The sequence below is a fragment of the Podarcis vaucheri genome (assembly GCF_965113315.1).
Source record: "Podarcis vaucheri genome assembly, chromosome: 5".
NCBI classification, from domain to species: domain Eukaryota; kingdom Metazoa; phylum Chordata; class Lepidosauria; order Squamata; family Lacertidae; genus Podarcis; species Podarcis vaucheri.
The window spans coordinates 87,289,428-87,433,295 of NC_138763.1; the positions used below are offsets into that span (position 1 = coordinate 87,289,428).

General features: G+C 45.3%; 2 protein-coding genes and 6 long non-coding RNA genes across 11 annotated transcripts in view; 4 read left to right on the top strand and 4 right to left on the bottom strand.

Moving 5' to 3' along the window:
* The window catches only part of LRMDA (leucine rich melanocyte differentiation associated), a 753,700-nt gene extending 749,663 nt beyond the window's left edge, over positions 1–4,037 (bottom strand). The window contains 1 exon segment of the mRNA XM_082225164.1: positions 3,781–4,037. Coding sequence (XP_082081290.1) covers positions 3,781–3,810 — 30 coding nt within the window. The 5' untranslated portion in view covers positions 3,811–4,037.
* An 8,081-nt stretch (positions 4,038–12,118) lies between these two features.
* LOC309533636 lies at positions 12,119–23,106 on the top strand. Its single transcript, XR_014220364.1, has 3 exons — positions 12,119–12,911; positions 18,957–19,054; positions 21,339–23,106. It is a non-coding gene; the product is annotated as an uncharacterized lncRNA (long non-coding RNA).
* Positions 23,107–29,065: 5,959 nt separating this feature from the next.
* Positions 29,066–36,183, top strand: ZNF503 (zinc finger protein 503). Its single transcript, XM_082225148.1, has 3 exons — positions 29,066–30,132; positions 31,908–32,364; positions 33,750–36,183. The coding sequence occupies exons 2-3, from the start codon at positions 31,996–31,998 to the stop codon at positions 35,307–35,309; spliced, it is 1,929 nt and encodes a 642-aa protein (XP_082081274.1). The 5' UTR covers positions 29,066–30,132; positions 31,908–31,995; the 3' UTR covers positions 35,310–36,183.
* A 16,849-nt stretch (positions 36,184–53,032) lies between these two features.
* On the bottom strand, positions 53,033–60,012 carry LOC309533655. The gene is made up of 3 exons (XR_014220387.1): positions 59,890–60,012; positions 54,163–54,265; positions 53,033–53,256 (listed from the first exon to the last, which is right to left on the bottom strand). It is a non-coding gene; the product is annotated as an uncharacterized lncRNA (long non-coding RNA).
* Positions 60,013–61,439: 1,427 nt separating this feature from the next.
* LOC309533635 lies at positions 61,440–99,354 on the top strand. 2 transcript variants are annotated; one of them, XR_014220362.1, is made up of 5 exons: positions 61,440–61,594; positions 61,827–61,939; positions 84,316–84,441; positions 86,803–86,922; positions 99,040–99,354. It is a non-coding gene; the product is annotated as an uncharacterized lncRNA (long non-coding RNA). The 2 variants fall into 2 exon arrangements; XR_014220363.1 differs by lacking the exon at positions 84,316–84,441.
* Positions 67,994–72,200, bottom strand: LOC309533656. The gene is made up of 3 exons (XR_014220388.1): positions 71,332–72,200; positions 69,804–70,191; positions 67,994–68,069 (listed from the first exon to the last, which is right to left on the bottom strand). It is a non-coding gene; the product is annotated as an uncharacterized lncRNA (long non-coding RNA).
* LOC309533632 lies at positions 88,275–102,502 on the bottom strand. Of its 3 annotated transcripts, XR_014220353.1 has the most exons (5): positions 102,368–102,502; positions 94,782–95,194; positions 90,425–90,519; positions 88,841–88,925; positions 88,275–88,561 (listed from the first exon to the last, which is right to left on the bottom strand). It is a non-coding gene; the product is annotated as an uncharacterized lncRNA (long non-coding RNA). The 3 variants fall into 3 exon arrangements; XR_014220354.1 differs by lacking the exon at positions 102,368–102,502 and having other exon boundaries at positions 94,782–95,336; XR_014220355.1 differs by lacking the exons at positions 88,275–88,561; positions 88,841–88,925; positions 102,368–102,502 and adding an exon at positions 90,100–90,310 and having other exon boundaries at positions 90,359–90,519; positions 94,782–95,340.
* Positions 102,503–102,627: 125 nt separating this feature from the next.
* On the top strand, positions 102,628–105,250 carry LOC309533645. The gene is made up of 2 exons (XR_014220374.1): positions 102,628–102,710; positions 105,040–105,250. It is a non-coding gene; the product is annotated as an uncharacterized lncRNA (long non-coding RNA).
* Positions 105,251–143,868: the final 38,618 nt, after the last annotated feature.

A 143,868-nucleotide genomic window follows, 5' to 3' on the forward strand; every position in this document is an offset into this window, starting at 1 on the left:
CACGGGCTCTGGCTTTTAGACTGTAATCCAAAAATACACTTACCAGGATAAAAATCCCATGGAATGTGTTCGGACCTACTTCCAAATATGTATATAGTCAAACTATGGTAACTGATTCTTCATTTTTTAGGGACCACGCCTTTTAAATATTGTGACAAGCAAGAGAAAGCTCCAGGTTTAGTGCTCTAAAATGAATCTTAGCCATAATCATGAAAAAATGTTTAGCATGTATACAGTCATACCTCAGAAGTTGAACAGAATCCGTTCAGAAGTCCGTTCAACTTCCAAAGCACAGCTTCTGATTGGCTGCAGGAAGCTCCTGCAGCCAATTGGAAGCCGTGGAAGCCCCATCAGATGTTCGGCTTCCAAAAGAATGTTCAAGAACCGGAACACTCACTTCCAGTTTTCAATAATTCAGGAGCCGAAACCTTCAACTCCCAAGGTGTTTGGGAGCAGAGGTATGACTGTATAGTGAAGACCATCAAGCCTATCAAGAAAGAAGGATCACACAGGATTGCTCAACAGCACAACTTATTTTGGATAAGAAAATGGACTTTTCTACACAACAGATCATTATCAAAAGAGACAGTGGTGATCATTAGCATAGGGTGTTAAGACAAACCTTGTGGAGAACATAGGTTTTTCAACAGCTATTAGCAAAAACAGAATATCCATGTTCAGAGGCAATAAAGCTCTTTTGTCTGGTACAGCAGAGCTCTTTTATAGTTGTAATTCATTAGTTGCTATCTCAATGAAACATTTTTGTAATCCGTGCAAAATGTTTCTCAGAAAAAGGAAGAAAATTGATACATAGTTTGTAGGTATCTTTGCGTATGTTTCTATCTTGCAGAAACAAAGAACAAACAAACACACACACACACCTGAAAATGGTTACTTCTATGCTGAAAATGGAAGTTTAGGCATGGACAGTAAATTCCCTTTTTAAAAATAAAAAGAACACACAAACACCATATTTAATTTCATGACAGCTATGTGCAATTTTATTATTTTCTGTTTTGCAAGCAAAACTTCAGTGTAACTATGTCAGCACCCACAACTGATATGAAACATGTGTCGAACCCTCCCCACAGAGACATGGCTTTAAAGTGCAGCATGTTGTAATGAGGACATTGGTAGCTGCTGAAGCATAATGGCAGGAATAATAATTAGAATTACCACCTGGACAAAAGTGCATTCTACAAAACGTGTTAAGAAAGCAAGCCTTTCTCAATGGGCTTGCTGGAAACCCCCTGGTCCAAATCTTACAACTGTTGTGAACTCAGTAAGTGGCCCTAAGGAAAGCCACTCTTCCTCAGCCTTTTCCCACCTGCAACCGTCAAGATGAAATAGCTGCCCTATATTACAGGGTTGTGGCATACAAAGCAATGTGTACAAAACTCTACATGTGCTCCTTATCCATATGAGACATGCATAGCCCCTTCAGCAGCAATGGGGGGGGGTGACCTTAAGAGCATGCTTGGGTTTGATCAGTTTATCTGTGGGTCAGAGAAACTTAAACCTTCCACTAGTAAGAAGAATATATACTCTGCATCCACAATGAAGTTTAAAGCAACAATTAGAGGACATTACCCCTACAGTAAAGGGACGCGGGTGTAGCTGTGGGTTAAACCAAAGAGCCTAAGACTTGCTGATCAGAAGGTTGGCGGTTCGAATCCCAGTGACAGGGTGAGCTCCCATTGCTCGGTCCCTGCTCCTGCCCACCTAGCAGTTCGAAAGCACGCCAGTGCAAGTAGATCAATAGGTACCGCTCCGGCGGGAAGGTAAACGGCGTTTCTGTGCGCTGCTCTGGTTTGCCAGAAGGGGCTTAGTCATGCTGGCCACATGACCCGGAAGCTGTACGCCGGCTCCCTTGGCCAATAAAGCGAGATGAGCGCCGCAACCCCAGAGTTGGTCACGACTGGACTTACTTTACCCCTACAATAAGAGCTTGAGGGCACAGCCCTGTTCCAAAGAGGTGATGTCTGTGAACCCATGTACACAAATATTGCTTATGTCTGTTACCTCCAAGGAAAGGGAGAAGAGACTCCACTCAAAGTTGCAATCTACCACCTTCTAAGACTATTGGGGGGGGCTCTTTGTTTATTTAATAAGTTTATAGAGAATACATGAGGCTACAGACATAAGAGATTCTCCCATATCCCCATGGCCTTGTATAGTACTCAGGAAATGTACAGACGCTCAGGCACACTAAAGAGGTCTGAGGCTCCAGAACCCCATGGCCATGTAGAGCTTCCAAGCTGCATTAAGACAGTTTAATACATGCATTAGAAAGGGAGGATTTTGGTAGGTAAGGCTTCTTAAAATTGCAGTACCTTGATGGGAGAAGTTGCATCTAAATCCCTTTGATGCATTAGGCACAGGAGCCCTGCTTCACACTCAGTCTGACAAACAGCCTCATAGGAGAGTGTACCAAGCCTGTACTCCAGAGCTTTCCAAACTTTTCATGTTGGTGACACACTTTTTAGACATGCATCATTTCGCAATGCAGTAATTCAGTTTTGCATCATTTCATGACACAATAATTCAGTTTTACTAGCAAACCGGAGGTTGAACTAACCCCTTTCCAGCCCTGGGAGGAGCGTGGGGAGCGTTTGCACAACACACCTACACACTGCAGCTGACACACTGTGTCCAACACACAGTTTGGAAAGCTCTGCCATAATCCTGTGCACACTTACTTGCAGTGTAAGAAACTCAGATAGATAAGCTAATTGCAAAATGGCACCTTGAACGGAGATTATGGTCACCACAACAGATTAGCAAGGCACCTTTTCTTGCAATGAAATTTATTATTTAGGGTTGCCATATTTTGAAGGGCAAAAAAGGGGACACTGTGATGACTCTCATTTTAAATACCACTACAGTGGTACCTCGGGTTAAGTACTTAATTTGTTCTGGAGGTGTGTACTTAACCTGAAACTGTTCTTAACCTGAAGCGCCACTTTAGCTAATGGGGCCTCCTGCTGCCGCCGGAGCACAATTTCTGTTCTTATCTTGAAGCAAAGTTCTTAACCCGAGGTACTATTTCTGGGTTAGCGGAGTCTGTAGCCTGAAGCGTATGTAACCCGAGGTACCACTGTACTATATGTAGGCTATAGAAGCTGTGATCTATTGCTTAGGGGGGCAGGAGACGAGAAGAGGAAAGCAAGTCTTCAACCAGCAGTCATGTCTGTGTCTCATCCAGAAAGTTCAAAACAGCTGTAATGAGCAGTGGCGTAGTGTGGGGGGTGCAGGGGGGGCCGGCCGCACCGGGCGCAACATCTGGGGGTTAGGGTTAGGGGGCGCAAATCCACGGGTTAGGGGGCGCAAATTACTTGCCTTGCCCCGGGTGCTGACAACCCACGCTACGCCACTGGTAATGAGCAGGAACTGCTCCCCAATAGGATGCAATAATAATAATAATAATAGTCATTTGAGAGAGCTTTCCCATACCCAGCTTGAACCCATGACTTGGGACAAGGGGGCCTGACGCCATGAGGAGAAAAGGGAGGGGAAATTCTTCCCCTTCTTCATCTCCTCCTCGTGGCGTTGGGGGTGGGGGGGAGAAGTCAGGCGTTTTGGGTAATAGGAAGCACGAGAGAGAAGTTTTAAAGGACTCCAAGCAGAGGCTGAGGAAGGAAGGGGGGCGGGATAAGAAAGCGAAACTGAGAGACGCTGAAACGAAAGACGCCGCCCGCCCCCCCCCGCCCCCCCCAATCAACCAAGTGTTTCTGTCAAACAAATAGGGTTAGGTGGGTGAGTGAGTGGGGAGGCACTTACTTGAGTTCCATTTACCACGACCCCTGACATCTCTGCCCCCAAAATGTGCTGCCTCTCTCTCCCCACACGCCCCACTCAAGGGAGAGGCAAGGCTCCTGAGGGGACCTTTTCGCTTCTCCTAAGGTGGCCGCCCCTGGTGGGCTGAGGGGAAGGAGCGCGACGGGCGGGGGAGGGGCGAGGAAAGAAGAAGAAAAAAGGCGCGAAGAAGAGCTCCTCAGCCTTCCCCAGCTGCGCCTGCAATTAAATGCCCTCGGAGGAAGCCCAGCTGTCGTCAGCTGATCCCCAGGCGGAAGAGCCCGTGTTGACTGACGCCGCGCGCTATTCCGGGTTCCTCACGTGAGCGAGGCGAGGGGCCTCTTGCGCGTCGACCCAAAACCGTCGGGGGCCGAGGTGGGATGCAGCTTCTCCTCCCAGGATGAGCTTACCTGGGAGCAAAGAAGCCCCTCCCAAATACTGCCTCTTTTTTCAAACTTGGGTGCCCAGATGTTGTTGATCATTTTTATATTTTTTTCCTTTTTTATAACATTTTATTAAGTTTTCATTTTACAATATTTAAATACATCCTTCCTGCATTTTTCATGTTTTTTGGCTCATATGAGCTAATCGGCTTCCTTCCCTCCCTCCTCAAAGGTAAAGGACCCCTGACAGTTAAGTCCAGTCATGAACGACTCTGGAGTTGCGGCGCTCATCTCGTTTTACTGGCCGAGGGAGCTGACGTTTGTCCACAGACAGTTTTTCCAGGTCATGTGGCCAGCATGAATAAGCCCTCTGGCGAACCAGAGCAGCGCATGGAAACGCTGTTTACCTTCCCGCTGGAGTGGTACCTATTTATCTACTTGCACTTTTTGGCATGCTTTCGAACTGCTAGGTTGGCAGGAGCAGGGGCTGAGAACGGGAGCTCACCCCGTCGCAGGGATTTGAACCACCTATCTTCCGATCGGCAAGCCCTAGGCTCAGTGGTTTAGACCAGTGTTTCCCAACCTTTTTTGGGCAAAGGCACACTTGTTTCATGAAAAAAATCTCGAGGCACACCACCATGCCAGATGGGGAAAGGTCACTTTTTACTTATGTAAAAAAAAAATAAAGAAATAGTAACAGCATAGAAGGTAATGGTTAGGCTAGCATCCCTCTTCCAAATATGCTAGGTTTTTATTTGCAGGGACTGTTCTACATGGGAAGGGGAAAGGAAAGTTAATAGAAGGAAAGGCGGGTGGGAGAGAAAGAGAAAGAAAGAGGGAAGGAAGGGGGGAAGAGAAGTGGAAAGGAGGGAGACCGAGGCGGGGGAGAAGCATCTGGAGAGTTGCTCCGAAGTTTGGGGGGCCGCGGGGGTGGGCGCGCATCCCAGGAGGCGGAGGCCAGCCCGGGCTGGGAGCCGCGCCGCGGCCCGGGGGTGGAAGGCGGACTGCGGCTCCTAGGATGTGGAAAGGGGACGGCGGCGCAGGGGGAGGAGACCCGCATGGCTAGGGCAGCGCGCAGGGGGAGGGGAGCGGGCCGGAGGCAGCCGAGGGGGGCCGCGATCCCGCGCGCCGCGAACATGGCCTCCTTCCCCGCGGGCCCCGCCGAGCCCCCCGGCCGGGGAGGGCGGCGCACCCCCGCCACCGGAGGAGAGCAGAGGCAGGAGGAGGAGGACGAAGGCGCTGCCGAGGAGGCGCGCCAACTTCTGCCAACTTCGGCGCCCGCCCCGTCGCCGCAGGCTCCTCCCGGCCGAGAGCCAGAGGACGGCGGCGGAGCAGGAGGAGGAGGATCGGGTTTGGCGACGGCTGCTGCGTCCTCTCCAAGCGTGGGGCTGGCCTCCGCCGTGCCCGATCCTCCGCGCTCGCCGCGCTTCTCGGCGGAGCAGGTCTCGTGCGTGTGCGAGGCGCTGCTGCAGGCGGGCGACCCCGGCCGGCTGGGCCGCTTCCTGGGCTCGCTGCCTCCTGACGCCGAGGCGCCGTGCCTGGAGGCGCAGGCGGGCGAGAGCCTGGCCAAGGCGCGCGCGCTGCTGGCCTTCCAGCGTGGCGACTTCGCCGAGCTCTACCGCCTGGTGCAGAGCTGGCGATGGGATGTGGGAGGGAGCTCGCTAGCCGCCCAGCGCGTGCCTATGTGGGGCACATTACAGCCCTGTGACGTCAGCGCCACGCAGGCAGCCAGGCAGGCAGACGGCGAGAGCCCCGCACTGGGCGGCCTCTCCTCGCTGCCGCCGCCCCGCCTCTCGCCGCCCGACTCGCCCGCCTCCCTCCCACGGCACACCAGGCAACGTCTCACGGCACACTAGTGTGCCGTGGAACACCGGTTGGGAAACACTGGTTTAGACCACAGTACCACCCGCGTCCCTCCCGCCTTATGGTTGCATTAATTCTTTATTGTGGTTGCTGCAGTCACACCTCTTCCTGATTACTTTTATATCATTCCAATTAACCAAATTTTATTCATTTTTCAGTTACAATCCAATAATTGCCTCACTATAACAATATCAAATTATAATGCAATTACTAATACCAATCATACAAAATTCAGGTCCACACATGTGTGCTATTTTTGATAGTTTGATGATTTTCTTTATTTCTGCATTCCAAAATCTTCTGCATTTCAAAATCTAATTTCAGTTACATTCCGGTCAAAATAATAATCCCTTATGCAACAACTGCAATATTAATAACTTCCATTCGTGCTTGACACATTAAATGATTTATAGAACTACAAGTGAGGCACTCAAACTATATCCTTGTTCTTCCTGTGTGTGGCAATTCTTCTGTCCGTGGTATTTCTTCCTGTCCTTGTAAAATGTTACGTCTATCTTTTCCTGGTTGTTGTTGTTCTCCATCAGATGTTGTTGGGCTACAATGCCCATCATCCCTGACCACTGGTCCTGGTAGCTAGGGATGATGGGAGAGCCAGTGCGGTGTAGTGGTTAAGAGCGGTGGACTCATAATCTGTTGAACCGGGTTCGCGTCTCTGCTCCTCCACATGCAGCTGCTGGGTGACCTTGGGCTAGTCACCCTTCTCTGAAGTCTCTCAGCCCCACTCACCTCACAGAGTGTTTGTTGTGGGGGAGGAAGGGAAAGGAGGTTGTTAGCCGCTTTGAGACTCCTTCGGGTAGTGATAAAGCGGGATATCAAATCCAAACTCTTCTTGTAGTCGAGCAACAGCCGGGGGACCCATGTTTGAGAAACATTTTGGAGTCTAGCCCATTCCTCCCAAAAAAACTTGGGTCTCCAGCTGTGGTCGAGCTGCAAATCCCATGATCTCTAGAGAGCAGGACTCAGTGGTCAGGGATGATGAGAGTTGTAGTGCAAACACAGCTGGAGTCCCAAGTTTGGGAAACAGTAGTCTAGCCCTTGCAGCTGCTTCCATTGACACATTGCTTGCTGTTAGGACACAGGAATAGGTTAAGGCTGAGAGAGATACTGGGTAGTTTTGCATCAGCCAGTGAGCTTCATAACTGAGTGGGGATTTGAACCCAGGTTCCATTGGCCCGAATCTAGCACACTTCCATACTGCCACATTGTCCTCCTGAAACAAAAAGGGGTTGTGGCCAGAGAACCAGCTGGAGCTTGAAAAAGCACTGAAAAAAAGGTGGGACTGGGAGAGATACTCCTGCCTGAACCCCTGGAGAGCCACTGCCAGCCAGTGTAAACAGAACTGAGCTAGAGGGACTGATGGATTTGACTCAGAATAAGACAACTTACTACGCTCCTATGGTTACAGAGAGAAAAGTAAGGGAAGATTGGTCTCCAGTCACAGAACAAGCACTACTAGAAATGCACCTGCAAGGGAGGAATAGCCTGGATTTAAGCTGGGTTTAAATGCCTCTTAATAACTTGCCTCTGAACTACAACACCATCAACCAAATTTCCTTTTCATGATCCTCCATACATTTGCTGCTTCTTGTGTGTGTAGTCCAGGGGCATGGGGAACCTGTCGTCCTCCAGATGCTGATGGGAGCTGGAATCCAAGAACACCTGGAGGGCCACAGGTTCCCCATGCCTGGATTAGCCTATGTTATTGTAAGCTTGGGACCAGGTCTGTGCTTTTTATTTTAGTTGTACTGTGCCTAGCTATTAACATCATTTTAATATTCAATTCAATGGTGCTTATGCAGAACTTTCTAGTGGCTTGTGTGCCACAGATCATCCTGTCACTCGGCCAACCGGATAAGCAGATAGCTCAGTCGGTAGAGCATGAGACTCTTAAGATCAGGGTTGTGGGTTCAAGCCCCATGTTGGGCAAAAGATTCCTGCATTGCAGGGGGGTTGGAATAGATGCCCCTCGTGGTCCCTTCCAGCTCTACACTTCTATGGTTCAACCTTAATGATACCCAACATTCACCAGCTGCAGTGCAGGTTTAACCTTGCCTCATGGAATAGTTACTTCTGGTCTGACAGCATTTTGTTATTGTATGTTATTAATACTGAGTCACCTGATTGTGGTGTGGTTTGCACGTGGTTGCCAAAAATTTTAATCCACCCCATGCACTTTTGTGCAGGACCAGCCTGCTCATTGGACAAAGTAGACATTTCACAAGGGGTTTAGGAAGATGGGGAGGGGGTGAGAGAGAGGGGAAGGCGGAGGGAGAGGAAAAACTATTTGTATTTATCATGGATAGCATGCTGTCCAGCCACCCCAGCTAACACAGAGACATAAGAAACTATGATATGGAGGGTTTACATGGATGCAGACCTCTGCCTAGGCCGCAGGCACACTCAGATCTGGTCCTGTGTTTAAGTTTATTCTTGAGTGCTAATGCTATGCCGATCCTTAGAGAGACAAGCAGATAAGGGGATATCTTAAACTGGATCAACTTCTATTGGTGATGTGACATAGTACATGTCATCACCTTATCTAATGTGTGTCCTGCAACATATTCTCAGTTTTGAATGGGTTTTACATTTCCTTCCTTATCTTGGGCAAAGCCCCAATACCTTAATATATAAGGTGGTTGCTGTTTCCTTTTCTACCATTCTTCATTGTTCTTACATAGCTGTCAGGCATAGTAGCACATTCCAATATAAAAATGTGTGATCTCTTGCCTCCCAGAGCTGAGCACGTGCCTGGAAGCAAAAGATCCTTTGGAAGGCGTTCTCTTAATAGTGTCCTATCTAGAGTTCTGAAAAAGTGTGACAGCCACAAAGGTAAGTATATATGTTTGTATTCCGAAAGTCGGCATGCATTCTGCAAGTATATACACATGGCCCTGGCTGCTGCAGGGAATTGCTTGTCTATTTCCCTCACAGAAAAGGCTGGAACTTGGGGAAAGAGCTGTTGCTTCAGCAATGAAGTAGCTCAGACTGGGGACTTACATAGAAGCTAGAGGCTCTGCTCCTTCCTAGCACTTGGGCAGACCCTGGTCCATGAGCTACCACCTCATCCTGAGCCTCAGATGCAGCTAGCCAGGCACCTGGGTGGCAGCGCTGAAGCTCCCATCTGGATCACCATCTCCTCTGCTCCTATGACCCTGAAGAAGATGGGAAGGGGCGGGTCCAGCCAGGGGAAGCCATGCAGCAGATGTGGTGACCTCTAGTCCATGGCAGGGATAGCCAGAGCCAACAGCGTTTCAGAATCATTGGCATTGTGGAGATCTACTGGAGGCTCCTATTCCTCCTCTAAGGTCTGAGTAGGCTTGAACCTTGAAGAACTGCTCCCAAAGGCCAACCACCATCTATCTTCAATTTGGCTTGCACTGTGCTTGAGTGCTTTTGCATTCTGCCAGGAGGTAAAGCAATCTAGTTGTCCAATATTTATTTATTTTCTGCATTTATTAGGTGCCCAGTAGCTCTTTGAGCATCATACAAGAAAACAGCGAAACAACATAAAATCATAAAAGCCCAACAAGTTACAATAAAAAACAGCTTTACACAATTATAAATAGGAGCTAAAAACATAACAAACAGCAAAATACATTTTTAAAATACCAGTGAGTAAAAGCACTTTAAAAAAAAAAAGCAGGAGCAAATAATTTAAAACAGAGAATTAAAAAATTAAAAACATCGGATTTGAAGTTGGGAGGATCCAGGGAAGCTGAATACCAGAAGATTCAGGACACCAGTTTACCAAAACAAAAAACAAAAAACAACAACCCAAAACAAACAACCCACCCAAAAATGGTTGCTGGGGAGCACAAGTGGGAAGTGTTGGGTTCAGGCCTTGCTCTCAAGCTTCCCATCTCATTGGCCTTTAGTCAGATCCAGCGGGGCCCATCTTATATTCTTAACCACAAAAATTGTTGGAAATACATTCAGTTAGGCACCAGGCAGTACCTCTGGGTAAGCAATACAGTGGTACCTCGGGATGTGAACAGGATCTGTTCCGGAGCCCTGTTCACATCCTTAATGGAACGTAAGATGCGATGGCACATGCGCGAGTGGCGAAACCCAGAAGTAATTCGCTCCGTTACTTCTGGGTTGCCGCGGAACGCAACCCGAAAGCACTCAACCTGAAGCACATTCAACCCGAGGTATGACTGTACTGTACCATTTTACAGTCATGTCCTCCATTTTGAAGGCGTGACAAGCAATTTTAGATTCCCTCACCCCCACCTCAAAACAGTACATTTTGGACTATATATGTGTACCAAATGTCAGGTTTCTAGCTCATGAAGAAATATCCTGTTATTTGATACCATCTTCAGTAAGTCAACCAGCCCATTCAAATTCCCCATATACAGTGGTGCCCCGCAAGACGAATGCCTCGCAAGACGAAAAACCCGCTAGACGAAAGGGTTTTCCGTTTTTCGATGCACTTCGCAAGACAAATTTCCCTATGGGCTTGCTTCGCAAGACGAAAACATCTTGCGAGTCTTGCAATTTTTTTTGCTTTCCCCCCTTTTTCTAAGCCGCTAAGCCGCTAATAGCCTTTTAGCCGCTAAGCCGCTAAGCCTTTAATAGCCACTAAACTGCTAAACCGATAATAGCGCTAATCTGCTAAGCCGCTAATAGGGTTGCTTCACAAGACGTAAACCGCTAGACGAAGAGACTCGTGGAACGGATTATTTTCGTCTTGCGAGGCACCACTGTACAGTGGAACCTTGGGTTGCGCGAGTGCTGAAACCTGGAAGTAACCCGTAACTTCCAGGTTTGGCGCAGTGCGCAACCCGAAAATGCATAACCTGAAGCGTCTGTAACCTGAGGTACCACTGTACATACAGAATGGCTATAGTTACAACTATTGAGGGACTTGGTGCTCTTAATAAACTAAGTATGATACTTAAACAAACAAATGGAAACTTGCAGATAGTTTTTTAAAGGCATGATGGGTTTTCACTCACTCACTGAAATATAGAAAGAATATATACCTGTAAAATTGAGCAGGTTACCTGAAAACGACTTGACAATACAGCATATGGAAAGATCTCAGACTCTGGTCTTTCATTTTGTAAAAAAATATCTTGCCCTTCTAGACAGAAAGATATGAAGCAGCATATGAAGATACCCTACTGAGTGATGTATATGAAATGGCAGAAAGGCAAAAAGAGCAAAATCCAGAACCGCTGAAGCCAGGCAAGACTACGGTGGTCTTCATGTTCCTCAAACAAAGCAGTGAAGGCTTTCTATTAGCTCCTTTGACAAATTCCTGCCCAATTCACACTTACATGAGAGGAAGCCCTCTTGAACACAGTGTGACTTCCATATGATATGATTGCAGTACTAGAGGCGTTTTTTGGGGGGTAGTTTCTTCCCAGAGGGACGCAGGTGGTGCTGTAGGTTAAACCACAAAGCCTAGGGCTTGCCGATCAGAAGGTCGGCGATTTGAATCCCCGCAACGGGGTGAGCTCCCATTGCTCAGTCCCAGCTCCTGCCAACCTAGCAGTTCGAAAACATGTCAAAGTGCAAGTAGATAAATAGGTACCGCTCCAATGGGAAGGTAAACGGCATTTCCGTGCGCTGCTCTGGTTCGCCAGAAGTGGCTTAGTCATGCTGGCCACATGACCGCCAGTAAAGCGAGATGAGCGCCGCAACCCCAGAGTCGGTCATGACTGGACTTAATGGGCAGGGGTCCCTTTCCCTTTCCCTTAGTTTCTTCCCTTCTTGTTACCCTATCACAGATGGTACACATAGAAAGAGATACTCACTTCTTCAAATGCATTTGTCTTTTCCTGCCCCCCTATGGTGCATTAACCTCTTCTCTATTTATATTGACTTTCTTTTATTGTTTCCTCTTTGTGTATATATCTATATGCCTATGAGGTAGTGCATTTGACTGAGGTCATTCTGTCTGCAACATCCATCACCTCATAGGTCACCAGGGTTGATTTGATTGACTTGGTTAGCTAGGCAAGTGTTACCTTCCTCCCTCATGTTCTGTGGAAGAAGGAAACCATTCCAGAAAATCAGGAATTTATTGCTTTTCACTTAAGGGTTTGAGACACTGGACATCAGGCATCAGAGGATCCAACCCCCCGCAGTAGGTTTCCAGGAATGGATAAAACAAGGAAAGTTCTTACCAATGCTTTTTATTCAATATTCACAGAGAGAGGCTTAGAAATCCAGCCTCTTGGAGTAATGGTGTTGCTCCAAGTGAAACCCCACCCCCTCTGTCTCTGCCACTTCCTCATGAGTCATTGCTACGGGTGCTGGGAAGGGCCTTTTGCCTTTGAGCTCTTTGCTCTCCTAGTTTCAATGCTCACCAGGTTCTGGAAGAGGGCGGGTCTGGAATGCTTTCTAAAGGCACTTTGTCTGTCCGCTGTGTCTCCCCTGGTGGTGCTTCTCCTTCCTCCTCCTCTTTTCCCATTATTTCCCAGTTTTCCCCCCTCATCTGTCTCTGAGTTGTGACCTCCTTCAAACCCCTGTTGTAATTCTGAACTGTCTCCTTCTTCTCTGGAAGGGTCAGGCCGGGGAGGCAGTCTCCACCATTCCTCCTCTGCCCAGCCCCTGACACTGAAGAACATTCACCCCACATAGGTGAATGTTTCTAGCCCCCTCCCTAGAAACAATGATGACATCACTGATGACTTCATAATGAGCCTACTCTTATACTAAGGTCAGACCCACTGCCTACCCCATAAAGTCCCAGACAATGCTATTACCCAAGATCCTCTGACTGGAAATATCAGACCTTGAACCAGGGGTTTTCTGAATGTACAGTATGTGTTTTACCACTGAGCACAGCACTTTTACATCTGCTGTAATAGTATGAGCTTAGACAGCAAGAATACGGTACGTGATGTTGCCATTCTAAGACTTTTTTGTAACCAAGAAGCTGAACTGTTAGACTGTTAAACCACCATTGGTTAATTCTGAACTCTGTTCCCTATTGCATTTTACTTTGCAACAACTTTAACGTTTTCCCAATTCTGTTAGTTTTTATTGAAATATTCTATGGGTGAAGTGTTCTAATTTATAAGAAACGTAATACAAGTAAATATCAGTGTTTAACAGGCCTTGCTCATTGCTTTGCTTTTTTGAAGACCAGTTTTGAAAATGTGTTGTCTCGGTGTTCAAAGGAGATGGACACCACATTGTAGTTATCTTACATACTTCTATCCACATTCTCCAGGTATGCATAATTTTGCAAACCTCTCACTACACATGTCTCACTTCACCTGTGTTTATTCTGGGACTGAATCCCTGTTCTTAATAATGCTTCACTCATTGCTGTCATGGAGATATATCTCATTTGTCTTCTCCTGCCCTTTGCAACTGGTGCTTTCTGCCACACTCTCAGAAGGCGAAATTAAATGGTTTCTGGTAATGAAACCGTTTCTGAGTAACAGGCAAAGATCAAGTAACTGAGGAAGTGACTCTGGGGGCCAAGGGAGCATTTTTTGTTAGACCAGGAAGCTGTTATCGCTTGTTACAATCCCTCTAGTGTCGGTTAACTTATGTATCTGAAATAGCTAACCAATTACAGCTGGCGAATAGTGCAGTGTGGTGGAGGAAAGCTGATTCATTTGCAGTCACCATAAAAGTGTGGTCAACATCTTTGCTGTGTAACATCAGGGCACACCTCTGAGAGAAACCCAGACTTTGAGAGGGTTCTACCCTGGAAGGGTCTGAGGTTCTTGCCAGCAGATAATCAGCTAACAACACCCACTACTTCTCTTGTCAAAACTGCTTCCTGACAGTGCTATCACATTTCAGAACTATACTGGCAATCATGATTAGGTAGCCAGTGATTTTTTTCTCACCTTCGAAATCCAAATAACTTCTCTTTTCTTTTCATATCTAACTTCACCACTGTAGATACATATAAAAATGAAACTGTAAAAAAAATGGAATGAGTAAGAAACAAAGAGTAAGGTTAAAAAGCAAGCACACTTTTACAGCACATCCTAAACCCTGTCTAACTCAGAAGTAAATCTTATTGAATTCAAGGGGGCTTAGTTCTAGGTAAGTGGGGTTGGGGTTGTAGGCTTGGTGGTTTCCTTTACAATATAAAAGAAAGGATGGAGAGCATCTGGTCCTCCGGATGCTGAACTGTAACTCTCAGCAGCCCCAGCCAGATGGTCAATGGTCAGGCACAGTTGATGGGAACTGTAGTACAACAACTGAGGGCCACAGGTTTCCTGTCTCTGTTTTATACTTCTGTTGCTTGTGCTAGCTTGATCATCCTGCTGCCTCATTAAGTGAGTGCCAGGGGCACTATTTCATGTTTCATTGAGGAGGAGACTATCGACAAGGCTCAAAAGCTTACTCTTGAATGTATTAAAGCCTAATTTACAACATCAGTCGTGTGTTTTAACCCTATGTTGTTACTATGCAATGTCTTATAATAAGCAAAGTCACTGACGCTCCTGTGAGTGTTTCGGGGGTTTTTTTCATTCACCCTTCACAATTGATGGGTATTTTGTACTTTGGTCTTCAAATATGCAATGCCTAATGAGAAGAAGGAGCTTTCAGTGCCATGGCTGCCATGGATTCCTAGGAACTTGTCAAAGGTAGAAGTCTGGAGGCATGCTGAGAAGCAAGCAGGCAGAGAACTCAGTCTTCAGTTCAGACTAATGAGCCAGGCTAGAAGCAGTTTTATAGGACAAGGTGACATCCTTTGGCCCCCTTTTTAGCATATGATCTCTGCTGGTAGCTGCAATACCACCCATCAGCAGCAATAGTGTAGTAGAAAGTAAGCCCTCCATTCTCCATCAAGCTACCATGATGGTGTAAAACGTACAAGGGTCCTACTGTGAGAGCGTCCCCAGGGCCTTACAGAATTGTAGCACTATGTGAGAGCTAAGGATTTTTAACAAGAAGTCCCTAATCCACTTACAAGGCTGCATCCCCCCCCCAATGTCTTTATGTTAAAGTTAAACCAGCATAAAACCCATTAAAAATTATAGTGTCGATCAGGGATCAAGACCAGTGACCCTCCAAAAGTTGTTGAACTCCAACTCCCATCAGCCTAAGCCAGCATGGTGGATGATGGGAGCTGGAGTCCATCAATATGGAAGGCCAGAGGTTCCCAATCCCTGCTGTAGATGTACTCAAAAGAAAACAATCGTAGTTGCACAATATTTGAAAGGGTTTGGAATCCAGCAGAGCAAGTGGTCTCTTTACATATCCCCTGCCCCACACCAAAGAGATGACTGTCTGGAGGAGAAAGCCAGTTCAACACAGAGGGCATCCTTTCCTTGGTCCCTGTCACACAAAGGTGGGAATCCTTTGGCTCTCCAAATGTTCCTGAACTACAACTCCAATTAGCCCCAGCAAGCATGGCCAACGGCCAGGGATTATGGGACTTATAGTTCAGCAAAGGTTCCTCAGACCTGCTGTAGTGCAAGGGAGCTGCACATGGAAAGCTGAATTGGGGGCATACCATGCAGAAAAAAAGGTCAAAAATAAAAAAGGAAACTCAGAAAACTCTTAGATTTTAGAAATTCGATTTTGTGTTCAATATTACAAGTAAACATTGGCACCTTATGAACCCTTATCCTGAAACTGTAAAAAAAGCAAAGAAAGGAAAAAGCTGTATCTGCAGGGAAATGGTTATTAGTGTTTCTCTTTTTCTGCCTTAGTGCAGAAAATGTTCCCTTTTCCCCCCCCTTAATGTCTTCTGCTTCACTTCTTCCCAAACTTTATCCCCTGTGGTTTTGCTAAAAAAAATTATCTACAAATGAGAGATCACAAACAAATCGGTCCCTACATATAAAGTAGTACTTCCCCCACTTACTGATTGGTTTATTATTGTAATACTGCTTTGTTTAAAATACACAAAGGAGTTTTTAAAATTGTACTGCTTCTAAAGGACCTTCCCTGGGAATTTTCAACATATTCTTCGCTCCAGACCATTCTGTCATTGGCTTTATCTGCAGCGGCACAAAATGAGGCTGCAGGTATTACTTGGGCCACGCAAGGACTTAGCTCACTAGATTGGCTCCGAAACCTCCTTCCACTCCTGGTCAAGGCCAGGCTCAGAGCCCATGTTATGCTGGGCAAAGGAACCAATCCAAATGGGGTGATCACCAGGAGGAGCTAGCAGGGTGCAAACACCAACAAACAGGTTAAAGGCTTGATACCTTAGGAATGGATATGGAACAACTGATTGGTTCAAAATTGGGAAAGGAGTACGCCAAGGCTGTATATTGTCTCCCTGCTTATTTAACTTATATGCAGAATTCATCATGCGAAAGGCTGGGCTGGATGAATCCCAAGCCAGAATTAAGATTGCCGGAAGAAATATCAACAATCTGAGATATGCAGATGACGCAACCTTGATGGCAGAAAGTGAGGAGGAATTAAAGAACCTTTTAATGAGGGTGAAAGAGGAGAGCGCAAAATATGGTCTGAAGCTCAACATCAAAAAAACGAAGATCATGGCCACTGGGCCCATCACCTCCTGGCAAATAGAAGGGGAAGAAATGCAGGCAGTGAGAGATTTTACCTTCTTGGGCTCCATGATCACTGCAGATGGTGACAGCAGTCACGAAATTAAAAGACGCCTGCTTCTTGGGAGAAAAGCAATGACAAACCTAAACAGCATCTTAAAAAGCAGAGACATCACCTTGCCAACAAAGGTCCGTATAGTTAAAGCCATGGTTTTCCCAGTAGTGATGTATGGAAGTGAGAGCTGGACCATAAAGAAGGCTGATCGCCGAAGAATTGATGTTTTTGAATGATGGTGCTGGAGGAGACTCTTGACTGCAAGAAGATCAAACCTACCCATTCTTAAGGAAATCAGCCCTGAGTGCTCACTGGAAGGACAGATCCTGAAGCTGAGGCTCCAGTACTTTGGCCACCTTGTGAGAAGAGAAGATTCCCTGGAAATGATGTTGGGAAAGATTGAGGGCACAAGGAGAAGGGGACGGCAGCCGTGCATGATCACACATGAACGTGACCCGGCCCACAGAGGGATCTCTGCTGGAGTGAACCAGCCCAAATGAGGTAAACCTTGCCGACCTATGGGTTAGAGTGACACAGAACTTGTAGTAAAAATCAAGTCACAAATGATCCCTGGGCATCCCTGTTCTTTCAGATTCCATTGGAAGCTGGAGTGGAAAACCACTTCAAGTTTAGACCAGATGTGCCAATACTAAGACGTCAACAGTGTGTGACTTGTTGTGTTGTGTTATTGCTAGTACTGTATAGATGGGCAGCCTGAGAGAGCACAGCTGGCCTTGAAGCAGGAAGTGGTGTGCTATTGGCTCTCCTGGATCACCTGACTCCCAAGCAAAGAAGGAATCTGGCTGTCTGTCGTGTCTGTTTCCTAGCTTGAAATTAATAAGGAGTAGGTAATGGGCATATGGCCAGATAGCTGTCCCACTATGGTTTTTAATCACAATCACAATAATAAATTCATACTAAATGCAGCATAAAGGATAAAACTTGACAGTTTCCTGACAGATGCAATACATGATGCAGACTCCATTTTAAAAACCTGAGCAGGAGCTTGATAGCAAGAGCACAAGTTGAGTTAACATTCCAAAAAAAGAAGAAAAGAAGAAGTGAATAAACGTTTGGTCTAAAAACCTGGTGCTTTATTATGTCTCTAAAAGAGATAGCTTTACATTTTCACATGATGAATAAAAGCTTTTAATTTAGACACTCAATCAGCTTATGTAAAGTGGTATAGATTAAGATGAAAATCATTTGTAAATGTATTTGTCAGTGTTTCAAACTACCACCCTTTTCCTAGAAGAAATATTAATCAGAGAGAGCAACCCTGGTTCCCCCCATTGCTTGCAAAAACTACATAAAGCTATTTCTCATTCTAAGAAAGGACTTGTTCAATGCATTGAGTATTTATACGTTTTTCTACTTATTCAAATCCATTTTCACGAAATAGCAATGGCAGCCAACCTTAAGTTTACATTTACAAATCTTTAGTCATCTGTCATGTAAGGAGAATAGCTATCTCAAGATAGTACATCAGATCTCCTGAAATATTTTCTTTTCAAAATGAGAGAGGAGGAGGTTTTATCATTTTAAGTCCTCGAAGGAACTAGAAAATTAAAGGTAATACTGTACATGAATTAAAGCTCTTGAATGGCCAAGATACAATAGCAGCCTTCTCTGAAGGTAGATATCTCTGCATTAAGTTACATCTCTGACCTAGCTTGTTCCATTCAGACTCTGCAAGTAGCGGAGTGGTCTCTGTGCCACATGTAATTTGATAATTAAGTAATTCCTCACAGAGAGACAATGCAGAAATGCCCACTGAGGAGCCTCACCATTGTATCTCTGTATGAGCCAGAATGCTGACTCATGCAGAAAATTAGAAGGGGTGGTGTTCCATTTAGGGTAGATAAATTAATACTCTTGCAGGCATGAGTAAAGCTGCCTTCAATTTTAATTCAGAAAAAAAGATGTCTCAGCTATCAGATGTTTGGGAAGCACTGCTCTGAAAGCTGCTTCCCATGTTAATTGCTCATCGTAGGTGAACTGAGAAACATTGGCTGTAAAAATGGCCCCAACAACTACACAGCACACCTTTAGGTTAATAAGCAACATGCAATGCCCCCCCTCAAAGCAAAACACTGAGATATTAGCCTTTGGCTGCCTTAATCTATTTGGCATTGGGTGAGGAATGACTGAAACCTGGCACTGCAGACAGCCACCTGTATGAAATACAATGGGCAGAGTTAATCCATTGCCTAGTGGGCAGCTGCATCCATGAGAACATTAACACTGTGCATCTGGTGTCATTGAAAGCTACTTTGGAGGCTTAACCACCCTTCTCTCTCCACATGCTTTAAAGTTACAAAACATCCATGTATACTCAGGATCTCATGTATATCTTATCTGTGTTATGTACTCCAGTATGTACTTGAGCATGTACAAAAAACGAGAAGTGCCTTCCAGCATCAGACCAAGGAACCAGGTAGGAGACCACAGCCTAGCATCTGCACAGCTGTTTCTGCTGCTGTCTGGTAAGTTTCGATGGAAAAGGGAAGTGAATGGGATGGGGTGGTTTTGGCAACAGCAGAGAGAGATGTCACCAGATAATAGCACCAGATTATCCCATTTTGAATCAAAACTTCATTTCAAGGCAGGGAACTGGACAAGGTTCAAAACGAGCCTTAGAGAACAGAATAAAGTTGTGTTCCAAGCCCCCGGCCTCAATAAATCAGCATTGCACATACAGTTTAAAGAGAAATCTGTTGTTTGTGTAGGACATCTCTCTCTTACCAGTGAAAACTCTCCCACTTTCCTTACAGTAAGATTATTTACCACACCTTGATCCAAATATAGTTATAGCCAGATAAAGTATAATTATGGGCCAGAGAAAATTGCTCCAGTGACCACACAGTGCCAGTTGGTTATCCCTGCTGAATAATAAAAGCAACATGCTCATCAGCTATAGTCTTATCTTTCATGTTAATGAAAATTGCTTTCAGACATTCTTCCAACAACTCAGGTTAAAAGCAATCCTGCCATCTTGTCATCATTTACAGATTTATCTTTCTTATTTCCCACTAATGGAGTTGCAAAGGCTCACTTGCTTATATGCTTCAGTTGCTTCTTCTCACCTCACTGCAGTCCACAAGCTGTTTCACAATATTCACTCTGTTTCAGTTTGAAGTTTTTGCAAGTCATCCCTTTTTATTTATTTTTACTTAACGAGATTTATATACTGCTTAATCAAAAAAATCAACAGAATTTAAAAAGAAGTAGACATAATAAAATTCAGATTCAAAGACCAATATACACAATAAGATTAAATGAGCTTAGATGTGTAAATCAAAGGGGTTTGTGACTTTGACATACATAGGAAGTACACAATCTCATTTTAATTATTTATAATAATATTGATGTGTGTCAAAGAGTGAGCCAGCAGTAAATCACACTGTTCAAAGTTGGAGTTAACTATTAGCAAAAACACAATCTTCACAGACTTGGCTGAGTATCAGGCCTAATGAGCACAGCAGCTCATCTCTGGTGGGTCTTACCCCATGAATCAGTTGCCGAGACTGAAAATCCCCTCCTCTCCAGGACTTTTTCCAAGCAATCAGAGACTGTGCCTGCATGCAGCCAGCTGCTGCTCTCCCCATTTAATCCCTCTTCTGGGAGACAAGGAGGGAAGAAAGCTTGTCACAGGAGGGGAAGATACCTGTGACTCTTCACCAGCCTGACTCATCTCTGCCTCTTGGCCTCCCTCATCTCCTGCTACAGCTTCTGCCTCTGATTCTCAACTCCTCTCTGGCACAGACTCTCCCTGCTCACAAAGCCCCGTTAACTCTTCAGCTTCTGACATCTTCTCTTCCCAATCTTCTCCCTCTTCACACTCATCATTGTTCCACCACTACTCCCTGGGCTCTCAGCCTTCTTCCTTTGGTGGTTCCCCAACTGGTTCCTCTCCTCCCACCATTCCTCTATGCCAAACCAGTCCATGGCAATGTGGTGTGTAGAACCTGTGTCTGTGTTGGCCAGAGTTCAGGGGTGGAGAACCTCAAGCCTGGGCCCCAGATGTGACTATGTATCTCTGCCTGACACTTGGGACATCCCCAGCCCATGCTCCTCACCATCTCTGACTTCTACCCTCCTTGAGTGTTTTTGCCTGGTTCTAACCTGTTCTGATAATGCCTCTGGCTCCCCTCAGCCTAAAAAAGTTGCCTACCCCTGATACAGGTCATTTTGAGGCATCTTTACATGTGGTGTGAAAATGGGAAGCTCTGCCAGGAAACCAGGATGACCTTGTAAAATAGGTTAATATTATTGTTCTCATAGGGACGTGGGTGGCACTGTGGGTTAAACCACAGAGCCTAGGGCTTGCTGATCAGAAGGTTGGTGGTTCGAATCCCTGCGACGGGGTGAGCTCCCATTGCTCAGTCCCTGCTCCTGCCAACCTAGCAGTTCGAAAGCACATCAAAGTGCAAGTAGATAAATAGGTACCGCTCCGGCAGGAAAGTAAACGGCGTTTCCGTGCGCTGCTCTGGTTGCCAGAAGCAGCTTAGTCATGCTGGTCACATGACCCAGAAGCTGTACGCCGGCTCCCTCGGCCAATAAAGCGAGATGAGCGTTGCAACCCCAGAGTCAGCCACGACTGGACCTGATGGGCAGGGGTCCGTTTACCTATTGTTCTCATATGAGGTCTACTCCACACACGGCACACAGGCAAGATATGAACTGAGGATTTGCAGGTTAACAGCTCAAGTATTTTGTGCTAGCCTTATTGCATTCTTGGTTTCATTTTTCTATATTCCCTTTCTATAGGAGCCCAGAGCAGTGAACAAGGAGAAAAGTGCAATCCCGTGCATCTCATTTGTGCCAGAACCAGAATACACTCTGCTTGAGGGCTTCCCAAGAGACCCCTGGTGAATAGGATGCTGAACTAGGGGGGGCTTTTTTGCTCTGATCCAGCAACTGTTACATGGGTAAGAACCCCCCCCACACACACACAAAAAGCAACAATGTAATGAACGGTTTAGGGACAAGGGCGGTGCTGTGGGTTAAACCACTGTGCCGCTTGGGCTTGCCAATCAAATGGTCGGCGGGTGAACTCCTGTTGTTCGCTCCCTGCTCCTGCCAACCTAGAAGTTCGAAAGCACGCAGTGCAAGTAGATAAATAGGTACCACACCAGTGGGAAGGTAAACAGCGGTTCCGTGCACTGCTCTGGTTTTGCCAGAAGCATCTTAGTCATGCTGGCCACATGGCCTGGGAAAAAATGAGCCCTCAAATCATTGCCTTTGTCATTGTCATTGCCTTTGAAACGGTGTGCATGTGCGTATCTTGTGATCGATTATGCAGGATGGGGCTTACCTCCCCCCCTCCCCCCAAAAAATATTTTATTGAAGTTGGCACCCCAGTGAGGGACAAAGGCCTGGCGTGGTGCCCACAGTACTCCTTTTCTACTTGCAGGGAGGGCTGCCGGAGATGGCTCTGAAGCGGGAGGCTATTCCAAAACACACCCTGCGCCTTTCGTCTAAAGCGCTACAGTGCATTCTAGCAACGCCTTATTCTGCCCATTTCCTCCCAGCCATTGCAGAAACGCAACCCGGCGGAATTTAGGGCCTGGGAAAGGCGTCCCTAAGAAACCCCACCCTTGGCGGAAGTGTCGCCAACTGCTGCGGCGGCTGCGCCTCTCGGCTCCCCCTCCCCTCTCCGGACCAGCTTCGCCTGCCTTTCGCTTTCACGGTTGTCCCTTTGCGCCGCGCGGAGAGAAGGCTGGGGCGGTGTTGGGGTGGGGCGGGGGGTGTCCTAAGCTTCTCCCGTGCATTTTCAATCCCTTCCCATTCGTTTGCAAACCCTCCCAGCCACATCTTTATTTTTTATTTTTTTAATGCAATACCAACATCTCCCCCCCAAAAATCAGAACTGAATGTCCACGAAAGCATATACATTCTCCTGGTTCACTTTGGAGAGCAGTGTTTGGAAACAGACGCGCGGTAGGAAGGTACAGGTAACGTCAGATCGGTGCCTAGGAGTGGGGGGTGGCGGGGCAACGGACGGCGCGGCAGGATCTTAAGGGACGATTTGTTGCTGGGGCCTCGCTTGTCGTCTGTGTTTTGCAGAGCAAGGGATGTGGCTCCGGCGCTCCGGCTGTTCACTCCGTTTGTTGCGGTGGGGTGCCTGCGCTGAGAATCCAGGTGGCGGGGGTGGGAGAGGAGTCGCTGGTCCTCTTCAGACTCCCGAAAAGCTCTTTATTCAAGGTCTTCTATTTAGCAAGATTCAGATCTTTTTTATTTTACGTTATTAAAATGTGACTGGCCAACTGATCTCCCTCTTGGATCTCTGCAGATCTGCCTGAAGCGGAGGGATGAGGGAAGCGGGCGTCAGAGGGGAAATAAACAGATGCGCATAAAGTGAAACGCTGCTCAACATTGAGGGGGAAACGCTGAACTGGTTTGCAAACACATAATGCAGCAACCGTGGGCAAGTAGAGATGTTTGTCCCTTGCATGCCAGACGATATCCCTTTTTCACCCTCTTCTTTCTTCCCCATTTATAAAGCACCTAAATAAATAAAGCGGATGTGTTTTAACTACGATTTATAAAAGAGTCCTTTGTATATTTCCCCCCTGGTAGGTCAAGAGGTTGAGGCGAAACTAGGAACCTACATTTTGCAGGACAATATATGTACTCCGTAAGCAACAAACGCCTAGCTTGGTTGGTTCTTATTTCCATCTGGGACAAAGATTAGTGTATTTTTCATTAACCTAATAGTAACTTGGCTCAGAAGTCTCCTTTTTGTCAGATCTACCTAATCAAGCCAGAATCTCATTCTCTCTCCGAGACAAAATTAGCAAAAACTTTACCTTTGACTTTATTAACAGGTAGCCAGTCCTCTCCCCTTCCCGCTCCCCACCTCTCTTCCCCTAGCCAGGCTATTCAATTTAGAGGATTAAAAGAAAGTCACTCCACTAACAGCATTTGGTCCATTGCTAACCCATATGTCAGCCTCGGTGCTTTAAATAATTATATTTGCATGCAGGGAGTGATTCATAAATATGTCAGGCCCGTGAAATATAGGCAAGCATTTCAAACTTTCTATTTAAAAAACATGAATTATGGCCGCGAAAAATGTGTTCCCATTTAAGGGTGATACGAAGTATTTGGTGTCTAGTACGGAGGCCCATCCATCATACAGACAATAAAGAGAGTTTTTGCCTGACGCTGGAAATTTATGGTTGCCCTTCTCTGCCCTAATAATTCAAGCATTGTGTCAGCCCGTGACAGCCCTTGCAGAAAAACAGCAACCCCTGTTATCAATCAAAAAGCCCTTTTACATTTTTAGCAAAACTCTGATCATCCAGACACCCTTTTAATGTATATATTACATCATTATAGATCATTCCGCACTCTCCTTCCATTCCACCCCCCCTTACTGCAACTCAACAAAATGATCCATCATTCCTGGGACAGTCCTGATGAACGCGGATGTAAATTATTCTGCACGTCACTAAAGTACAGTCCCAAGTGACAAATGTACTTTAGGTGGAATTAATTTTTAGGGTGCACGATGAAAGCACACGGGATCTGGGGTTTGAGGAGGGAGAGGAGCAGATAGATGTATCATCTTGGAGGAGGAATGCAAAACTGGATAAATCCCCCAGTCTAAATTATTTTCGCAAGATAAGATCAAGGAGCTGCTTTGGACCCTCACACGCGCGCAATAATTTTTATGTGCGCGTATGTGTATGCATATGTGTATCAGCTCCCTGAGCAATATGCCTCATTTAGCATTTTAACCTTGGAAACAACTTTTCTCCGAGGAGAAGTATCTTGTCCGGCTCTCGAGTTTCAAACATCGGGGAGAACTGCGGACTTTCCATAGCAAACATATTCATGAGGCCAGGCACGCAGCCCAGGGCGCAGTTCTTCTGATCCCATCCTGCGGTCCTGACCGGGAACGGGGCAAGGAGCGCGTCACCCTGCGGAGCCCGCCTTCATGTCCGCGGGGCTTGCGCCGGAGAGCTTCCCGCTAGATTGTGCGCCTTATGTGGATCTGCAAGATCATCTCCCTTGCGTGCGGCATAATCGTAGGACATGCTCCCCTCTCTGTAACCAAATATGCGTTTAGCCGTCTTTTGCCTCACTCTGCCCTTAGGCTTGGAGCGGAAAATACACAGTGCTCCTTTGGAGAGATGTGCGCCATTAGCTCAAACGCTCCCTGAAACCGATAAGTCTTCCCTTGCCTTCCCTGGCTTCAACTCTCTGGGCAGAAATTCTTCATTTGTGTGTCTGAGAGCAGGCGTTGGGCATGCTTTAATTACAAATCAGCCTTCCCGACGAATATTTTTGGTGCGAACGTTAAACGCCACTTGGGTTAGCAAACTGAGAGGCGTCACATACAGCTCTGAACTCACTTTCCTCCTGCTGCCAATAAGGTGCCTACTTTTTTTTTTTTTTTAGGTAGCAACCCAAGATCTCCCCAAAATGACGTTCTGCGCCTAAAGGAACAGGGTGCTGTTGGGGTGGGAGACGCACAGCCGGGTCCGATTAGTGAAAGGTTTCCAAAACATTGGCGCATAAATCCCGCGCTCAGGCCACCAAAGAAAAGGGACGGATATTAGCTGAATAAGCAGCTCGTCGAGTGGATTTTAAACAGAAAAGTTTCATTTTGTTAAGCGGCGCTACTCAGGGGCTTTCGGATTCCACCCCACCCCCACCTCGCGGGAAACAAAGCGAAAGGAGATTAAGCAAACCACCTTGGAACAGATTTCGACAAGAACGAAGAACGCGCCCTTGAAAGAGGGGAACCAAAGACGTGGTTCTCAGTTGCTCGGTTCAAAAGACCAAAGCCGAGGATGCAATTTACCTTGCACACTGATTACTATCTAGCTGATAGGTCTCTAAAAAATAAAAAATAAAAAGTGGGGGGAATCGTGCAATGCTATCCTGTAGGTCTTTGCGTCTACGTGCATTTTAAATGCCTCTGTAAACCTTTACACTTTTTTTTTTTGGTCCCTCAGAGAATCTAGTTTGCATATCTAGCACGACGGCTGTGCACATGATTTCGCGATCAACGCGCGCCGCTTTAAAAACCAGAAAAGCAAAAGAAAGAGGCGGCGGCGGCGCAGGAGTCATCCAGCTCTCTTTTGAACGCACGGCCAGGCTGCGGTGACTCCGTGTGTGTCTGCCTGCGCGTCCCCCCCCCCCGGCGCGCCCCCGCCCCCGTTCGGTGGGGAGTTTCTTCCTCTTACTGTAGTACTGTATTGCATTCCTCCCGGATCTCAGATATGCTGAAGTTTTATTCCCCCCTCTCTCCCCACCCCACCCCCGCCACCATGCCAATATATTTATGCATTTCCACATGTACTGAATATAGAACATTTGTGAAAGTCACAGCGACGCGGGCATATTTGATGGTCGATAGAGAAGAAGCGAGACATAACCATAATAAACGCCGTTAAACACAAGCAGGTAGGGAATGTTTGTTACATCTGGCTACTCCAGTGAGACCAGCCGCCTTTCCCCCTCTCCCTCTCGGTTTAAAAAGGTCTAGGAAATCAGAGCGATGCAGAGGCCCGGTGTGATACTGGTCTACAATGATTCGAGCTTTTACTCAAAGACTGCCTACAAAATCTGACACTTAAGTGTCAAGACAGGGGAAAGCAAGATTGGAGGCAGGGAAACCATAATCGAAGGGTTTGCACTGTCTTTTCCCGAAGGGTGGAAAAACCAGAAGTCAGTCCGGGTTGGGCTGGGGTACATATATTATTTTGTTTTTTGGGTGGTGGCGATCCTGGCCAGGTTTTGCAGCTCACCAGTCTGACCTGTCAAGCGGATTATTTTAGAAGGAGATTAATAGGGGAGGCGGGCCGCAATAATAATCGTTTTGTTTGATGTGACAACTTTGATAGGCGTTGATTTACTTACAAACTGATAGGGTTTTAATTGAGCGCCTCCATCCAGCTTGAGATGAAAGGAAAACCGCATTGAAAAGCTGCCCGATTGCCCTCCAGCCTCAATACTGATTAGCCATCTCGACAGTGAATAGTTCAAGGCATTTTCAAACTTTTCCACCACCTCCTCCTCCTCTCCTCTCCGCCCCACTCTCTCTCTCTCTCTCTCTCTCTCTCCTTCTCCTCCTCAAATATCTGCCAGCCCACTCCCTCCCCCCTTCTTCTTCAGTGAAAATAAATCATTTCCATTGTGTGCAAATAAAATCGACTTGACATCTTTGCCAATAGCTGGTAGGTAAACGAAAGTGTGGACTGGCACTTGCTAATTAATCCCTTCACTCTCCCCCCCCCCCGTAAAAGAATAGCAGCTCCCCCCTTCCCTTTTGTCGAAGGTTTAGCTGCTGCCCCCAACTCTTAAACTGGGGGGGGGAGAGAACAAAAAACAAAAAGCATCCCGCGAAAAAAAAACCCACCCCAAAACGCCCCCACTCCAACAGCGACCGAAAGAAACATTAACTTTGAGCAAGACTGTACAAGTAATAATTGCCAAACAGCAAACAGGCTATCTGAGTTTTTGTCAGCGTTTTTTGCCAGTGTTTCGGTGGTGGTGTTGGGAACTGGCGCTCCAGGATTCTTTTTTATTTTTATTAATTTTGAAAGCCGTCTTGGATGCGGTCCTGTGAGGAGGAGCAGAATTTAAGGATCTGAGATTGACCCTTCCGGAGCTTATGCTTTAAATTTATTTATTTATTTATTTACGCAATCTTTTTTTAAAAAAACAAGAACAACATCAGCAACAAACTGGCTTTTGCAGACCGGGGTGTGGTTTGAAATCGCACATCAAAGGCTCTCTGCCCTTCTGAAGTTATTAATTGTCCTCGCGGAGCTGTGAATCGTCCTCCCTGCAAATCCAAGGCAGCCTACCGATATTCTCTCTCTCTCTCTCTCTCTCTCTCTCTCTCTCTCTCTCTCTCTCACACACACACACACACACACACACGTGTCAATACGCCGCTTGTTTTACACATGTCCGGAGAATCACCTTTGATTCCCCCGGTTTAGAACTGTAACAAGGCCCCTTTTCCCGACCCCCACCTCCACTCCCAGCTCCCGAGGGGGAGGAGAGAGGGGAGGAAAAAAAACCCTTTCCCACATCTAACTCTACCTTAAGACAATTAATCTTTTAGTCTTTTCACCCTGGGAGGCCGGACAAATAACAACGAGAAAACAGATAGAAGTCTCTCCGGTTTTGTAAGGAAAACAGCTGTTCCAAGCACTTTAATGCAAATGAACACACATGAAGAAGCGGTTGGACGGGGCTTTCTGCTTCCCTTTCTTCCCTTCCTTTCTCAATTTTACTGCTCTCCATCCATTTATCAATTGGTCTCGACAACAAAAGAAAGGACAGGGCGTGTGGGGGCTGGGGGCACCCCCTAGGACTCATTTTCAAGGCATTTCCACGCGATCCAAAAATGGAAATATCCACGGAGGGAGGGTGTCCTTGGGATCAAGTGATGGACTCTTGCCCTGACTCCTTACGTTTTTCTAGATCGTGTTGTTATTATATCTGCCTATCCTTTTCAAAGGCATCTAAGTTCCCCCTCCCTGCAGCACTTTACGTCTCCCAAGAGATCAGACTACTGATTTCAATAGTGGACAATGAGTACGAACGAGGTCGTTCTCGAATATTTCACTCCCGGACACACCCAGAGGGGGAAATACCCGTGTTGTTGTTGGTTTTTTTCTTTTTAAACCTGGGGAGGCGGGGATCCTGAGCGCAATTCCCTGGGAATTCCTGCGCAAGCCACATTGAAAGCAGGCTCCCAGTAGGAACTCCCTGTGCCCCAAAGGAGCCTGAGATCTTAGGAACACTTATTTGGAAGTGTTGAGCAAAGTCGGCTTACTTCCAAGTATACGCGGATAGCCCTAGATTCCATAGTGGTCCTTGCCCAGAATCCTATAGGTGGTCTTTGGTAAGCCCATCTGAAATTTTGGGAATAGTAGTAAGTCAGTGCTGTTGTAGCGGTAGTTGAGACAAGGCATATGAAGAGCTTGAGCAACAATAAGATATGCACTGTATTATTATTGTTGTTATTATTATTATTTCAATTTTGAAAAGGAAAACACACAAGACTGGCAAGTTCGAACAGAAATCGGAAAGGGGGAAGATTCCTGGGTGAAGGCGCTGGATCCCTGATGATACCTCCCCAAAATACTCCAAGCTTGCTTTCTTGGCTGCCAGCCCGCCCTGGCAAGTGAGCCAAGGGAAGGGCGCCTTTCCGGCCTCGGCCTCTGAATCTAAGGAGGATTCCAGCTCAGAAATTGGCCGCGACCCCTGAAAGCCCCCCTGCCTTGTTCTTCCCTTGTCAAACGTGTTTTATATCTCCCACTGACCTTTTTTCCCTATCGTTGCAATGTGCGCAAGGCCACCCGGGCAGATCCGGAAACAAAAGGAGACACATTTCTCTTTCGATCTTTTTATTTGGGGCCTGTGGAGATACATACTTATTTACATTATTCCTTCGAAGGACAGTAAATGAGGAAGTTTGAGAATAAAATCAGAGCAGCTATGATGATTTTACTGCATACTGGAAAAAAGCACGAGGAAATAGTCGACAAGAAATCTTTGAAGACAGAGCGAAAGTGGGAGACTCTTTTGATGTTCAGTCGCCTGGGCATCATCCTTAAAGCTAGCTGAGGGTAAAACGGCCAAGAAAGAAGCGCTGCTTTGCCTACAAGCGCGCAACTGACGTCTCCCCAAACGTCTGGTTTTGCAGCCCAACCAGACTAACGTTTTACTCCGAAGTAAGCGCGCGGGGGGATCGCGCTGGTTGGACTCTGTTGCAAATGAACGGCTCTTGGCTATTTGTTTCGCTAGGGTGTGTGGGGTTTTTTGCCGCAGGAGAACTTCCCCGCTGGACCTGCGCCGATTATTATTTCTGTTTTAAGAAATCTTCTTGGTGCGAGCAAGGTGTCGAGATACACACACCGCTCACGGAACCACGTGGTAGATCAATAGGGCAGCGCGGGGGCAAAACGTGAGGGGTTAGCGGGGTGTGTGAGAGTGGTGAATCCAGTAATTGTGGACAAATACTTCGAAGGCTGCAATGAATCGCCTCCGCCGAGCCTTTGATCCCGGGCCTTTCCGCCTCTCTTCCCCCGCCCCTGGCTCCTTCGTCTTCTTCTCCTTCTCCCTGCGAGCTCTTGTCAGTATTGGCATTCCGCGGGCTGCTCAAGATGTCAATCTTAATCTCATTTTAAACATTCCGCCGTGCCAGCCGATTGAGAGACGGATTGGCGATAAAATTTCAATAATGCGCCTGCCTCCTCTCTCTCTCTCTCTCTCTCTCTCTCTCTCTCTCCCGCCTCCAAATCCGGCACCAACTCGCATCTCCCTCCCTCCCGCGCCACCAGGGTCAGTCAAAGTCACCTCTCCACAACCTGAGCTCGGTACGTTTACTCGGAAGTAAACCCCGCACAGTTCCGCAAGGCTTACTCCCAAGTAAGTGCGCGCCGGGTCGGGGCCGAAGTCGTTTGGCGAGCGCGCTTACTCCAAAGTAAGCCCCACGGAGTCCAGTAGAGACTTCAAAGGGGACTCGCGCCAGGGCGAGTGGATTGCCTCTGCAACGTGACGGCCTCATCCTGTTCGTGTTTACTAGGAGGTAAGTGCCCCTGAGTTCAAGGGGACTGAGTCCCAGGGTTGCAATCTTGATTAGTCAAGTGAAAATATGAAACAACAACAACAATAATAGTGACGCAGCGATCGCCGTGGGGGAAAAAAAATCTGCCCGGTCACTCGGCTCTTTCTCCCCAAGGTGCGTCCGCCAAAAGAGAAGTGAGAGTCGCTCCTTGTTTTGTTGGCATACAAATTGCATTTACTCGGAGAGCGATTTACTCTTTAAATTGAATGGCTCTTTTTTCCAGGGAGCTCGTCTGCCTGTCTGCCTGTCTCTCCTTGCTCCCCTCTCCCTCTCTTCCTTCCTTCAAGTCGCACTAGGCTTGTAATCAGCAACAAAACCTGACATAAATCAAGGGAGGATTGACAGGGGCTGACAAATAACTGATTGATTGCGGTTGGGGAGCATTGACAACTGATGAAGGGGAAGAGAGAGAGAGAGAGAGAGGGGGGGGAGGGAGGGAGGGAGGGAGGCTCCCCACCCCAAAAAAGCGGGGAGAAAGGGAGACGAGAGCGGCTTAAGGAAGGGCGGAGTGTTGCGAGCATGTGACGCTCGCCTCTCCCAATCTCCGTCCAGAGCCTCCAAGAGTCACCGAAGACCCGATTGGGCGGTTTTTGACTCGTACTTCAGGAGGCAAGAAGCCTATTAGTTCTTTAGTTTCGCGCTCCAGAAAAAGAACAAAAATGCTGCGCGATGGGCAAAGATTTAGAAAAAGGAAAGAAACCCACGAAATAATATTCCGGTGTGCGGAAGAAGGGGGGCCATGGGAAGTGCGCCGTCATTAATAAGAGGGGATCAGTGTGGGGTGGGCGTAGTGGGGGGACCCTAAGAATAATTTCCCTGCCTTTTTTTTTTACGGAAGGCGAGCGCACTGCGGAGGCCTCTAAGGCACGGCACAAAGCGCGCAATTGCGCAAACCTACCTCGGGAACTTGACCACCTTGTCGTTTTTCTAGAGGTATTTACAAGCCTCTTACCCCTCCCCCCCAAAAGAAAAAAATAGATCTAGCGCGGTGCGGAGGAAATACTGGAGGGGAGCGAGTGAGAAAATCAATAGCGAGTGGCTTACGTGAAACACAAAATTGATGCCCATCCATCCTGTCCTCAGGAGCAAAAACAAGAGAGGCGGGGAAGGCGAAGGGGAGGAAGGAAGAAAGAGACCATTAGAAAAAAAAAGCCAAAGAAAAGCGATCGCGGAGGAGGGGGGGCGAGTGGTGGAAAAGCCCCTGAAGAGGGAAGGTGACGTCACATCCCCTTGACCCTCCAATCACCTCGGGGTCCCATTTGATTGGAAGGCGGCAAAGGCTTTAATCTCCGACTAATTCAGCTGCTTTTGAAGTGAGTTCCTCTGCCAGATCCGACGCTGGATGGGCAGCGGCTCGCATCGCAGCTGAACAGGGAGGCGGAGGAAAAAAAAGGAGGCGGCCGGCCGGGGAAGAGCCCGCAGCCAGCCAGCCAGCCAGCCAAGCAGCCCAGGGAAAGAAGAGGGACTGGGACAGACAGGGGGAAGCAGAGCTCCAGATTTCCCCCCATACCTCTCCACCCCCGTCGTCAGCAGCAGCAGCAGCAGCAAAAAAACACACACGAGGATTATTTCTGTTTTGTAGCATTCCTCCGTTTTGAATTCTCACGCACCCCTCCATCAAAGGACTTTCTTTTTTAAAAATATTATTATTATTATTATTTTGGACGAGTCTTCCATTATTATTTTTTAAATTAAATAAAGTGCGCGCACCTATGTGTGATCCCTCCTTCCCGTAGAGATTGGAAGCAGACGCCCTGCTGGGGCTCCTGATCCGCGCGCCGGGCGCCCCCCCACCCCGCCAGTTTTCATGCGAGGCTTTGGGTCATGATTACATCCCCCTTGCTTTCTGCCGTAAGAAGTAGTCAGCACGGAGGAGGAGGAGGAGGTGGTGGTGGAGCAGCGGCGGCGGCGGGAGGAGGAGGCGCGAGAGATCTCGGAAGCAGCAACAGCAACAGCAGCAGCTCCGGCTCTGATCTTCCCTGGCAAAGCGGACACACTGGGATTTCTACCAGCGGCGGCAACTGCAGCAACAGCAGCAAACCTTTCTTCCACTCTGTCCCACCCTCGGACCCTTTGCGCCAGGCGAACCGACTCCCCATCAAAGTCCTGAAAATGCTTACGGCACGGACTGGACACATTTTGCACCCCGAATACCTTCAGCCTTTGCCTTCCACCCCAGTCAGCCCCATCGAGGTAAGGGCGCCGCGATCTTGGGCGGATGGGTGCCTGTGTTGAGTGAGCGAGTGTGTGTGTGTGTGAGAGAGAGAGAGAGAGAGAGAGAGAAAGAAAGAGAGAGACAGAGAGAGACAGAGGAGCACCGCGAGAGACTGACCACCTTCCCGGACGGGAATCCTTTGTAAAAAGGCGCTTTCCGATTTCCAACCGGCGCACCAGCCCAGCCCCCACTCCAACCGCGGGCTTCCCCCGTGTCCGGGCAGCGGAATTCTGCGCGCGTTTACTCGGAAGTAAGCCCCGCTTCATGTTTAATGGAGGTTGCATGCTCCTAGAAAAGTGCTCCCCAGTTCTGAGAGGTTTGCAAATTTAAACAACCCTCGTAATGGTTATGTGCCCATTGCTTTGGTGGCCTCCCCCATAAAGGTGAATCTGCTGCAGTTATTGGGCTCCACTTTTCTCCAGCGGAACGTGCAGTGTAATGCAGAGTCGCGCCCACTCTCGGCTCCTGTCTCATGCCCCCCCCCCACCTCAACTGCCCTCGTCTCCCCGCTTCATTTCGTGTGCCTTATCTTTGGAGCAAAAAGCGTCTGTAATGTAGATCTAGCGAGCATTTCGCTGGTTCACAACGCGCTGCAGTTTGAAAGAAGCAGTTTACCGATCATTTATTTGTGTGTGTGTGTGAAAAAAAGGGGGGGGGAACAAAACATGTTGGCGTGACTTGTAGGTTGGGAGGAGAATTGCAAGGGAAGCAGATCAGATCTTCGGGATGATAACGTTGTGGGGTGATACTGAGAAGCACTGCAGTGGGGCGGCGGCAAAGGGAAGCGGGTGGAAAGCGGAATGTACGGAAGGAATAGGATTTCTTGGCTATTTCACCGAAACGGCTTGAATCTCTTTGACTTGGGATCTGTTTATAAATAGTATCACTGAGGGATCCACTCAGCTGGGCAAGCGTTGCTTGGGGAGAGCGAAAAAGCTTGACTTCTTACCAACAACGGCGCGGGGAGGGGGTTGCAGCGTTGGGGGAAGGACTGTGGGGAAGCGGGGGGCAAAGTTACTCCCGGGTGACCAGCCGGAAAGCGAGTCTGCTTCCTCATAAAGACGCCGAAGACTTTCACATTTTTAAAAAATGCAAAAGTATTGCCATAAGTACTATGTAATTATAAAGTAATTTGCCTTGATAAAACAAAGAAAGCATGCTTGTGTAAGCCCAGAAAAAGTGTCCGGGCTGCTGATTGCGCCTCTCGGTAATTGCCAGGGGCTTCCGGATACTTTTGCAACTTTTTTTGTTTCCTCCGCCTTTTATCTCTCTCCCCTCACCCCACCTCCCAGCAAGACCCCCATACTAAACGTTTGCGTTTCTCCCTCTTTCTCCCCTCGCCCCCACCCCTGGCCTTCTGCAGTTAGATGCGAAGAAGAGTCCGCTAGCTCTCCTGGCTCAGACTTGCTCGCAGATCGGCAAGCCCGACCCGTCGCCGTCGTCCAAGCTTTCGTCTGTCACGTCGAACGGCAGTGACAAGGACTCTTCCAAGTCGGGCCCGCTGAAGCTCAGCGACATCGGCGTAGAGGACAAGTCCAGCTTCAAGCCTTACTCCAAGCCCGGCGCGGACAAGAAAGAGGCGTCGGCGGGCGTCGGGGGCTCGGCGGCCGCCTCGGGGGGAGGCTCGGGCGGCGGCGGCGGCGGCGGCGGCGGCAGCGAGAAGTCGGGCTTCCGTGTGCCGAGCGCCACCTGCCAGCCGTTCACGCCAAGGACAGGCAGCCCCACGTCCAGCGCCTCGGCCTGCTCGCCCGGCCTGCTGCCCGGCGCCGACGGCAAGGGCGGCGACGCGGACAAGAAGGACTCTTCCGACGGCTGCGGCGCCAAGGGGGGCTCGGAGCCGTCCGGGGGCCACGGCCGGCTGGGCTCAGGCTGTGGCGGGATTACGGCGGAGCTGAGCCAAGCGGCCCACGAGAGCGCCAAGGGCCTCCTGGCGTCGTCGTCGTCGTCCTCCTCCTCGTCGTCCGCGTCGTCGGACTCGTCCTCCTGCGGCGGCAGCAACACGGTCACGTCCTCGTCGTCGGCCGCGGCGGTGCTGAGTTCGGGCCTGGTGGCCCCGGTGTCTCCCTACAAGCCCGGCCAGACGGTGTTTCCGCTGCCGCCGGCCGGCATGAGCTACCCGGGCTCCCTCGCTGGCGCGTACGCGGGCTACCCGCCGCAGTTCCTGCCGCACGGCGTGGCGCTCGACCCCACCAAGTCCGGCAGCCTGCAGCTGGCCGGTAGTCTGGGCTGCAGCAAAGCGGCGGGCTCCAGCCCGCTGGCCGGCGCGTCCCCACCGTCGGTGATGACGGCCAGCCTATGCCGAGACCCCTATTGCCTGAGCTACCACTGCGCCAGCCACTTGGCCGGCGCCGCCAGCGCTTCGTGCGCACACGACCAGGCGCTCAAGTCCGGCTACCCGCTGATGTACCCGACGCACCCGCTGCACACGGTGCACTCGTCGCTGAGCGGAGCCACGCCGCCCTCGCTGGCCGGCCACCCCTTGTACCCTTACGGCTTCATGCTCCCCAACGACCCCCAGCCGCACATCTGCAACTGGGTGTCGGCCAACGGACCGTGCGACAAGCGCTTCGCCACCTCGGAAGAGCTGCTCAGCCACTTGCGGACTCACACGGCCTTCCCGGGCACGGACAAGCTGCTGTCCAGCTACCCGAGCTCCACCTCCTTAGCCAGCGCGGCGGCAGCGGCCATGGCTTGCCACATGCACATCCCCACCACCGTTGCCCCCGGGAGCCCCGGCACCCTGGCTTTGCGCAGCCCGCACCACGCCTTGGGACTCAGCAGCCGCTACCACCCTTATTCAAAGAGTCCCTTGCCCACCCCGGGAGCCCCCGTGCCTGTCCCGGCGGCCACGGGACCGTATTACTCCCCTTACGCACTCTATGGGCAAAGACTGACGACAGCGTCCGCTTTGGGATATCAGTGAGTTTTTTGGGGGCTTCTTTTGAATTTTTTTTGTTTTTGTTTTGGTGGTCGAAAGGGTGTGGGGTGGGGCGCGAGGAATTTCAAGCAACGGTTCTCGTTGGGCGGGGGAGAGACGGGGAGAAGAACACAAAGCAACCCTTCAAAACTTTCTTTTAAAAAATCCCACAAAAGAACAGAAAATTGAAATTTGACTTTTTTATATATATATAAAGATAGTGTTCATCTTGAGGACTGGATCCATGGGCACTGTATTTATTTATGTTAGCTTCAAGCGGGACAATGAATCAATAAAAGTGCATTACATAACTTCAGCTCGATAGGCTTAAAGGAGGAAAAAAAGAGAAAAAATTAAAGTGGAAACACCCGTTGTAGAATATAAATAAATAAAACGAAAACGAAAATAGAGGTCTTCTCTTTAATGTTACTTTAAAATTGCTATGATTGTATTGTACCTTCTTATTTAATGTCTCATTGGGGGTGGGTGGGGGGAAAAACCCTAAATGCATGTCTCTTTTTAAAAATCAAAATCAAACAAACAGGAAACCCCTTTACCACTTAACTTGCAATTTGTCGACTCGAATTTCAAATTGCATTTATTTTTTAAGATGTATGCCATCGCAGAAAGAGAATTGGTATTTTTTTGTACTTATTCTGGAAGAAAGGAAACCCAACAACGATTCCAAAAACCTCCATTTGCCTTATTTTTGTTCTTTAAAAGGAACACTGGACTATTTTTTAATTTTTAAGTCCACCCTGTAGAAGGGGCAGAAGCAAGGATGACGTCATGTATTTAAAATAATAGACAATGTATCGCTTTAAAAGATTAAAATTCCGTATATTTGATGTATTAAAAAGGTTTTACTTTTCTTTTGCAATTACCTTCTGGAGTCTGTTATAAATACACCTAAGTGTGCGGTGGACGGAAAGTAACTAGGGGAGAAAAACTAACAAACCTCTAAGCGTTGATTTAATTTAAGAATTATTATATAAAGTTTTATTTGTTAACTAACGTTTTTCCTCTTCTAACTCAGAACAGCGTGTTCCTAAGAGTTCCCCCCTGCTATACCACAACTGGCAATTAAATTAGAAAACCCAGGAGTCAATTTAAACCGCTCCCCGCTTCTTCCCAAGGAAAAGCAAGGCTTTTGATTCTAACTAGGGAACTGCTATCCAGGCTTACCAAGGGGGGGAAGCGAACCTCTGTGGCTGGGAAGAGGAAGAAGGAGAATGGCAGTTTCTCGTCTGTAGTAACTTTCTGTGACTTTACCAAAAAGTTTAAACCAATAAATGGAGCGCGCGGTGGGGAGGGGAATATCCAGGAAAACTTCGGGCACAATTCGAGGAGGAGTTCTCCTGTGGAAGCCCAGTAGAAGTCGGGGGAATTGCATAAAGGCGCGTAATGCTCCTGCGTTTCAGTGGGGCTGGCGGAGGAGAAACACCCGCTGGACTGTTTCCTTTACGACTTAGACCTCAATCCACCATTCGGCGATTGGGACAATTCTCTATGGAAGAACCCCTGTTTCAGGTCGCTTCTCAAGCCTCCTAAAGGGGTCCGTGTTATTTCTTTCTCGGTTTTCCGAACTAACAGTCTGTTCCCCAACTGGCTTGCGGCAGTTAAAAAAATCAGCGCCATTCAGTCGACTTCAGCTGGAATGGCGCAGACTTCTCCCTTCCCTTTCTAAACCCCCGTTTAGTTTTTTTGGGGGTGGGGGCACTATTTATGGATTTCAGTTGTCTGAAACGCAAGCATTTTGGTTTCTCCGGGCTCCGTCGCCGGAACCCAGCTGTGAATCTGGCTCCTCTACCCACTCTTTCCGCGTTTCCTCGACGGCATAGATAGCAAAAGGGCGACAAACGGGCTTTTAGCTTAAGAAAACAGTCTGCACTCATCGCTGTTTACCTGTGCCTCTGAAGGGTCCCGCTTCCTGCATTGAGTTCAATGGGACTTACTCTCGGGGAAGGTTGCATAGGACTGCAGACCTCCTCCGGATCTGCAAGGGACGGACTTCGCTTCCATTTAAGGGGCGTCTAAAAACTAAAAACTAAATTGTCACATACAAGGAAACAGTGTATTGTATTCAGCTGCCTCTTACCCCCCAAGTTCCCGTGGAGAGGGTGGCCAAACCAGGCGCGCTCTCATCCAAGAGGCGGTCCAGAGGATGGCTGTTCAAGGGTGCGATCCTAAGGACATTGGCTATGGAAAGCGGGGGGGACTTTGTGTGAGTAAAAATGGGCTGTCAGTGTTTGGAAACAGCTATTCCACCCCAAGAGGGTGGTGTGGAGGCGTGAAGTCTTATCCCCTTTATCTCTTTTTAAGCAGCAGGGGGTGAGAGCCGAGAGCCACATAGGCCGAAAACCAGCCCAATGGCAGCTACGGCGGAGGGGGAAAAGCAACTTCATAACGCGGTGGCCTCTAGGTAGCCTCTTTGGTTTGTGCAGGCGTTCTTCTGAATATGCCTTCGCCCATAACGCATAGATTGCCTCCAGTAATTAGAAGTTAGCTTCGCCGTAAACACCCCCCCCCCAAAAAAAAAGGAGGGAGAGAAAAAGAGAGAGAGGAGCTATGTCAAAGAAGCGACGCCAGCAAATGCCCAGTTCTTGCCCAGGCATTTATGCCAAGCGATTAGGAGCAGTAAATGTGCAGAGGGTAGCAAACGAGAGACCCCGTGGTTGGAGTTTCCGGCGCTGCAGAACGTCAGGCTGTTTTTCCTGCTGCGGGGGAGGGGGGGGTTGACAGTGACTTGAATCTACGCGGTGCCTTCAGACGCACCGACGGGCAAAGGCGATCTCCCTCTTTCTCGACATTTGCTGTTGCTAATATTTATTCGTTTTATTTTACCACCAAGGAATTTTAACTGGGCTCTTTTGGTAATGGGAGGCAAGGAAGGAACTGGAGGTCTTTTTCAAGCCAAGAACAATTACCAAACGCAGGAGTAGGAGATCCAGAGATGTGTACAAGTAACTAGAAGTACGTGCACATTTGGAAACGAGTGATTTCTCTAACTATGGAGGAACCCAAACTGTTCCTTGCGTGTTGCAATTTATTTGTAGTGTAATGGGGCTGGGGTTTGTTTTGTTTTGGTTTGTTTTGCCTTTGTTTTGGTTTTAGAAAACGGAATGAACCCAAATCTCCCTGGTGTGGCGATTTCCTATTTTCAGGGAGGGGAAAATCCGCCTTGGAAGAATTAAAAGGGAGCGTTAAGTTAAAAGCAGCAACAGTCAAGCAAACAAGGGCGCATGAGATGAAAGGTGACCTTTCTTACAAAAGAAGCGCCTGCCCTGCCCTCAACAAAGGACCCGCTCCGGCGGAAAGTTCTCCTGCGCAAGCCTTACTGAAATGAATGGGAGCCAGGAAAGACTGTCTGATTGAGGGCGCCCCATTCATTTCAGTGGAGCTGGCGCAGAATAACTTCCCCCCGGAGAGGTTCCTTTGTTATTGCTGCGTTATATAAATATAAATATAAATATATATACACATTCACCCGGCAATAGGCTCCATTGTACTTAAAAGAATGCATGGGCATATATAGGATTCCGGAGTGTGATCCTAGAGCGTGTTTACTCAGCAGTCTGTCCCGTTGTGCGCCATTGGGCTCAGCGTCTGCTAAGCCTGCGTGAAAATGCCAAGAAAGCTGGAAGTTAGTGATCTGTCTCTCACAGCTCGGCTAAGCCCAAATACCTTGGCTAAAGCCAATTAAACAGAATGTTAATTTCTCGATGCAGCGTCTTTGAAGTCAATGGCTCTCCTAATCGCGTCTAAATCTAAGTAAATCGGCTTAACAGAGTTGTGGATGAGGCTGGAGTTCGTGCAAGCGACTCTGCCGGCGCTGTTCACGCTAGCCTGTATAACTCAAACTTTCAGTCGCTTTTTATAAATTTCCTGAGCTGTTCAAACATTTGCTCTGGCCCAGTGTCGCCTACATTTTTATTTTTTTTTAATATTAAAAGCCAATAAATGGGCGGAGGAGACGAGTGGGCGACAGAGCTGACACACTCACACACAAGCAATATGCGGATAAGGTCCCGAGCCCATTTCTGTCTTGCTAAACTGGCTGTATTGTGGAGTTGATAGCAAGCCGCTAGTCCCTGCGACGTCCGTCGGAGAATTTCAACGTCAAAACCGCCTTCAAGAGGACAGGCAACAGAAGGGCAGCCCCCTAGCCCTCCCCAAATCAAGAGCTCACCCTCGTCTGCATCAGACAAACGCTCAAGTCTCTCGGCTTCTCTCTGGGTGTGGAGCGCGGGGAGAACACGGACCTACCTCTTTGTATTTATTTCCGTATATATTTTGTATTTGCATTTCCATCTAAAAAAGATCCGCCTAAAACCATTATTTTGTACCTTTCTATGGCAAAGGTGCACAGAGACGGCAATGCATTTATATGGCCCAGCAAAACATGTCGCGAAAATAGAGAGGGAGCTTTGGAGGGAACTGTGTATCCGGCCATTTGTGAACTAAAGTTAGGGTGCGCTCGGAGAGAGAAAAAGGTGGTTTGATATTGGTTAGCTTCTTCTCTAAGCTCTTCGGGCAGAGAATTTGCCTTTCTCTGTAAACTGTGCGCTGGTTCCTGTAGCAGTCCTAACAGCATGACTACTACTAATTATTTAGTTGTCCTTTCTGGTTTGCAAGGGGTTGGTCTGGATGACCCTGGGGTCCCTTCCAGCTCATCAATGCTATGGTTCTGATTCGAATACTGAGGGCACAGAATGGCTGGGGGGGGGGGGAAATGTGCGTAGGTATCTTCCCCACTGTTTATTTTCTCCACGGGGAAACGTAATGGGACCTGGTTTTGGTGAAGCACAGCAACCCATAGAGAGGCCAAGACTGCGCGCTGCCTTTTGCGCGCTGCCTTCTTTCAAGAGAATGAGGCCAACCCGCTTACCAGTGCACGGCGCGGAGAGCAAATGGGCAGGTGAGGTCAGGAGAGGAGAGGAGGACGTCTTGGGTGCTGGTGGTGAGGATGACCGCGTGTGTGTGCAGGATGTCGTCGAAAACCTGGTGTGGACACCAGGATTGGAGGTCTTCAGCTTGGACTGTGTCTCCTGACTCGGGGGGAACGCGGAAGATTGGGAGAAGGTCCGACGAAACGCGCACGGCATCGGTTGCGTGTTGTTCATAAGCCCCAAATGAGACCCAAGGAACAGATGTGTTGCGTGTTGGGTGGGGCAGCGTGGGAGCAGAGGGCTGGACAAAGGGCACGAATGGTCGCCTGGAGAAATGCATGTAGTTTCATACAAAAGGGGTTTTTAAAATTTCCCTTCAATATGGGAAGCCGGGGAGCATTCTATTTAATAATAATAAACGACCCAACGTGGGTTTCCCCCCTCGCCAATGTCACGAGTCTGGAATTTAAAATTCCCTTTCCACACAGTGGAGAGAAAGAAAAAAAACCTTAATTATATATAAAGGGTAGTAGTCGTAGTACTAGGTGTGGGGTGTCGCAATAATGCCTTTTATTCGACGCCTGGCGTGCAACCTGTTAACTCAGTAACGTCCCAGTCTTCACCGCGTGTGCTGCGTTTTCCAGTCCGAAGCAACTTTAAGTGGTCCTTAGTGATTAGATCCTGACTGCATTATTATTATTATTATTATTATTATTATTATTATTATTATTATTATTATTATTATTCTGCCACATCCCTCCAGGGCATGGCGGTCTCTCCCTCCGCGCATTTTGATGGATAAAGAGACAAGTGGCGCTGATGGGAAGCTCTTTAATCCCTGTGAAAGCAGGTATTTGCAGTTTATGTCCCAGAAAGGTAAGCTTACATGGTCCAGGGGGAACAGTCCATTCCTCCTGAAATGGCGAATTAAGGGACGGTGATCAAGGAACAGGCACAAATTCATCAGGAAACCCCACCACCCCAAGTTGACAGACCGTGGGGGGGACTGAGAGACTTTATGGTTTAGAATATTACATAGCCCAGAATATTTTCCAGAATTTCCAGGGTCCTCGCTACAAAGCTGTAGCGGAGCCGAAGAAAGGTCTCGTTTCTAGAGTTAAATACTAGGTGGGTTGCATGTGTCTTGGTGCTTAAAATGCAGCTATTTTTGCTTGTCTTCAGTTATGTTCAGCTCTTTCTGCGTATCTTCAGCCGCTCTTGTGGGAAAAGAAAAAGGGTAAATCCATTTTGGCTGGCTGGGAGATCACCCTGAAAACCTGATGTGTACCCCCTTTCCCCAAATGAATTAAAGACAACCAGACAATACTGGCCTCTGCCTTCAGCGTCACGTCGAGGCACGCAAGAATGGTAACCCAGCAGCAGGAAGACGCCCATTGGAACCTGGAAGATCGCGAAGGTTGGGCTGGAGGAACGGCTGGAGAGGTCGCACGTCGAGGCCAAGCCTTCCAGGCCTGCGCACCACCAGCCTTGGCAGGTTTGCTCAGAAATCAGTCCCACTGAGTCCAAATGGGGCTTCCTTTTAGATAAGAGGTCACAGGAGCTCTCTGCTTCCTTGTCCTGTCCTCCTGGATTGCACCGCAACCGTGGTCCCTCACCCCCACCGCCCTTGTTCCTTTGCCGCAAACTTTTCGAAGGAGGAGGAAGAAGCCAATGATTTGGCCAAATAACATACAATTAAAAACTATTAAACGCAGTGACTCCGCTTAGATGCTATCCTGTGCGTCCCAATCGGTTCATGTTCCACTTTTATGCCGTACTGGGATGCTATACAAGGGTGCCCGAAGATGGGGAAAATGAGACGGACCCTTAATTCTCTTATTATTTTGCTTAATTCTCCGGCTTTGTTTTCCCTGGGTGCCCCCTCCCGGCGGAGTTCAAGCCGCTGAACACCGCCAGGCGGCGCTGTCCATTCCCTCCATAGCAAGACAGTGAAAGCAAAGGAATGAACCTCTATCCAAATGTGGACTTTTGCTCTTTTTTTGTTGCGCGCGGGGGCGGGGGAAATTGAGAACTAGTTGTTTCTGTCTCCCTCCTTCCCTCCCTCCCTCCCTCCCTCCCTCCCTCCCTCCTTCCTTCCTTCCTTCCTTCCTTCCTTCCTTCTTTCTGTGTTTTGCATTGCTTTAGCTCCGTTTAAAGGGAGAAGCAACGGCATGACCTCTCACACTTCGGAAACAAGAGAAGTCTGGAACCAGATAAAAATCACATTTTGTTATTTTTAAATGGAGGGTAGGAATAGGAGTAATCCTTGATGTAATCGGAAGGGAACGAGTGCAGTATAAAAGGAGGGGAGGAAGATAAGAGTAGATAAGACTGAGGGACGGGGAGGAGGAAGAAGGGTCCCTCCCCTTCTTTCTATTCGAAATCTTCCGGGGAATCTCACTCCGAGGGGGCAGATAAAGCTGAATTTTCTATCCGAAGCAATTTAGGACTACAGGTGTTCAGAACAGATGGCATCTTATCAGAGATTCCTTGTAACAGATTTCCTTTCCACCACTTTTTGGAGATAGTGGATTTTTGTCTCGCCTTTTCAAAACAAGTTGCAAAAGTTTTGGGGAAGTACAAAGGTTTTGCAAATCCTAGTGAAGCAATGCAATGAAACCTAGAATTTATGTTCTATTTTTGTTATTTTTGGAGAGTGTGGTGTTGCGAAAATTCAGGCCAGAAAGGCGAAGATTGACATGAAATTACATAATACCCCTCCTGGGGGGACGGGGGACCGCCACCATAAACACTACAAACTAAGCAGCTACTTGTCGCAAGCTGAATTTGAGCAAAACTTCCAGAGGAAAAACGCTTCCCAATTTTTGTCTCACTCCACCCCTCCGCCAAAGAATAAAAGAATCCAGCCAGCCAATGGAGAAGCCCAGAGTGAGATCAACCCGGCTGTGCGCCAGATCTCCTAATTAAAACAATAGAAGTAAACCACTGAAAGATTCAATACGTTTCCTGCGTGTGCCCACCCAGGTCGTTGGGGCTGATTTGCTCCACATTTCACCTCTCTCCTTCCAAACTGTGCGGTCATATTCTCGAGATAAATAATTGCAAAGGTATTCCATTTCCACGCAACAGCTCACCCTCGCTCCCCAGACTCAATCTTCGTTCAGCGCTTTGGAGAGCTTTCATTTAATCCAACGGTCTCAGCGGTGAAGCGCATTTCTAGAGCTGAAAAAGTCGGCGAAACCGAGCGGATCTGCTTGCGTTTCACTTCGCCCCTAAATTTCGCCATGTAACGTAACACCTTTCTAGTGACCTATAAATGCTTTTTTTTTTTTTTTTTTTAAAAGGGAGGTTGGAATTAAAACCAAAATAGGAGTTTAGGCGGGCGTTAAAAAAGTTATACAAGTCGATTCTCCGGCACCCACGTAAAACACAGAAGAGTTGTATCCATTTTAAGGCAAGCTCATATAATGTATCGGGCTGTAATATTAGTGTTTTTAGAGAGCTGCGGAAGAGCGAGGAAGGCGGAACGAAATGAGACTAGAAAGCGTAGCTGTGTGGATGTTCTGTAACTGTTGCAGGATCTGCCCAACGAGAACTAAGCGCAGGTTTAATCGTCCCATTGAAACGAATGGGACAGGATCGTGCCCTTCCTAGTAAGTTCTTTTGTTCAGCGATTCAGGCCTTGGCCTGCCGATACTTCCTTGGGGTGAATGGGTACCGAATCAAGTGAGTAGCCCTCCTCCATCCATAGTAATGGTGCTGTCCAGACTTACCGCACCAGCTTCACTATGTCTACTTGGAAGTAAGTCCTGTTGACTTCAGTGGGGCTTACTCCCAGGTAAATGGGGTTAGGAGTGCAGCCCAAGTACTTAGCCCACCGAGCAGCTAAAATAGCCACTGAGATTCAAAGCAAACATGGGGTGGTCATTTTAAAAATCATAGGCGTAAAAGAGAGCCCAGCTATGGTGATGTTGCGTTGAGGAAAGCCTTCGGGTTTTTAAACCTTGACTGTTGATTTCTCTAGCCCTAAGCGTAAAGGCGCAATGCACCAGGAAGTTCTCCGGCGCAAAAGAGGATGCAGCTGAACGAAAGCCGTGCGTCCACACCCTTCTCCTCCAGCTCAGGCCTCATACATCTAAATGGAGTTAGGAGACGTTCCCGTTGGACAGAGTCCTTCAGACCCCCGACCCTCAATGGAAAAGCGGGCTCTGAGAGCACCTTTCTTGGAGATTTCTGCTACGGGTCAGTGTAGACAATCTGAACGGGACGGACCAATGGTCTAACGCGGTACAAAGCCGCTTCCTCTGTGTGTGTACATCTGTCCTTTCCAAGCAGTTTAGCTCCGTTCTGACGCGAGCGTGCCAATACGTTTAGTTCGAGTCATCCCTGACGAGTCAAATCATTCTTAGCTCGGCAGGTCTGACAGCCTTGAACAGGCCGACCATTGCGCTATAGAGAGCAATAAAGAATCCCTGCTCTGAGGTCTGAGGACCCCTCTCAGATCTGAGGGGCAGGTAAAGGAAGGGAGCTTTTCCTAGCACCAGAAGTCCGAACCCTCAGTGTGTATTCAAGGACAGACCCGCCAAATACAGAAGGCGTCCTGGTTTCTGATTTGATCCCGGAATGTCCGACTTTACCAGAGTGTCCCTATTTACATAGCAGAAATGTTGGAGGCGGGTATGGTAGGATGTCCGTCTTTTCATCAGAGAAATGTTGGAGGGTTTGGAGTTATGCGACTCCAGAGCTATGAAGATAAATAACTATATATACAAACTTTAGAAGACATCTGAAGGCAACCCTGCAGAGGGAAGTTTTTAAAAATGTCAAATATTTTATTATGTTTTTATAGATGTTTGAAGCTGCCCAGAGGCATTGGGGCAACCCAGTCAGATGGGTGGAGTATAAATAATAATAATAATAATAATAATAATAATAATAATAATAGATTAGGATGTCCCTATTTTCATTGGAGAAATGTTGGAGGGTATGTCATTTTTCAGGTCAATGTGCTGGGAATGGCAGCCTTAAGACTGAAGGGCATGATCTAACAGGAAGTTCTCCTGCTCATGTCTCACTTTGCCAAGAGCCAGCTTTCTCTCTCTTGACTCCCATTTATTTCAGTGGGGAGATGTCTAGGCAACATGCGCTCCAGCTTGAGAAACAATGCAATGAAATTGCAACTGGCAATTCTGCAAGGTAGTTGTTTTTAAACACGGAAATGACACACTTTCCACAAAATGCACCATTTTTTCTCACCTGCTGCCCAGAGTCCCACTGACTTTCCCCAAGGAACCCTCTGCTGCGAGGTATCCCGTTTTCCCCAGCTGCAATATTTTGTGCTGGAAAATGCTCTCTTTTTCCCTCCTCCAGCTAGCGGCACGTACAGCTGAGTGAGCGTTAAACATTTATTCATCCATTTATTCATTCATTTAAAACATTTGTAGCTAAGTGCTGGGAAACGGTTATTTTTCTCACCATGGAAGTGCTACTTTGAGGAGGGTGTGTGTGTGGATCACTTGGCAATAATCGTGCAAGCAGTGGTGAATTATGCTGTACGCATCATCTGGAAACACCCTTAGGGTCTTTCTCTGCACAATGACCGCCTTCCCTTTTGAAAGCACGTTTATCAGTTTGTACCACTCAGCTTTCATGCCTTCCCTCAGGAAGGCCCTATTGCTTGAGGGGTATTGAATCTGCCTGTCAGGAATTCCAGGAACTGAACCACTACGCTCAGGGGAGGGCCCAGCTTGCTGAGGCACCAGGGTTTGCCTCTGTGGTCAGTCCCTGCAATTGTCAGGCAGTATAATGCCTCTGGACTGGCTGGGCCTAGTGCTGAGGTAGCCCCTGCCCTGCCCAGCAAAAACCTACCATAATTGGTTTAGCAAATGGTGAAAATGCAGGCAATTAGAGCTGGCCCAAGACATTTTGGCACCCGAGGCGAACCACAAAATGACAACGTCCCTCCCTACCAGGGAAGAAGGAGCGAGTGACGATCTACATTGGGAACAAGGGGAGGGTGAAGATCTACATCAGGATGTGCTGCCCCTGGAGATCCTGCCACCTGAGGGAGTCACCTCATTTTGCCTCAAGGTTGGGCTGGCCCTGGGGAGGATTTTGCACATTGTGTGTGTGTAGGGAAGCAAAATTTTCTGCACGTATCAAGCTTCCCCTATACCTTTGGCAGTGGCAATTGTAGCAGTCCCTCTTATCCTTTCTTAAAACTTCTGTGGCAATGGTAGTGGCTGATGGTCCTTGGCTACCATTGTTTCCTTCCAGAATGCTCCTGGAGTATGACATAGCATCATAACATAGCATTAGTCTGAAAGGGTGGAAAATGGAACCCACACTCCCCAGTCATGAATGCTTGGTTCAGCTAGAGGCTGGTACATTAGGGCAAACAGCCCCCACCTACCTGTCTTCTTATTTACAACCAATCAAGGGGACTCTGCCTGCCATTGGCTCTAGCTGTACCTACTGTGGGTCTCCCTGACTTTTGCCCAACCAGTCCCACTCCTGCTCAGCTTTAATAAATACTAGCTGCCTGACTTTCTGCCCTGCCCTCTTCAATGACGCTGTGTTTTCTGCGCTTCATTGTCCAGCTTCCTGACAAAATAATCCATTCGGGTAAGGCCTGCTATTGCCCCTACGCTGCCACTATTGCACACCTAAAGACAAAAAGGACAACTCTTCCAGAATTCACATTTACTTATATTGTGATTAAAAGGGGAAATTTGGCATCATAGATATGGCTTTTGTACAGCTGGTGCCAAGGGTGGCAGGATGGGTAAATAACCACCCAAAAACTGCTGGCTCCCTCTGTCTGAATTAGAAATACGGAAAGGTTTGTGTCTGCGAAGGTTGGAACAACATAAGAACACAAGCCAACCACAGCACTGCCATGAGAATCTGCCTCAACCCTTCCTTGCCCTTTTCTTTTCTTTTCTTTCTAGACCTTTTTCTTTGTAGAGCTTCTCTGAGATTGAGATGCAATTGGAGGCCACAGGCAGAATTCCTCCACCCTTGCTCCATCACATTCAGTTAGCAACCAGCAGCACTGAGGCCTAGAGACACTGGCATGTGCCAATGACACCATCATTGCTAGTCAGGGCCTAGGGGCCTCTCGGCATTGACAGGGATGCCCAGAATCAGACAGACCCGACAGGGGAATCCAGTCACATTAAAAAAGAAGAAGCTAAGGATTCATGAAATCGTCCTTGTTTCCTGAATGGTAACAGCCTTGTTTGTTCCAGCTCTGATGAGCACCTGTAACTTATAGCCGCAGGCATATTTGAGGGTGCACTCCTGCTGAAAGCCCTATCGGAGTCCAAAACCTTGTCATTTCTATGGATTTCCCTAGAATGCCAGAATTTGACGACGACCAGGAAGACCTTCCACCAGCTCCATCTGTCGAGGACTGCAGCCTTTTCACTCAGATTCTAATGGGACCGAATCACTCAGTAATTTGTAATGCAAGGAGCTCTCCGTGGGATTGTCCAGAAGGTGCGGCTGTTGTAGAACTTTGCAGTATTGGTGGGCATGGCCCCTGCTTACGTTGAAATGAGATAAACAGTGCCGCTGTGCATGTACAATGTTGGGGGTCCTCAGTGGGTCACCTTGGGCCAGTCCTTGTTGTGGTCTCTCACCTCAGAGGGTTGTTTTTGAGGATAGGACGGGGAGGCAGAAAACCGTGCACACCTTGAGCTCCTAGGAGGGAAGTTGGGCTATAAGTTTATAGGGACAAAGAAAGTGGATTTCAGATAAGCTGGGTTCTGATCCCTCTCTTGTTCAAAGGCTTTGGCTTTGCAAACCGTGTTGCTCACACTGCAGTCACTTGAACGCTTGCTGAGATACGTGTCTCACTAAGTTCAGTGAGACTTATTTACCCCATAGTAAGTATGTTTAGGATTGCAGTCTTTCTTCAAAGACTTTGAATGACAACTTTCTGCAGGTGTTCCTTTGCATGAATGTTGACCTGGAAAGGGCTCTCTGCAAGTGGACTGTGTGAAAACCACTGTTCTGAACAAAACATTCACAGATTGCCTTGGTACCTTTGCCCTTGCTATGTTCTCTGTGACTCAGATAGAACCCATTTCCCACCTTTGAAATCCCCAGTGTCTGTTCTCTGATTATGTACCGTATTTTTTTGCACCATAACACTCACTTTTTTCCTCCTAGAAAGTAAGGGCAAATGTCTGTGCGTGTTATGGAGGGAATGCCTACGGGTGGCGGGGGGATCTGCTGCAGTCGTGAGCAGAGGATCCATGGTTCCCCTTCCTTCCCTCCTCCGTGGCTCACTTTGAAACAGCAAAGCGGGAGAAGAGCCGCTGAGTGGGGAGGAGAGAGGGACAGAGAGCCTGCTTCTTTAAAGGAGCAAAGCAGGAGAGGAGAGGAGCCGCTTACACGAGTGTAAGCGGCTCCTGTCCGGTTGGTTCCTTTAAAGCAAGCAGGCTCTCTGACCCCCTCTCCTCCCCACTCAGCTCGCTACATAGCAGCAAAGTTTTTCAGCTCGCTAAGCCAGGGATGAGCGGGGAGGAGGAAGAAAAGCAGAGCTTGCTTGCTTTAAAGGAACAAAGCGGGAGAGGAGAGGAGCCTTCTCCCCTTATACCCCTCTTCTTCATTATTAGCAGCATCCTTCTCCACCCACCCCACACGTGCTCCTTCTCCCCTTAAACGCCTCTTCTGCATTATTAGCAGCATCCTTCTCCACCCACCCCACGTGTGCTCCTTGTCTCTTGAGTGCTTTTCCTTCCCTCCCCACTTAAAACGTGGTTACAAAGCATGGATCCACATGGATCCTCAGGATTTTTGCATTGGGCTACTCCAAACTCACTGTCAGATCACATGTCTGTGGCCACAGCATGAACTACAAAAATCAAATATCCATTGTTTCGTTTAGAATATTTTTTTCTTGTTTTCCTCCTCTAAAAACTATGTGCGTGTTATGGCCGGGTGCATGTTATAGAGCGAAAAATACGGTATATGGAGAATGGGAGTTGTTGGATCCTGGCCCCTCTAGAAAACTTGCTCTCAGTAATGTTCTGAGGCAGGGAGCCATGCGCTCTCTTTTTGTGCAAGCTCCTGCATTTCACTCTTACAATAGCTGCCTTTCAATGATGGGTGAAGTGATTCATATGTATTTTTGTGTGTGTGAGTAAGTAACCGAGCACTTAGAGCACTGCTGAGTGATTTATCATCAATATAAACCATCATTTAGGAAGTCACTAGGAAGACTGGGGTGGGTGGGAGGTGGGCAGAGAGAAGACCTTCCAGCTTGAAACCATATAAGTAAAACAAACAGGAAAGAAGGAAGGGGAGAAAATATTTGGGCACATGTAGCTCCTCTGAGATGAAAAGCAAAAATGACTTTGAAACAAATAAATATTTCCAACATCAAATACCAGTCCATTTCAATAAAACACCTAAAAGCTAATAGATAGGGCTCTATCATACAACTTGCATCACACAAAGGAACAGAACCCAGAATGGAGCTGTGTCGATCAGAGGTTCCCAAGCAAGGCAATAAACTTGTACTGTAAGTTAACTATACAGAGGATTCTTAAAAAATTGCCTGGTCTTTCCTACTGAACACAAGGAGACATGCCCAAGCCTCTTTCCCAAGTTTTCACATTTTGCAATTGCCATCTGGTAGTGGTGGTGGATACTTCAACATCTATCCACAGTTGGTCGTGGTTGCAGAAAAATAACTTCCAGTGACTACCTGATATCAGATGAACTCATGATGGGTAAGATGCATCCTGGTTACTATGGGGGGAAGGAAGGGCAAACTAGAGATTCCAAGGACTCATTATCAAGGTGGAAGCAGGAAAAGGGGACAACAGCTGCCCTTTAAGACCCCAGGGATTCCTATTGCCTGGTGTCCCAACAATTAACTCCTCTATCTCAGTTCTGATTTCACTCTTTGGCTAAAAACACTGTCAGGCAGGATAATTGCTTAGAAGGTGCCTGCACACTTTGTTTCATAATTTCCTTTCTAGGAGGGATAGATTCTATTTTATAGCAAAAGTCAGAGGCCCCTGTTGGCTGTGGCTCTGGTACCCTCTTTTTCCATTGAAAGTGGCATCCTTCTGCAGCTGCCATTCTTTTTTTTAAACAACAACAACAACGTGGTAGACTAGTCTTCAGCATATTGCTTAGTTTGGCCTTACAGTGCAGGGATCTGCAGACTGAGGTTGCTGGTTTAGGCACTTAAATGAAGCCCAGGCTGCAGACAGGCTAAAAAAAAAGGATGTGCTGTTATGCTGATGGGGACCTGCTGAGCTTAATGGAACAAGGTAAAAAGGTAAAGGTAAAGGACCACTGACCGCTAAGTCCAGTTGTGAACGACTCTGGGGTTGTGGCGCTCATCTTGCTTTACTGGCCGAGGGAGCCGTCATACAGCTTCTGGGTCATAGAATCATAGAATCATAGAGTTGGAAGAGACCACAAGGGCCATCGAGTCCAACCCCCTGCCAAGCAGGAAACACCATCAGAGCACTCCTGACATATGGTTGTCAAGCCTCTGCTTAAAGACCTCCAAAGTCGGAGACTCCACCACACTCCTTGGCAGCAAATTCCACTGTCGAACAGCTCTTACTGTCAGGAAGTTCTTCCTAATGTTTAGGTGGAATCTTCTTTCTTGTAGTTTGGATCCATTGCTCCGTGTCCGCTTCTCTGGAGCAGCAGAAAACAACCTTTCTCCCTCCTCTATGTGATATCCTTTTATATATTTGAACATGGCTATCAAATCACCCCTTAACCTCCTCTTCTCCAGGCTAAACATGCCCAGCTCCCTTAGCCGTTCCTCATAAGGCATCGTTTCCAGGCCTTTGACCATTTTGGTTGCCCTCCTCTGGACACGTTCCAGTTTGTCAGTGTCCTTCTTGAATTGTGGTGCCCAGAACTGGACACAGTATTCCAGGTGTGGTCTGACCAGAGCAGAATACAGTGGCACTATTACTTCCCTTGATCTAGATGCTATACTCCTATTGATGCAGCCCAGAATTGCATTGGCTTTTTTAGCTGCCGCGTCACACTGTTGGCTCATGTCAAGTTTGTGGTCAACCAAGACTCCTAGATCCTTTTCACATGTACTGCTCTCAAGCCAGGTGTCACCCATCTTGTATTTGTGCCTCTCATTTTTTTTGCCCAAGTGCAATACTTTACATTTCTCCCTGTTAAAATTCATCTTGTTTATTTTTGCCCAGTTCTCTAATCTGTCAAGGTCGTTTTGAAGTGTGATCCTGTCCTCTGGGGTGTTAGCCACCCCTCCCAGTTTGGTGTCATCTGCAAATTTGATCAGGATGCCCTTGAGTCCATCATCCAAGTCGTTGATAAAGATGTTGAATAAGACCGGGCCCAAGACAGAACCCTGTGGCACCCCACTAGTCACTCTTCTCCAGGATGAAGAGGAACCATTGATGAGCACCCTTTGGGTTCGGTCAGTCAGCCAGTTACAAATCCACCGAGTGGTAGCATAGTCAAGACCGCATTTTACCAGCTTCTTTACAAGAATATCATGGGGCACCTTGTCAAATGCCTTGCTGAAATCAAGGTAGGCTACATCCACTGCGTTCCCTTCATCTACCAGGCTTGTAATTCTGTCAAAAAACGAGATCAGGTTAGTCTGACATGACTTATTTTTCAGAAATCCATGCTGACTATTGGTGATCACAGCATTCCTTTCTAGGTGCTCACAGACTGTTTGCTTAATGATCTGCTCAAGAATCTTCCCTGGTATTGATGTCAGACTGACTGGGCGGTAATTATTTGGGTCCTCTCTTTTCCCCTTTTTGAAAATAGGGACAACATTTGCCCTCCTCCAGTCTGCCGGGACTTCGCCTGTTCTCCAGGAATTCTCAAAGATGACTGCCAGTGGTTCTGAGATCACATCTGCCAGTTCTTTTAATACTCTTGGATGCAGTTCATCTGGCCCTGGATGTGATTAGCCACTACCATTGCCACAGATGTTTTAAGAAAGGATAAGAGGGACTGCGACAATTGCCACTGCCAAAGGTGGCCAGCATGACTAAGCTGCTTCTGGCGAACCAGAGCAGTGCACAGAAACGCCGTTTACCTTCCCGCCGGAGTGGTACCTATTTATGTACTTGCATTTTGACATGCTTTCAAACTGCTAGGTTGGCAGGAGCTGGGACTGAGCAACGGGAGCTCACCCTGTCATTGGGATTCGAACCGCTGACCTTCCGATCGGCAAGCCCTAGGCTCAGTGGTTTAGACCACAGCGCCACATGGGCTATTAGCTGCAAAGAACATGATAAAGGGGAAAATATGCTTCTTGCTCTGGGAACATCATGATCAGGGGACAGGCTGGGTCCCAAAGGGCTCCTTTATTTTCTTCCACATTGGCTGCCATCATTGGCATGGGTTCAAATCCAAGCACTATAATCCCTCATACTGGGCTGAGTGATCTCCACAAAAAGAGTGTGCTAGGCAAAGAGACAAACTGCACCTCCATGTCTGTGCAAGCAACAGGTCCTAATGACGGGCGTTTTGCTAGTTCTTGTGAAACTAGAAGTAGCATTATGGTATAATAACTCAGTCTCTGGTGTATGTGGACACAATTCAGGATAGACCAAAAATGAGAACAATCGTCATACAAAATCAAACTGAAAGGAGGGAGCTGTGCTACTTGCAGGATGGGAAACAATTACTGCATCATAACATTAAAGTCTATTGTCTCTTAAATGCTGTAGTCATTTGTCTAACATTATCCAAGCCTTATTGTAGCACTCATCTTTGATGAGGGACTTCTCTCTTCTTTTCAAATGTGTAATTCTCTAATATGTTCCCCTCCCCCAGCCCTTGTTGCTGTCTGTTAAATTTGTAAATCAGAGGGAGAAAAGAGGGATTAAATTGCTGAGATGTACAAAAACAGAGGAAGAAAAATGTATTTTTCACATGACAGAAACTGGCTCCAAGGCCCGTTGAAATGACTGGTAGCTGCACCAATGGCCCATTCATTTCAGCGGTTTGGGTTTGTGCAGGAGAACTTATTGGAGGATTGTGCCCTCATTAATCCATGCTTTTGTGTCCATGCAGCAGGGCAGGACCTTCTCTGGAATAATGAGATGGTATTCTTCTTTCATCTGCAACAGAAAAGGATGGCATTTGGAGTTTAACTGCATCAGCAGAAGTTTGAACCGAACACTGAATTCCTGCTGGAGAAGCACACTCTATTTTTGGATGTAATCACATTGAGTTTAGGGGGGAATTATAATAATAATAATAATAATAATAATAATAATAATAATAATAATAATAATAATTTGTATACCGCTCTATATCCATAGATCTTAGGGTGGTTCAAAACATAAAATTACAGTATAAAAACAAAATACGTATATGATAAGAACAAAAACAAGTCGATAATTCCCCCTTCCACAAGACATTTAAAAGGGCACCAGATGTCAATCAGCCAAAGGCTAAGTTTATTAAAAGAAATACAGTGGTACCTTGGGTTAAGAACTTAATTCGTTCTGGAGGTCCGTTCTTAACCTGAATCTGTTCTTAACCTGAGGTACCACTTTAGCTAATGGGCAGTGGCGTAGCGTGGGGGGTGCAGGGGGGGCGGGCTGCACCGGGCGCAACATCTGGGGGTTAGGGTTAGGGGATGCAAATCCACGGGTTAGGGGGCGCAAATCCACGGGTTAGGGGGCGCAAATTACTTGCCTTGCCCCGGGTGCTGACAACCCACGCTACGCCACTGCTAATGGGGCCTCCTGCCGCCGTGCCGCCGCCGCTGCACAATTTCTGTTCTCATCCTGAAGTAAAGTTCTTAACCCGAGGTACTATTTCCAGGTTAGCAGAGTCTGTAACCTGAAGCGTCTGTAACCCGAGGTACCACTATACATGCTTGATAGAACAGATCCTAGTTCTAACTACGTTGGAGAGACAAAGTTCTGTGCTCTCAGCAGCAGACATACAAACATGTCCCCAAGGTAAGGATTAAGGAGGAGCAGGAAATGAGGCCAGCAAGAGTATAAATCTAGTACCTTAGGGAAGGTTAGCACAGGTTACATCAGAAAGGGCAGTCTGGGAAACTTGGAGGTTTCTCTATCTACTCTTTCCCATTGCAAGTAGAGTTGCGTCCCAACACTTCCATAAGAAACAGGGGAAGGAGGATATTTATTTATTAGTAGTTAGACTTATACCCCAACCTTTCTTACAAGATGGAGCTTAAGGAAGCTTATGAAAAACAGAAACAGGTATGCGTGACACACGCACATACCCCACCATAGAATAATATCCTGTTAGGATATGCCCCATTTTAGGAAAAAAGCCAACACAAAAATGGGTACCTCAAAGGCAACACGATATATAAAAATGTATGAAATATCAGCTGAATGATAACAGCACCACTCTGGAATTCCAAAAAGACAGGGATGAAATCCAATACAAGACAGCGATGAAAATCCAATACCAAACTGAAACAGTGAACTTCAAAAGTCACGTTGGAAAATGTCGATACAAAAGATGCCCAAAGGAGAATATAATCTACTTCAGCGACTGTGGCCGGCTCTTTGGACTTTCACCCTCTTCCTTCTCCCACACCATCGCCCTGTGGCCTTTCCTAGCCATTCCCACTTGGGACATGCGTGACACTGTTGTGTTCATTTCTCTTTTTCTCTCTTCCTTCTTTTATTTTCCTTCTACCCGACTGTTCTGCTCCTTTGATGTTCTCTTTTGTTGTGTGCGTACAAGTGTGTGGCTGGATGGATAAAGGACTCAACGTGCCTTTTTTTTCTAAAGCAGGGGGTCAGTTTTGGAGTAGGACAAAATTGTTGTGGCAATACTGGAAGGGAAGAGTGTGTGATCAAGGAAGATTTTTCTTTTAAAAAAATACAATGAAACTGTTTAAAGCAACTTTTATGCATCAATACATTGTCACTGTGGGTTAAACCACAGAGCCTAGGACTTGCTGATCAGAAGGTCGGCGGTTTGAATCCCCATGACGGGGTGAGCTCCCGTTGCTCGGTCCCTGCTCCTACCAACCTAGCAGTTCGAAAGCACGTCAAAGTGCAAGTAGATAAATAGGTACCACTCTGACAGGAAGGTAAATGGCGTTTCCGTGTGCTGCTCTGGTTCGCCAGAAGTGGCTTAGTCATGCTGGTCACATGACATGGAAGCTGTACGCCGGCTCCCTTGGCCAATAAAGCGAGATGAGTGCCGCAACCCCAGAGTCGGTCACGATTGGGCCTAATGGTCAGGGGTCCCTTTACCTTTACCTTTACCTTTGCATTAAAATTAATAAAATGCAAATTTATGGATTGCTGACAATTCTGAGGGACTTTCTCTTTGCCACATCTGGTGGTCCTGCAGAGAACCTAGCTGACTTCTGAAATGGAGCAAAGATCTAGGTGGTCGAAATGGTCTAGCCTACACTTCCTCTCCTGTCTGCAAGAGCCTGATCAGCAACCTGTTTTGTTGTTGTTGTTTGAGAGCTTGGAGCAATGCAATAGCAAGGATGGTTGATGGAGCATCGATGGAGAAAGACTGGCGATGAATCTACTGGCTGGACTTCAGCAGTCCTGAAGAAGACAAGATAAGATATACCGAAAAATCTTTAATTAAATCCTGAAAAAGCTTTAATTAAAGTTTGTCCTAGTATGAACTGATTCTTTCTGTTTCTGCTAGTTGGTATGCCTCCCACTTTTGATTTTTGTTTAGCGTTTTTTTAAAAAAATATAGTGAATTATCATTCTGTGTGGGTGGAAAGGTGGGCTAAACACATTACAAATAATCATTTAATATTATTTAACTGTTCCTTCTTCACCTTCTATTCCTACAGCTCAACCATGCCACCCTGCTGCCTTTTGGGAGGTTCATAGACCTAATCCAACACAAACAACTGTACACACTGAGGAATGCTGTTTTTCCAGAGTTTCCAAACGCTTGGAGAGGAGTTGTGTAGACATCCATGCAACTGTATGTGCAGGGGTCTTTTCAGACAGTGCAATGAATGTATACATGTCCGGGACACAGACTGCCAATGTGATGGCTCCCTGCATTCATAGTAAAGGTAAAGGTGAAGGGACCCCTGACTGTTAGGTCCAGTTGTGAATGACTCTGGGGTTGCGGCGCTAATCTCGCTTTATTGGCCGAGGGAGCCAGCGTACAGTTTCCGGGTCATGTGGCCAGCATGACTAAGCCACTTCTGGCGAAACAGAGCAGCGCATGGAAATGCCATTTACCTTCCCGCCGGAGCGGTACCTATTGATCTACTTGCACTGGCGTGCTTTCGAACTGCTAGGTTGGCAGGAGCAGGGACCGAGCAACGGGAGCTCACCCCGTTGCGGGGATTTGAATTGCCGATCTTCTGATCAGCAAGTCCTAAGCTCTGTGGTTTAACCCACAGCGCCACCCGCGTCCCTCCAGGGCACAGACTGCCAATGTGATGGCTCCCTGCATTCATAGTATATTCAGTAAAAATGTCCTGAAAGGACTTAGCCTTGCCTGTTGGCCCCCACGTAGCTAAGAGGCCAGCCTCTCCCCCCAACCCCAGTTGAGCTGGCAAAGCTAGGACTGCTGTTTCTCTCTAACAGTCTAAGGGACAGTGCATGGATGTTTTGCTTTTATTTATATAGGGGTCTCACATATAAAGTACAAAGCGGCTGCTTTGCTTTGCTTCATTTATTTTTCAAAAGAATCACAGTGACCGAAACTAGCAAAAAAAGGTTGGATGACTGAAATGTAACAGCTGTAACCTCACCACCTTAGGAGCAAAAGGTTTATGCGGCATGGACAGGAAAATACAAATGGCAAGCCAAGTTGGTTAAGCTGGGAGGGGAGAAACAAGCCTTTATGTTTAAAAGACCTCCGTTTTGTCTTTCTTGTATGAAAAATGAAGAACTAGAAAGAGATTCTTCTTTCCTTCTTTTTGAAATGGCAGGCTCTTTTTCTCCTGTGGACTTGCCCCCCCTTTTTTTGCAGACTGTGCTGGAGTGCATGATGGAGTGCTGTCAAACCAAACAACTATCTGTCTTGTCTGTTCAGTGCTTTTTCCTGTCTCTAATATTGAACCTGCCAGTGATCCTGAACGCACAACATATCAAAGACACTGCTTTTTATTTTTTTTAGCGCTCATCTTCCTACAAGGGATAGGAAGCTCTGAGCAGTCTGTACAGGGTCACTTTCACCCGGAGGTGAGGAAGCTTGGGAGATCTATTGCATGGAAATCTGTTTACATGAGGCTAAGCCTGGTGTGAGGCTGAAGACTCTCCTCCAGACTGCCAGGCGAAAGAAGCTTTTGCCAAACCAGGAGAGAAAGAGAGAGAGATGGTTCTTTCCTTTTCCTTTCACATTATGAATGTGGCCACAGAGAGGTTAGGCTGGCCTCAACCAGAGCCAGGGCTTTTTCGGCTGTGGCTCCGATCTGGTGGAACGCTCTGTCACAAGAGACTAGGGCTCTGCAGGACTTGACATCTTTCCACAGGGCCTGCAAGACAGAGCTGTTCCACCAGGCCTTTGGTCAGGGCACAGCCTGACTCCCTCCTTTGGCAATCTTCACAGAACTCTAGCCCAATGGTTGCCATCAATTTGATTTGAAGTAATTTTTTAATGAAATGATTTTAGAATGTTGTATTATTTTATTGTTGTTAGCCACCCTGAGCCCGGCCTCGGCTGGGGAGGGCGGGATATAAAAAAAAATTATTATTATTATTATTATTATTATTATGAATGTGGGCACAAAAAGGCAACGTTGAGCAAATAGACCCAACTCTGTGATCTGCTCAATTACTGTCTATCATGCAGATGTGGATGGTTATTTGGGCACAGAAAGTCAAGGCAGTTATACCTGAAAAGGAGCACTGTTCAAATTCCAAAACCTGCCCACTATTAGAACTAGAAAAGCATGGACCAAGGCACCAGATTATCCATGACAGGAAGTGGAATGAGGGCGGAGGAAGGCATATTCAACTTTGCTGAATTGACCAGCCATTATGAGTGACAGGTGGATTGATAAAAGGAAGCTACTGCAGGCCTGGACTAGAAGTATTGCAAGTGGCTTGTTCTATAAAACTTCTTGGAAGCCAAATGTTCCTTCTGTGCATTTGAAGCAAATGATATTTCCTAATCCACTTCGCGTGTGCTTTGTCCTGAAAGGAGGCACATAAGCCTTATAAGCAAACAAAACATTTTAATGGACTAGAAACCTCTGTTGACTGGTATGCAGGAAACTCTTCCAGGATACATTTTTCCTTTTGTTAAAATGAAACTGATGTGACTCAGCCTGACTGTCTGAAATCCACTTCGTTTGTACATTTCTTGACATGGTTGTGGCAGTCTCTGCTTTGGATAGGCACGAAAACATCTGCCCATGTGGTTTCGCTTCCTGACATATGCATCATCTTGTAAGCTTTCTAGGAAACCAAACTGTGTGGGTAGAAGCCTCTCTCTCTCTCTCTCTCTCTCTCTCTCTCTCTCTCCTTGTGCGCACACACTCATAAATCCAAAATCTACTGGTGGGAGGAACATGAGGGTATGTTGGGGGTGTGACTACAGCCAAGGTCAGGCTGGATTCTAATACAGTGGTACCTCAGGTTAAGTACTTAATTTGTTCTGGAGGTCCGTACTTAACCTGAAACTGTTCTTAACCTGAAGCACCACTTTAGCTAATGGGGCCTCCTGCTGCTGCCGCCGCGCCGCCAGAGCACAATTTCTGTTCTCATCCTGAAGCAAAGTTCTTAACCTGAACCACTATTTCTGGGTTAGCAGAGTCTCTAACCCGAAGCGTATGTAACCTGAAGCATATGTAACATGAGGTACCACTGTACCTCAAAAAGTATGTTTTAGAAAGCAAGATGGGCTTTTCAGTGAGCTCTTGGGGGCAGTGGTGGAGCTTCATTCTCTGGCACCGGGGGGTGGAGAGCAGGCGGGGGTGGGGCTGGCGCGCATCCTGGGGGCGGGGCGCCCAACACGGGCAGGGGGGCAGCCGCGATGGCACCCTGGGGATCGCACTGCCGGGGGCGGTGTGCTCCCCCCTCACTCCTCTTCCTCCACCAGTGCTTGGGGGCGGTGTAAAAGGTGTGATTCCATCCACTGTGCTATAATACAGTTGCCATTCATTTTATCGAGGCCTGACAAGTAACTCTCTGATGCATTGCAGTTTCCATTTCTGCTAGGGAAGGAACTGGCCTTGCACTGACTGTTGCCTTATTATATAAAAGATATATATATGAGAGAAACTACTTCAGTTCCCAAGAAAACATCCCACTTAACAGGGAATCCATAATGCTAAACATGTTTGTTTAAAGAACTACATTACTGCTACATATTATAAGTGAGCGGCTTGAGTCACACATTGCAATTAGCAGATTGGTCATAAGTAATCTATCGAGCACGTTGGAATGCCAACAACTGATCGCTTACTGGTATTTCCTTTAATCATTAGTTTGTATTGAGTACCGTAAATAGAATTTTAACATCATAAAGCAGGCCAAAATTTACCCCTCTCTATGTATTGCAGTAATATGTGGCGGTAACAAATATCCATGTAATCAACTGCTTTCAGGTCCAAAAATGGAAGCACACAAATGTTTTCCTGAAATGCAGGCAGACTCAGTGAGGTGAACTGCTTGCTAATCAGCTACAAAGAAGCATTATATTTACTTTTTTAAACTTCCACCATTCCTCCTAGGGAACTCCAGATCGAGAACATCCAATTTTTTTGCATTTAGTCTTCACGGCATTCCTGGGAGGTAGGTTAAACAGTGACTTACCAAAGGCCATTTCGTAATTTCATGACTGAGCAAGGAAGGAACTTCCCAGCCCAACCAAGAACGGATAACTCTTTAGACCAGTGGACATTCTTACGGCACACTTAATATTGCAAATCCAAGTTCTTTTTTTATGGATCTGTCAGGTGCTGGTGTGGTTGCTCGAGAGCACACAGGGAAGACTCCAACCTGTCTTTTCCAGGCTTTATTATTTGTACAAAACTATTTACAGTGCAGAGCGTCGCAAGTCCGTGTCTGCTCAGTCGCTAGCAGAATCTGGGAGTGGGCGGTCCTTATACCTTCCCCAGCATAACAGTCGTGTGACCCCCATCCTTCTCCTCCCCTCTCTGCGCGCAAACCTACTGCGCAGAGTGGGTGTTGGCAAAGGGGGACTTGCCTCCCCTCCGCTTTGCTCAGGCTCGGTGTTGAGGCTCTCCCTAGCATCTTCTGATTCCTGTGCCCCTTTCCCACTAGAGGTGGGGCTTCCCTCCTCGCCAGAGGAAGAACTGCTTTGCAAGAACTTCGGAGGCTCCCTGTAACACAACTGCCCTTCCACCTCTGAGCTGATGGCAGTTCCCTGACAGGATCATTTTGAGAGATGTCACCAGAACTACTTCTGTATTATCACCCACCCTAAACATTTAGGATGGAATGAAGAAACAAATAAAATGAAATAAATATTGGAAGAATTTATGTTAGGCTGGCTTCTTGCTTAGGTGTCGTTTTATTTATTTATTTATTATTAAAGTTTTCTTGGTTGACAAAGGTATGCGCAATGTCTCTTTTTTCAAGTTACATTTTCCATAGGTCAATTTCATTTGTTGAGATGTTAGGGTTACATTAGGAAGAAAAGGAGGGAAGAGGTGGAGGGGGGGAAAGGTGAGCGGGGTTGGGGTTGGGAGGCGATGTGTCTAATTTGCTTAATGTATGTGTGGGGTTTTGTGTCAGCGTCGTTTGTGCGGGTTCTCTTTGCTATTCGCTTGTGTTCCTTTGGTGGTGAGAGAAATTGGGGTTGGCCTAGGGTGCAGTTGCTTGTTTGTGATTGGCTGGGTTGAACTTTGTTTTCGTGTGTGAGTGTGGTGGGCGTGTGGGCGTTTTTGAATCAGGTTAGCCATATTGATTCGTATGCTGCTGGTGGATTCTTGTCGTTGTCTTGTTGGGCTGTGTATGTGATAAAGGGGAACCATACCGGGGTGAAGGTATCTTCTATTTGTCTCCATGTCAGTTTCAGTTAATTTTTCTAGTAGGGCTGTTTCCCATACTATTTGGTACCATTGGTCCATGCTTACTCCTGACAGGTCTCTCCAGTGTCTGGCTATGATGTTTCTGGTTGCTGAGAGTAGGTGGGTTATGAGTTCTTTGTGTTGTTCTAGAATGTTGGCACTGAGTTGAAAGCAATTTCTCTCCCCCACATGTGGTGTTGGCAATGTCAAAAGCTCTCTCCTTTTCTTAGGAACTTTTTGGCATGCCTTGCAAAAATGGTTCACCAAACACCAGAATTGCCCTCGCTTGCCACCACTCTCAATAATCTTCACTTGCTGTCTGTAGCATCATCACACACATAGTATTAAAACACAATCGCCAATTATGTGGAACTATCACACGTGACTAATCCAAGAAGCAAAAAGGAGCGTCAGCCAAAGGAAAAGCCAGTTGCAGTAGTAGTAGCTTGGGAAAACAACAGCACTGAACAGGATTGAAAATAAAGGTGAGCATTCTCACATTCTAGATAGTTCGGGGAGAAAGTGCTAGTGTTGACCCCAAAATTAAAAATGGCAAATAGCCAGTGCCGCGCTAGTAGTTATATACCTTTAATTATATCCATCTAAATACTGACCTCAATAAAATACCAGGGAGATCTTTGTCCTTAGTTGAAATTCACTTAAAAATTGCCCAAGCCCTAATCTTTCACTCTGGATCTCTGCTTTTCTTTCATATAGGATCCAACTCTTGACTGATGTGTCCGGGCAATTATCTGAAAATAGTGATGAATGTTACTGCGAGAGTGTGCAAATGACTGTTTGGAGAGTTTAAGCTTGGATCTATATTAAAGGTCAGTTATCAAAGGAAAAAGGAGGCAAGAATGGATTATTTGCTGCTTGCAGTGAGTAGAATTTTAATGTCACTAATGTTGGTTATTAAGCGTAAATACACAAAGGTTTAAGGAAATCAAAGGATGAATGCAGTCCAGGCTTCTGGCAGTGTCCCCAAGGAGTGCTTGTGCTCAGGGAAGAGCTAAAAATACAAAATGAAGCTTTTTAAGGCAATTGGGTTTTAAAATATACCCTCTTTGTGAATGGCCCAATTCATTTTGCAAAGCATTCTCCTAGGGTTCAGAGACCCCTGGCACACAGGAAGCCAGGTCAAATCTATCCTCGCCGTTTCCTAAGAATCAAGAGCTCGACAGGTTTTATGTTTAAAGAAAACCACTTATAAGTCAATTAGCTTTTTAAAAGACTTTGGAACACCCTTGTGAGCTTGACCAATGATTCAGAAGATAAAAGACAAAGCAAGCCTCTCAGCAGAGTTCAGTTCTTCTGTTTCAAATTTCTGATGTGTAAACTTAAAGAGAAAGAGAGAAATTGTTTATAAAGCAAAGCATTCATTGTCCAGTAGCCAATGATACTGGGTGACTCTTGTATCAACAAATGTAACACATTACAATTGCAGACTCTGGAATCCTCAAAAGACAAAACCAAACTCAATGTCTCGATATGCTTTTATATATATTGAGTGGATAACTAGCAGAAAATTCCAGTTTTAAAAGAGAGAAAGAATCACCAGTTTGTCTGAAAATTAGGTCTCACTGCGGCGGTTAACCTGTATCAAGGCCACACCACTTCAGACTGCAGATGGGGAAAGTGGTCAAAAAATGCATAACCTATCATGAAAACTAGGTATTGTGGAAACGAGTTTTAGCCTTGTCTTCTCCCTGACTTGCTGGTTTCCTATGTGCAGGGAGGGCTTGCCTGGAGGAACAATCAATTATCTGATTCTGCCCCGCTACAGTTTGAACTGGTACATGCCAGACAGAGGTTTACCAACTCTGTCAAAATGAAGCCATTTCTGCTCATTACCAGGTGAGTTTCCTTTATAGAAAGGTACTGTGATAATATGGGACGCGGGTGTCGCTGAGGGTTAAACCACAGAGCCTAGTAATAATAATAATAATACTAATAATAATAATAAAAAAAATAAAAAAATTATTTATATCCCACCCTCCCCAGCCAAAGCCGGGCTCAGAGTGGCTAACATCAAATGTATAATACATTAACATAAAATCAGTCAATCAATTAAAATACATCCTCAAATCAGATCAGGATCAGAATAAAATCCAATCGGATGGCAACCCACAGATTAGGGTTGGGGACCTTAAATGCTCACCAGGCCCAACTGTTTGTGCTGAACTTATATGGGCCTGTGAGAAAAATTGGGAGGCCACTTTCATGCAAGGACTTGCCGATTGGAAGGTCGACGGTTCAAATCCCTGTGACGGGCGGGGTGAGCTCACGGTGCTCGGTCCCTGCTCCTGCCAACCTAGCAGTTTGAAAGCACGTCAAAGTGCAAGTAGATAAATAGGTACTGCTCTGGCGGGAAGGTAAACAGCGTTTCCGTGTGCTGCTCTGGTTTGCCAGAAGCGGCTTAGTCATGCTGGCCACATGACCCGGAAGCTGTATGCCGGCTCCCTCGGCCAATAAAGCAAGATGAGCACCGCAAACCCAGAGTCGGCCACGACTGGACCTAATGGTCAGGGGTCCCTTTACCTTTACCTTGTTGCTAAACAATGAAGTCTCATACCTCCATCTATGGCTGCAATGCTTTCACTATTCTCTGGTTCTTTGTTTAGGGCAGGGTATTTCAACCAGAGGTCCATTGATTCTTGAGTTCCGTATTCCCCCAGAGGTTCTGTGAAATGTTGCAAACTATTACCTTAAGCACTTCGCTTTCTTCTCTTGCCAGTTCCCTCACCTCTGAGAATCAGAGTGCCCACAATTAACATGTCATCTCATGGCATAGTTTGCCAAAGTAACCAAGTTTCATGCTGGGAACTCTCAGAATAGTGTTGCTTCAAAGAGGTCAATAACAGATTTCCTCATCTTTCCGGAGTTGTCCTCCCACCCACTTACTCTTAGGGAGGGGGGTGAAAAAGGCTTTTAAATTTTGAGCTTGTGAAGCCATCTATTGCATGTAATTTCACACTTTCAAATCAAGAATTAAACACGTACAACCCCACCCAGCCCTTTCGGTATACAACACACCCAGAACTGTAACTTGAGAGATATGGCAATCTCATCAACAAACAGACAGTTTGCTTAATCTGGAATAAAGCGCATATGAATTTTATTTATATATTTCATATATAAAGATGTATTAATATTACAAGGTGTTCCTCTCAAGCCAAGCCAAACCTTAACAGAATACTAAAAATAAATCACAAAAATAAATATTTCATGATATACAGGACCAGCTCTACCATTAGGTAAGTAGAGAGCCCTGCCTCAGGTGGCAGATCAAGGGGGATGTAGACAAGTGACCCTGACACATTTGCTGCTGCCTTTAGCCACTTGCAGGGCTTCAACCACCATTTTGCTAGCTTACATTTCAAGTTACTGCCTCCTTCCTTACTCAGGCTCAGCTGCTGCTGCCTAAACCCCTTGGAATCCATTTTCAGTGCATTTCCATGACACTTTCCAAACTCGCAAAAGTCTGTTGTTGTCAAGTGGTTTTGTTGTGTTAGGGGGACAGGGAACTTTAATCTGCTTCAGTTGTGCAAACCTAAAATTCCAAGATGCACCTCAATCCCTCTTATGTCTTAAAGAAGACATTTAGATGAGTTTAGTTTCTTTTATTGTATTATGAAAAAGCTTTAACAAAATCTTATTTTTTAAAGAGCAATGTTGCAGAGCAAGATGGGACAAGAGAGGGAGGGAGGGCGGAGAGGGGCAGCAGGGGAACCTGGCCTGACTTCAGGTCCCACCATACCTTGTTCTGAACATGAAAACAAATAAACAGCACTTGGAACAGGAATCTTGAACTTAAAATCTGAAAACTATGATGTAGAAGCATGGAAGACAACATATCCTCCAACATTTCTCTGAAGAAACCAGGGATGTTCCATTCCATAAGGATAATTTTATTATTTATACCTCACCCATCTGACTGGGTTGCCCCAGCCACTCTGGGTAGCTTCCAATATATATATAAAACACAATAAAACATTAAACATTTTTTTTAAAAAAACTTCCCTATACAAGACTGCCTTCAGATGGCAGATAACACCATATACCCTCCAACATTTTCCCAATGAAAATAGGGACATTCTACCAAACCCTCCAATGAAAATAGGGACTTACTAAGGAAAAGTGGGACATTCTGGGATCAAATCAGAAACTGGGATGGCTTGTATACATTAGGGATGTCCCTGGAAAATAGGGTAACTTGGAGGGTCTGAGACAAGCTGCTCCTTAAAAAAGCAGCTCTAGTTGCAAGGACTTTCCTATTGGAGGTCACCTGCCACAGATTATTTTATACAGATGGTGAACTTGCCAAGTGGTTAAGGCAGAAAAGACTTAGCACTCAATAACATAGGAAAAAGGATATATTGTTTTGCCTGCAGCACATAATTTGCTGAGAGAGAAATTCCTCTTCATACTATAACTTGCATTACAAAAGATCTGTTCCATTACAGAAAACAATCACATTTCCTTCCTTTGGTCATTTAATTATTACAATATTTATTCTGCCCACCCTCCAAGCTGCTCAGGGTTGTTTATGAGGTGTTTCCTGCCCTCCTGTCCCCTTACAGTTTCATAATGTGTCCTCAAAATAACTGTGAGGTGAGTTTGGCTGAGGGAAACTGACTGGGCCAAAGTCACCTCAGCTGAGCTTCATGGCTGAGAAGATACTTGAATCCCTAGGTCTCTGTAGGTCTAGTGCAGCTTTCTATTGACTTGAATTAACCATACTGACTTCCATGTCAACCATTTTATTGGTGTACAAAAGAAACAAAGCTTTCACTTGCTATTCTCTGCTCTTTTGTTTCCTCTCTTTGGATCCCACAAACAAGGAAATATAGCTATCCATTTCACATGTTTTTGCAGAAAGGCATCTTGAACTCATCAAGGAAGCAGCAGCAAATAACGACTCTTTAAGGTGTGGAATCTGTATAAAGCCCATGTTTTTGTCATACTCACTTTTTAAAGAAATATGCTTATGTTTTAAGGTGTGCGCCAAAAACATAATGCGTGAAGCGAGCCACAGTCTCTTGCTCTGTTTTCACCAAGAAAGAGGGGCGGACAATCGTTACTGCTTCTCTATAGCTATTTCTTCTAGCTGTATTGAAAATTGCATTAAAAAACTAGTTAAAATGAAGCCTAAGATGTCGAGGTGATTTTTTCCCTGCTCTCGTTTTTAGCAGTGATTTCAATGACTGTGATAAAGCAGATTAAAACCAGAGAGACTGAGTGTGGTTCTGAACCTTTGCATGCAAATTTGCTTCATGTGAACAACAACCAATATTTATCTCCAGTCTTTTCATTTCCGACGAAAAAGGGGGTAGGCATTATAATGAAAATATTCAAACAGTCTTAACTACAGTGTCATTAGCATGGGCTAATTACCAGCGCCTTGTGATTTACGTGGTTTTGGATTCATCGAAAGCATTTGGAGCTGTTCCCCCCTCCCTTTGTTAAAAAAACTTTAAACAATGGAGGGCATAAGAGAGGCTGAGAGAATCATGAATGCTGTGGAGAAAATGATCAGAGATCCTCCCCCCCATCCATTTCTCATTTAATACTAGAATGGGCTCCTCTAGTGAAATTGATTGGGAGAAGCATCGGCACAGATAAAAAGAAGTACTATTCGACACAATGCAAGGATATACAATGATGTTTTTCCCTGCCACAATGGCAGTTGAGTTCTCTCCCCTCTGCTCACAGTGTTCAGGCACAGTTACTTGTACTGCGATGACATCCTGTCCCATGTTTCCTTGCCTTTGCTCCTCATCGATGGCTGTCACCAGAGAACTGCTCAATGCGATGACATCACAATACTGGGAAGAATATGCAAATGTTGCAATGGGGTGGGGAGGGTGGGGAACAACCTGACATGCAAGTATAACACCCAGTGGCATTTGTAAGTAGCTTGGAGAACAGGCCTAACCGTAGGTAACAGCAATCATAGCAAAATGAAATATCTCTATATGAATATATCTCTGAACACCAGCAGATCAGGGCAAATAGCAAGAGATGGACAAGGGACTTGACAGATCATTGGACTGGTAGAGGCTCTCCAGGGATTCAGGCAGGAATCCCCCCCCCTTTATTATGGATTGGATCTGGGATCTTCTGCATGCAAAACATTTGCTCTAGCAGTGAGCTATGGTCTTATTCCAGGATCTTCAGATATCCTTCTCATAAGCTCCTGAACACTGAGTACGAGAACTGACTTGTGGTTTGAGTCCATCTGATAGGTTTTCAAACGTTTGTGTCGTTTTCACTGTGTGTATTTATTTAATTGTTGTTAACCGTTTTGATACTTTTTAATGAAATTGTAGTACGCAAGTCCTTTCCCCCCCAGCAAATACGTAAATTGGGGCTGTTCTCATACTGCAATGCTCTTATATATATTACTGTTATTGGCCCAGTGATTTCCAGTGGCACTGTGGGCATTCCCACAACCTCCAGCCTCTGGGGAGAAAGCACTCTACTCTTTTTAAAGTGGGCTTCTGATACTTTTTACTGAAATGCAAAAAGTAAGTAGGCAGAAAATATACTTTGCTTGCAAGCCTCCTTCATCGTAGTTCGGCTGTCACTTTTGCATTGATTTATGATAATAATTCTTGCCACACATGGAATTTTTTTTAAATAAAAAAAACACAACCGTTTATTTTGCTGTCTAAATAATAAGGCAATTTGTTACAGCTAATTACTCAAATGCTTCCTTAATCTCAATTAAAAGATAGAGGGCTGATTCCCCGCAGCCTCCGCAATGCTACTACCTTTCTAAAGCCGTATGCTCCCCAAAAATCTTTTTTTAATGTGTTCCCAATTACATATTCATTAAGGAATGTGCGGCCTATGGAAAACTGAACTGCTAAATGCATAGCTGCAATCTTAAACAATGATTTATTGTGACATGGGATGTGGGACATTTCCACAGCTTTTGTGATTGCCGTGATGAAGCTGTAAAGCAAATAGCATGAAATGAAGCAAGGCCTCACAATTTAATCAGCTCGTAAACAGATCTACCGCATCAAGCAAATGACATTATTATCCATCTGAAGTAAATCTTGCTAATCTCAGGAGATAAAATCAACATCATTAATGGTCACATGTCATATTCATCAACACTAAACCATCCCTTTTGACAGATTAATCCTAACTACAGCTCCCACGATGTATGGTAATCGAGCCTGGAGCCTGCAATTCATTCCGCGGCAAGGCTAACCAGTACTCTTAGCGCAGCTATTACAAATAATTTTTTTATTGATTTACATATTTTAAAATGCATTTAAGGTGAGGCGCCATTAAAAATCCTGTCACTATTGCAGATTTCTCCCCCACCCTGTGCGCAGTCTGCATTCACAGAAAAAGGGAGGCGAAACACACTTTTGGGTACAGCCCAGCACAAACCCCATTGAAAGGAACACAAGCTGTGCTACAACAGCTCTTGCACGGTTCCTGTTCATTTCAATGTAGCTTCTAAAACATCTCTGTTATTAGAAGTTACGTCTCCATCCTGCCCCTCCTCCAAGGAGATCAGGGCAGCATTACAAGGTTCTCGCCACCTCTTCATTGTATTCACACAACAAGCCTGTGAAGTAGGTTAGACTGAAAGCTTGTGAGTGGCCCAGTGTCAACCAGTGAGCTTCTTAGCTGAGTGGGGATTAAACTAGCATGATCAATCTGCTCCTAGTCCAATGCTTTGGAGGTTTTTAAGCAGAGGTTGGGTGGCCAACCTGTCATGGATGCTTTAGCTGAGATTCCTGCAATGCAGGGGGTTGGACTTGATGACCCATGGGGTCTCTTCCAGCTCTATGATACTAAGATTCTATATGGGTTGGGGAGCCTTCCGGACACCCCCCCCCCCGTGATGTTGCTGGACTACAACTCCCACCATTCTGAAACCATTGGCTAAGCTGACTGGGGATGATGGCAGTTGGAGGCCAACCATAACTGGAGGGGCACAACCACTATACCGTATTTTTTGCTCTATAAGACTCACTTTTTCCCTCCTAAAAAGTAAGGGGAAATGTGTGTGCGTCTTATGGAGCAAATGCAGGCTGCGCAGCTATCCCAGAAGCCAGAACAGCAAGAGGGATCGCTGTGCAGCAATCCCTCTTGTTGTTCTGGCTTCTGAGATTCAGAATATTTTTTTGCTTGTTTTCCTCCTCCAAAAACTAGGTGCGTCTTATGGTCTGGTGCGTCTTATAGAGCGAAAAATACGGTACTTTGCTGTCTTCTGCAGAATAACTTTCTGCTTGACTGTGCTCCCACTGTCTTTTGCTTATCATGCTGATGAGCTGGAGGGTAGTTAAAGGAAGTATTTGGCACACGGTATCCTATTTGCAGATTTAGGGTGCTTCCAGACCAGACAATCTGTTTATTGGCCATTTGTCCTGATTTGTGTGCAGGGAGATTAGATGACATTGGCTACTCAATGAGCACTTGTTCTGATTTACTTGTGGGAAGTGAGGGAGATGTTGCACCAAACCAAGTGTTATCCCAGTGCATCTACCCATGACTTTCCTTATGGCAAAAAGTCAGATCTTTTGAGGAAGTGGGCTTGTTCTGCAAGAGGACCTCCCAGTCAACTATAATTGCACAGCCAGAATTTGCTGGCATGTGATTGAATCTCCCCCCCAAAATAGCAACAGTCTGGAAGCACCCTTAGTTTGCAACCCTATATGCACTTACCTGGGAGTAAGCCTTATTGAAGACCATGGGAATTTCTTCTGTATAGACACATTCAGGATTGCACTGTTAGTTATTCTGAGGGGGGAAGTCAACCCACTCAATGTGTTGAGTACTGAGCCACAAATATTCTGTAAATTGGAAGCTACTGGAGAGCTTGAGTTGCATGGGAACTAAACGCCCCCTGGTGTCCTCTTCTGGCTGGGCTGTGAGCTTGCTGGGCCTTAAAGTTCCTAGAGGGGACTAGGAGTTGCCCCTGCAGCAAGCAAGAGGTAGCCAGGATCACGTAAGAAAGGCAGCCTCTGTAAAACCAGCTCCCAGGCAAGGCAGATGTTTCTTTGACAGATGCTTGAGTTCAACTGCACTCCTAAATAGCAGGCATGAATATTCCCTGGCAAGGAACAAGAAGGGATTTGTACACTGAATTAGACCATAGTTCCATCTAGCCCAATTTTGTCCACTTTGACTAGCAGTGTGGCTCTCTGAGGCCAAAAGCAGAGAGATCTTTCCCAACCCCAGTATCTGAGTGGCTGCCTAATGGGCCTGGAGATACAATGACCGCAAACCAGAGCATTTGAAGAAGCTGACACAAAACAGCCCAGTGATCAGCATGCCACTGAAGCATATTTTCAGGAAAACGTAGATTTTCAGCCACTTGGCAAAGAGCTACCTCCCTGCCTTAGTTTCCTCTGATGAAAATGACCATAGGATTGTTAAGAGGCTAGGCTAAACAAATTCTTGTAGAACTACAATCTTGTACAAAATGAGCAACAAGAGCTGCATAGTCCTTCTGCAGCTTTGCTCTTTTCCTGGCAGTCTACAACAGTTCTGTCTCTGTTGACCAACCAAGACTTCCAAAGCTGAATGCAGAGGAGCAACAGACTCTCTGGCAGCCTTTGGGGATAAGTTTTCCATGAAGGCACGAAGGTTGCCATATTCCTGGGCTTACCGCTCGCTGCCCAAAGCTGTGGACAAGGGAATAAGCAAGGTGGATGTGCACCCTATAGCCAAGGGACGAGTACAGTTACTGCCTGAGCACATGAAAGAATGATGCTGCATTGATTCAGGCAGTTGATCAACAATGGGTAGCCAAGCAAGAGACAGTAGGCTCACCACGGACTGGCAGTTACTTAAAATGAATGTGTGAATCCTCTCTCTAGAGTCTGGGCTGGAACACGCACAACTATCTTCCTGGGGAGGCCACTGAAAATGACAGCCTTCAGTTATTTGATATGCCTTGCACACTACCTTTCTACCAGTTAGTTCTCAGGGCAGAAAGAGAAAGAGCAAAGGAAACATGTGCTTACATTGTGACTTGTTTCCATTATGCATTGTGCTAAGCAGAGTGCCCTTTCGCCTGCCCTTAAAGGTGGCTATCAGCAGGGCTGCAAAATTGGAACTGCAACCCACAAACTACAGAAGCCTCAGCAAAAAAAGGCTTGACTGCTGATAAGGTGGGGGGTGACAAGGTGGGGGGTGCTGATGCAGGGAAAGGCTCTCAATTCACCAGACAAATCCCCTAAATGCTGACCTTGTTTGCATGGCCTGTTACCGCGTAACATCTTTATAGATCTGGTTGAGTAGTCAGAAGAAACTCTGTAGTTCTAACAAATACGTATCACTTGTTGGTGCACACAAATCACTAGATTGGTTCAGGTTGTGATGATTTGATCCTGGTGGTTTCTTCAAGCCCCCCCCCCATCCTGTCAAACAATCTGGGCTTGGTTGAGGACGCTTTTTCTTGCAGAATGCCATGGGCCAACAGCATCCCACCACTGTAGTCTTCCCACCTTCAGGTCTCCTTCCATCTTTTCTTTCATAGCAAGGCTTTGCCTGTGATGTCGGCATGATGCAACAATGGCACTCACTGTGAAACGACTCCATCCTCACCTGCTGTTATGCTAATGATACTGGCGTATACAGTTCCTGGTTATGGATATGCTGTTTCATGATGATTTCTGCTTCTCTGGGCAGGTAGGACCAGCTTGAAGCCATTCCATTTCTACATTCATTGGTCCGTGGTCCAGAAATGTACCTGTTAAGCCAACTGCCAGGCCCTGTAGCAGCATCCCACATGACCTGATGCCCTGCAGATACTTTGGAGCCCGCCCCCCCAATTTCCCTGGCTAAATACTGGCTAAAGCCAATGGGAGATATAGTCTGAAACACCTGCAGTAGTGGGTAGAGTGCCAGACTAGGACTTGGGAGACCAGGGTTCAAATCCCCATTCAGCCATTAAACCTACAGGGAGATGTTGAGCCAGTCACTGCCTCTTAGCCTAACCTACATCACTGGATTGTGGTGGGGATTAAATGTGGAGGAGAAAGAACCATGTATGCCACCATGAGCTCCTTGAAGAAAAAGGTGAGATATAAATGCAATAAATAAAATAATACTCTAGAGTTTGCCACTTACAGCATATATGTCTTAAGGCACAGAATGCATACCAAACCCCAAGAGAGACGCTGCATTAAAAGGTGTTTTTTTATAAAAAAAAAATAATAATTCTGAAATGTGAAGTATTCTATATTACAATGAGACATGATGAGCTATAATGAGATTATGATGAGATATTGTAATTAATTACACCCACCCTTGCCAGGGGTAAAAGTAGATTGCTGGAGTGGGTCAAACCAGTTGGACAAGTTTAGCTTGGCATATAGTCCCTTTCATTAGGCGGCTTGAACTCCACATAGCATTTATTCTTTCTGGCGTGTGGAGTTATGGGCTAACTTTTTTATTGGCCGTGCTGTTGGGGAACAGATAAAATTGCTTTGTGGGCTGGATCCAGTATGCGGCCTGCCAATTGGCTATCCTTGTGCGAGAGGATTGTGAACTTGATTGCTGTTAAATGTAGAAGTAGCTTTGAGTGTTTACTTACCATATTTTTCACTCTATAAGACACACCCGACCATTAGATGCACCTAGTTGTTAGAGGAGGAAAACAAGAAAAAATATATTCTGAATCAAATGTTGTTGAAGAGGCTTTGCGCGGCTATCCCTGAAGCCAGAACAGCAAGAGGGATTGCTGCACAGCGATTCCTCTCGCTGTTCTGGCTTCAGCAATAGCTGTGCAGCCTGCATTTGCTCCATAAGATGCACACACACTTCCCCTTACTTTTTAGGAGGGGAAAAAGTGCGCCTTATAGAGCGAAAAATACGGTATATGAACAAAGCACTAATGTAAGTGCTGCGTGATTGGGATCCCATCCTATGTATATATGTATATGTATGACATTAAAAGCATTGATTTCTTAGAATTATGTTTATTTATTAAATTTGTACCCCACCCTTCCTCCCAAAGGAGCCCAGGGCAGCAACTAACAAGTGATAAAATAATAAAAAAGCCTTAAAAATAATTCCAGGACACATGTGGACTGGGTCAAATCTCAAGGCTTGTTGAAAGAGGAAGGCTTTCAGCAGGAGTCCAGAAGATAACAGACTTGGACAGAATAACTTTGGAATAACATTTTTTTTTAAAAAAAACCAGAAGCGTTTCTGCTAAGCATTGTTGGTAAAGATATCCCAAAAAACTTAAGAGGTCCGAACACTGGTAGCAAAAAATTGGAAAGGGGAAAATGTTCCGACTTTAATGGAGTGGCAGAATAAGCTATAAGAATATGTGGAAACAGCACAATTGACCAACAGTTTAAGGGGTAATTCAAGACAAGAATTTGGGGGAAAATGGGACAAATATAAGAGATATGTGCGAAAATATGCCAGTGGTTTATTGTCTATGGCAGCACTGACCTTGGATAAAGAAACATATGAGAAATAAGAACAATGGTACGAATTGTTGTAGGAATGTATTAGAGATTATATAAAGAATAGAGTAATAATGGTAGGTACATTCACTATCAAAATAAAATTATACAGCGGGAATTGACAGTCCAAAGTCCTTAGGATATTTTTTGTTAATAATTTTTGATAAGGATTTTTGTTAATAATTGCATAAAAGGTAACATAAATACAGCAGAAGTTCAAGGTTTATATACAGTATAGGTAAGAAAAGATAAAGTATATGTTTTTCTTTTCTTTTTGTGTGTATATGATTGAAACTTCAATTTACTTTATGAGATGTATCATATATTTATGTAATATATTGTAAGACTATTAATAAAGTTCCAGCTCCGTTTCTCAGCCTTTAATCTATTAGTGATAAATGATCATATGTAATTCCCACCTCTCACATGTAATCCCCGCCTTGTACTTATGTTAACCAATCAGCAACAAGTTTCTTTGTGTATGTATCAACCAATCAGCCACAGGCCCACCTGTGGCAATGTTTGTAATATTCAATAAAAGAGGCTCCCGGGGTCCGCCCTGGCAGACGCCTCATGTGACACCTGCCTCTCGTCTGTCGTGGATTCATTCCAACAACTAAAGACCTCATTCCTACATTGTGCAGAATGCAGCTCCTGTTATGATGGCACCTGCAGGAGGCCCTCCCTTGCAGAATGAACCTTTTCTCCAGTTTCTCCAGTCCAAGGCAGTGTACATGGTCTCCTCTATTTTGTCATCACAATAACCTGTACGGTAGGTAAGGCTGAAAGGAGGTGTGTGGTTTAAGGTTGCTTTTGAGCTTCACAACTGAGTGGGGATTTTAACCTGAGTCTTCCCAGCTCTAATCACTTTATCACGCTGTTTCTGTATGTATTTCCAGAGATACCTGGCCAGTTGTCTAAGGAGAAGGATGTTTAGCCTGATCACAGCATCATCCAGTGTGGAGTAGTGGTTAAGAGCGGTAGTCTCCTAATCTGGGGAACCGGGTTCGCGTCTCCGCTCCTCCACATGCAGCTGCTGGGTGACCTTGGGCCAGTCACACTTCTTTGAAGTCTCTCAGCCCCACTCACCTCACAGAGTGTTTGTTGTGGGGGAGGAAGGGAAAGGAGAATGTTAGCCGCTTTGAGACTCCTTAAAGGGAGTGAAAGGCGGGATATCAAATCCAAACTCCTCTTCTTCTTCTTCTACTAAATTTAAAGAAAAGCTGGATAAACCACATTTGTATGTTACATAGTGTGCTGTCCATACAACCGCCTTCTGTGTATGTCTGTATGCATATAGATAAATTCAGTCACATGCAAGCTACTTTGAGACCATGGGCCAGAAAAGTGTAAATTTCTGCAGCAATAAAGCATTAGGGTGCGATAGGACTTGCACAGAGAACTTCTTTAATTAGTTGGCAGCCATAACGTATGTTGGTTTGGGTATTGCCTTGTTGCTGCACAATGAAAAACTTATTTATCAGAAAGCTGACCTTATTGGGGGCAGGGTGGGTCTATTATCTGGAACACTACATCCTCTAAACAAGCACAGAATTTCATTGGCAAGCACATTAACAAGGGCTTCTGAATGACAACGTGAATGACTGCAGTGGCCACAGTTGTGTTGCCAGTCATTGACTAAGTGTGTGCAAAAAAGAGAGAGAAAAAGTCTACAACCTTTGCAAATTGCAAGTGGTCTGAGCCGAGACAAGGAAAGATAGATCGAAGTGATTTATGGAGACAGCATTTATCAACTTAGTGCAAACATTACCCTTGCTAATGTACTAATTCATTAATGGCTTATTCTTCTCTCCTGAGACTTAGTGATTTTTTATTTTTATTTTTTAAAAAAACACCTTTCCTTTATAGAAACAGTAGCCATCGTTAATATTGCGTCTATCATAATCTATATTTCTGTTTTGCTGGGGGAATAGGTGATACACACATGAAATAGGAGAGGGTGGGGAGAACAGACATAATGCTTCTAAGAACGAGAGCATTTGGTTAAATTCCTCCCTGCCATGATGTGCAAAGGTAGATGACTACATGGCTCATGTGAGAACCAGGCTATGCATCTGGCAGGGGGGCATTTTCAGGGGTGGAGGCAAACTTGCAGTAGAGGGATGGCTAGGCCGTCTTGCCCACTCACCCCCTCCAATCATGTGCTGATTCTGGCAGAAATGATGCACAGAGTGCGAGTTTCTAGCTGTAGATTCTGGGACCAGTAGTCCTAGTCACTGGGAAGAAAATACGTTCCACCCGGACTCTGGGAGTACCAGCACATGCTTTGCCACCATTGCAGTTGGAGGTCAACCGTAACTGGAGGGGCACAGGCTCTAATCACTATACATTGCTGTCTTTTGCAGGAGAACTTTCTTCTTGACTTTGCTCCCACTGTCTTTTGCCTTTTGCTTATCATGCTGATGAGCTGAAGGGTCGTTAAAGGAGGTATTTGGCACACTGTATTTCCTCCTATTTGCAGATTTAGGGTGCTTCCAGACCAGACAATCTGTTTATTGGCCATTTGTCCTGATTTGTGTGCAGGGAGATTAGATGACATTGGCTACCCAATGAGCACTTGTTCTGATTTGCTTTCGGGAAGTGAGGGAGATGTTGCACCAAACCAAGTGTTATCCCAGTGCATCTACCCATGACTTTCCTTATAGCAAAAACTCAGATATTTTGAGGAAGTGGGCTTGTTCTGCAGGAGGACCTCCCAGTCAACTATAACTGCACAGCCTGAATTTGCTGGCATGTGATCAAAAGTGTGATCTTTCATGATCTCACACATGAAAGCGTGGGCAGGCTGTTTTGGGCTCATGGCTGCCGCTCCCCTGGCAGCTGTGTTCATGAAGGTCGTTGCCAGCTTTTCATGTTTGCAGCGCTGTTCATGCTAAGCATTCTCCATATGATCGTGCACTCGCATGACTGAGTAGAGTGATTTGATACAACTGTGGATTAACCCTAAGGCTGTGGAGAGAGAAAAATGGGATGCTGTTGTTGTCATCTGGAAAGACCATCAGATGCCATTTCTGAATTCTGTAGAGCTGAGGCCTATTTCTCATGAAGGTGATGTTCATGTGACGGTGTTGTACCACTGAAGATGGTGGCACAATTGATTCAATGCTCTCCTGCACATAGAAAGCTGGGAGAAGGATTCTGTTCTGTTCTGTTCTGTTCTGTTCTGTTCCGTTCCGTTTTGTTCCGTTCTATTCTATTCTATTCTATTCTATTCTAACCTTCTTCCTAACATTGTAGGGAACTGTTTGAAGCCTGAACAATGAACTTTCAGTGGTTCATAAGAGCAGCAGAATTGCCTTGGATCAGACCAAAGCCTATCCAATTCTGCACTCTGCCAGCCATATGCCTCTTCATGCTCATATGCAAAGGATGAAGATGGTGGCCAACCCATTGGACTTTATGTGTTCTGCCAACACAAGGATTTCTGCTTTTGCAATGGAGCTCCCCCCTCCCCAACTCTCCACTTCCCATATGCACCATCCCAAAATCTACTCTGGAAATCTCAGAATAGATAATTGGGGGGGGGGCGTGAGAGCAGGAGGGGGAGAAGTTCCGTTGCACAAGCAGAAATCCTTGCACTGACAGAATGTGTTACTTGCTACATTGGCTACAACCCATTGATTGTCCACCAGCATCGGACTTTCAAATATATCTGCTCCTGGACATAGAGGATCCAATTAACTGTTATAGTAAATGGTCATTGAAAGACAACCTCTTTCAGTTTGTTTTATTGTCCTAAGCTAGTAACTATCACCAAACCACATGGTCGTGAATTCCATATGTTAATTCACAATAATTTCTTATTAGTTTTCAATTACAGTCCCATAATAGCCTCATTATAACAATACCAGTTTATAATACAATTATTAATACCAATCGTTCAAATATCAGATTATATAATTTAGATAAAGTGGCATGCTAGATTTGATGCTTTGATGCTTTCTGCATTCCAAAATCTTATTAATTTCCATTACATTCTGGTCACAATAATAATCCTTTATACAACAACTGCAATATTAATAACTTCTGTTCTCGTTGACACATTAAATGGTTTATAAAACTACAAGTGAGGAACTCAAATCATATCCTAGTTCTTCCTCTGTGGGGCAATTATTCTGTCCATGGTATTTTTTCCTGTCCTTATGTCTTTCTTTACCCTGGTTGGTGCTGTTATATGTCATGCCTTGGGTGGAGCTCATATCCCATTGTTGTTCCAGAAATTCTTCCATTTCTGCGTCCCGTGTTTCATTGCTTTGCAACTTTAACAACAGCTGCAAAAGTCACTCAAAATTCCATATGTTAATTCAGTGCTGTGTTGTGTAGAACCTCCTGTTGTCTGTCCCGAGCCACTGGCCAATCAGCTACATTAGATGAACTCTTGCCTATTATGATGAGAGAGGAAAAGGAAAAAAATTATCCTCTTTCGACACCTTTCATATCCTCTATCATGCCTTCCTTCCTTGAACTATAAAGCAGTTTAATTCAGTTTAAAGGTGTTTCAGCTTCTTCTCATTGGGGAAGCTTCTCCAACCCCTTAATCATGTCGCCTGCCCTTTTCTGCAACTTTCCTGGCTCTTTTATATCCTTTCCAAGATGAGATGACCTGAACTATATGTCATGTACCAAATGTGGCTGTGCCATAGACTTAAATGCAGCACAACGATGCTTGCTGTATCCTCAGTCCCTTTCCTAATAATTCCTATCATTAACTTTCCTCCTTTCCTTGCTCCAACACAGTGGTTTTATATGTCCAGTGAGCTGTTTGCCACAACCAAAAATTTATTCTGGGGTAGTCATACCTCCCTATCTGCTCCCAACAGACCACAGACCTCATACAAAAGCTCTTAAATAGTAAAAGGTACAAGGGGTGGGGAACTACAGGCTCAGGGGGTGAAATGTGGCCCTCCATACATCTCTATCCGGCCTTTGAGTATTTCCCAAAGCCACAGCCCTCACTGGTCCTGCCTTGCAACCTTTCAGAGTATATCTGTCTGTCTAGAATGTTTCCTTGAGCTCTGATAATGGGCAACTACACTATACATTAATGGCAGTACCATGCCACTTTAAACAATCATGGCACCCCCCAAGTAATCATGGGAAGTGAAGTTTGTTAAAAATGCTTAGAGGTGTTAGGATACCCTTTCCTCCTCACAGAGCTACAGTTCTCAGAGCTCCCTGAGAAGAGGCACTGTATCTGTATCTGTATCTGTATCTGTATCTGTATCTGTATCTGTATCTGTATGTGTATGTGTATGTGTATGTGTATGTGTATGTGTGTATCTGTTTCTGTTTCTGTATCTGTAATGCTGGCCCAAACCATTTAATGCAAAATGATGCCTGAGCTAGGAAGATTGTGGCCTCCTCTGCCCCTGTGGGCAGGATAGGGGTGGATCCACTGGTGCCCAATTGCAGTCACAGTAAAATCCTGGATTTCTCTCCAGATTTCTAATATTTGTAAACGACCGCCCTGAGATCTGGTGATGAAGGGTGGAAAATAATAATAATAATAATAATAATAATAATAATAATAATAATAATTTATTTATACCCCACCCACTCTGGGCGGCTTCCAAAAAAATATTAAAATACTGTAATACATCAAACATTAAAAGCTTCCCTAAACAGGGCTGCCTTCAGATGTCTTCTAAAAGTCTGGTAGTTGTTCTTCTCTTTGACATCTGGTGGGAGGGTGTTCCACAGGGAGGGCGCCACTACCGAGAAGGCCCTCTGCCTGGTTCCCTGTAACTTGGCTTCTCGCAGTTAGGGATCCGCCAGAAGGCCCTCGGCGCTGGACCTCAGTGTCCGGGTAGAACGATGGGGATGGAGTTGCTCCTTCAGATATACTGGACCGATATAAATCTAATAAAAATAACTAAATAGATAAATTCAGTATTACACTTCATTTACATGCATTCTTAACAAGAATGGCTATGCTGGAGTCTGCCCACCGCCACCCCCAAAATCCAATTTCTTCCTCTAATCCAGTAGGAAATTGGTTAGAGCAATAACATTTTGTCTGAGTGGCAACTCTAATTTTCAAAGCGTTGTTAGTTTTCAAAACTTTTGGGGGGTATTAAAAAAGAAAGAAAGGACTTTCTAGCGGGGTTCTTTCTCTTTTTTTGGTAAAAATAGGAGGTGTCTTGATAAAGGGGTGCCAGCACAAGATGGCTGTCATGGGCAGCAAAAAAGAGGAGGTATCAGTACTCTGCACACACAAAAACCACTGGGTCTTTCCCCATCAAGCCTTTTCTGCTGCATTTTGATTTAATCCTACAAGGCACACTGGGCTTGATCCCAGGAGCTCCTGCTCCTGGTAGAAAGGGCTCTGCCATACACTTCTGTTCCACCGAAAGTGTCATCTCAAGCCGTTAGTTGTCGAAAAAGGGCTTCTGGCTATATTTTTATGCGGAAGGTATCTTTCACTTGAAGTAAATGCTAAGGCTCCAACGAGTGCACTCTCTCTTAATTGGTGCCACATAAAAGCTTTTTCATTTACTGTAAATTTGTTTCATGTACATAAAATGAAGTATGCCATTAACGTGGGCAAAGTACAGTACCTGGAGACTCAGCACATTTTATTTAGATTATTATGTGAATATTAAGACGTAATATTGTGTGCTCCTGTCATTCTCCCTGAAAGTTGTTTGATGATGGAGGGGGAGAAACAGAACCCAGGGTTAGGAAACAAATGAGCGGAGAATTGGCAGAACACCGGCGTGAATTTATTGGATGCGGTGAAGGAGGGAAGGAAAGTGAGAAAGAGAGGGAGAAATGTGTTACAGGGCTCGGTTTGTTTAAATTAGAACATGCTTTATGCAATCAACATAACCATGTTACAATTATCTATGAATGGTACTACTTCAGGCTGTGGGGGAGGGGAGAGAATCAGAATTGCACGTTTAGTGATTCCTCCACAAATCAAGATGCAAAAATAGCCAGAGCAAATTGTTCTCCTTGGTGTGCTACCATTCTATGCCCTGGGACTGTTATTTGTTTTGCAGAGCCTCCAAGTGTCCCTATTTTCCAGGGACAGCCCCAGATTTACAGAAACCTTCCCGGTTTCTGATTTGATCCCAGAATGTCCCGCTTTTCCTCAGGATGTCCCTATTTTCATCAGAGAAATGTTGGAGGGTCTGGAGTTATGTGACCCCCCCCCCTCAAGTCAAGGAGGTAAGTAACTATACAACCTTTAGAAGACATCTGAAGGCATAGGGAAATTTTTAGATGTTTCATGTTTTGCTATGTTTTTATATATGTTGGAAGCCGCCGAGAGTGACTGGGGCAACCCAGTCAGACGGGTGGGGTATAAATAATGAAATTATTCTGGTTATGATTATATGATGGAATAGGATGTCCCTATTTTCATGGGAGAAGTGTTGGAGGATATGGTTTTGTTGGGGGAGCATTCAAAGACAGTGGCGTAGCGTGGGTTGTCAGCACCCGGGGCAAGGCAAGTAATTTGCGCCCCCTAGAGTGAGTGAGCCAGGTAGGGGCAGAGAGCTGCGAGTGCGAGCGTGCCCCCCCCCGATGTTGCGCCCGGTGCGGCCGGCCCCCCCTGCACCCCCACGCTACGCCACTGTTCAAAGATACCAGTTCTCAACATGCAGCCACAAGTAATTTTACTAATTGAACTGCTGGTTTTCAAAGTTGGCCAAAATGTGTTAGAAGTTGTGAAAGGAGACCTTTCAAATCCCCTGAAAAAGTACTCACCTGGCTGACATAATAAAGTCAAAGAAGCAGCAGGCTTATTACAAGTGACTGAAAAAGAAAATCAATGAATGCAGCATAAGAGCATATTCTGTTCTATGAACTCACACGAGGAGAACATTCTTAGTGTCTGTCTGCTTCCCAAGTATTGAACCATCTTCCTTCCAGACCTGACTAAGGTTGTGATTCTATAGGGTGGGATTTGTGAATGTCAGGGGCACAGAATAAGTGTACCTGATCCCTGCAATCTGCGCTAAACCCATGCCGATTGCATGCTAAAGAGTGGGGTTACAGAGGCAATAAATAAAATAATAATAATAAATGCCATTATTTGTGTCTTGCCTTTGGCGGTCTCAAAGTTGCTGAAGAGACACTCAGATTCTCTGTGTTGCTAACTGGCAACCTTAATCATGATGCGCTTTGACATTCTTTGTGATTTGGCATTCTTTGTGAGTGCATCAATAGGCTAACCAAGGTCATTTCCTAAGCTTTATCAATTATTCCTGATTGCTTTAATCCTGTAATTGCTGCAATGGGGAATGACAGCCTGCATACTATTCCCTCTGACTTAGGTCATTTCCACACACGAGGCTTAAATTGGCTTTGTTTTAAATAAGTTCCTAAAGCAAATGCAAAGACCACCGTTGGCTGGGTTGCACGTTTGATTTTTCTTCCAGGTTCTCACAGCATCACATGTGACACAAAAATCAATAAGGAATGCAGATGTGTTTCTCGGAGCAATGTATGAAAAAAGCCACACCGGAATCTCTGTAAAGCACGTGAAGTACAGATTAGACAAGACATGAAGCCATTGCCAGATATGGCAATGCCATGCCAAATTCTCTTCCTCACACCCTGACGCAGAGTGTCACTTAATGAGCTCTGTGGTTCCATCACACCATCCATTTCTCCAATCCACCCTTGCCCCAAAGCAGCCATTTATGGGCAGGGAAACACACAAGGTGCTGATGTTGAAAAACCTTATGCCTGACATGAGAGAGGGGAGGACTTAGCATGGTGATGTCATTTCAATGACGGCTCTGTTTCATGTGCAAGAAGCCATAATGCAAAAGGTAGCATGAGGGGGAAGGGCTTTTTTAGAGAGAGAGAGAGAGAAATAGAAATAGAAGAAGTAGAAGTTGGCAGCATAGGCCATAAGCTCAAGTCCCAGATTCGAGATCCAGCATCTCTAGGCAGGGCTAAGAAAGACCCTGGACACAATGTACAGAACAGAACTAAATGGATCCATGAACTGACTCTGCTTATGACAGTTTCATATGCTCCTCAATCAGGGCTGGACCATACATGAGGCATGGTGAGATGACTGCCTCAGGCGGCAGGGTCCCCAGAGGCAGCAGATCCTGATGTCAACCTTTCTTCTCCCTTTGTTCCTTACCCCTTCTTCCTTGGTGGGGGGCACCATTTTGGGGTTTGCCGCAGCTGCCAAAATGCAGGAGGTGTCCTCAATACATCTTCAACGGCCTAACTTCTGCTGGCGAGAGAATGCCATTTTCTGAATTCATGCCGATTCCTCCTTCTACAGAGTGCTGTGGAGCACACGCTAATCTTCACCAGCACAAGCTCCTTACTTGTTCATGCTCTGGAACTGACACAATGACCTCCTGATGTGCCAAAGTGGGGCTCTTGAAGCCCAGGCTCCAGCGCCAGTCCTCCTATACCTCCATACTGGTGGAAGAACTTGCAGGTCGATTGGTGCCTTTTAGGCAGCATTGCAAGACCCATCAATAGACTGAGCACTGGGGGCACTTTGAAACCTGAATGGCTGCTTGCCTGGACTACGGTTCTTGCCTCTGGCCAATTGTCACCCTAACAGACCCTCCAAGTGTCCCTGTTTTCCAGGGACAGTCCTGGATTTACAGAAGCCATATCAGTTTCTGATTTGATCCCAGAATGTCCCGCTTTTCCTTAGGAAGTCCCTGTTTTCATCAGAGAAATGTTGGAGGGTATGGCATTATAAGACCTCCAAGCCAAGGAGGTAAATACAACCTTTAGAAGACATCTGAAGGCATCTGAAGTTGTTCAATGTTTTATTATATTTATATATATGTTGTAAGCTACCCAGAGCAGCTGGGGCAACACAGTCGGGGGGGGGAATAAATAATGAAATTATTATTACTAATTTTATGATGGAATAAGGTAAAGGTAAAGGGACCCCTAACCATTAGGTCCAGTCGTGACCGACTCTGGGGTTGCGGCGCTCATCTCGCTTTATTGGCCGAGGGAGCCGGCATACAGCTTCCGGGTCATGTGGCCAGCATGACTAAGCCGCTTCTGGCCCAGAGCAGCGCACGGAAACACCATTTACCTTCCCGCCGGAGTGGTACCTATTTATCTACTTGCACTTTGACGTGCTTTCGAACTGCTAGGTTGGCAGGTGCAGGGACCGAGCAACGGGAGCTCACCCCATCGCGGGGATTCGAACCGCCGACCTTCTGATCGGCAAGCCCTAGGCTCTGTGGTTTAACCCACAGCATCACCCACGTCCCGTATGATGGAAGAGGACACCCCTATTTTCACTGGAGAAATGTTGGGGGGGGTATGCCCTGATTGTCACTCTGATAACTGAACCATTGACTGTTTTCAATGACACCATATGAATCCAGCCTCCCACATGGCTGTCAGCTTGCTTACTCCTGACCTTGAGGGTCCTGATCCTGACATTACTAAAGAAGCCATTTTCCATGGGAAAACTCTGCTATCACAGTATCAAGTTCAGTCACGGATCCTAGAGTCAGTTCCTCTTTCAAACCCTTCCTGTCATCTAAAAGTAGCCTGTCAAGGAGCATTTTCAGGCCATCCTTCCAAACTATTCTAGTCACAAGATAGACTATTGTATGGAATTTTAGAGCAAAGTTTGCTAAGTAAGGGTTGTGTGGCCATGGAGATTTGTCGCTCTGGGACGTAGGTCAAAAGCTAATTTTAGTACTCTCAATGCTTTTCCTTATAGTAGCAAGGCAGCATATCAAAGAAGCTCTTTAGCTCCATGCTTGCACTGGTTACAGGGCTCGTTTTCATGATTCCTGAAATGCCTGGCCTTCATCCCAGCATGAAATTGAGCCTTATGCCACATCTCCAGTGTGTTACTCAAAAAAAAAAAAAAAAGAATGAAAAAGCCCTTCCTCTGCATTGTGAGTATTCATTTGCTTTAGCCAACTGAAAGCCCCCCACCCCCCAAACAGAAACCAAGATGACACTACTGATTTACTGTAAATAGGTGCCACAGGCAATTTGCTGCACGGTATGGTTTTCTTGAGAGTGCTAGACCACATTTGAACAAAGACACAAAAAAAAAAGAAAAAAAAGAAAAAGAAATCAATGATCCCCGTTGCAGCCTAAATGCTTTGTTAGCCTTTTACTACAACATTACATTTTACATGGAAATAATGGGAGAAATTTAATGCTACCAGTCTTGCCAGGCAATTCCTTTGGATCTTTAATATATATATATATATATATATATATATATATACACAGATCTTGAACAGTAACATTTTTCTTTTTAGCGTGAAGTTGCTCAAGGTTCACTGGAGACTTTGAAATTGCTGCTTTCAGAAAAATAACAATGTAAAATGACATTATGATATATAGCACCTTCCTGTGGGCTTGAACCAGTGCAAGTACCAGCTGCTAATGCCTTTGGGAATGAAGCAATCTCCAGGGCACCATTGTCCAATTGTCCTTCTAACTGTATCCTGTTTAATTAGTTGCAATTAATTTCAAGCAGCAGCCTCCTGGAACATCACATCAGGAAGCATTGGGAGTGTATATGTGGAAATGCTGGATATTCAAAATTACGGAGATTGGAGAGTGCGTGTGTTAAGAGGAGAGAAGTGAACAGGCAGCAAAACGTTTTTGGCTTAACCAATCTGGAAGCGAACAATACAAAACTTCCTGAGCTAGATATTATGGAGGGACACAAACAAACAAACAAACAAACAAACGAATAAGACACAATGCCACTAAATAAAAAAAGAAATATTCTGTGTGTTTACTCAGAAGTAAGTCCTGCCCATGCTGAAAAGCCAGGCCCATTAAATGGCCTGATTCTCATGCCACCTTAAACCATAGTTAAGCTTAACTATGGTCTGAAGGTGAATTTGCAGTGTGCCGATGCAGAGGTCAAAACTGCAGGTGCTTTGCTCCTTTTCTGCAGTGGTAGACTTTCTACAGCAGTGTTTCCCAAACTTTTTTGGGCAACGGCACACCTGTTTACTGAAAAAAAATCTCGCGGCACACCACCATTAAAGCCCCGCCCCGTGACGTCAGCGCGCAGCGTCACGCCGGGAGGGACGCACGAAAGTGAAAGTTTTTTCCCTCCCCCTTGCCGGGGAACCTCCAAGCTTTGGGGGTGGGAGGAGGCAGCAGAGCGAGGGACTGAGGGACGGCGGCAACTGAGGCGGCGGCGGCTGTTGTGGTGGTGGCGGTGATAGCGGGCGGAGGAGGGGGCGGCGGCAGGGCTTGAGGAGCCATCGCCGGGAGTTGCTGCTGCTGTTGTTGCTGCTGCTGCCCGGACATGCCGGCCTCCTCCTCCTCCGCTGTCTCGCGCTCCTCCCTTTTGCACGCGCTGCCCCGCCGCTCGGCACCACCACCGCGGAGCCGCCCCCGGCTCAACGCGGATCCTCGCCGCCGCCGCCTCTCACCGCCCGACTCGCCCGCCTCCCTCCCACGGCACACCAGCCAATGTCTCACGGCACAGTAGTGTGCCGCGGAACACCGGTTGGGAAACACTGTTCTACAGCATTACTGAAGCTGCACCGGTTGAATTACCCTCAAACAGCCTCTGCTCCTTTGCTCTTGCTGCTGTCGTGCTGCTAGGAGCTAAGCCATAGTGTGGCTTAGTTTCCTATCGAAACCTGAGGTCACGGTTTGTTTCAGGGGAAAATTAGGCACATGTTTGAAATGTTGGATAAATAATCAGATACCAGCTTGCTCAGAGTCGAAGAAAAGGTCTCAGGTCAGGCACACTCATGCTGCTGTGGTTTTGCACACTGAACCCCTGCATACTGCTGGTGGGAGACAGGGAAACGGGGCGGGGGGGGGGAGAGATTTGGTGTGCAGCATTGGAGAGCAGCAACACTTTTGCACCACACCTTCAAGCAACAACAGTGGCCTTCCTGAACAGTGAGAACTTGTCATTTCAGCCGCAGTAACCTTTCACATCAACAGCCATTCTTAATTCACCCTTAGGGGTTCCCAGGGGTGGAGAGGGGGCATATTATTTGAACCAGAACTGTCTAGTTATGGCACTCCATGTTCCCTGTTAAATTACAGTTGCTAACATGACTTCTTTGTGGGGAAGGTTTGGCTTGAGTTATAGCATCAACAAATCCACCATTTACACTCAATAAGACATTCTTGTTGGCAAACAGTATTAATTAAAGACATGCAGAGCCTTTAATTAAAACTCCCATGTTTTTGTGTTCTGTAGCTTTCAACAACAAAATGTCTAGCCTTTGTTATTGATTAAAATGAGCTCGCTTCTTTTCAAGATACGGAGAACGGAGGGAGGAAACCCACATGACGAGTGGTCTATCACAGAACTGAGACTGAAAGCAGAAGAGGGGTTGTTTTTTCTCCAGACTAACTTGCAGGTGATACAACTGCCTGTGGTATGTATGCTCATTCCAGTATTGGCAATTGTTTCTTGGCTTTATGGGTGTTTGCCATGCTCCTGAAAAGCCTGTTTGACAGGAGGCAAGAGAACATGGTGCATGTTTGTGTATCACAGGGCGTGAAGTCTCATTTTGGACACCTAAAAGCTACTGCATGCCTCCGGCCCAGAGAACATGTTTTTAAAATGTCTGATCCCTGTCACAAACAGAATTTCATTTTGTGGCACCAAACATCTGCTGTGGTTCTAATGGACTCCCCTACCTCAACCTGCTTGCCAACTGCCCTTCCCCACACCTGAACAAATCCCTTTCTTTCACTACTCACCCACCCCTCCACTTATCCCCTCATAACTCACCCCAAATCCCCCATTTTAAGGGAGCAGGGAGGTGCTCCTCCGAGCAGCTTGCTAAATTGCTCTGTGAAGTGCCTCTCCCCTCTGTTGAACATTGCTGCAGCTGCATTTAACTGGAGCTGGCATAGCCACCTATCAGCAGCCACATGAGCTGCAGCATGACGACAGTCTTACACTTTTATGTATATAGGAAGAAAGGCACTGGCCTGATTCACGTGCAACAAGAAACCATGGTTGGCTGCAGTATGAACAAACCATGGTTGGTCTTGGATTTACATACACTTCCCCGATTTTTCACGCCCATAAGGAGGAAACTTGAAACTTTTGAATGTGGTTTGAAACAAGCAGCAGTTGCTCATGACATCCTGGGCTTGTGGGGATTTTGCTTTGCTTAAACCAGGGGTCACTGACCTTTTTGGGCCAATGGGCATTTGGAATTTCCCAAAAGTGCTGTGGGCGCCAGCCACAAACAGGCTGCTGTGGGGGTGTGGCATAACACAAAATGGCCGCCACATCTGAAGGAGTAGACAAAGAGACAGGACTATGGAGGGGAGAGGTTGCTGGCGTTCAAATAGGAAATGTTGTGATGTCCTGAATGTGCACACCAACTTTCATTCTGAAGTCTCAATGTTCAAGGGAGATATTGTGCTACCAACAACAAGAGAAAAAAAAGCCATCGGTTTCACTCAGCCAAACCAGAGTTCAGAATGTGAGAATGCCTTAAAGATGAAGTGGCCTTCAGTATTGGGCCATCCAAAATAAACACTTGTGGTAAGAGGCCAGTCTGTATAACTTGTCATTCACCTTTAAATCATGGGGGTTTGAGGGTGAAGAAATATTTGTTTGGGTTGCTTAAATAAAGAAATTCAAGATAATAATTTGACCTTTGAGGCTGGTCCATAATTCATTGCTTCCAAGACAGTCTATTTTTGTTTTGTTTTTCCCCCGTTTTGTTTTTATTATGCTGGTGCCATAAATGGTTATCTTCTCTCCACACAGTGTGACAGTAGTTTAATTCCTGATGCTATGAATCAGGGATGGAGGTGGGTCGATGACAGAGAGTTAGTGATTTACAATAGACCAGGCACTCTATAAAAACCTATGGCAAGGGGTTATGAGTTATCAAGATGTGCTGAGCTTGCATCCGTGGTCAGCAATATGCAGGGCGATGGAATCTCGCCTCTCATGGCTGCCCGGCATTCCATTACTGCCTGTTAGCCTCTTGAGCGAGAGCCAGCGAAGGACGGGCGATGGAGGGAGGAGTTCTCAGAAGGATCTGACGGCTGGAGAAATGGAGGGGGAACTTGTGAGGGAAACAAATGGCAAAACGGTCACGCTGTCAAGACCCGCCGCAGCTCATAAATCTAAAATGGGGAAATTGTATGTTCTGGAATATTAACAAAGCTGTTTGGACAACAGCAGCAGACTGAGGGGCTGAGAGAGACTCCCAATTACTATTTTTTCTGCAACGGCCAATAGTCCCATGTTCCGGCAGGGGGTAAAGCTTATTTTCTAGGAGGTTCCAGGCTTGTTCTCAAAATAGCCTTGGAGATGGGCCTTACCTTATATGCCCAGGGGCTTCTGGCATGATTGCCAGGATCACGCCTTCCTCAGCATGCTGAATGTCTCTGAGCATCCGAGGCTACCCTGAAACAAACACCAGAAAGTGCAACCTTGTAATGCCTTTCTTCATAAACTCGGAAGCGCAACAAGCGCAACAAGGGAGCAGCGATAGGGCCATTGCCGGAGTGGACTGTGGAATCCATTCTGCCCCCTAACCCACTTGCATGGTTTCGGTGGAGCAGAATGCAGTGCTTTTTCTTCTTCTTCTTCTTCTAAAAAAAGTTTAGGGGTACTCTTGTTTTGACTCAAGAAAATCACCATTTTATAGTTCAAATCAGGAAAAATAAATACAGTAAATGGACAAAAGTACAAAGATTCACAAAATATTTAGGGGTATGCATACCCCTGTGTCCCCCACCCCAAAAAAGCACTGGCAGAATATAAAAATTATATTCTCTACCAAAATGTTTTGGAACAGAACCAAGCAGTTCAGCTGATCCCTTTCGCTTTTGTTTCCTCAATGGCATGAACACACACCTACAAGAGACAGTTCCCCTGTGGCTCCAAAACAGTATACAGTGGTGGTGTTGTTTAGTCATGCCTGACTCTTCGTGACCCCCTGGACCAGAGCACGCTAGGCACTCCTGTCTTCCACTGCCTCCCGCAGTTTGGTCAAACTCATGCTGGTAGCTTCGAGAACACTATCCAACCATCTTGTCCTCTGTCGTCCCCTTCTCCTTGTGCCCTCCATTTTCCCCAACATCAGGGTCTTTTCCAGGGAGTTTTCTCTTCTCATGAGGTGGCCAAAGTACTGGAGCCTCAGCTTCAGGATCTGTCCTTCCAGTGAGCACTCAGGGTTGATTTCCTTCAGAATGGATAGGTTTGATCTTCTTGCAGTCCATGGGACTTTCAAGAGTCTCCTCCAGCACCATAATTCAAAAGCATCAATTCTTCGGCGATCAGCCTTCTTTATGGTTCAGCTCTCAGTTCCATACATCACTACTGGGAAAACCATAGCTTTAACTATATGGACCTTTGTTGGCAAGGTGATGTCTCTGCTTTTTAAGATGCTCCAGAGGTCCGTTCTTAACCTGAAACTGTTCTTAACTTGAAGAACTACTTTAGCTAATGGGGCCTCCTGCTGCTGCCGCACCGCCGGAGCACGATTTCTGTTCTAATCCTGAAGCAAAGTTCTTAACCTGAAGCACTATTTCTGGGTTAGCGGAGTCTGTAACCTGAAGCATATGTAACTTGAAGCGTATGTAACCCGAGGTACCACTGTATATACAACCAGGACATGGAATCCTGAGCTTCAAACACTCTACATTCTGGAATCTGAAAAACAAAACAATTGGAATAGCAGTACCTCTTTGTATGTTCAGTTTTCATGCTTAAGTGAATGATTCAGCCAAGGATAAATACACAAGTCTAGTTCCTTTCAGCAGGAGAGATTTCGGGAAAATATCTGACTTAAACTTCTAAAGGAAATCAGTAGGACATAAGGTATTCACATCCACTTTGTGGAGATTAGGCAATGAACATTTTGCAACAAGATTGCACAATGTGCCACTATGCACATTTACCTGGGAATGAACCTGATTAAGCAACATGGGACACTTATGAGAAACATATATGTCGCATTTGGCTGCTCTTGTTGGAAGTTTCTTCCTCTTGTATTCTGAGGAGAAACAGCATGGGAAAAAAATATTACAGAGTTTTATCTTTACAAGAAGCAACTAAAGTTAATTATATGAGAAGAAGCTGAGAGGGTCTGGGACTATCACTGTCGTCTCAAGCCTGTCTATAGATCTGAAAATTCCAATATAGCCATCAAATTCTCCTGCTCATAAGAGGATACCTCTTAATTTCAAAGGGGTGTCTGGATCTCCAGACGTGTGGTCTTTGAAGCAGGAGAGATGCACTGAATGGATGGGGTGAAAGACTACGTCTCACTTCGCTGCCATGCTTGGGGGTGGGGAGTATAATCTAAACTAGGCCTTTATTTATTTCATGGATAGAAAAATCCCATGTAAACTTTTACATAGTTTCAGGGAGCTTCAGTTTATGGATCGACTTCAGTCTTCTTTTGCTTCCTTTCTTCTTAGTGGGGTTGTGTCAATGACTGTAATGTCTTTTGAAGGGACAAATTGGTGAGCCCAACTATTAGCTGGGTGACATCAAAGAACATTAATCTTTTGTTCTATAGCAAGGCCAATACCACATTAGTGCATTTCACCCAGTCATTATTAAGCCTGTAGCCCAAGGGTGTAATAAATGTTTTATGGCATGCAAACCAAGGTAATGGAATGCAAATTCCACAATATATCCTTACATTTATTTTCTAATAGAATAAATGATGACGTATTCTCTCCAAGAAAAAAGGCCCGAATGAGAGGACTAGCTCAGAAATTCGGAAGGGGCTTAAATACAGACTGTCCCTGTCCCCATCTAAGGGTGGCAGGAAAACAGAGGGTGCAATCCTGTGCCTCGTTAGGGTGCATGAATCCCATTGGCTTCAAGTAGCTCTGTGCAAGCTGCCTACTAATTTGCATTTTGGAAAACCATTTATGCTTTTAAGTGCATCTGTTTCCCTCTAGCTCTATAATGTAAACATCCTGGATATATATGCCTGTGTGAATACTGGAATCTTACATTTTAATTTCTAATTACATTTCTCCCTCTCATTTGCTCTGTAATGTATGGGAAGCATTAGTGGTAAGCATAGTTTTAATACAGGCCAAGGAGAGGATTTCTGCCATCAGAACTTGTCACGATACAGTGGTACCTCAGGTTACATACGCTTCAGGTTACATACGCTTCAGGTTACAGACTCTGCTAACCAAGAAATAGTGCTTCAGGTTAAGAACTTTGCTTCAGGATGAGAACAGAAATCATGCTCTGGCGGCGTGGCGGCAGCGGGAGGCCCCATTAGCTAAAGTGGTGCTTCAGGTTAAGAACAGTTTCAGGTTAAGTACGGACCTCCAGAATGAATTAAGTACTTAACGCGGCTCTGGCTCGCCAGAGCAGCGTTGTCACGCTGGCCACGTGACCCGGAAGTGTCTCCGGACAGCGCTGGCCCCCGGCCAATAGATGTGAGATGGGCGCACAAACCCCAGAGTCTGTCAAGACTGGCCCGTTCGGGCAGGGGTACCTTTACTTTACCACTGTACTAGGGATGCGGGTGGCGCTGTGGGTTAAACCACAGAGCCTAGGACTTGCTGATCAGAAGGTCAGCGGTTCGAATCCATGTGATGGGGTGAGCTCCTGTTCCTCAGTCCCAGCTCCTGCCAACCTAGCAGTTTGAAAGCATGTCAAAATGCAAGTAGATAAATAGGTACTGCTCTGGCGGGAAGGTAAACGGCGTTTCCATGCGCTGCTCTGGTTCGCCAGAAGCGGCTTAGTCATGCTGGCCACATGACCCGGAAGCTGTACGCCAGCTCCCTTGGCCAATAAAGCGAGATGAGTGTCGCAACTCCAGAGTCGGCCACGACTGGACCTAATGGTCAGGGGTCACTTTACTTTACCTTTACCACTGTACTAGGAGAGGCCTTTTAAAATGCAACACATTTTACATTTCCCCACCCACCTTTGAAGATGGGTGCGCAGGGGTCAAACAGGTGTTTTAGCACATGCTGCTGTCCTCCCTCGGAGCAAGGCAGCGAGAGGGTGGAAGAGGCAGCAGAGAGCCTGTTCAGGTGGGTGGCCACTGGCTATAGCTGGAGTAGGAAGACTGGCTGGCAGGCAGGCAGTCATGTGTGCAATAATGAGGCAAGCAAATTTCCTGCCCTGCTGCCAGTTCACAACTTCCCTGTGCCCGAGACAATTCTCCCAGTACATTTCCAAGCAAAATTCAAAGTGCTTCAGCCCTGTACACCTGAAGGAGCATCTCCACCCCCATCATTCATTCCAGACACTGAGATCCAGCACCAAAGACCTTCTGGATGTTCCCTCACCACAATAAGTGAAGTTACAGGGAACCAGGCAAGAGGGCCTTCTCGGTAGTGGCGCCCACTGTGTGGGAAGCCGTCCCAGCATATTTCAAGGAGATGAGTCACTATACAACCTTTAGAATACATTTAAAGGCAGCCCTGTACAGGGAAGCCTTTGTAATGTGTAATGTTTCATTATGTTTTTATGTGTGTTGGAAGCTGCCCAGAGTGGCTGAGGTAACCCAATCAGATGGGTGGGGTACAAATATGATTATGATTAGTATTAGTATTGCCTCAGATTGACTCGTTATATTGAACATCTTGCCTGATAAGACATTTGTGCCATTTTGGTCAGTACTAACTGAGGATTTTGGAGGGTTTCCTCCCTGCTTTTGGACCAACACTTTGCTTTTATACATAGAATTGTGACCTGAATGCGCACACTAAATTTCACTCCAGTGTTTCCCTCTTCAGAGTAGGCACCGCCATATCATCAGACTTATATATGAATAGCTAACTCATGCTCTTGAGTTATGATACATAGCCAAAAGATATTAGCACATTCAGTGGGACTGGAACCCCTAGGTTTGCAGATACAGAAAACGGTTTTGGGGGGAAACAACGGAGGGGGGGGAGAGTGAAGAATCTCCCCAAAACAGTCCAATAAGGACTGAAGGCCTCTCCTCCTTCCGGAGGGGTGGTGTTGTGGGCGGGAGACGACTCCCGCGCCACGCAGGGGGCATTACGCCCCCTGCCCCATCCACATGGCTGGCGCGCCACGCCTCCCGGTTGAGCACCCAATCGGGCGGCTTGGTGGGGGTGTGGTTTGCTGCTCAAGACGCAGCCATGCCAGCCATTCAGCCCTTTTGCTCCCCTTCTTGTCGCGAGTCACCCACCCACCACTCCCTTAGGGCTTAGCTTTTCTCTTGACTTTGCTATGGACCTATGGTTGGTCGCCCAGGTTGCCCAGTGGGCCTGGTAGGAATTTTTCCAACTGGCATTAGGCTTTTTGGTTTTTTTGCCTACCTCGTAGCAATCGTCACTACTTCCTTGGTATTGGGCGGTTAGGCATTGGAATGTGTTGTTGGTGTGTGGAAGGGCAAGGTGTGGCCATCGCCTACCCCTTCATTTTGGGTATTCTGTTAAAGGAATCTGGCAGTCGTGAATCCTGTCCGATGCCTGTGTGGCGGGGGGCCATGGCACGACCCTCGGTAACATCAGGGGAGAGCTTATAGTTGTATTAGCATCAACAGGCTCCCCTTACTGGTGGTTAACCCCCTCTTCAGACTCACCCCTCTTCGAGTGGGTGGAGTCAAATCTTCCGTGGTCCAATGCCTTAGCCAATACCTTCTCACTTGCTGTAATCAATAAAGTTGTGGCCTTTTCTTGCCCATTAACCTTATATTCTGTGTCAACGTGTCTTTATTCCACCAAGCGGGGGTCGGGTCCTTGAACCACAACATGCTGTTGTGAGGGATGGAAAATGGCAAAGGAGGGGGAATGGAATGAAGTATGCTGGGAAAGGGCTTCCCTGGTTAGCTGGAACATGAAAAACAAGCGCTTCCATATGCAGCTTTTAGTTGCAGCTCCCACTTGATGCAATGTGTTTAGTGACTTTTCCTCTACCCCTTGAAATGCGGAGTGTGTTGATCTAGTATTTTATTCTAGGACAGAATATTGTCTTGAGCTCGTATACAGTATAAAATTTCATTCTGGTATCTCAGTTTTAAGGTGCAGTAGGTACACTGCAAGACATAACTGCAAATAGAGTGCCTATCAGGTAAGGTAAACTTCACTTCACTGACAATTAATATATTTCCTCCTTCCCCTGGGATAGGGGAATACAAAATGCATAAAACAAATGCCACCAAAATACCCTACTATTGCTAACTTGTCAGCTGCAGCTGTTGGGAGTTCTAGTGCATTTCATTGCAAGTTGTCTGGATTAGTCTTTGGGACTCAAGTAAGTCATTTTATCGGTCCCTAAGAAATGGTTTCATTTTATCCTTACCTTGTTTCCTGATGATGTTCAGTGCTTTTGATGTGGCCTAATAGAGTTCCATGTTCATTCATTCCTGTGCTTCTCAGAGAGAAATGCAGTCACCAAGAGAATAAATTGTGTTATAGTACAGCATCCAAGTTGATCCTTGGGAGTGATAAGTGAGTTCTAAAGCAGCGAGGGCAGTCAGAGTTAATAAAGGGGGAATGGATGGGCAAAGTTTCTGAGCCGCTCTGGCTTACAGAGCTCTGCCTCGCTTGAATCCCAGTTAGTGGCAGTAACACAACAAGATCACACAGATGCTCAGCAGGAGAACATTTCATCGCTCCTTTTAGGAAACCCAGGAGAACAGAAAGGGTTCACAGGCGAAGGTGTTGGAAGTGTTGTGATGCAACTCAGCTTGGACAGGAGACTGAGATGTCTGCCTGGGAAAGGGAAGAGAGAGAGAGGAACCTCCAAGTTTCCTAGACCATCCTTATTGACTGGCCAACAACATCCTGCTCCAGCTTCTCAAGATGATTGAGAGGGCCCAACCAGTGGCAGAGGAAGGGGGCGGGGGGGGGGCAGTTCGCTCCAGGTGCCATTTAAAGCCCTCGGTCCTATATACCTGAATGAGCGTCTCCACCCCCATCGTTCAGCCTGGAGACTGAGATCCAGCGCCGAGGGCCTTTTGGCTGTTCCCTCATTGCGAGAAGTGAGGTTCCAGGGAACCAGATAGAGGGTCTTCTCAGTAGTGGCACCCACCCTGTGGAACACCCTCCCTTCAGATGTGAAGGAGATAGGAAACTATACAACCTTTAGAAGACACCTGAAGGGAGCCCGGTATAGGGACGTATAGCTATCCTATCTTGAAAAGACAACTGAAGGCAGCCCTGTTCTGGGAAGTTTTTAATATTTAATGCTGTACTGTTTTTAACACTTGATTGGGAGCCACCCAGAGTGGCTGGGGAAACTCAGCCAGATGGGCAGGGTATAAATAATTTATTATTATTATTATTATTATTATTATTATTATTATTATTATCTCTGAGGGGGGAGACAAGAAGACACCCTGCAGGGGGCTTGCCCTGCTGCCGCCAGGTGCGGTGGTGGCGCAAGCAGCCGCCATCGCGCCGCTGCTGCGTGTGGAGGATCCTGCTGCTGTGCATACAGGGCTCAAGCGGCACAGTAGGCAAACCACCCTGCATGTGCCACTGGGCAGTTTGCCCCTCCCCTGACACCCCACACCAGGTGCTGGCTGCCCTTCCTTCACCCCTGGGCCCAACACGATGTCCTCACCTAATGCACATGATGTTGCGCAACATCCTGACACCACACATATGACGTTGTGAGGAGCCAGAGGGTGGAGCCAAAACCCTTCTGAACATTGAGAGGGCATCGCCCCCTAAAAAGGGTGTGTGTGTCTGAGCCTCCAGGAACTAACACCAGTGCTTTTTTCTGGGGGTACGTATACCCCTAAACATTTTGTGAATCTTTGTACTTTTGACCATTTACTGTATTTATTTTTCCTGATTTGAACTATAAAATGGTGATTTTTCTTGAGTCAAAATGAGAGTACCCCTAAACATTTATATTTTTTTTAGGAAAAAAGCACTGCTGACACCTATTGCTGGTGGATCCTCAGCATAGGATAGGAACATACCCTAAAATTATTTGCTTCATTTAAAATGTGAGCAGGTTTTCTCTGAGAGCAGTTTATACACCAATATTTTAATTAAGGTTTCTAAAATTATTTAGTTGAGTGCGCCAGCTACTAGATCCTATGGAAGCAGCTTGTTCTCAGTCCAATGGTAAAGAGTGCATGCAATTAAAAACAAGCGTGCTCATTATTATCAGATGATTGTAGGGAGCTTCAGGTATACAACTAATAGACAGGCAGCCATACAGACGACATTTTAGAGATTAGGGCCTAACCCCCAAATTCACTGTAGTTTCTCAGTATTAATGCTTTAAGTATTTGGCTAGAAGGCCCAAAACTTTTATTAACTACAGTGCTAAAAGCTATCATGAAAAAAAATCAATTAACACCTGGCGTTTTATTTCAAAATCGAACAATTAAAACAGTCTTTGGCATGATGTAACCACTCACTGTCTCAGTAGAGGATTTACTGAATATCTGATATGGGGTGATGGCCTTTGAAGCCAGCTGTTAAAAAGCACTTAAATTTACTGCCCGCTTTTAAAAGATTTTTAAAAAATAATTGTTGTAAGACATGATGCTAAGTTAGCAGTTATAAACCCGCCCTTCATATAAATTAATTCACGATGGCATCTACTTCGCCGTGAAAGTCAAGGCAGCTATTTGGGGGAAGAAGGTTTCAGTTTTGCTGTAAATTAAAAAGTGCTTAATATCCAAAAGGAATATTTGCGTCACCTTGCGCTTTGAGGGAAGAAGGAAAGTTTATATGGGAGTGAGGAATCCATCTTGACAAGATGTTGCAATGAATTCCCTGGCCTCCAGTCTAACAGCATAGCTCCTGTTTAGGGCTCCAGCCAGTCTGGGATAGGAGCCTTGGGGTGGTGTTTGGCATATTCCACCTCCTTTGCTTTATTGTGCTCTATATTGCAAAAGGCTCAGGGCCGGAGCTGGCAGCCAGTTCTCAGCATGGGAGTTGCATTGGCATAGAGCTGATGTGTGGAGTTTAGTGAGGGAAGGGAGAACTTTAAACCTCCCTGTACATGTTCCCCCATCCCAAACTGTCACTTCCAAGAGCAGCATCCTAGCTGCTCAAGTACAGACAGTACCCACCTCCCACATTTCCACCTTTCTCCCTCTTTTTCAAGGGACACCCAGGGCCTATCAGGGAGTGGCCAGGAAAGCATTTACCGGTAGTCCAGATCCTCAAATTCAAAGAGGGCCTCAAGTTTAGACACTTGTTAATCTGACCAAAGAATCATAGAATTGTAGAGTTGGACCCTGAGGATCATCTAGTCCAACTCCCTGCAATGGAGGAATAGGCAGCTGTCCCATGCAGGGATCGTACCTGAAACCTTGGTGTTATCAGCACCGTGCTTTAACCAATGGAGCCATGACAAAATTTGTAGATCGGCATTGACTTGTAGCAAGACGATGGTTGCTATCCTTTTGAGTTTGTGGGAGGATGTTTGGCTGGGAGAGAAGAGTTCACTTTCCTTTCTTTTCTGACCATGGGGCTTTTCACTTGCCATCGTGCAAGGGGGTGAGAGAGAATGAGCCTGTGCATGTCCCCTCGTAGGGTTCTAAATCTCACAAGGAGCCTTGTTGCTACAGAAGCTAAGTCTCCAGGATGTGGATTGCTGCAGGAATAGCAATGGTGCTGACCTTTAAAGCCCTAAATGGCCTTGGCCCAGTATACCTGAAGGAGCGTCTCCACCCCCATCGTTCAGCCCGGAAACTGAGGTCCAGCTCCGAGGGCCTTCTGTCGGTTCCCTCCCTGTGAGAAGTGAGGTTACAGGGAACCAGGCAGAGGGCCTTCTCGGTAGCGGCGCCCTCCCATCAGATGTCAAGGAAATAAACAACTATCTGATTTTTAGAAAACATCTGAAAGCAGCCCTGTTTAGGGAAGTTTTTAATGTTTGATGTTTTATTGTGTTTTTAACATTCTATTGGGAGCCACCCAGAGTGGCTGGGGAAACCCAGCCAGATGGGCGGGATATAAACTAACTAACTAACTAACTAACTAACTAACTAACTAACTAACTAAATTTGTTATTGTTATTTGGACCTGCAGTGGGGGAGGGGGCTTGCACCCATTTCCTCCTACTTGGTGTAACAGTGATCTCATGGGAGGAGAGGAGGAAGAAAAATAGCAGTAGGAGCTTTGCTAAAAAGGGGTCAGTAAAATGTAAAACTAGTTTTTAAAGAGCTGGGGAGAAAGTAGAATGGGAGAGTGAAGGGCTGGAGCCCGCCCCCATAACATTTCTTAATTATACAGCACATTTGAGTGTCCTTTGCACTTCCTGTAGAATTATCTCAAGTTATTGTTGCAACAAGCCTGCAAGGTTGGCCACTAATAGGAACGCGATAATACAGGTGGAGAGGGCAGACTAAAATGAGAGGCGATGAGTTGCTGAAAGCCACCTACCGAGCTCATGTGAGTGGAGACACTTGAATCATGAACTTCCCAGCTCAGTTTCTTAGCCGCTATACTTCACTAGCCAACTTGCTAAATGTCAGGAGCCTTTAACTAGCATGTGTGCAAAAAGAGATTTTTGGGTTTGCTTCATCAACTGTGAAATTTAAATGTAATCACCCTGAAAAATCCCTTTGCTTTATTTGTATTTTCGGCAGGGCGCTTGCACTTGCAAACACGGAGTATATTAATCATGGCTTCATCAGCTCGTTCCAGTGACGGCCAGCATTAACCTTTGCTAAGTGATCAGTTGAACGTGCTTGCATTCCAAGGTGCCAAAGCCAAGATCATGTTTACTTTGAGGGTCTTTCCTTAGGTTCAGTGCGAAAGGAATCTTTCGTCTCCTTCTGCACCTCTGATTACGATGACATTTTATCAGTATTCACCCATGGGGATGGGGGAAGAGGAAGAGGAGAAGGGGAAAAAACCTGAAGATACAAGATTGAATCTGTTTTGAGTCGGGATCCAAAGGACTGTGGATTGAGTTGGTTATGGTGGACCATGGTTTTCATGTATCGCCTTGGCTCTTTGCCTGTGCGATGGGCGGCTGCTGTCACCCAGTGCCATAGCTGTCAACCGTCCCTTATTTGGCGGGAAACTCCCTTATTCCAGCGCCGTTTCCTGTTGCTGTCCTGGATTGATGATGTCCCTTAAATTTCCTGGGTTTCATGCTCGCCCGGCTCGGGAGGGAAGCAGCGGCTCGGGGTCCTCCACCTTGAGAGAGCGCACACACGATCTGCCCCGTCTCCATCTCTCCCTTTTCCCCCTCAGGGGCGCGTCGTAAGGAGACGGGTGGCTACGGGCGGGCAGGCAGCCCCTCTCTTGCGAGACTTCCACCGCGCTGCCAGGGGAAGCCGGAGGTGGCAGCGGCGGCTGCGACTGAGGAGGTGGCATGAGAGAAGAGGAAGAGGAGGGGATGGGGAGGGACGCAGAAGGGCGGAGCTTCAGCGGCGGCCACGCCACCGCAACCACCTCATGCTGGGCAGTGTGGGCGAGAGTCCCCCTCCCTCCCTCCCTCTCTCTCGGGTGGGGAAGGGCCGATGGAACTCCTCGCGCCAGGACGATGGCAGCCCCGACGTGCTGCTTAGCATACCCTCCAAACAGTGCAGCATCTTAATGTAGTGATTCCCCCCTCTGCATCCCTTTTATAACTCTATTTTTATAAATCATTTGTCCATCCATAGTTCAATTTTTTACTACAAGTTTTCTGTCAATCCTACCAATGTATGTAACTCTTTACAATAGCTTTTCAAATAAATTATAAACTTTCCCCATTCGTTATTAAAGAGGTCCTCTTCCTGGTTTCTAATTCTGCCTGTAAGCTTTGCCATCTCAACGTCGTTCATCAGTTTTGTCTGCCACTCTTCTTTGGTCGGAGTTGTAGACCCTTAGGATCATGTAGTCCAACCCCCAGCAAAACACAGTCAGTCGCAGCAAAATAAGCATGGCTCCATGAGTGCCGGATTTCTGTATAAACTAAGCAAAATCCCTTATTTTGGCAGCTGATCTCTTATTTTCGAGGCAGCTGGTCCCTTATTTTCAAATCTGGCAGTTTTGCCCAGTGCCACTACTGCTGATGCCCTGGCTGTAACCCCTTTTGTGACCCTCTGATGAGGACCCACCCACTTTGTCATCATACCGTAATGGCCTGAATATAAGCCTCACTTTTTCCCCAAATTCCAACCATGAAAAGTTAAAGTGTGGCTTACATTTGCAACCTTACAAAAATGGGATTTTATGATATCGCTGCTGAAACAGACATACAGTGGTGCCCCGCAAGACGAATGCCTCGCAAGACGAAAAACCCGCTAGACGAAAGGGTTTTCCGTTTTTGGATGCGCTTCGCAAGACGAATTTCCCTATGGGCTTGCTTCGCAAAACGAAAAAGTCTTGCGAGTCTTGCGATTCCCCCCCTCCCCCCTTTTTCTAAGCCGCTAAGCCGCTAATAGCCTTTTAGCCGCTAAGCCTTTAATAGCCGCTAAACCGCTAAACCGCTAATAGCGCTAATCCGCTAAGCCGCTAATAGGGTTGCTTCGCAAAACGAAAAAACCGCCAGACAAAGAGACTCGCGGAACAGATTAATTTCGTCTTGCGAGGCACCACTGTACAATAAAACGGAAGGGGCGAGTGCCTGCGGAATTTTAAGGGAGTGGCTTATATTTGAGGTATGGTCTTTTTTCCTCTCCCCCCTTCCTTTGAATTTTAAAGTTGCGGCTTACATTCGGGTGCGGCTTACCGTATTTTTCGCACCATAGGACGCACCGGACCATAGGGCGCACCCAGTTTTTAGGGGGGGAATCAAGAAAAAAATATTTTTCCCCCAGCCCCAAAGAGCACCTTTTAGCCCTGTGCAGCCTCTCCTTGCCGGAGGGGTTGCGCGCAGCTATGGAGCAAGCCAAGGCAGGGGGCGGGATGGATCCTGCTCGCTGTTTTGGCGGGACTAAAGAGGCTGCGTGGGGCTAAAGAATCCATAGCCCCGTGCAGCCTCTCCTTGCCGGGAGACGCTGCGCAGGGCTTTCCTGGCTTTCCTGGGAGGTGGGGGGGTTCCCTCACCTTTCGCAAAACCGGCAGAAGCCGCACACACTTTAAAAGGGCTGCACGGCTTCTTCTGGCTTTCCTGGGAGGTGGGGGGGATTCCCTCACCTCTCGCAAAAGCCCGCAGAAGCCGTACAACCCCTTTAAAGAGATTGCGGCTTCTCCTGGCTTTTCTGGGAGGTGGGAGAAGCAACTGATGCGGCCAGTCAGTCTCCCTCCTGGGGAAAAGCCCGCAAGAGCGCACGGAGCTTGTGTGCGTCTCTTGGGGGCTTTTCCCGACTGCCTCCCCCCTGCATTCGCTCCATAGGATGCACACACATTTCCCCTTGCTTTTTAGGAGAGAAAAAGTGCGTCCTATGGTGCAAAAAATACGGTATATTCGGGCCAATACGGTAGGTGGTTGATTTCATCTCTGCTGCACTGCTCAAGGAGCCTTCAGGACGGGGTTGCTGCCATGGGACTTATGTGTCTGTTTCTTTCAATGAACTGAGAAATGTGAAAGGCTTTGAGTCATGGGGAGGGCGAGAGTGTGTGAATGAATTTGGCAGTGCTTGGTTTATTTTTCTGTTCTTATTTTGTTGCTGCTGGTCTACTTCAAAGTTGACTTCCCTGCCTTTCTGCCTGATGAAGATGATGATTAACTGAATTTATAAACCTTCCTATACCCGGAGGTCTCAGGGCGGTTCACAGAACAAAATCAAAATATAAAACCACAAAACATATAATCAAAATTAAAAAACAACACAATAAACCCCCCCAAGCCTGCCCCCCCAAGCTGAATGGCTTTCTGGACTCAGACACGAGTTTGCAGTTGAGGTGTTCAAGCCCGTTGAAGAGTGTTGCAGTTAAGGTGCTTTTAGACACATGTGTATTACGGATTCATCCTGATTTGTTTGTGGGGAGGTTAGATGACGTTGCATCAGAGCAAGTATTATCCCATAAAAAGCCTACCTTTTTGGAAGTAGACTTGTTGTGCAAGAACTTCCAGTCAACTATAGCGCCATCTGTCCTACACATTTAAAGCAGCACTGTACCACTCTTTAAACAATCGTGACTTTCCCCAAAGAATCCTGGGAAATGTTGTTTGTTAAGGGTCCTAGGAGGTGCCTTTTCCCCTTGCAGAGTTACAGTTCACAGAGTTCCATGGGAAAAGAGGGATTAACTGTTAAACCACTGTGAGAATTCTAGCTCTGTGAGGGAAATAAAGGTCTCCTAGCAACTCAGCACCTTTAACAAACTACCCTTCCCAGGTTTATTTGAGGGAAGCTGTGACTGTTTCAAGTGGTATATTGCTGTAAGTGTCTAACAGAATTCATTTGATTTTTCTCCCACCTCCAAATCCCTTAGTTTCCTGTCTGTAAAATTGAGGCAGTCTTCCTGCAAATATTCAAATATGTGCAAATGTTAATTGTTAAACCTTTGAAGCCCTAAATGGCTTCAGCCCTGTATACCGGAGGTCTAGCTCCGAGGGCCTTCTGGTGGTTCCCTCATTGTGAAAAGTGAAATTATATGGAACCAGGCAGAGGGCCTTCTCGGTAGTGGTGCCCGCCCTGTGGAACATCCTCCCATCAGATGTCAAGGAGATAAGAAACTATCTGACTTTTAGAAGACATCTGAACAGTGGCGTAGCGTGGGGGGTGCAGGGGGGCCCGGCCGCACTGGGCGCAACATCTGGGGGGGGGGCGCGCTCGCACTCGCAGCTCTCTGCCCCTACCGGGTTAGGGGGCGCAAATTACTTGCCTTGCCCCGGGTGCTGACAACCCACGCTACGCCGCTGCATCTGAAGGCAACCCTGTTTAGGGAAGTTTTTAATATTTGATGCTTTTGTGTTTTTAATATTCTATTGAGAGCTGCCCAGAGTGGCTGGGGAGGCCCGGCCAGATGGGTGGGGTATAAGTAATAAATTATTATTATTATTATTATTATTATTATTATTATTATTATTCCATGGTAACCCTCTTGCAGTTTTGTCTTAGCACTCATGGAATTGACCACCCATGGACCATCATGATCAATAAAAACCTTTGTTTTGTTTCTACAGCAGGCAAGAAATGCTTTTAATATATTTGAAAAGCTAGAAATGCTCTAATTTTGTGTGTGTGTTTGTAAGGGTATGTATGAAAACACAATTACATCTGACATTGTTAATTCCTGCTACCCCTCTCCCTGGCTTTTCTGCAATTTGGATCTTTGATTATGGTCTAAAATGCTCTGTGCCACAAAATAGAGGGCTCGATTAAGCTGTGCCTTACCAGCTGTAATGAAGTAATTTAAAGTAAGAGAGATAATATGTTGCATCAACCCCCGCCCTATTAATACAGGCCAGATAAGTAGGCACACCTTTGAAGGTATCCATTTATCTAGAATGATAATGCTGTCATGCTCTTATTGTGCTCTGGCACAGCTCAAAAGCATTCTTGAAAATGCTTCACAAATGACACACGGCAGATAAAAAAAGTTGATACACTGGCATAGGGAAAAAAGAAAATTAGGTTCTGTGATATTGTTTACTGGTTCAACTTACTTTTGTGTAGTTGTCTGATGCATGCAAGTCATAGAGATAGACCAAACTGTTCATCAGGCAGAACGCCGTGATTCTGCAGCCGTTACAGCTCCCTTGGGACACAACTAATAGCCAAGAAACCTAGGCTGGCACTCAAGGCACCACCATTTATAAGGCACATCGAATGCCACTTCTGGTTGCTTTGCTCGAAGCTTTCAGCCCTTGGGAATGCTAGTATGAACATCTAATCTTGAGATGAGGGGTGGTGCCTCATAGGTCATGGGACTGAATCTTCCAGTTTCCAAAAAGAAGCCAAGCAGAGCCTGAGGGGAGCAGAGCCTCAACTATTTCTTCTGGGACAGGGTGTAGCTCGATGAACATGAGAGCAGAGCTGCTTCCCCCAGAGTCCCTGAAAATGGAGGCTTGAATCCTGAAATCCTGAAAGACAGATCCTAATATCGAAACACCTGTCAGGGGGTGGACTGCTATGACAGTCAGATTATGCTTCAGGAGGCTTTGGGCTGAAAGAAGGGATGGAGAACCTGGAGGTCAACTGTAGCCCCTTGTATGACTATTGGGATTCTCTGAGGCCACACCTCCCCTGGTCCAGTCATTTTGCCTGGCTGGAAACTTTAATTGAACCCTGCTATTGTCTGTTGTTTGCCTGGCTGAATAATAATAATAATAATAATAATAATAATAATAATAATAATAAGAAGTTTCATTATTTGTACCATGCCCATCTGACTAGGTTGCCCAGCATGTACAAAAACTTAATAAAACATTAAACATTTATAATGTCCCTATACTGGGCTCCCTTCAGATGTCTTCTAAAGGTTGTATAGTTTCCTATCTCCTTGACATTTGATGGGAGGGCGTTCCACAGGGTTGGTGCCACTACCGAGAAGGGCCTTTGCCTGCTTCCCTGTAACCTAACTTCTCACAATGAGGGAACCACCGGAAGGCCCTTGGAGCTGGACCTCAGTGTTTGGGCTGGACGATGGGGGTGGAGACGCTCCTTCAGGTATACAGGGCTGAGACCCTTTAGGGCTTTAAAGGCCACCACTAACACTTTGACTTGTGCTCGGAAACGTACTGAGAGCCCATGTTGTTCTTTCAGGACCGGTGTTATATGATCCTGGCTGAAGAGATGTATGTGCAGAAACGCTTGTGCCTCGACTGTATCCTACAGTATGAAGATAAGTGTTGCATTCCTTGTTCCACTCACACCTGGCATACGGCCCCTGGAAGGCTGCTTGTGTGGCAATGTGGCCCTTTGGGCTCAAAACAGCTCTTCTTGAAAAGCACCATATAAAAGTGACTGTACAGAATGTCTTCAGTTAGGTCTCATAACTAACCTTACGTATATGCTACCGAATCCTTAAAATGCTGAAGATTTATTCTGAGCTGGGTTCTTTATATCATCTTGAAAATATAGCAACGGACAAAGGTGGAATGGGAAAGACGTGCTTTAAAGTTCACCTTTCTGCTAATTGCTTGCTTGTAAAAATGGTGTGGCACATGGACCTTTTATAGACTACTTTACGATGGGAGAGCGAGTGATTCAGCATATTTCTTTTATGTCTGTTCATTCAGTATTATAATATGGCAGCATTCCAAAGGATTAAAAAATGTGCGGGTAGGTCTCTAGCCCCTCCTCCCCAGACTGAGAACTACAATAACTACTCTTCATTTCCTCCTCCCATCTTGCTAGGCTGCAGACAGAGGCAACACAGCACTCTCACCCTGGGGCAGCTTGGTCATCTGTATAATTCTGCCAAGTGGTAAGGAGAGTGAGGTCTTATTAAAGCTACATGTCCATGTGCCCTTTTTTGTTTGTTTGTTCTGGAGCTTTCCCTGTGAAAACCTGTTCTTTAAAGCTCAATCGGAGCAAACAGCAATCTGCAGAAAACCTGAATTGTCATTTGCTCCGATTGAGCGCTAAAGAGCAGGTTTTCATGGGGAAAGCTCTGGGGCAAAAACCCCCAAAATGCTCAGACAAAAGTGTGGATAAGGCCTGACACTCTTCTTCCGTCTAAGGTGAAACTTGTGCAAACGCATGCAATGTGTTTATCTCTGCTCCAGCAGAAAGATAATGTTTTCTGGGACCTTGTGCATGCAAATACTCTGCCACAAAGCTCTGTCTCTGGCTGTGCTTCATGGCTGCCTTCACGTGCATCCATACAGAGGTGTGTGTGAGAGGAAGATGCATATTAAACAAAAAGCCACAAGTCTCCTAGCAACATCCTGCACCACTTATGAATGCCCTCCCCTCATTTTGAGGATTCATTATGCAACTGAACCTAATAAAATATGATCAAAACCATTTCTAAAATGTTGACTGGGACAAATATGCATTAAACTACTTGTAGGTGATAGCAGAACCAGTGGGGGAGCCTTTCCTCACCAGAACACAGCTCGGAGCACAGTTAGTAAATTGGCCCATAAAAAAAGAAGGGGAATGTTTTATTGAGAGGTTTGGAAGGCCCAGATTTGTTACTGAGTCAGTTAGCAAACGATAATAGTGATAATAGCTACATTCTGTTTGCTGAGTTCAATAAATGATGAGCATACATACTGTGTGTGTTGTTATTAGATTTTCCGTGCTCATCAGAAGCTGAGTGTAGTTTTGGCTTGCTAAATACATCTTCGTGCTGCAATCTATAGAACGGTACACTTTTCATACCAATCAGACTTTAATATTAATTTGTTCTTATTTATACACCCCAGAAAGACACAGAACATCTTCAGATCCATGATAAAGCTTTCATTCAAAATAAAGTATGGCTATATCATCGCTAGGGTTAAAAACATTTTACGTTTGCTACTCGAAAGATTAATGGGTCACTCAAGCATTTACATTCTCATACATTTTTATGACGGCACCACAAAATGAATGTGATGCATGTTCAGTAGAGAATGATGGGCTTAAATATCTAACAGCTGCTCTTTGGAAATTCAGCAATGTTTTAAGTATTGTTCCCATTTAGCACTTTCAGTGAATGCTGCCGTTCACTGTTCTTAGGTATGACTTCTTTCATTTGTCTGTGCGCCAGAAGGCATCCCCGCTGCAATCCCACTGAAGAAGGAAAGGAGGGATACAGTCAAAGTAGAAGGAGCATCAGTGCTCCAAACTTAGGACACAAGCAATGATGCTTGCAGACCTTGATCAGAGCCGTCTTTCACACAGGGTTTAGTGGTGCGTTGCGCCAGGGCGCTGGCCTCTCAGGGGCGCCCCAGCAAGAGGGGGAGCTGCATGGCTTTGCCGACGACCTCCCCTTTCCCTGCACGCCCGCCAGCTGTGCCCCACCAACCATAAGGCTGGTGGGCGTGCAGTTTCCCTCTCCAGCCTCCTCGGGAGGAGAGCGATCCTCGCAGAGGCTTGGGAGTGAAGTTGCGCCCCTCCTAACCCTCCACCCTAAGCCTCTCCTCCTGAGGAGGCTTGGGAGGGGTGCAACTTCACTCCCAAGCCTCTGCGGGGATCGCTCTCCCACAGCGGCATGGAGGAGAGTTGCACCCCCCCCTGGTGGCAAGCAGTGCGCAGCTACGGCCACCCAAACACTATCCGTGGTAACTTGGGCGCTGGGTAGATATTTGCACCCCGGTGCCGCATCTGCTAAGGAAGGCCCTGACCCTGATGACACATCTCCTGTGTCTTGAGTGACTTGATGGGAATAACCATTGCATCACATGCCTGTTTCATTCATGCATAAACCAGGGGGGGTAGGAGGGTATCTCATTTTAACCTAAAAAGAGGAGTGCAGATGAGGAGAGCCAATTCCTCTTTGCTGCCTTACTCCCCAGTGGTTCTCTGTCCCATAAACTTTGCTTCCAAATTGTTATGTATTCAGTGGTCTGTGTTTGCCTGAGCTTGAGTCCGGACTAAGGACTCTGAGCTCCTGTGTTCTGATTCGATACATGATGTCCAATCATTTCAGGATTTGGGCCTCTGCCATTGGCCCTTGAACTCTGAGTCGTGATTCACAGCTTGGAAGTTTAGACAGCCAGTCACGTTGGGAGTGGGAGTGGCTCAGGCTTTCAGAAATGTATATAAGCAGTTGCTTTGCCTCTGTTTCCCAGCTATGTAGTTCAATAAAGGTTCTTGCTGTTATCACTGTGTCTTGCCTTGTGGGACCCAACCTACACTTTACAAATCCAGCTCACTTCTGAGATCAGAGCTGGGCTAGGAGAATAAGTTTAGGTGACCAGCTACTGGCAAGTTAAACAAGCAAAGACAGAGGTATCAACTTTTATTATCTTTTGATAGTAAGCCAGCAGTATATAAACTACAGTACATGGCTGATAGGTGGCATGTGACTTGGTGAATCACAAGTTGTGTTGGCTTGTATTTATTAGGGTGCCCTTCTGATCACAGGACCAATTGTAGGCACACTACACTTTATGTTGGAACTATTTTCAGAACTAATTTTGTAAAGTTTAGTGTTTTGTCCAGAATAAATAACTGCTATTTAGAGATGAAGCACATTTGCTTCCCATAATTCTCCTCTAACGAATGTCTATTTCAAATATTCACTAAATACACTCATTATTCTCTGAATATTCACTGAAGAGCTGATATATGTACATATCTGACGTACGATTACATTTGTTTTCAGTGTTTGATATTTTATTTCTTTATGAGATATTGGACACTTGATATGTGGCAATACTTAATAGATGGCATGTTTTAATGGGATTGACCGTGCTTTGCTAATTTATGCTAGCTCCCATGGTATTTATTTATTTTAAACAGTTCTAACCTTTCCTTCAGGGCACACTGTCCTCCCCAGGCAGCTTACAAAATACACTAAAACACATGAAAATTCAGCGACAGCATTCACCCATACCAGCCTGAAATACATTTTCTCCCCAAGTACACCACAACTGACCCAAGCACAGATTTGAACAAGACTTTGCTCCTAACTCTGCCAGAGTCAGCCCACCTATGAGGCAGGGTGAAGCAGCTGCCTTGTAGCCTTATTAGACTTTACCGACTGGTGGGGTCTGCGTTGCTCCTGGGACACCAAGGTTTATTCAGAGAAAGTGTTTATTCTGCTCTCTGGATAGCAGAAGGCACTTGCATGGTCAGTCCACAGCAAGTCCAAAGAAATGAGAAATTTCAGGCAGTATATATATCCTCCAGGCACCCTCTCTCCCCTTCCCCTGGAATCCAGCCACGTCAGCTTATACATGCAGGTTGACATCACAGATGTTCCTGCTCCAGTACTCTTAACCATAAAAGGGTTTTCTCTTCCTGTACTCTGACCATAAAAGGGTGTTCCTGTTCCTATACTCTTATCTTGGAGGAGTTTGGATTTGATATCCCGCCTTTCACTCCCTTTAAGGAGTCTCAAAGCGGCTAACATTCTCCTTTCCCTTCCTCCCCCACAACAAACACTCTGTGAGGTGAGTGGGGCTGAGAGACTTCAGAGAAGTGTGACTAGCCCAAGGTCACCCAGCAGCTGCATGTGGAGGAGTGGAGACACGAACCCGGTTTCCCAGATTACGTCACTACCGCTCTTAACCACTACACTCACACTGGAGCAAGAGGTCACCAACTCCTGGCGCCATTCCCGGGTGGCTGACAAGGTCTGTGCCTCAGTGTAGGATAAGACCCAGATGCGTCATCCCTGCTCCACTTTGGAATGGACAAGGCCATTCATTAGGCGTCATGGACTGATAAAGGAGAGAGCTTTCAGCACTTGTTTATACAGCTGGGTTTTGGCTCAAGAGCTCAAGTTAAAGCATTTTAGAAATGCTCGCTTGGAGAAGGAAAAATGTGGATTTTGGGGCCTGTTTCAGACTGACTGCCCAGTCAGGTTTTGGGATTTTGGAAACCCATTCCTTCAGCCTCAGGCGGCGGAAAAGCAAGAGGCGGTGCCCCACTTGTCCCACTGCTTCCGCCGGAATGCAGAATGCAGAACCAGGCTGGATCTAGATACATCAAAGAAGCGCTTTGGAAAAATGTGTTGTAACCTTTAAGAAGAAAAATCACGTCGTCAAAAACGGAACTCCACAGTGCTACAGTGTTATATCACATCTGAAACATTTTTTCTTTACCAATCTAGTTGAGTCGCCAGAGTATACCTGGTTAAGGTTGTGCTGTAGATATGTGTCCAGAGATTCTTTTTAAAGCTCAGCAGTGATGTGGCCATACATATATCCCTGGTGAGGGAGTTCCAAGGTGTGGAGTCACAAAGGAGACACCTCCATTTTGGATTCATCTTGAGAAACTTGAATTGAAAATAGTTTTGTTATGCTGAAAAACTTAAGTTTTTGAAGATAAAAATTCCAAGAGGAAGCAATCGACTTGAACCACAGACCTGTAAATTGATGACGCAGCTACCAACAGTCCAAAGTGCATTTGAAGAGAAAACGTATGTAAATATTTTAAAAAATGTACATTCTGATGTCAAATGTGGATTTCCCCGCTCACTCTTGTGCTATGCAAAGAGATTTTCCTAGAATTAACACAGCCTCTTCATCTACAGAAAAAGCCTAGCCACTTTGTAAATGGCATAGTCCCATCACCTCCTGGCAAATAGAAGGGGAGGAAATGGAGGCAGTGAGAGATTTTACTTTCTTGGGCTCCATGATCACTGCAGATGGTGACAGCAGCCACGAAATTAAAAGACGCCTGCTTCTTGGGAGAAAAGCAAAGACAAACCTAAAAAGCAGAGACATCACCTTGCCAACAAAGGTCCGTATAGTTAAAGCTATGGTTTTCCCAGTAGTGATGTATGGAAGTGAGAGCTGGACCATAAAGAAGGCTGATCGCCGAAGAATGGATGCTTTTGAATTATGGTGCTGGAGGAGACTCTTGAGAGTCCCATGGACTGCAAGAAGATCAAACCTATCCATTCTGAAGGAAATCACCCCTGAGTGCTCACTGGAAGGACAGATCCTGAAGCTGAGACTCCAATACTTTGGCCACCTCATGAGACGAGAAGACTCCCTGGAAAAGACCCTGATGTTGGGAAAGATGGAGGGCGCAAGGAGAAGGGGACGACAGAGGACGAGATGGTTGAACAGTGTTCTTGAAGCTACCAGCATGAGTTTGACCAAACTGTGGGAGGCAGTGGAAGACAGGAGCGCCTGGTGTGTTCTGGTCCATGGGGTCACGAAGAATCGGACACGACTAAACGACTAAACAAATCATGGGGATCAGTTGACGTTACTTCACTCTACAAATAGATTACTTGCCAGATTTCTACAAACCTACTTTGCTTTCGCTAATAAAAACCAGACAAATGAGCGTGGATACACAAATTAGCACAAATATAATGTTATTAATGATAGTTTAATTTACAGTCTCAGGGAAAGTTCTAGTGAGGTATCAATTTACTCACCGAAGAAAATAAATGAAAAGATAATTATGCTGTAATTAAGGCTCTGCTTTGATGTACAGCATGTTCATAGCTAACTCAGCATGTACAACATTAGTCCGTCTTTCCTTGCAGCCAGGGACATGCTTATGATCGCCAGTTCAGCAAATGCTGGATTATCTTAATTTCTAATTTCTTGTGCGGGGTTTTTGGTTTTATGGTTCTCATATTGAGTCACGTCTTTTAATGGGCTATTTTATACTGCCCTGAGAACCTCCAACTGGAAGTACAGAAAATATTAATGCGTGAATATCCGCATCACTGGGGAACCCTCTAAATGTCACACCAGTGACCTGGGAGCTGATTTTCTGTGTGTTCATTCCACGGGTACTGCTGTAATGTCTAAAGTCTTGCAGCTGCATGGTGTCAGCCATGAGGGATTGGCTTATGTCTTTTTTCTTCTTCTTTGGTGATCTCTCATAGCCGAGTAAGATTGTCTTCCATAAACATGGTTTTAACAACGAGTCCGTAAGTGACTGTGGAGACCAATTCCGGATCCACATGTCCTTCCACAGTGGGGACATTGGTTCCCGGGCGGGAGTTGATCATGGTGTGGATTTGCCAAGTGTGCCTTCCTCTTAGCATGTTTCTCTCTTACATCTTGAGTTCGAGTGTCTTCAAAGCCCATGACACCTTTGGTAAAGGCTGTTCTCCAACTGGAGCGCTCACAGGCCAGTGTTTCCCAGTTGTTTGTGTTTATACTACATTATTTTTAGATTTGCCTTGAGACAGTCTTTAAACCTCTTTTGCTGACCACCAGCATTACGCTTTCCATTTTTGAGTTCAGAATAGTTGCTTTTGAAGATGATAATCCGGCATCCCTACAACATGACCAGTCCAACAAAGTTGATGTTGAAGAATCATTGCTTCAACACTGGTGATCTTTGCTTCATCCAGCACACTGATATTAGTTCGCCTGTCTTCCCAAGTGACGTGTAAGATTTTTCGGAGACACCGTTGATGGAATCTTTCGAGAAGTTGGAGATGGCGTTTGTAAGTGGTCCATGTTTCACAAGCATGAAGTAAGGTTGGTAGTACAATAGCTTTGTAAACAAGCATTTTGGTTTCCTCTGCACTTCAATTGGGAGAAAGCTGCGGCAGGCAAAATTGGCTTATGTACCCATGTAGCTGCCAGCCATTAAACTTTACAGTTGTATCACAGTGTGCCTAAAATGTCTCAGGATGGAAATCAGGGCACAGCTATGTAGGGTGACTAATGAATGAGTACACCTAGGCATCTGCTATTGTATATTTCATGTAAAGTAATTTATTGTTCTATTTAACATAAACAGTATTCTTGGGCTGATGGTTTAAGATTAATGAGGCATTTATTCCTATCCAAGAAGTGAGTTCCAAAGACGCATTTCCCTTCACAGATTTGTGCTGATAGTTTCGTTAACGTCATTAATGTCGCTGCCCTGAAACCCTTACATTTTACAGTAAGATCAATGGAGGCATTATTTTGAATGAACCTGCAAAAACGTAAGATTTACAGCCAATCTAAATACATCCTCTTGCGGCTTGAACTTCTAGAACTTAATAAGAAACAAGTGATCTTAGAGCTGAGGCAAACATCCTGAGGGAGCTATTCACACATCTCTCTCACACTGGTACTTTGCCATTCACTTCAATGGGGTGCTATCTGGATTAAAAAATATTTATTTCCTGCCTTTTGACCCTGTCAGGGACTCCCAAGTTGGCTCATGTCATAAGAGAAAGCATTCCAATACAGAACAGAACAAATAAAACTCGATCGATAGCGAAGCAATTCAGATTTACACAAAACGAAAACGAAAATAACCACCAATGCTTGAAGGACACAGAAACACTACTTATTTCAGATTTTAATCACCAAGCAAAGGCTTGAGAGAACGCAAAGGTGGGGTTTTTGTTTTTGTTTTTTTTTTGCATCTGAATCAAATAACATTGCGCCTGTTGAATACGAGGAGGGAGCTGCGAGGGCAGAGCCTTTTTGGCCGGCACACCTCAGCACCTCACCCCAGCCTAAACTGATCCCTTAGAAAAACGCTGTATGTGGTGTCACTGTGGGAAGAAATGGTGGCCCCTCCTCTTGTGGCTACCATTTCCCCTCTACATAGTGACAGAGTGTGGTTATGAAGGGGCTGGTGTGTGTGTGTGTGTGTGTTATATGGCCATTTCTGAAATGTGGGCATCGAAATTAGCTGGCTAAACAGCATTCTTAAAAAAAGGTTGTCAGTTGTATATAAAAATTTTTTTTTGGAAGATGCATAAATAAAATTTTTTAAAGCATTTTTAAAAAGAAGCCGCTGCTCCTCGATAAGCCCCCTCCCCGGAAACTGGCAAATTGATTTGGTGTTCCCCTTTAAAGTTTATTTTATTTTGGTACTTTTCATTTATGATTTTCAATTTTATACATTTGAATAATTTTACAATCATTTTAGCATTTTGAAACTCAACTTCCTTTCCACTCTTTCTGCGGTTTCTTAAATTTATTCTGTACATTTTCTCCATATTCTGAATTAACTTACTCATTTATTCATCTACTTTAAATATATACAGTGGTACCTCGGGTTAAGTACTTAATTCGTTCCGGAGGTCTGTTCTTAACCTGAAACTGTTCTTAACCTGAAGCACCACTTTAGCTAATGGGGCCTCCTGCTGCAGCCGTGCCGCCGGAGCACGAATTCTGTTCTCATCCTGAAGCAAAGTTCTTAACCTGAAGCACTATTTCTGGGTTAGTGGAGTCTGTAACCTGAAGCGTATGTAACCTGAAGCGTATGTAACCCAAGGTACCACTGTACTCTTATAAAACTGCAGGTTATTGCAATAATTCTGCCAATGTTCTTATTTGATTCCAGTTTGTTTGTAATTGTTCAATAAGCCATTTCCATTCTTTTATAAAAAGTTTGTTAACTTGATGTCTTATTCTTCCAGTCAGTTTCGCCATTTCTGCATATTCCATAAGTTTTTGTATCCATTCTTCCGTTGCTGGGACTTCTGCTTCTTTCCATTTTTGGGCAAGTAACATTCTTGCCACTGTAGTCACATACATGAATCAATTTCTATACAGTTCAGTAGTTCTGTCCCTATAATTCCACTTAAAAGTTTAACTTGGTGTTACATGCATTCGTTTCCAAATAGGCAGCAAATGTTCACAGTAAAATGTTTCCCTGTCTTTTCTGTGGGTAGGTGTGATCATTTTCTTTGAAAATCTCCCCGACCTGTAAAAATATCTGTTGCCGGTACCTACAGGTGGCTTTATGCATAATGGAATTATACATGTACGAAAAAGGTAAAGGATCCCTGGACGGTTAAGTCCAGTCAAAGGCAATTATGGGATTGCAGTGCTTATCTCACTTTCAGGCCGAGAGAGCTGGCATTTGCCCACAGACAGCTTTGCAGGCCATGTGGCCAGCATGACTAAGCCGCTTCTGGCGCAACAGAACACCATGACGGAAGCCAGATGCACAGAAACGCCGTTTACCTTCCTGCCGCAGCGGTACCTATTTATCTACTTGCACTGGCGTGCTTTCGAACTGCTAGGTTGGAAAGAGCTGGGACAGAGCAACGGGAGCTCACTCCGTCAGGGGGATTCGAACCACCGAACTTCTGATCGGCAAGTCCAAGAGGCTCAGTGGTTTAGACCACAGCACCACCTGCATCCCTACTATCCATGGTCAACCTTTATGCAGACAGGGGACTGAATTTTCCTTATTGATTTTACGTTCCTTAAAATTTATTTTATTTTATTTTTTATGCTGTCTATTCTTATGCCTTTCATTATGTCTTCATTATAAACATACATAACATAAACATACATAACATGTTTTCTTAATGTTCTACAATGCTCTGGGCTCTTTCTATAAAGGGCGTATACAAATCGAATCAATAATAACAATAAATTTATACACTATGCTCATAATGTGGCAAAAAAATGCTAAATAAAACCTCAGCTACAAAATACGAACTGTGCACACTGAGAAGAAGATTAATGCCATGTACATATACAGGCACAGCCAGGAAATATTAGAGGAAATTATTTTATTTTTTTGCTTAAACAACAACAACAAACAGAAAAATGAGCTCACCGCGACCAAAGCTACCATTCTCCCAAACTGTAGATAGAAATCAGTTTTTTATTAAATGAAATAGAAGAAATCTTTTTACAATTTCCATCCTGGTTAGAGCTTTTAAAATCCCCGGGCCAGCTATGCTTCAGCTCAAGGAGAAGAATAAAGCCATCAGTTGACTTTATTATGTTTGGGAAGAGTAAAATAAATAAATAAAAGGAGAACTGTGATAGATGTTTGAAGAGAGGCCCATTGTATGCCACATCAAGGCTCGGCTTATACTTCACACACTGTTGACCATGAAAAGGGGCTCCTCATGACTTTCGAAGGCCCATTACACAAAAAGGGAGAGAGAGAGAGAGAGAGAGAGAGAGAGAGAGAACTTTTCTGGATGTGTTTTGCCCTGGGGAGGGGTGGGGTGGGAGGTCTGACTGCTACCATCCTCCATGATTAATGGCTTGTGGCTTTATTGTGTGGACGCTGCTAATTAGCTTCAGACTGATTAAGGACGAAGAATGCAAACTTCAGCTCTGTATACCTCCGTCACCTCTTTTCCACCAGAGTAAACTTGGCATGTGGAAAAACTCAGACACCCAGATTTCTTCAGAACATGGAAAAAGGTCTCAGCAGGAGAATAACACAGCTTTCAAGTGGTTCTCTATATGCCACCCGCCAGAACAATGGCTACTGGACGACCTCAAATTGTTGTGTTTTTATGCTAAGGTTCACAATAGCTTTTTTTAAAAAAATAGATTAAAAAAATTAGATAAAATAAAAACATTTGAGATCTATACAGGTTGTCTGCTATAATTATTAAACATTCTTGGCATGTTTATTGAGGACTCCCTGCATATTAACTAGTGTGTGTGTGTTTAAAACAGAGCCTGGAAAAAAAGAATAATTAAGCTGTGAGCACTTATTTTTGTGTAATTATTAGCAAACGAAAGACAGTTAATTATGCTTCTGTAGCTTCACCCAGTCTTTTCAGATACTCATCAGGGATGCATTTAAGAAGAAAAATGTACTAATTGTTATTGCTGGAAAACTCTGACCACCTGTAAAAGCCTGTAATAGCAAAAGCCCCTTACCCATGTAGATGTTGTTGTATCTCGCACTTCTAAAGCTTTCTGTCTCCGCTCTTTCTCTCTTGGTACTGCGTATGATCATGAAGTTGTTCTTCACACCAAAAACTACTTGTTCTACGAACACAGGAAAGCCAGACTTCCAGCACTCATCAGACTGTAAAGGCTGATCAGGGTAATAATAGATTGTTTGTCCTTTGGGCACAAGCAAGAAAATGCATTAAAAGAAAACCTAAAACAAACCTTTAGCAGTTCATATAGCAAAGTAATCAGGCATTCCAAATTTGAGGTGAAGGAAATACAAAAAAGATGCTGAGATTTCAGAGATTTCCCCCCAAGAAAAACTCATAAATGCTAATGAAACCTTTTGGTGATCAGTGTGAAACTATTTGAACTATAAAGCCAGATGTCTATAGGTGTATGTGCAGAAATTATTTAAGGACTTACTACAGATGAAACACTTACTGATTGCTTTGAATGACATAACTGGACCACCCAGCTAAAAAGCCTTTTGTTTGTTGGACATCTTTCTCAGTTGCCTTGATTGCATCCTATGAATGTTTTATACGGTTGCTGTCACCCAGCCAGCCCTAAAATCCTTTCTTATTCCCAGATGTGTTTGTTTTGTTAGGGGTATTTCTGCTCCTACCTGGACAGTTATCTTTCCACAAGGGCTGACATTGATGCCGAAATCCAGCATCACCTGTGAAACGTGGGCCACTTATAAATGCCATCTCCAACTTCTTAAAAGGTTCCATCAAAAGTTTCTCTGAAAAAATTTACACATCACTTGGGAAGACAGGCGAACTAATGCCAGTGTACTGGAAGAAGCAAAGATCACCAGTGTCAAAGCGATAGTTCTTCAACATCAACTTTGTTGGACTGGTCATGTTGTGTAGATGTCTGATTATCGTCTTCCAAAGCAACTACTCTATTTTGAACTTAAAAATGGAAAGCGTAATGCTGGTGGTCAGCAAAAGAGGTTCAAAGACTGTCTCAATGCAAATCTTAAAAAATGTAGTGTAAACACTGACAACTGGGAAACACTGGCCTGCGAGCGCTCCAACTGGAGAAGCGCCTTTACCAAAGGTGTCGTGGGCTTTGAAGATGCTCACACTCAGGACGCAAGGGAGAAACATGCTAAGAGAAAGACACGCTTGGCAAACCCTCACTGTGATCAACTCCTGCCCAGAAACCTATGTCCCCACTGTGGAAGGATGTATAGATCCAGAATTGGCCTCCACAGTCATTTACAGACTCACTGTTAATGGAAGACAATCTTATTTGGCTATGAGTGATCACCAAAGAAGACGAAGAAGAAGAAGGGGTATATCTGTTGTATTGCCAAGATGCCCTCACACATGGCTATTACTGGGGACTATAATTTCTAGGGGTACTATATAATAAGGTCCCTGTGCACAGCACCATCAACATTTAAAGTGAAAATGCATGAGAATGGTTACTACTCCCCCCCTCCCCTGTTGGATACTTAATAAGCAAATTTGTAAATACAGGTGGTGACCATTTCGTATTGCTGTGCTCATCAGGCCTGATGATTATGTGTCAATCATGCTTTTGCCAATAAAGGGTTAATTCCAACTTGCACAGTGTGATTTATTGCTGGTTCACTCCTGACACTCGAGTGGAATATCTCAACCATGAAGGAACTCTCAGATGCAAGGCTATTTTTCTATAGCCCCACCCCAGGCCCTTAAAGTGTGGTGTAGTGGTTAAGAGCGGTAGACTCGTAATCTGGTGAACCGGGTTCGCGTCTCCACTCCTACACATGCAGCTGCTGGGTGACCTTGGGCTAGTCACACTTCTTTGAAGTCTCTCATCCCCACTCACCTCACAGAGTGTTTGTTGTGGGGGAGGAAGGGAAAGGAGATTGTTAGCCACTTTGAGACTCCTTCGGGTAGTGATAAAGCGGGATATCAAATCCAAACTCCTCCTCCTCCTCCTCCTCCTCCTCCTCCTCCTCTTCTTCTTCTTCTCTTCTTAACCCTACCCATTCGCCTTACCTCCCGTAGTCGGTCAGATCAGGACGCACACCAATGGCAACATAAAGAAATGTGAAGCTGTGCCCTGGAACATAATGTTTTAAATGATTCTTCATTCTTTGGTTGTAATTTAGAAAATTCAGTGCAATAAAATGGATACGCTGCTCTCCTAGGACTGATTGTAAGTGATTAAGAGATACCCAGGGCCTGTATTTCACGCGTACAGCTGGGGGTGGAGAAAGAAGAAACTAAAGTTAATCTGTACTCCAGTGATTCCTAAGACAAAACTATTTAAGACTAACACCAAATATAATAATAGATTACAGATACTTCATGAAAATTAGCACCCGTGAGAGGAGAAAAACTACAAGTACATACAGTTAGTAATTGAAAATATTAATAGTGGAGAAAAAATGTATCCATTCTCTGAACAATTTGTAGCAATGTTAAATAATTGATAGCAGTTTCTCGTAATTAAATACTAATGAATGCATTTACTGGGTAATATACTTTATGGCTATTCTCTTTATTTAGAAACACTTGTATTAATCTTGCATGAGTAATTTAAGCATATCAAATGATTTCCAAAAACATTCATTCCAGCAAATTCTTTTTAGTAAACATCTAATTGTTTAACTTTTTTCTGCAATTAAAGCTTTTATCTGGGTGATGATGGGACAAAGGCAATAATTACTTAGCTCTTATGCAAACATGGAAATGAATAGAAATTTGCCTCTAAATTCAGTGGCATCAGAAGACCCAATAAGGCATACATAATGGGTGGTTATGTGATTGAACCTTCTAAAATGAGCACCAGGAAATGCGTAATCAAATGCAAAGCTTTGTTATTTATTAATACTAAACAGTAGAAATGTAGCACATTATTATTATTATTATTATTATTATTATTATTATTATTATTATTATTTACCGTTAAATATAAGTGCTTCTTCAACTGTATGTCACTCCTATGACTTAATTTTTTAAAAAATCTGTTCTGGGTATGAGATCTTATGCATTCAAAGTGCTCTTAAACCCAGATCCCCTTCCCCATTCATTCTAATGGAGGTAGCTGATTGTTATTACCACAATTGTTTTAGTTAGATGCTGCTTTTAAAATTAAAAATTAAAAAACCCTCTAAGGATTATAACCGTGCCAAAGGGAGAAAAAAGCAGTGTAGCCATAACGAATCTCCATTAAAACTTCTTAAACTCGGTTTCAGTCTCAGACCATATAATAAGTCTGACAAATCCCAGAGATTGTGGACAGAGTCTGAACAGAATGAGGAGAAACCAAAGTCCTGACTGTAGTTGATTCAGCAACTGAGCATCAGACAAGCAACAAGGAGGGACGTCTCGGTGCTGTGGCTCTCTTGTAAGGTCAATGGGGAGGCATACGTCTGTTCAGGTAGGCCATGGATGTGTCGTGATGACAGGAGAGGTTGGGAACTAAGATTTGTGAGTCCCGCCAGCAGGTGTTTAAATCCAGGCAGGCCTGGGATGAAGTGTATTAGCTGTGGCTTTTATTCCATCAGACAAGTGGTAACAGGAAGTGGGAGAGGCAGGAAGATGTGGGCAAGCAACCACGTCGCCTTTCTCTAACTGCGGTTCTGCAAGATGGAAAGGAAGCATGGCCAGAACTAGCAGGAAAACCTTTCAGAACTAGTTACAGATAGGTAGCCGTGTTGGTCTGCTATAGTCAAAATAAAAAAAATTCCTTCCAGTAGCACCTTAAAGACCAACTAAGTTAGTTCTTGGTATGAGCTTTCGTGTGCATGCACACTTCTTCAGATACACACTGAGGCTGATACCTACCCACAGTTCCCAACAAAATATGGTGCTTTATCCTGCTAAATTATGCTGTCAGATTAAAGGCAAAAAGGTAAAGGTAAAGGACCCATAGGGACGTGGGTGGCGCTGTGGGTTAAACCACAGAGCCTAGGACTTGCCAATCAGAAGGTCGGCAGTTCGAATCCCTGCAATGGGGTGAGCTCCCGTTGCTTGGTCCCTGCTCCTGCCAACCTAGCAGTTCGAAAGCACATCAAAGTGCAAGTAGATAAATAGGTACCGCTCCGGCGGGAAGGTAAATGGTGTTTCCATGCACTGCTCTGATTCGCCGGAAGCGGCTTAGTCATGCTGGCCACATGACCTGGAATCTGTACACCGGCTCCCTCGGCCAGTAAAGCGAGATGAGCGCCGCAACCCCAGAGTTGGCCACGACTGGACCTAACAGTCAGGGGTCCCTTTACCTTTACCTAAAGGACCCCTGGAGAGTAGTCCAGTCAAAGGTGACTATGGCGTTGCAGCGCTCATCTCACTTTCAGGACAAGGGAACCGGCATTTGTCCACAAGACAGCTTTCCGGGTCATGTGGCCAGCATGACTAAACTGCTTCTGGCACAAGGGAACACCGTGATGGAAATCAGAGCACACGGAAACGCCATTTATCTTCCCGCTGCAGTGGTACCTATTTATCTACTTGCACTGGTGTGCTTTCGAACTGCTAGGTTGGCAGGAGCTGGGACAGAGCAACAGGAGCTCACTCCGTCACAGGGATTCAAACTGCTGACCTTCTGATTGGCAAGCCCAAGAGGCTCAGTAGTTTAGACCACAGCACCATCCACATCCCTTTGTTACCTATGTTGTCAGATTACAACTCCCATGGCTATCATTGGCCATGCTGTCTGGGGCTGTTGGAGTGTTTAACATTTGAAGGGCACCTGGCCCCGTCTTAGACTAAAGAGCAGGGATATTCTGATGATGTGTTTCACAATACAGTGGTACCTCGGGTTACATACACTTCAGGTTACATACGCTTCAGGTTACAGACTCTGCTAACCCTGAAATATTACCTCAGGTTAAGAATTTTGCTTCAGGATGAGAACAGAAATTGTGCTCCGGCGGTGCAGCAGCAGCAGCAGGCCCCATTAGCTAAAGTGGTGCTTCAGGTTAAGAACAGTTTCAGGTTAAGAACGGACCTCCGAAACGAATTAAGTACTTAACCTGAGGTACCACTGTAATCAAACATGAATGGGAGCTCTGCAGCTGTTCAGTCATTCATCATTCTGGTTAGCTGGTTGGTTTCCATGCCAGCACCAGCCATCTTGAATGACATCAAGTAAACAACAACAACAGCAACATGTGATGAATTTAACCATTTTCGAACCCAGGATATATTTAGCTATGATTTGTTACACAAATGTCACTCTGTTGTCATTGTTCTGGAATTATGCTGCTGAAATGTGCATTCCATTGAACTCTGTTTTACTGAGGTGATGGTGGTAACCATTAGCATTCATTATTATGTTTCTTATTATGACTCCCTACCAATACAGCACTTGATTACATGGCTGTATGTATGTGTGCGCATGTGTGGAAAGGGGTCAAGGCAATGATGCTTAATGGAACTAGTAGCTTTATAAATATATGTGCCAATAATCTTTCAAAGAAAGAATGATTCCTTGAGGTCATTCTGAAGTATGCAAGATTTCAACCATTTGGGTCAAAATGACATTGTCTGCATTGACTTGGCAGCTGCCCAGAACATCCCAGATAATATTCAGGACAATGATATGAGCCGTCTGTGCCTCCGTTAATGAGTGTAGGGATGAAACATAACAACAACAAACAACCACAACAAGAACGTTCTGTTCTTCTGCTAAAAGTATCCAGAGTGGTATTCTGCATAATCATAAAACCAAACAATATAAGCAAGTATCTAAATATGGAAGAGATAATGTGGAGATTAGGAACTACTGCAGTGAGAAATTGGCGCACTCTCCCCAGATCTAAAAGATAGTTCTGCAAGACATGATGTTGCCCTTGAGCTGTGCTGCCATCTTCTGCCCGATATCTGCTCCTGGGGTCTATTCTATTGGGCTGTACTGGGGAAGAAATTATGCTCAAGGCAGCAAAGACTTTTGTAAGCAACAACATCGGAAAGTCTGCCTGAAGCCAGTCCCATGCCAACACAATGTGATGATGCATGATGTTATTGGCATATGAAACATACAGCCACATGCATCAAGACTGTGAATCACAGAAGACAGAGTTATGCCTTCATGCAATTATACGGCAATGTCACACTCTTCCTGAAAACAAAATATAGAAGTACCTCAAATATTAAAAATGGTGTGCTTTTCAAGGGGTGGGGGTGGGGATGGAGGGGCAGAAGCCAAACAAAATTTTATTATTATTTTTTGCAAATTGCAAACTGGTTTGCAAAATCTCTCTCTCTGTGGGTGTTTTGGCCAGATCTAGTAGTGACGTAGCACAGAAATATCATTCCCAATGGGCTGCTGATGTTTACCAATGGGTGAGCCAAAGGATCAAGAGGTGAGATCACCGCCCCTGAAGCATGTAGGGTATTTTTTAATGTTGAAATAAGATTAGTAATGGAGTGGAACAAGACAGATGTCAATGAACGTTGTGAAGGAAATGGAAAGAGAAAAACTTTTCTCCCCTTCTGTCAGAGACCGTGCTGAGGAGGGCTGCACTGAGGAGGAATGGTGAGAGTCCCCCCCCCCCGCCCCACTCCTGGATCTTCCCAGGAGCAGGAGGACAGTATCGATTTGGAACAGTGGTTTGCAGAGGGGCGTAGTTCAGAAGGCAGAAGCTGGGAAATACTGGATGGGGAACAGCTTGGAGAAGAAGCACTGGGAGAGAGAGGGTTAACACATTCACTGTCTCTGGACAGCATTCCTCCTCTCAGCCCAAGGTTAAGAAGAGCTCAGAAAGTCTCAGAACAGAAAGCACAGCGGTTACAAGCTCATATTACATGACATAGGAGTGACATAGATTAATAGGGACAGAAGCGAGTGTATTCCTTAATTGGGAGCACCGCCATTCTAGGAGATGTGTTATTTGTTCTCTTGCTGTGATTATTAAAGTTTCTAACTAGTAAGATGTTCCTTTCTTTGATCTTCCTATCTACTGTGCTGGGAGGAAACAGATTCCCCAAAGCCTGACACCTTCTCATAATAAAATTTGGATATCCCTAATTAAAATTATTGGTAATAAGTTGAGGACATGGTGTGTTTGTGGGGGGGGGGAGAAGAGTACGTCTTAGGATTCAACACATGGCATCCTTACAGGGACCCACCACTGCAGAAGAGTTGAGCCTGACCTGACCCCTCTTTTTAAAAAAATCCTGACACTCACTACTGGGCAGTTCCCATTTATGTTTCCCACAATGCCCTTGAGTGACACTACAATGTTGGTATTGTGGGGAAACTTAGTAGAAACTGGGGGTGCCCTGGGGGAGGAGAGCTGTTGCCAGGTAGGTCTGTCAGGGTGGGGACTACTCCTGTAGGAGGGACCACTTCTGGGGATCAAGCCTGGAGCCAGATCTTCCACTTCTTCACAGAATGCGTCATCCACACATGGAATTTACTGATGCAAGATAGCCAGTAGTTTAAATGGTTTTAAAATGGGATTAGACAAATACGTGAAAGATAGAACCATCAATTGCTATCACCTATGTCCTATGGTAACTAAATGGAAGATCCATGTACAGGTGCAGAAAATTTAGGATTCTGATACGCTAAAGATAAACAACAGGGGATGGTCATCGTCTTTTCTTTGTGAGACTGGTTCACCTTTCTGGAAACAACAACAACCATTTTTATTATTGATATGCTGCCCATGTGACTGGATTGTCTTAGCCACTCGGGGCGCCTCCCAGCAAAATATTGAAAACACAGTAAAGCATCAACCATTAAAAACTTCCCTGAACTGTGCTGCCTTCAAATGTCTTCTAAAAGTCAAATAGTTATCTGTTTGACATCTGACGGGAGGGCAGGTACCACTACCTGGTTTCCTGTAGCTTCACGTCTCGCAGTGAGGGAATCACCAGAAGGCCTTCGGAGGAGGACCTCAAGTGTCCAGGCTGGACAGTGGAGATAGAGACGCCACTTCAGGTATACAGGGCTGAGGTTGTTTAGGGCTTAAAAGGTGAGCGCCAACACTCTGAATTGTGCTCAGAAATGTACTGTTGCATTCTTAAGCCCTAGGAAAGTTGTATCTAATTCTACTCTTTAATTTTTAGTAGGATTTAGTGATTTAACTGGGTAGCTGAATCAATTAAAAATATTTTGCTTGACTAAAAACATGCCTGATTAATTTTCTTTAATCAGGTGACAGCCTTAATTTTTAGCTATTCAGAAAGTAGTTTGTGCTCTCCCTAACTTCATCCACTCACGGGAGCTGAACCTTTAAACAAAGTTTTACAATAGTACTGGAACAGATATATTTGTTTTGCCTCTGGTGTTGACATCATGCCTGATTGACAAACTGTAATTTGAGCGATAACTGTTACATTGCAAACGTCACCTGGAAAACCCCTTGATTGCTATTCAGCTGTACATGCCGCACATTCGAGGCTGGAAGTCATCATTTGCAAATCATCACCTTTCTAGACAGGACTACCAATTCAAGTTTCAAAATGCACGAATGCACACACACACAAGCACTGGTGAACATGTTGAAGAAACATTAACCCAAGGAAGTGAAGAAATATGAAATACTGCACAAAGTCATGGGTTTCTCATTATAGGAATATTTGACCTACTGTGTTTTTGCTGAGGTATTAAAGCCGTAGAACATTTGGTTTAAAAAATATTAGTTGCTACAAGGCATCTGCCCCTCTGTCTAGTATGGGGTGACAATTCATTCTGCATGATAGACCTATTTAGAAACATGTTACTTATCAGATCGAGGTAGCTTGCGTTAATTGTATATAGCTGGCAGAAGAGGGTAAGTTCACATTGTCATTTCTGCTACTGAATTGTTTTCATGGAAAAAGGGGTCTGTGTATAAGGATGCCGGTGTCGATGAAAATTATTGTGTTATGTATGTTATCACTAGTTCATACAGGAACCAGGCAGGGGGCCTTCTTGGTAGCCCAGCCTCTGAAATGCCCTCCCATCAGATGTCAAGGAGATAAGTAACTATGCAACCTTTAGAAGATATCTGAAGGCTCTGTGTATAGGGAAGTTTTTTAATGTTTCATGTTTCATTATGTTTTTATATATGTCAGAAGCTGCCCAGAGTGGCTGGGGCAACCCAGTCAGTTGGGTTGGGTATTATTACTACTACTACTACTACTACTACTACTACTACTACTACAAAGACGATCATGTGAACTAGCCTCAGTTGGTGGCCATAACACCATACATTTTAGTACTCTTGCTTCCTTAGTGTTTTGGGACAACACACTAGATTAGGGGTCAGCAAACTTTTTCAGCAGGGGGCTGGTCCACTGTCCCTCAGACCTTGTGGGGGGCCGGACTATATTTTGAAAAAAAAATGATGCAAGAGCACCACGAGCCCTGGTGACTGCTTACCTGTGTCTTGCGAGCGGCGGAGGCTGGCAGCGGCAGCAGTGGTGGGATGATGAGTGGCACATGAAAGGGCTCCAGAGTGGGGCTGCTTAAAATGGCGGCCGCTTGAGCGCTGCCGCTACTGGCACCAACAAAGCCCAGCCCCTTCCTCCTCTAGGCAGGGCAGGGAGAAGGCAGGAGGAGGGAGGGAGGAGGCGCCGGCATGAGGGAGAGGGAGAGAACATGCGTGCTGGCGATCCATGAGATAATTCCTGGACCGTCCACGGGCCAGATTGAGAAGGCAATTGGGCCTGATCTGGCCTGCGGGCCTTAGTTTGCCTACCCATGCACTAGATTAATACAAGGGCTTCAATGTTTTGCGTCAAACAGAGCCCTGAAACCTTTAGAGGGTTGAATGAAACTTTTCTATCTAGGTTAGCCTTGCCTTGCTACAGAGTGCTGAGCAGAGTGCAGTTATATTCTGCCAGCCTCCCTCCTTCGCTGCTTGTTGTGACATGCCAGCTCCCGCTCTGAACCACAGCAGGTGGTGGCAGAAGGAATCAAAATGATACCAGACTGATAAAGCAAGTCTGATAAAACGAAACTCAGCACCAACAAATGCCACAAACGCTGCACACTGGAAGGAGAAATCAAATGCACAAGTTTGAAAAAGAATTAGAAGAGAGGAAACGCCTGTCAAGGTAGTCTTGCCAAAGGGGATTTATGGGATTGCACACACATATGCAGAGAAGAGTCAGCTTACTCTCATGTGCATATTTGCCAGCATTCCTGCTTGGGGGCATTCTACATGTGGATATCTATATGCATGTAAGCTCCCTTTCACACTAATGCTGAGTGTGTGGCTACTTGGGGAGTCAATCAGTTGAGGATGTGGCCAGCAGGCACACTGGTGTCAGAAGTGTGGCTAGCAAGCACAACCCTGCTCTCCTTTCACACATTCATGGAACACGGGTTGGAGAATGGCTGTGCCTGGCTCCTGAGAAGGTGACACCCAAATCTTCACAATAAATCTTATATCTAATCACCCTTCGGATGGGCCAGGTTCTATCTGGAAGCACCTTCAAGGGAGGCTGCCCAGCAGCTTTCCAGATGTTCCTAGAATCATAGAATTGTAGAGCTGGAATTGACCCCAAGGATGATCTGGTCCAACTTCCTGTGATGCAGGAATTTCAACTAAAGCATTCATGACGAATGACCATCCAACATCTGCTTGCAGCCCCACAAGGAAGGAGAGTCCATCTCTCATGGGAGTCTGTTCTATTGTCTTAATGCCAGAAAGTTCTTCCTGATTCTTAGTCGGAATCTCCTTTCTTGTAACTTGAAGCCATTGGTTCAGGTCTCCGGAGGAGGAGAAAACAAGCTTGTTGTTGGTCTTCAGCTTCCACCATCCCCAGTCAGCGTGGCCAATGGGAAGAGATTATGGGATTTGTAGTGCAAGAAAGTCTGGAGGGCCCCAGGCTAGCTATACCTGCTCTAAGGGGGTTTGCAGCATCCACTGTCATGCTTGGATCATTGGTACTACTCTGGTTGTAAAAGGCCTAATCAGACACTCAGGTCTGAGAGCAGGAAAAGAACACGGGTCACTGGGTAGGCTGAACATCAGTAGGCTGCTGGCACGGAGGGAGAACCTGGAGTCAAAGCTCAGAGAAGGCAGCACTCTTCATGTGAGATAGTTGCACCAGACTGACAAGGAGGAGTTGGCGTTCTTGTGAAAATCAAGCGTCTCTTACTAGTCTCTTACTAGAGAGCCAGTGTGGTGTAGTGGTTATGAGTGGTAGTCATGTAATCTGGGGAACCGGGTTCGTGTCTCCGCTCCTCCAAATGCAGCTGCTGGGTGACCTTGGGCCAGTCGCACTTCTTTGAAGTCTCTCAGCCCCACTCACCTCACAGAGTGTTTGTTGTGGGGGAGGAAGGGAAAGGAGAATGTTAGCCGCTTTGAGACTCCTTAAAGGGAGTGAAAGGCGGGATATCAAATCCAAACTCTTCTTCTTCTTCTAGTGCACCAGAACGGAAGCTTCTCCATTAGGAGCTTTCAGGGTAAAAGTGTCTCTGGTTGCTATTAGTTTCAGTGAGGAACCCATCTTGAATTGAAATTTCAGGGCCAATCTTTGAAAAAATACAGAGCGACGGCCTTCAATTCACCCCACAGCTATGAGAGTTGGCGATTTGTTACAACTGGGGCAGAATTTCAACTTTTCAATCTGTTTAAAATGATTGGGTGGACTTTGGTAATATGGCACCCTGAGTGAGGACAAAATTTGGCACCCTCCCTAAATATTTTAATCTTTGTGTAGGTACCCCTATAAATATGGGTCAGTGCCCTGTGTGTGTGTGGGGGGGGGACTGCCTGCCCTGCCCTAAATTTGGCTCTGGGCTGCTGTCCTCTGAACAGAGCACCCCATCCCTGTCCCCAATAGGCATAGATTATTTGGGCTGTCAATACGTTTTTCAATATTGGATGGAGGTTGATTTCCCATTTATACAAAAGTCTCTAATGTTATTGGCTACTTGACCTTCCCTTCTCCAACCAGAAGTCCTGGTGGGACAGGGAGTCTCAGGGCCTGATCCTCAGTGCTGCCTGCTCAAGCCTTGTGGCACCTCAAAGCTCCTACCTCCCCCACTCCCTGTCTGAGACTCTCTGAAACACATGAAACTTAATAGTAAATAAACATCCAATACTGAATAATCTTACAGACAGAGAGCTGCTGAAGAAGGACTAGGGGGCAATTTTGGAGTTCCTTTGTAATAACTTTGCCTTCAGGCATTTTTGCAACCAAAAGGAATGTGGATGGAAGGCTGTTTGTAGTTCACACTAAATATCGTTAGCAACTGAAGTCTCATGTGGCATTTTTGCCTTCAAATCCCCTCTGTCAGTTTCTTTAAAGAGTTTTGCTGGGGCTGCTTTACTTCACAGGAAAGATTTTGCTAGTGGCTGCTCTCAAAAATATTTCATTTACAAATGAGATTCTCTTTTATCAGATGCCAGCTTATTTCTACATAGCCTGAATAATAGTAATAATAATAACGGTCTAAACAGCTCTCCCGTTTTTGCAGAGCCTCATCCTGAAGGATTCCCCAGTTTATAAACCAGAGGTTGCACAATGCTCAGCTTTTCCATTTTATCGCTTGTCTCTAAGAAGCTAATTTTGGATCGGAACAGTTTAGGCAAAAAAAGAGGGGGAGAGCACTATCTTCCCTGCAGAGGTTGTGATCGACTAAACGAAGAGCAGCTCTGCATACATATAGTAAGATGCAAACGGTTTGAAAGATATGCCTAGGAAAGCAGAGGATGAAACACCAGCCTGCTCCAAGAGCCATCGTGCAATTGCATCTCCTGTTGACATTCAGCAAATATTGCAACTTCAAACTGGGGGGGGGGGGATTCCCGCTAGCATTCGTTTCAGCAATATACTTGAGAGGCGGAAAACCCATGAAGGTGTGCAAGAGTTTGCACACGCATTGCACCGTAAGAACATAGGATCATAGGATTGCAGAGCTGGAAGGAACCACAAGGGCCAGTGTGGTGTAATGGTTAAGAGCGGTAGACTTGTAATCTGGTAAACTGGGTTCGCTTCCCCGCTCCTCCACATGCAGCTGCTGGTTGACCTTGGGCCAGTCACACTTCTCTGAAGTCTCTCAGCCCCGCTCACCTCACAGAGTATTTGTTGTGGGGGAGGAAGGGAAAGGAGATTGTTAGCGGCTTTGAGACTCCTTAAGGGGAGTGAAAGGCCAGATATCAAGTCCAAACTCCTCCTCCTCCTCCTCCTCTTCTTCTTCTTCTGGCCTCCTGCAACTCAGGAAACTTTTGCCCAACATGGGGCTCAAACCCACAACCCTGATATTAAGAATCTTATGCTCTACCAACTGAGCTATCCTGGATCTGATTAGTGCCCCATCTAGTCCAACATCCTGTTCTCACAATGGCCAACTGGGTGCCCATGGGAAACCCACCAGCAGGATCTGAGCACTCTCCCCTCCTGCACTTTCCAGCGACTGATACTCTGAAGCATTAATGCCTCCAGCAAGGGACATAAAACATAGCCATCAGCGTTTATAGACACGGACAGCCTTACCCTCCATGAATTTGTCTAATCTTCTTTGAGTGGCCAGCAGCACCTCTTTGAGGAGCAAATTCCATAGTTCAATTGGACAGTGTGAAGAAGTACTTTCCTTTGTCTGTCTTGAATTGTCAGACATTCACCTTTGTTGGATATCTATGAATCCGAGTGTTATGTTTCTCCACCCACTTCCTCCATGCAATGCATACATTTATACACTTCTCTCATGTTGCCTGTTATATGACTTTTCTCCAAACTAAAATGCCACAAATGTTGCATAGAGGAGCAGTGCAATCCTGTTGGCTGTTTCCTCCCCCACCTGAGCCTTTTCCAGCTCTAAAACATCCTTTTTGAGTAGAATTGATGAGAACTGTTTTTTGTTTTGTTTTTTAAAAAGGACCCCTGGATGGTTAAGTCCAGTCAAAGGTGACTGGGGTTGCGGCGCTCATCTCACTTTCAGGCCGAGGGAGCCAGCGTTTGTCCACAGACAGCTTTCTGGGTCATGTGGCCAGTATGACTGCACCACTTCTGGTGCAACGGGACACTGTGACAGGAACCAAAGCACATGGAAACGCTGTTTACCTTCCTGCCGCAGCGGTACCTATTTACCTACTTGCACTGGCCTGCTTTCAAACTGCTAGGTTGGCAGGAGCAGGGACAGAGCAACTGGAGCTCACCCCATTGCGGGAATTCGAACTGCCAACCTTCTGATCAGCAAGCCCAAGAGGCTCAGTGGTTTAGACCACAGCAGTATTGCAAAGGTGGTTGAACCATAGACCTATATAACATCATTATTATATTGACAGTTTTATTTTCAATTCCTTCCCTAGCAATCACTAGCATGGAATCTGCTTTTTTCACAACTGCTGCATACTGGATCAACTTCTTTAGCTATCCACTACAACCCCAAGTTCTCATTCCTGGTTAGTCACCATCCTGGAAGATCCTCCCTGTCTTATGTGCTCCATTAGATTTCATGGTGAAATAATGAGCAGTTTTCAGTTCCATAAAGGCGGATTTTTTATTTCTGATGTAATGACATATACTGGCAATACTGCTTCCAAGTGAATCTCTGACCATTAGCTGTTATGATAGCAAATCACCTATACTTGGCCAACTCTTCAGTCACACGAAGGTCCATTCTCCCATCAAAAGCAAATGTATCTGGCCATCTACTGAACAAAAGAAACTAGATGTTGAACGCATCTAGAGAAAGCATAATGAAATCAGAGGTATAAAATGTAAGTTGGATGAACAGTGCAAAATTGGCTTTTTAGGGGTGGGGGAGGAAAAACCCTACTTTCACATGCAGGGGAGGGAGCTACACACATGATAGTAAAGCAGGGATCCCACACACACATAGGGATTATACACTTTCTACACTTTCTCTTACTGTTGGTCATCTCTGATCAATTCTGTCTCAAGCATAGTTCTAGCATCCCATTTGGTTTTTGCCAGTTTGAAAAATGGCCAACCGCTTGGCAAGAAGAATTGATTGGGGGGGGGGGAGAGACCAGACAGAGCCCCAGAGTTGCTTTCTAATCATAATTTTATGGACTGCTAAAGAGCTCTGCCTATAACGAACATAAACATTTGCATGGAAAAAGTTTGCCCATATGCTCTGTGAATTGTCTTTTTGGACCTACTCCACTTAGTTCCTTCCACATGCATTTGTCAATATAGATGCTGCGGGAAGGTGTTCCAGAGTGGCTGGGGCAGTCCAGTCAGATGGGTGGCATATAAATAAATATCAGCACCATCACCCTCAAAAAGCAATTCTCTGGTAAGGCTGAAAAAAGCAAAAGCAAAATTTTAAAGCTGTGTTGTTTAGTACTTTTAATAATGGCATGTTCACTTGTTGTCACCTGCCCTGAGACCTTATAAATAAATAGAATAGTAGAAATGTAATAGAAAGGGGTGGTGAGTTTGTCTGTCATACCCACTCTGAAATTTGAAAAGTTGTACATGGGGCTCCAAGGAGCACCAATTCCCCACTCAAAATGTATTCATCATTTTTAAAATGTGACTAGATGTTCATGATTATATTGTCCTTTTAATAAGCTCTGGATGTCCTGTGGGCAGTTCATGCCCCTAATTTCTCTCTCTCTCTTGTCTTCCCCCAACAAAGGACTCACAATTCTCATTCAAATCATCCCCTTCGTTAGCTTGCCATATAATGCAGCCTTTCACCCAACTGCTATTCCTTATTCCAAAACACTTTCCTACTGCGGTGACATGGCCAAAGACCCTCCTGCTGCCCCTTTAGTCATGATCCCACACTTGATAGTGAAACTGAAGCTGGTCAAGAGACCTCTCGATGGAGCTGGTCTTGCTGTTATCACAGCAAGAGCCAAGGAGAAGCTGAGGTGCTTATATCCTCCCCTTGCGCCACACCTGCCTGTGCTCATTGTTTTAGGTGCTTGCTAAACCCAGACAGACAGATAATTTAGTATTCACTTCTACATATTGCTGGTTTCATCCACACATTATTGTTCATCATTTTATATTGTCTTATACACACTGCTTTATTATTATTATTATTAAGCAGTTTATAATCCTTTATACAGTGGTACCTCAGGTTAAGTACTTAATTCGTTCCGGAGGTCCGTTCTTAACCTGAAATTGTTCTTAACCTGAAGCACCACTTTAGCTAATGGGGCCTCCCGCTGCTGCCGCACCGCCGGAGCCCGGTTTCTGGTCTTATCCTGAAGCAAAGTTCTTAACCTGAAGCACTATTTCTGGGTTAGCGGAGTGTGTAACCTGAAGTGTATGTAACCTGAAGCATATGTAACCCGAGGTACCACTGTAAATGAAACAAAGTTCTCTGGGTGGCTCAGAAAACAAAAGAGATAACTGGTATTTTTTTAAAAACGCAATGTTTATCTCTCAATTTTGAGAGCCAGTTATGGGCAAGGCAGCCCTGTTTAGGGAAGTTTTTAACGTTTGAAGTTTTATTCTGTTTTTAGTCCTCTGTTGGGAGCCGCCCAGAGTGGCTGGGGCAACCCAGCCAGATGGGCAGGGTATAAATAATAAAATGAGGATGAGGATGATTAGGTAAAGCAGATTATACTTTCAAACGACAATGAACAGAAACGGCAGGACCATAGTAGCGTGGGATTCACAAGGTTAAAGAAAACCCAGTTTTCTCTCTCATCATTCACATTTCTGCTCTTTCGTAATTTTAATTCTTCCATTGATCTTTTCAGACACGTCCAGGAGGGGAACGTTTGTCAATACCAGAAAGACGACCTAAGAGGAAGCCCCAATGAGCTTTTCATTGGCAATAGCACCCTACAATACTGTCCCCTTAGGGAGCAAAACTTGTTTTTCAAGACATGACCTCAGAGATGTGCTCCACGCATCTTACACAATTTATCACCATGTTGCCTATAATTAGGTTTGTTAACGTACAGCCCAGTGCAGTCTTGTTGACTGGGAACTTAATCAAGTTACTATTGAGTTCTTGTATGCATGGCTCCGGGTGACTGTTTTACTTGTAGAATTATAGCCACAACCAATGTGAGGAAATTAAGCTCTGGACACAACTTTTTTCCCCTTTTTCTTTTTAAACTCTCCTCTCCCCCACAATGTGAAAATATTTAGCAAACAGTGACAATGATGGAAAACAGTAGGAAACAAAAATGTTCTACATTAGTATAAAACATGAAAAATTGAGCAAGGACCCTCAGTGGTACAACATGTGTTATGCTGGCTGGCAGTCCATTAGGGTTGATAGACATTTCACTTACCTAAGTCAAATATAACAGTCTAGAATTCATTAATATAAGAAGGGGGCTGCAAAATCAAGCCTACCATCTGGTTAGAACGACAGAATAATCTACAACTCATGATTAGGTCTAAGGAGTGGAATTTCACTTTAATCTTTTTCATTGCTCGAAATTTCCATCTGCGGAGTACGGCACATCATTTTTCTTCAAGACAAATGTGCTGTTTTTCATGTTCCAAAATTAGATCAGAAGAAAACGATTAATCATGTCATGGCCTGGGAAAGGAAACAAAAGCCCTGATATTTCTCTCTCTCTCCCTCTCTCTCCCTCTCTTCCTCTCTCTGGCTGTTTGCAAGTTCTTTTCTTTCCCTCCACCGTCTCCATTTTCACTGCAACTTTTAAGAGGTGAACACACCCTAAATGCAGTAGGGCAGCAAATATGGGGTCTGGTGTGTGCACAGCCATTTCTAGGTTTTCTGTTGACCTGTTGTTCTGAGCCTACCACCCACTAGCACCCACTCCCTGTCCCACGCTGTGATGATCCCCCCTCTCCCCGCTTCCACTCCCCCTGGTCTCCCAGCGCAGGACAACAGATGGCGAACTGTTTGTATGTGACACCAAAACCGAGCTGAAAAATTCACGGAAACAAGTAGCCGGGCTGCAAATTAGTGAGACCACACAATTGTCAGGTGGCAGTCCCCTTTGACAGTTGTAGGCCATTATAGGAACATTGATGTTTTCGCAGTGTGACAAAGAGGAATCCTTTTAGTGCGGCAGGCCTGCCTGTCAGCCGGCTCTCAAGTCATAACAAATCTCTGGCACTCAGCTGAGGCTGAACATTTGCAGCGTCAGGAGGATGATAAATGACCTGCAGGGCTTTGAAGTGCCTTGGCAGTTCAGATGGGTCCACAGTGCTGACAGAGAAATATACACAACAGCGTAACCAATAATGAGAACATTAAACATTCCTGCCTTGTGACAGGCTGACAGAAAAACCCAGCCTCACATCAATCATCTGTGGAGATATAACCTTGACAATTAGCCCCCTCTCTGATACTTGAAATAACCTTTCTCCCCCACCCCCCACTCTCTCTTTCTCTTATTTCTCTCTCTCTCTCTCTCTCTCTCCTTTTATTTATTTATTTGATTTCTTTTTGGGTATTTTATTTTTTTAGCCGAGCTTATCTGCCATGATCGTATTTCTGGTGTGTTAGGACAGGGAAGGGGGGGGGGAAACAGCACACGGAGCCAGCACTCAGAAATATCTTTCTTTTTTCTTCCATTTGAAAAATAAAACATGCCAAGAGAAAGTTTATTTGGTGGACTTCCACTTATTTCCCTTTAGGAAAACAGAATATACATTTGGTGTCCTATCAGCTAAAAGCATCTGTTGGTACAAATACTCAGAATACAACTTTGGTTTACATTTTATGCTTATTTTGTCCCTCCTTTTCTTAATGGTTCAGACAATTACACTTAAATTGTGTGTGTGTGTGTGTGTGTACACACACACTCACTCTCTCTCTACCCAGTGGGCTAATCCACATAAGAGTAAGGGCACAACTAAATGAAAGAATAAAAGGTTTAGGTAAAGGGACCCCTGACCATTAGGTCCACTTGCGAACGACTCTGGGGTTGGGGTGCTCATCTCGCTTTATTGGCCGAGGGAGCCGGCGTACAGCTTCCAGGTCATGTGGCCAGCATGACTAAGCCACTTCTGGCGAACCAGAGCAGTGCATGGAAACACTGTTTACCTTCCTGCTGGAGCGGTACCTATTTATCTACTTGCACTTTGAAGTGCTTTCGAACTGCTAGGTTGGCAGGAGCAGGGACCGAGCAACAGGAGCTCACCTCGTCGCGGGGATTCGAACCGCTGACCTTCTGATCGGCAAGTCCTAGGCTCTGTGGTTTAACCCACAGCGGCACCCGCGTCCCTAAATGAAAGAATGATAGTACTCAAATCAGGACCTGCCCAATTCTTATGAAGTTGGGTGGACCTAATTTAAAATATAATAGCTAGGCTTCCTCTATTCTGTAGGATAACCAGCCTCATATAACCAACATGCTAAAGTTTAATTAATGTATGAATCAAGCCTACTGATGTGCCCAATCTACTTGAGAAGCTCAGTGTGTGAAGAGGTTCGACCTGGTTGCTCCAGCTCAGCCTTATGGCTTTCACAAGCCACTCTTAAGTTCCTATACCAATAAGCTAGGAACTTTTGTCACTTTGTAAGTAAGCTAAGTTTTACTGCCTGTGCAGCTTTTCTGAAAGAGATTGGAAGGGTTTGCAAGTAAACAATTTTTACCTTTTTAAAAAATATATTATTATTAATTTACATCCATACACAATCTTAGGTAAATGTAAAGCCTTCAATAATTGTACCATTAAATATTGATTTAAATTTGCATTTGTACATGCACTTTTCTTATAATTTCTAACTAAACAAAAATAAACCAAAGTAAAAAATCCAATAAACTAAAGTATATGAAAACAGACTTCCCGTCATTTCCCGATGTAAGTTACTGGTACATTTATGACATTGAATGTACTTATACTTCTTACCTTACTCTTACTATAGTTTCTAGTACTTTCTTATAACATATTGTACCATTTTCCCTTGCTTAGTAGTATTTAATTTACACAAGGGTCATTCAAACGCTGCCATAGATGTTATGTCATTGTTATATTTTTGTAGGTATTTCTTGAACATATCCCATTTTTGTGTGAATGGTTGTTTTGTATTTCCCCTTAATCTGTCAATTGAGCCAATTCTGCATAGTCTAATAGCTTATTCTGCCATTCCCTTACATAAGTAAAAAAAAATTAAACTTACCAAATGTGAAGTCTTTTCCTAAGCTGGGGAAAGAGGGAAATTTTGGAAAGAAACTTTTTAAGGAGACATTTTGGAACTCACTTAGAAGGACCTATTTTAAAGGTCTAACATCCTATATTTCCACACATTACTTTGCTGCCTGTTTTGTGACTTTAAATCTCTGTGGGTGTTCTCTCACTAAAGAGTACTAGCCCCAAACTCTTGGCATCCAGGGAATTTTCTCATATATATTCAATGCCGCAAAAGGAGAGACAAAGTTCATTCTTTCAAACTAAAAATGACTATATGAAGGGGAAATGCTTCATTTGCAATTATTATTATTATTATTATTATTATTATTATTATTATTATTATTTAAAGGTCTAATACCAATTATAAAAATATAGCCACACATAATTAAAATACACAATATAACAATTTAACAAAACATTAAAATAAACACCCATAATAAAAATGTGCAATAAACAAGTCAATTAAAGGAGCATAGCAATTAGAACAGTTGGTTCAAGTCAGGAGATCAGGAGAATTCCTGTCTAAACAGGTGTGTTTTCAGGAGCCAGCAGAATACTGATGCCAATGGGGCTTATCCTATTCCGGCAAGGAGAGCATTTCACAATCCTGGTGTCACTGGTGAAGAAGCCTAGCTCAGTGCTACCACAGGCCAATTATCAGGGTTCCATTCATTGGTCTTACTGCTGTTACTGGGCAGCAGAGGGGAATATGGTCTTTCAGGTAGGCCGGTGAGGTCATCTGAAAGCAATCAACATGTGGCATCCTGCTTTCAATCATCTCCCTTGCTGGCTTGGGGCAGTAGACATTTTTGAACCAGTTTAAAAAACTGACTTTTGTATACAATACAGATTTCATGGTACTTCCCTTGACATCCTGCATCTCCACAACGCTGAACATCTTGTCCATTGGTTGCTGCAGAAAGAAGCTATTGCACCATCAGAACCTTGTATGGCAACTGTAAGACCTAGAGCAGGCATGGCCAAACTTGGCCGTCCAGATGTTTTGGGACTACAATTCCCATCATCCCTGACCACTGGTCCTGTTAGCAAGGGATGGTGGGAGTTGAAAGACTTACATTGGCTCCCAGTATGTTTCCGAGCACAATTCAAAGTGTTGGTGCTGGCCTTTAAAGTCCTAAACGGCCTCGGTCCAGTATATCTGAAGGAGCGTCTCCACCCCTATCGTTCTACCCGGACACTGAGGTCCAGCACCGAGGGCCTTCTGGCGGTTCCCTCACTGCGAGAAGCCAAGTTACAGGGAACCAGGCAGAGGGCCTTCTCGGTAGTGGCGCCCACCCTGTGGAACGCCCTCCCATCAGATGTCAAGGAAATAAACAACTACCAGACTTTTAGAAGACATCTGAAGGCAGCCCTGTTTAGGGAAGCTTTTAATGTTTGATGTATTACATTATTTTAATATTTTTGGAAGCTGCCCAGAGTGGCTGGGGAGGCCCAGCCAGATGGGCGGGGTACAAATAATAAAATTATTATTGTTGTTGTTGTTGTTGTTGTTGTTGTTGTTGTTGTTGTTGTCCCAAAACAGCTGGAGGGCCAAGTTTGGCCATTCCTGACCTAGAGAGTGTGGGATGTAAACACAGGAGCAGTCAATGACAACTTTCCTAGATTGTACATGTTAGAACATGGGGAGGGATGTCTGTCCAGCAAGCAGGTAAACTTCCTGGGGACGGACTTCCTCCGCATGTGACCAGAGGTGGGTGTGGCCTCACCTGTGCAGGTAATGACAAAAGCACAGGGCAGGCAGCCATCTCTCTCTCTCTGCCATTTTCCTTCGATGAGGAAGCATCTAAAGATGCTCTCTTGGCTCTCAGCCAAGAGAGGAGGAAAGGACTATCTTGCTATAAGATAGATTCTAAATGTATGTAACCTTTTTAAGCTGTCTGCCTTCTGGGATCATATTGTGAACAGAACGTGAGTAAACTCTTTTATACTTTTATAAAGACTGTGTTGTGTCTTGTATTTTAAGAGGGAACAAAGGGGAAATTACCAGGGTAATTATTATAGAGGTTCTAGCGAACCTGTGCACACGTTACCGTTGCGAACTTAAAGGGGAATGTCTATAAACTCTGCTGATATTTTGGGAACTTGTTAGCACAAGTTGGATAAGGACATAATTAGTCAATATATCCTCTCCTGCACCCCAGAACATTCCCACAGAGAGTGCTCTCCCCATTTTTCAGATGATAACGAAAGTGTGGCAAAAATCTGGAATGGATATTTTGAGTCCAAAGACATGAAGCTGGTATGGTAGCTGTAAGTAATGTGACTTCACCATCTCACACGGACCAGGACTAAAGTTATTGCAGTGCAGATACATTGGCTTGAGGGGAAGCACAAGTATAATTCAAGCTCAGGGAGATGGCAAACATGAAGGCCCCTTTTAGCCCTGATTTACAGGGGTGCATCTGCTCCTGACCGTCTTCTGTTGCAAAGGCTACAAGTTTACAATGCTGGAATTTGAAACAGTTGGAAGCTTTATAGATGACCAGACCCTGATCATAAAAATTCAATTGAATCTCCTCTATCCATTCTTTCATTGCAGCCCCTGCAAATTGATACCACATGAAGCCATACTCCTGACATAACCCTGTTACAGCTAAGAGTTAATTCAGGATCATCACTCCATGCAACAGAAAATGTCCCGCTCATGTAAAATGCCCAAGTAACTAAAAAACAAACAAACAAAAAACCCTGCATGCCTCACTTTTGCCCCTTTATTGTGTGTATCCGCATGCCAGGAAATAGACAGTTTTTTTAGTTTGCCTTTCTGCAGAGCAATAAACATGTTAATTTATTTGCAGTGCACCCAATTCTTTTTTCCACTTTCTACCTTGAGGAGTGCCAATCCTCAATCACTCTTCATATTTCCTGAGCAAAGGAAATATCGAATTAAGCAAAATCCAAATAGACCCAGGTAGCGATCAAAGAAATTTTAAAGAGGATGATTCAGAAACAAACATCTAGCTGCCAAGTCATTTTCCATCTAGGATCATTATTTAAAACCAACACCACAACACAAAATAATATAAAGGAAAGGATTCCAGGTATTGGCCTCTTACCAAGAGAAGGAGAGAATGACTACCATACTCCATCTAAACAAGTGGGTTAAATGGTCTGGGTCAGGATAGGACAGCACCCTGTTTTCTTCTATAGGGGGCTTCACATCAGTGAAAAGTAGGCCAACCTTAGCTTTGCCATTTCCATCTGAAAGCACTGAAACCTCACCCCCAGCCCTGGAAGTGCTAAAGGATCTGCACAGCTCTGTCTGATCAGGTCCTCAACCTTGGTGTTCATCCGGGTGGCGCTGTTGTCTAAACCACCGAGCCTCTTGGGCTTGCTGATCAGAAGATCAATGGTTTGAATCCCCACGATGGAGTGAGCTCCCGTTGCTCTGTTCCAGCTCCTGCCAACCTAGCAGTTCAAAAGCACGCCAGTGCAAGTAAATAAGCAGGTACCACTGCGGCGGGAAGGTAAACAGTGTTTCCATGCGCTCTGGTTTCCAACACAGTGATCTGTTGTGTCAGAAGCGGTTTAGCCATGCTGGCCACATGACCCAGAAAGCTGTCTGTGGACAAACGCTGGCTACCTTGGCCTGAAGCGAGATGAGTGCCACAACCCCATAGTTGCCTTTAACGGGACTTAACAGCCCAGGGGTCCTTTACCTTTACTTTTTACATATCCACAGTGAGAAACTAGAAAGAGGGAAACTAAACAAAGCTGTATAACTAATCATGCTTAAAGACATAAAGCTTTGTGGTGTACAGGAAATCTCACTGTTAAGGGATTTTGGTGTAACAATGCGGGTAGGGAAAATGTGGCACTGGAAAAAGACACCCCATCAACATATTTGTACAGTACAGTAGTAGAAATATAGTAGTACCTTGGTTCTCAAACTTAATCCGTTCCAGAAGTCTGTTCCAAAACCAAAGCATTCCAAAACCAAGGCACGACTTCCCATAGAAATTAATGCAAAATGGATTAATCCGTTCTAGACTTTTAAAAACAACCCCTAAAACAGCAATTTAACATGAATTTTACTATCGAACGAGAGTATTTATCCATAAAATGAAAGCAATAAACAATGTAATGCAGTCACTCACTCACTCAATCAGTAGCTGAACTGTTTTCCACACAGTCACAAACACAAAACACAAAAGAGTCACAAAAACACAAAATAAATAGCAAAACCAGACAGACCTCAGCATAACACTCAAAACGGAAGCGTAACACTCAAAAAGGAGCACATTCGACTTCCGAAAAATATTCACAAAGCGGAACACTTACTTCCAGGTTTGGGTTCAAAGTTGTTTGAGTACCAAGGCGTTTGAGAATCAAGGTACCACTGCAATCATGCTGATGTCCAATGCCCTTTTAAAAGGTGTTGGGGATGGGTGATGGTTATTGGGCTGTTTTTAATACTATAATGTATTTTGTGTTTTTACATTGTGATCTTATGTTGTAACCACCCTGACAACTGTGGCTAGAGGGCGGTATACAAATTTAATAAATAATAATAAACAACAACAATAACAAATGGTCTGCACTGTAGAGCCTCCCAAAGTCTTGCAGTTGCAACACTTTTACATTTTACTAGTGAAGAGGCTCAGTGGAGCCTTGTTCTTCTTGGTAGTTCCAACCGTAAACCCTTGGTAAATTGCTACCACTCATGTCTAACGTTCTGAAATGCCATTTGCAAGTATGAGTAACCAGCGTATTAACTAACTTTGCAGATGACACTAAACTGGAAATCCCGATGAGTGTTTGTGGGGAATGCATAAAGGGACTTAGAGAGAGCCTAGAAATATAGGCAGGAAATAGCCAAATGAAATTCATCCTGAAAATATGCAAAAGCCAGCACACTGTACACATGGGGAACATATATCAAAAATTAAACAAATAAGCACCATCGGATCACATGCCAAAGCTTTTTAAGGGAAGGAAGCAAGTCTACCACCCAGTGGTGACCTTCAGCATTGTAAAACAATGTAGTTCTGTACAGAGGTATGTTAAGAACATATGAGCTTGCTGAATGGTCCGTCTCGTTCAGCCTCCTGTTCTCACGGCGGCCTATGGGAAGCCTGAAGCAATCACTCCAGCCACTGGCATTCAGAAGCACACAGCCTCTGACAGTGAAGGCAGAGAGCATAGACATTGATAGTCTTGTCCAGTCATCCCCAACCTTTGGCCCTCCAGATGTTTTGGCCTACAACTCCCATGATCCCTAGCTAACCGGACCAGTGGTCAGGAATGATGGGAATTGTAGTCCAAAACATCTGGAGGGCCAAAGGTTGGGGATGCCTGGTCTTGTTCTCCATGAATTGGTTTAATCCCCCCCCCCATATTTTTTTATTACGTTTCTTGTTTTACATTTTAGAATATTCATTTAAACAACCTTAAAATATCAATGACTTTCCTTCTTCTCTTTCCATGGTTCATTCTGCATAACATTAATCCCTGCATATTTCACATAAACTAAACCATTCAGTATTCCATTGCTACATCCATCAAAACTTGTTTACACTGTTGCATTTATCTTAATGCTGCCAGCATTTTCAAGTGTGCACAATTCCGCCCCCCATATATTCAATAAATATTTTCCGGTCTTCTTTAAATGTATGTTCTTCTCTTATTCTATATGTTAGGTCTGCAAGCTGTGCATATTCCATCAGTTTAAGTTGCCATTCTTCTTTGGTTGGGACCTTGCTCATTTTCCATTTTTGAGCTAACAAAACATGGGTTGCATTAGTGGCATACATAAATAACCTTTTTTGACACCTGCGAAGTTCCATCTGAATTATCCCCAACAAAAAGGACTCTGTTTTTTGTTCTTGTTGTTGTTTTGGAAAAGTACTTCTAAACATTTTTTTCAATTCATTATGAATTATTTCCCAATACTCTTTTACTCTTTTACAGGTCCACCACATATGATAGAAAGTACCTTCATGGCACATTTAATTTTCTCTTAAAGCCATCCAAGTTGGTGGCTATCCTTGCCTCCTGCAGGTAAGAGTTCCATAGTTTAATTACACGCTGTGTGAAGAAGTTCCACCTTTTGCGTGTCTTGATTCTGCCAACATTCAGTTTCACTGAATGTCCATCAGCTCAGTGTTATGAAAGAGGGAGAAAAACTTTTCCTTTTCTTCGTCCTCTTCCTCCATGCCAAGCATAATATCACGTCATCTCTTGCCTGTCTTTTCTCTAATCTGAAAAGCCCCAAATGCTGCAATATTTCCTCATAGAGAAGATGCTCTGTCCCTCCCCTTGATAATTTTGTCTGCCCTTTTCTGAACGTTTTTCCAATTCACAGAATCACAGTATCATAGTCAAGTGCCACAACGGGCAAAATATTCCTGCATTGCACAGATAATAATAATAATAATAATAATAATAATAATAATAATTTATACCCCTCCCATCTGGCTGGGTTTCCCCAGCTACTCTGGGCATCTCCCAACAGAATATCAAAAACACAATAAAACATCAAATATTAAAAACTTCCCTCAACAGAGCTGCCTTCCAATGCCTTCTAAAAGTCAGATAGTTGTTTATTTCCTTGACATCTGATATGAGTGTGTTCCACAGGGGGAGTGCCACTACTGGGAAGGCCCTCTGTCTGGTTCCCTGTAACTTCACTTCTCCCAGTGAGGGAACCACCAGGTTGGCAGGAGCTGGGACCAAGCAATGGGAACTCACCCCATTGTGGGGATTCGAACTGCCAACCTTCCAATTGGCAAGCCCTAGGCTCAGTGGTTGAGACCACAGTGCCACCCGTGTCCCTCCAATTTAACTCCAAATTATTAGCAATAATAGGCTTTCAGCAATCCGAGCTTCCCACAACTCATTCCTCACTGTCGGAGTCAGTTGACTCGACTGGCTTCCTGCCCTTCCCAAGGCCAGATATACCCCAGGCCCGCCCCCGCTTCCTCTTGGTCTTTCTTTGTTCTAATCGCTTGCTCTGCCTCCTACTTCTTGGAGACTCAGGTGCAGCTAATTCCTTCTCCTCGGGAGTTGAATCCAACTCCCTCCTACCACCTGCATCCTGCTCCTTCATCTCTGTGCTGCTGCAAAAACTTACAGGCAGCATTCCAGAGTGAGAAGGACTTATCTCACTTTATTGCGTGAAAGAATCAAGTTTCTATTTTCCTCTGCCTCTTCCTTCCCCTCTGCAGATTCCTTTCTGCAGATTCCTCTCTGCTGGCCATGTCTATGACAGCAGATTAATCAATGACATCTAAATACATTTGTATACTACCAAAATATCAAGACAGGTATCTTCTTTTTTTTGAAATATTTAAGAAATACTTTAGAAATAGGTTATAATTTCATAAGCAACAACTGCTACATGTTGTTGTTGTTGCTGTTGTTGTTGTCAATGTCCCTCTCAGTTCTCTATTGCAGTAGCTTACCAGAATCAAGGGTACATGGACTGCATAGTGGTGTCT

What these genes read in the sequence shown, in the direction of transcription:
- ZNF503 (XM_082225148.1), top strand. Translation starts at nt 31,996, where the DNA reads ATGATTACATCCCCCTTGCTTTCTGCCGTAAGAAGTAGTCAGCACGGA. An exon ending in CCCCAGTCAGCCCCATCGAG is followed by an intron (nt 32,365 to 33,749) that starts GTAAGGGCGCCG and finishes GGCCTTCTGCAG; the next exon opens with TTAGATGCGAAGAAGAGTCC.